The 132,663-nt window shown below is 47.8% G+C and overlaps 3 protein-coding genes across 6 annotated transcripts; 1 reads left to right on the top strand and 2 right to left on the bottom strand.

Annotated features, from left to right (window-relative positions):
- Positions 1-11,184: 11,184 nt before the first annotated feature.
- Positions 11,185-13,073, bottom strand: LOC148509391 (protein phosphatase 1 regulatory subunit 3C-like). Its single transcript, XM_088443271.1, has 2 exons — positions 12,994-13,073; positions 11,185-12,635 (listed from the first exon to the last, which is right to left on the bottom strand). The coding sequence occupies exon 2, from the start codon at positions 12,615-12,617 to the stop codon at positions 11,946-11,948; it is 672 nt and encodes a 223-aa protein (XP_088299397.1). The 5' UTR covers positions 12,618-12,635; positions 12,994-13,073; the 3' UTR covers positions 11,185-11,945.
- Positions 13,074-36,514: 23,441 nt separating this feature from the next.
- GINS4 (GINS complex subunit 4) lies at positions 36,515-63,065 on the bottom strand. 2 transcript variants are annotated; one of them, XM_088443428.1, is made up of 8 exons: positions 62,834-63,065; positions 62,169-62,283; positions 57,433-57,519; positions 57,218-57,331; positions 41,559-41,656; positions 41,372-41,460; positions 41,198-41,288; positions 36,515-37,700 (listed from the first exon to the last, which is right to left on the bottom strand). In XM_088443428.1, the coding sequence occupies exons 2-8, from the start codon at positions 62,259-62,261 to the stop codon at positions 37,604-37,606; spliced, it is 669 nt and encodes a 222-aa protein (XP_088299554.1). In that variant the 5' UTR covers positions 62,262-62,283; positions 62,834-63,065; the 3' UTR covers positions 36,515-37,603. The 2 variants fall into 2 exon arrangements, with proteins under 2 accessions (XP_088299554.1, XP_088299553.1); XM_088443427.1 differs by having other exon boundaries at positions 62,169-62,314; positions 62,834-63,064.
- CHMP7 (charged multivesicular body protein 7) lies at positions 62,979-93,191 on the top strand. 3 transcript variants are annotated; one of them, XM_088443424.1, is made up of 13 exons: positions 62,979-63,263; positions 63,504-63,682; positions 66,258-66,532; positions 67,779-67,947; positions 68,857-69,042; positions 86,915-87,048; positions 87,902-87,950; positions 88,187-88,306; positions 88,650-88,748; positions 89,211-89,271; positions 89,621-89,752; positions 91,118-91,213; positions 92,594-93,191. In XM_088443424.1, exons 3-13 carry the CDS (start codon positions 66,282-66,284, stop codon positions 92,629-92,631), a joined length of 1,335 nt encoding a protein of 444 aa, XP_088299550.1. In that variant the 5' UTR covers positions 62,979-63,263; positions 63,504-63,682; positions 66,258-66,281; the 3' UTR covers positions 92,632-93,191. The 3 variants fall into 3 exon arrangements, with proteins under 3 accessions (XP_088299550.1, XP_088299551.1, XP_088299549.1); XM_088443425.1 differs by having other exon boundaries at positions 62,979-63,589; XM_088443423.1 differs by having other exon boundaries at positions 62,979-63,682.
- Positions 93,192-132,663: the final 39,472 nt, after the last annotated feature.

The raw sequence follows: 132,663 nt of genomic DNA, 5'->3' as shown, positions 1-132,663 counted from the left end.
AACTAAGTGGCTCGGGGAACAAAACAGCAACATTTTGGGTCCATGGCCAGGAAACTCCCCAGACCTTAATCCCATTGAGAACTTGTGGTCAATCCTCAAGAGGTGGGTGGACAAACAAAAACCCACATATTCTGACAAACTCCAAGCATTGATTAGGCAAGAATGGGCGGCCATCAGTCAGTATGTGGCCCAGAAGTTGATTGACAGCATGTCAGGGCAAATTGCAGAGGTCTTGAAATATATTTTTCCTATGTTAAACCTTGTTAATACTGCCTCCTGAGTTTTCTTTTTTCCAATTTCCAGAGTTATATAACCATATTTTCCAACTTTTCCAGTCTGCATCCTGGACTCCTCCCCCACCTCCCTCCAGTTCATACTGCCATTTCAGGGAGATTGTAAAAGCAGCATCTATGAGTATAACATCTGAGAGGTGTGTCATTACATTGACTTACATCCAAATGTAAATGCGCCCAAAAGCAGTTAGTATGATCTATTTGTTGATGAAAACACACGAATACCCTACCCTCCAACATGACCCGTTCCATTAGGCACACAATGCTCTGCTCCTGGACTTCCCACCTAATGTATGATTGCAGTCACCTGTGTTGAACTAGGTAATAGATGAGACAGGTTGGCTGCAAGCATAAATTAAGAGGGAAGTCCAGGAGCAGAGCATTTTGTACATAATGAAACGGGTCATGTTGGAGGGTCTGTAATACTTTTCAGAAAATACATGTAGCCATAGGGATCATTGTGCCTTATAAACAGTACAAGAAAATTATACTACTGATCCCATTTCAATGTATATATCTCTGATTTTTTAATATAACAGCTTCATAATGGGGGGGGGGAAGGTGCAATCAGGGAGATTATTAGACTCTTCAGCGAGATTGCTACTATTACAGGGAGTCTCCCTGACAATGAGAGAGAGTTGGCAAGTATGGCCCAGTTACACCGCTGGCTCTGATGATGCCCCAGTTACACCGCTGGCTCTGATGATGCCCCAGTTATACCGCTGGCTCTGATGATGACCAGAACAGAATCTCCCTGTGTGGGGTCAGCGTTAGATCACTGATTTTGTTGAAAGCCAAAACCATCCTTAGCGCAATGTATCACAATGTAACATTGGGCATCAACATCACCATGAAACTGCAATTTAGATATAAATGTACATAACCTATCCCCCTCCCCGCTCCTCACACAATCCCCTCACATCCCTGCACTAATCCTTCGGGTCTTTAATCCCAGGTAAAATTTCATTATGCCTGAAAATGAGATTAAATCTGTTTGCAGCTCAGCCAAATTATCCAATTTTCCCTAATGAAGGTCAGATTTTCCTTTGAGAAACAAACCCCATCACATGTATCTCTATGGAAATACAAGCAAGTGATCATAACTTTTATATAGAAAGGTGGTGTAATAACTCCATAAACAGGGGGGTATTCTGGTTCAAACATTCTCTGAAATGAATATAAATCTGTACTGCAGCAATGTATATGGGGCTGATACAGCAGTGAATGGTATAGCACAGCCACACATAAGGGGCTTTGCAATTCCGTCCTGCTAAAATTATAACACTGCAGGAGGCATCTGAAGTAAAGAGACGCCTCCTGTCAGCATCTGCGATCCCAGCACTGCCACCAAGGTCACAGTCTGAGATCACCATCGTGACCATCAGCAGAACAAGTCTTAGCTTACGCAGGCTGGCCGGCTTATGAGGCCAGGGATCTCCCCCTGGCCTAGTCCCTCCTGGAAAAGGGGGTGACACGCAGGCTGTCCCCTCACCGCCCTGTAAACGCCTCTGCCTGTCAATCAGGCAGAAGCATAAGGGGGCCTGCTTGTCATCTTGCAGGACCCGTTCTGCACATGCGCAGATTCCTGGAATTTGCGTGAATATTAGAATATGTTGAATCAGCCCCATGGGGCTGTAAAGTAGGAATGGCCATCAGTGAGTTAGCCATCGATGGTACAATTGGTGGCTAACTGCAATGGAAATAAACCATTGATGTGGAAACATCGATGGTTTAACCCATCAATGGTCATCCCTGTTCTATTACTCACTGAGCAGAGGGCCAATCAGAGGTGTGGGTGGGGCTTAGTGAGTCATGTTGGACGGTAGAGCTAAGCTCCTTGTCCCGGCACGTGGAAGAAGAAAATAAAAACATTACAGGGCTCTTTACCACTGGATCTCCATCATCGATTACAAAACAATCAGTCATATGTGGTTGACCATCGAAGGTTGTAAACCATCGATAGTTGATGGTCATTCCTACTGTAAAGTTAGACAAGTTATTAGAATGCTTTGTACATACGAACGATTTCACTCCCTATCCAGCCAACTTTACCATTTTCAGAGTTATGAAAAAATCTTAAGAACATCCAACTTCGAGTGGATGTTCGACTAGTGATTAATTGTTCCAGCCCGAGCGATTATTTGTCCAACAATCGTCACAAAGATGAAATTTTTCAATTAACTAATCAGCAGAAATGTGGGGTGGATGATGGGAAATTCATACACTACAACATATGTACAATATTGGCTCATCGTTTTGTCGTGCAGCAGGCCCAATCCATTCGTCCAATCCGACTGTTTTTGTAACAATAATCGGCCCTGCGTTCTGTGTACATACTCGGGGATTGACCCACAGTCGGACTCGTCTAGCGTTGTAGACGAATGTAGCGATTTTTGGCATCTGCGCATGCACTAACATACTTAATAATTGTTCTGCGCATGCATGCCACTATGGGGCCGCACAGGTACTAAGCATCCCTGGTGACCGGAGTGTGGAATGTATTTGGTGTTTCTGGACAGTGACTGGGAGACCATGCAGACACACAGGAGGCCGGGTTACATGCGTCTTACGAGAGTGTCAGACTCAGGTGCACACTCTCGGACATAGGATGCCATACTCTTCCAAGCCTAGCATGGGGCTGGTGTAAGTCCCAATAGTACGAACAATGGCTGCGACATCAGCTAGGCCTTCATAGGGGCTAATACTCTAATTAGCATAGCACAAAAAGCGCGACTAAGACGTCAGGCAGAAAAGCTGATACAGATCCGTCTAACTCAGGATCTGTCCGATTATTAAGCCCAATTATTGCATAGTAGCATGATTCAGAGGGGCATGTCTTGTCGATGCCGCACGCATGCGCCCCGATGGCTACAGCCAGGAACTGCAGAACGAATTTAGACGCAGCTGAGGATTTCGGTGGCTGTTCCTGGGAGGTCACGGAGGGGTGGCTATAGAGACGCGGATGTGTCACAGTCAGTGACTGCCTGTAAAGACACAGTTGCACTGACACAGGCGGCCATGTTCAGACGGATAATCTGCATCTCCATAGGGCTGGTGCAGTGTTTGATGTGCATCTAAATACGCACAAGGGCACATTACCGCCACAGCTGGTGAGCATCTCTGTATGAATAAATTGGTGGTGGCAATAGCATAAAGACGCAGTGGCAGCTGCAATACTGTGCGCCTCTGAATCAGGCCCAGTGTGTACCTAGTGTAACAGATTTATTTTTCAGTTACAGGTCATCTGATCTGGGTGATGTATCACTTGCATTACAATGTTCTAGACCAAGTACATCTCAATCAGTAAGGTTCCTGTTGACATTTGTATTCTGTGAAGAAAATAGGTGCATACAGAGGTATCTGCGCTGTGCAAATCACCAACAAAATGGCGTGGCAGCCATTTTCCCAGCATTTTGTACATGCGCAGTAGGGGAATCGCTGTGAAAAATGGCTGTTGCGCCATTTCCCCAGTGACCTGCGCATGCGCAGTAGACTCTAGTACAGCACTAGAGCCTACTGCCCGGATCAGTGCACTGCTGGTCACCGAATAGAGAAGGACTGAGACTGCACACGGGCCATCTTGTCTCTTAATATGCCCCTGACTACAAGCTATCATAATGTGAGGATACCAGGATAACATTAGCTCTTTGTTGCCTAGATTAGCTGGACTGCCCGTGTGCAGCCTTATGTGCTGAAATCTGGTACCTCTATGATTGAGGATAAAATTACTTTAAATAACAATTGCCAGAGACTCTAGGCCTTATAGCGTGCACTGCTGAACGCAGACTCCCAATGACCCGGAATCTGCACAGCCGCATGACCCGTTCTGCACATGTGCAGAACGGATCTGCGATCCCGCATGTAGACTGTCAGCGGTTAACAGTCTGCTGCCTTTTGTGGGCGGGGAGAGGGTATGCGATGGCCTCCGTTTCCCGAAATGGAGGCGTTTTGCCGCCATTGGGAGGGAGGGAAGAAACAAGGATCTCCATCGGCTGATGGAGATTTCCTGGCTTCTTCCTCTCATCTGCGGCGGCTGGCTGCATGACCCCTTAAGTCACCTTAGCCAGCCGATGTCCCGCAGAGTATACGATGCTGTGTTAGACAACGCAACTCGTATACGTAAAGCAGCAGGAGGCGAGATGTAGCTTTGCAATTCCGTCTGTAGCTGAATAAGGCCCTCTACACAAAGAGCCTACTACCCACACCTGCCATAAGGGGGCGATGTTCACCTTGTCCCTTGGAGATGGAGTTGATATTTTTCCTATAATTTTTGTTGCTTTTACAGCTCAATATATAGAAAGCAAAGGGGAAATGGAAGCTTGGGGCATTTCCGGAGTATATAAGGACTGTTAGAAAGTTACAAAACAGACATAGGGTTCTATTTATGACAATATTTGCAGGGGCTATCCCGTAAATATTAAGTATTATCCATATGTACCATGGAGGGACTGCAGCAGATGTCTCCATATCTGATGCAGTTTCTCCATTTCCAACATCATCACAGCCCCCATAGATATCTATGGGGGCTGCAAAGCTGTTAGATTTACCAAGCTCCTTAGGATCTGCCCGCTAGCATGTGCGCCAACCGAAAACCCAGCTCAGAGATTTCCCAAAACGACATCCCAGAATCAGATGGACAATAGTACATAACAGCTTACAAGTATCTTTAAAAACACACATGGCAGCCTTAGATCCAGCACTGACATATCCAGTAACTCTACAGACCTGTCTTGTTACAACTTTATTGTCAATAATATTAGGGATAGCCATCGACCATCTCGATACTAAGCAACCATCAATGGTTTTGGCGATCAATGGCGGAGCTGTGTCTCAGCTATTATTGGTTCAATAGTAAAGCAGTGACCCCCCCCACCTCCCTCATTCGCCATTGTGCTTAGCCCTTCCCTCCTCCAATCAGCATGCCATATTCACATCCCCAGACAGTGATGCCCATAGCTGGTTCAAATCATTCATGGTTTTCCTTTGGTGGTTTTGGCCATTGATGTAAAGTACAGATGGCAACATCAAGGATATGATGGATGGGGGGGAGGGGGGGGAGGAGAGAGGGGGATATCAGATGGAACAAGAGAAAGAAGTATAGCGTGGAGGATAAGAAAGGGGAGATGGATAACAGAAAGGAAAGGAGTGGGAGATATGGGGAAGAATAGGAGAGGGTAGATGGATAGCAGAAAGGACAGGAGGGGGTAGATGGATAGCAGAAAGGACAGGAGGGGGTAGATGGATAGCAGAGAGGACAGGAGGGGGTAGATGGATAGCAGAGAGGACAGGAGGGGGTAGATGGATAGCAGAGAGGACAGGAAGGGGTAGATGGATAGCAGAGAGGACAGGAAGGGGTAGATGGATAGCAGAGAGGACAGGAAGGGGTAGATGGATAGCAGAGAGGACAGGAGGGGGTAGATGGATAGCAGAGAGGACAGGAGGGGGTAGATGGATAGCAGAGAGGACAGGAGGGGGTAGATGGATAGCAGAGATAAGAACTAGTAGGTAGCACTGGGAAACCAGTAGGACAAGCCTTTAACAAAACAAATTCTCTGCAGGATGTCTTTCAAGGATCGTGAGAGGTTCAATATTCACCCTCCGTTAAGAATTACCTAGGTTCGGCCCCATCAAAGCTAGGCCATAGTGAGAATGAAACTGGCCTTAATAGACACCCCGCCCCCCCCCAGCTCCTGTTTTATTACAGACAGACTGACTAGGAGTCACTACTCCTGTTAGACTGGTGTAGTATTGTGCCTGTGTGGATATTAAAGCCTTGGTTCAGTGCTTTTCAAAACTTCATGAATCACAGCACCCAATAGTATCAGCATTTTTTTTACATCATCTCTAGGCCAAAATTTTATTAGAAATTCAGAAAAAAAAAAATTATATATATATATATATATATATATATATATATATATAATTGTGCTTAATTGTCATCCTTTAGGTTCATTTATGTGGTGGTAGACAGGGTTGCGCTTCTGTTTGTGATTTACTTTATGATTGACAGCCACAGGCACTGGTGTTGCCTACCATATTGACCATAAATAATTTAATTTGGTCCTGTGCCATCAACCTACGTCACCCATTTTGGGAAACACTGCCTTGGTGGACTTTTCTTTCTTTGTAAACCTGCCAAGCACAGGAGGACACCGAGCATGGTCGCAGTCCCACAGAGTGGTGAATATTGTGTGCAGGGCCGCCGAGACATACTGCGGGCCCGGTAGAGACAGGAAGATCTTCCAGTCCATCCCTCACCTACGGTATACAGCAGTGACTCAGCATGTGAGTCAGTCACTGGCACTGTAGTGCACTGAGTGTGGCACCGTGCAGATGAGCGACGCCACTACTGCTTTGGTGTTTGTAGGTCATGGCCCAGGCTGATCGGAAGATGATTCCAGTACTGCTTGAAGTTGGCTCACTCATTGTGGAAGTCACAGTGCTGCTGGTGGCTTGCGCCAGGCCTGCCAGCCATCAATGGTGCCAAGCCCTGGCTGCACTGTACCCCCTATGTAAGACATTGTGGGCCCCATAACAAAAATTTTGTAGGCGCATTCGAAAGCATCTTTTTATAACATTGCCTATTCGATAAACAAACCCCTTTTTCTTCCGACTTCTATATAAACTAACCCTTGTACATTCAGGGCCTGACTGAGAGATGCACGCAATTCAAATACAGGTAGATGAGTGATTATTTCTACTGCGGATACACAATAAGCTCTGAGTACCCCTATGACACATGCGCCTCAGAGTGCACACGTAAAGATTCTGTTGCAATTGTTAAGGACGGTATCAGAAATGAGGCAGCAGATTGATTTTGGGGGGGGGGGGGTTCCCGGGTAGTGACCTGAAATAAACATAAAAATGTCCATCTCATGGGTGTGTTATGGGAGCTTCGCGAGCATGTCAGTGTTCTCAGACGCACAGCCACAGAGACCATGTTCAGATGGAGAGATTGCACTTGCTGTAGGGTTGGTTCAAGTGTCGATGGTGCTTGCTCATTCAGACGCTGGCTTCTACACCAGGAGAAATCGGAAATGAGCATTTCCATGTGATTGCAGCTGCGACTCCAGCAACAGACACAAGGGCATCCACCTCAGATTCAGGCCCCCAGTCGCCTAGGTTTTCTGTATGCCACTTAAGTGCCATTACACCCCTCTACATGCTGCTAACATACCATCAGACCCCATTAGAAAAAAAGCACCTTTAGATGATTTAACAAAACACAGATGACAGCGGCGACATAGTGCCGGGTCGGGCCACACTCGGGACGGCCCTGTGTCCAAATCCCGGGTGCGAGCCGAGAATGCTGTGTGAATGGGAAGTGTCTCACTGTTCTATTAAGAATCTAGAATAGAATAGTCTGTGATACAAAAGAAGAAGTGCCTGTTTTCAGGAAAAAGGTGCCAGTACTGCATACCATCAGAATAAAAGCACTGGCTTTATCCACAAGAGGACAATATATGGTAAACAGTCAAACCTATTCTAGTTCTGTACAGAAATGTATCATGTGTAGTTTATACAGTTAGTTTTGCTAAAATGCAGAGCAGTGAATTTTAGGGAGTAACATGAGTTGCAGAGCATCTCAATCATTGATAGACCAGCAGGAACACTTAAAGCTGGCCACACATAGCAAAATTTTACCCAATCTGGCCGAATCTGACACACTGGAACGACAGATCGTATAAAATATGGCTAAATCGAGAGTCCCCACTCACAATCACGATGCGCGTCCCCGCTAGTCGCACATCGCATCATCAGACCTGCTGTGCAGTAGGGCAGATCTGACAATCTGGGACACGATGCACTGGGGGAAAAAAAAAGTTAAGATGCAAGTTAGATCTTAAGTCAGATTGGATGCTTTTTACTCCAAATAGTGTGTAGGACTGCCGGGGGAGAGTTCAGGGGAAATCGTACACATTGTGTGCAGATCGTTGTGTGGGAGCACCTTTAGTGGAGGGGAAATTTGCAGCAGCACATACAGTCAGGTCCATAAATATTGGGACATTGACAGAATTTTCATATTTTGGCCTCTATTCACCACAATGGCTTTGCAATGAAACAAACAAGATGTGCTTTAACTGCAGACTTTCAGATTTAATTTGAGGGTAATTACATCCAAATCAGGTGAACGGTATAGGAATTATAACGGTTTCCATATGTGCCTCCCACTTTTTAAGGGGCCAAAAGTAATGGGACTATCAACTCAAAAGCTATTTCATGGACAGGTGTGGGCTATTCCCTCGTTATTTCATTATCAATAAAGCAGGTAAAAGGTCTGGAGTTGATTCTAGGTGTGACATTTGCATTCGGTTGCTGTCGACTCTCAATATGAGATCCAAAGAGCTGTCACTATCAGTGAAGCAAGCCATCATTAGGCTGAAAAATCAAAACAAACCCTTCAGAGTGATAGCAAAAATATTAGGTGTGACCAAATCAACTGTTTGGAACATTCTTAAAAAAACAACGCACCGGAGAGCTCAGCAACACCAAAACCCCCAGAAGACCACGGAAAACAACTGTGGTGGATGACAGAAGAATTATTTCCATGGTGAAAAAAAAAACCCCTTCACAACAGTTGGCCAAATCAAGAACACTCTCCAGGAGGTAGGTGTATGTGTCAAAGTCAACAATCAAGAGAAGACTTCACAAGAGTGAATATAGAGGGTTCACCACAAGATGTAAACCATTGGTGAGCCACAAAAACAGGAAGACCAGATTAGAGTTTGCCAAACAACATCTAAAAAAGCCATTACAGTTCTGGAACAACATCCTAGGGACAGATGAGACAAAGATCAACTTGTACCAGAGTGATGGGAAGAGAAGAGTATGGAGAAGGAAAGGAACTGCTCATGATCCAAAACATACCACCTCATCAGTGAAGCATGGTGGTGGTAGTGTCAGGGCGTAGGCATGTATGGCTACCAATGGAACTGGTTCCCTTGTATTTACTGATGATGTGACTGCTGACAAAAGCAGCTGAATGAATTCTGAAGTGTTTTGGGCAATATTATATGCTCATATTCAGTCAAATGCTTCAGAACTCATTGGACGGCGCTTCACAGTGCAGATGGACAATGACCTGAAGCATACTGCAAAAGCAACCAAAGAGTTTTTTAAGGCTAAAAAAAGTGGAACGTTATGCAATGGCCAAATCAATCCCCTGTCCTGAATCTGATTGAGCATACATTTCACTTGATGAAGACAAAACTGAAGGGAAAATGCCCCAAAAACAAGCAGGAACTGAAGACATTTGCAGTAGAGGCCTGGCAGAGCATCACCAGGGATGGAACCCAGCGTCTGGTGATGTCTATGCATTCCAGACTTCAGGCTGTAATTGCAACAAAGTATTAAAAAGTGAAAGTTAGATTTAGGATTGTTTAGTTTGTCCCATTACTTTTGGCCCCTTAAAAAGTGGGAGGCACATATAGAAACAGTTGTAATTCCTACACCGTTCACCTGATTTGGATGTAATGACCCTCAAATTAAATCTGAAAGTCTGCAGTTAAAGCACATCTTGTTTGTTTCATTTCAAAGCCATTGTGGTGGTGAATAGAGGCCAAAATATGAAAATTCTGTCAATGTCCCAATATTTATGCACCTGACTGTATGTAAAGTGTACAGAGCCACCAGTCTACCACACAACGTTTGGCTAAATAGAGCAGAAATATCTGGTAATTACTTTGTTCATGGCACTCAGGGCATTTAGTTACATTGTAGTATGAATGACTCAACGCAGAGAGGGAGATTTATCAAGCTTTGGAGGAGATAAAGTACCAACCAATCAGCTCCTGTCACTTTACAGGCGGTGTTTGCAAAATGAGTTAGGAGTTGATCGATTAGTATTTTATTCTTGATACATCTCCCCCATAGTCCCTTCTTCCAAGATAATCATTTTACACTTCATGCACTTACATAACTGCTGCAACCATGATGGGGGAAACAAGGGTGCGATCCTATAGTGATGGCAATAATGTAGGGACCCTGGTTGGTATGTGGTGCTCAGCCCAAGTTGTGACATAAGTCCTCCCCAAACTGATATGTTGCTTTATAGAGGCTTCATATATTGTTGGGAACTATGTAAACAAATTTAGAAGCCTAAGAGGAAGATACACTGCAGTAGCGCTTTGGCGATAAAAGCTACTTATTTCAGTAGTCAGCCCAGTATACTGTCACATGTAAGGAGAGTGGAGCTTCTCTGCTCCAATATGGGTACTATTTTATCTTAAAACAATATCTGTGATAAGGAAATATTTGCTTACAAAACGCAAATGTGAGCCCATTAATTAGCTACTGAAGGAGATTGTTAATCCCACACTACTCAGATCAGATTATTTTCTCCCCCAAAGCAGTTCTGGTGGAGGCATCATCACAGCACTGTGCGAGAAACAACTGTAACTGCAACTAACAACCCATTATATGCAACAGTCACGAATCCCATGTACCATTATCACCAAGCTTTAAATCTGCACTTTAGTCTTCAAGAAACGTTTGTTTTTTTTGACGTTTTGAAAAAGTGGATTAAATGCCAAAGCAAGAGATAAATTACTTTTAAATACACGGTTGCTTTTAGTTCACTTTCTTACAAAAGGTGTGTGTGCGCGTGAGGGGGGGAATAATGATTGGTGTCGGCACTTTGGCCGGGGGTAGCCGTTTTAAGAGTCTAAACCCGGCCTCTATAGGCACGATCAGCATCAAATGAATAGCGGACCACGATCTCCCGTCACTTTAGACGGAGAACGGGAACGCTAAGACAATTGAATTCCGCCCTTAAATGTAAATACTGGTGTAGTTTGTCACCTACAGTGGCAATGTTACCCCAAGACTCGCTAAACAAGAACTAGGCACAAACATTGAAAAAAAAAATAATATATATATATCCATACAGAGCTGAAGGTTGACAACATTTTATTAAATCTGCATTAAAACCATAGATAACATACGAGGAGAGTTTCAGCCACCAATGTTGTAATCCATGCCATGAGATTTGCATTACACAGGACCCAAGTGTTACATTTAAGCTTTAAACAGTGTAGATTTTGCCCACATTATAATTAGCACAACAGAGGAGGAAGGTTACAGCATTCGCGAGAAAACAGCCAGCAACACCTCTCACCTCAGTAAGTATTTCACCCCATGTGGTCTGCACAAACATTAAAGTGCAGCAGTTCCCACAGTGTAATTGTACATTGATCGCCAAAAGATTGCACACTATAAAAATATATAGACGTGACATCACTAAGGCAAAAGACAAAGTGCCTCGTACCTCATTGAGGCCATTAACACCTAGTGTCATGTAAATATTGGTTCAGCACACAAAATAATCATCATCTCAGTTACAGATACATCCTCATTTTACTCAGGTAAAAGTACAAAGCATGTGATATAGCCTAGTCTCCCTGTAACACTTAAGGCTCCGTTGCATAGCCTTGTGTGAAACTCACAAGCACGACTACAAGCCTAAAATACTGCATAATGCAGATCAGTACAGTCATTAGATTTTAGCAGCCTCACATCTATTTTACACTTCTCTGAAGAAATGCACCAAATTTCAGATGTCCTCTTGATCTACAAGAGAGGCTGCACAACACCATAATAGGAAAAGTTCCAGTGGACCAGCACTTTCATTATAACGTTCCCAGATGGCTCAGGTCACCAATAGGCACTCTGCGTATAGCTGCTGCGCTCCACCTCCTTCTGCAAAACGTAATTCTTGCCTCCATTGTTGTCCCAGAACTCCTTGCCGTGGCACCAGAAGTAGATACAGAACTCTGCCAACTGGGCATCAGCAGGCAGGGGAAGCCTGAAAGAGAAGGCATCAGTCTCCCCTCCACCATAAGGGTCACGTAGATAAGAACACGGAAGATCGTACCAACTCAGCCAGCGGTCATAGCTCACCCGGAGAGTTACCCGCTTCTCAAAGCCAATGTTGCGTACCCTCACAGTGCCAGCCACCGCTGCTCCCTGAACGGCACATTGTTCAAGACACACCTGTTCCTGTGTCAGCCTGGCACGAAAACTGGCATAGTCCTGAGTTGGAGACTGGAAGTCCAGAGTGTACGTTGAGGTGGAGAGCGGACGTAAAGCTCGCAGTGAAGCCAAGGCGAGCAACAGGGGATCTTCATCAAACAGTGTGCGAGAGAAGTGACGCACTGTGGTCAGCGCCAGCCCAAGGGCATCAGCAAACACAACTCCTTTCTTAGGAGGATCTGGGGGACGGGTAGTAGGAGCCAGGCATGGCCGGAGGGTTCCAGACGAAGGGCGCCGCAGATGGTGAGAAGGTGAGGGGCTGAGACACAAGCACATGGAGAAGTCGCCAGGCATGGTGCAGGTAGGAGCCACCTATGCATTAAAAAACAAATACTGACATTCTTAAAACATTTGAATCATGGATAGGTTAAAAACATTATAATTAGCATGTAAAGATATATATATATATATATATATATATATATATATATATATATATATATATATCCCCCTCTATCTCACATGAACACAAGACTATCCACAATCTCCCTGATTCTCTTAGATAAATGATTACTTTCCACCACTGCATCACCTCCTCACATTACAAACTCAGTTTCTGCACCTTTATAGGAGTTCACCCAAATATATATTACAGACCAGGAACAGAAGTGTAACATAGGGCTACTGTGCAGGGACAGGCTGTACATGGAGCAGGGGGTACAATACTCACTAAGCACGGGGGACGGCGGAATATCCTAGTAAGAGTCTCCAGGGAACGACGGGGAGGTAGGGCAGGCGGCACACCGGTGGAGAGATGAGGCGGACGCGTATCCTGGGTGCAGAGCGCCGGCCGCCTGTGTGGAAGGTAAGGCACCGCACACTGAACGCCACAGCCCCGACTCTCCCACCGGCGCTCTCCGTTGAACTGCGCAGCTAAAGAATGAGCTCCAGGACGCCGGCTAAAGACTCTGCCAGGGTCATGTGACCATAAGAGGAACAGCCACTTACAGCGGAGTCTTTAATTCACCAGCCAATGAGTAACTGCGGAGAGACGTCAGCAGGTGAGGCGGCTCCTCCCCCTCCTGCGTCATCGCAGCTGTGATCTACACGTGTATGGGAGATGCGACCCCGTGCTCCCTCTGCTCATAGTGTGGACGTGGCATGCTGAGACTTGTAGTTCCACATCAGCTTTACTTTAAAGTTTCCCACTACTTTCTATAGTAGACATTTATCTCCTGGGACTTGCATTTGTCTATATCACTGGACAGACAGCTGCTCCTTGGTGTTCCTGGCTCCATTAATATATGAAAACCTCTATACCAATTGTCCAAATTTGGGCAGGACATTCCTGATTTTATGTGGGTAACTGAAGCTCTGTTAATAATGGCTAATGCTGGGCATACACTATACAATTATCTGTCAGATATCTGTCCAATCTGGCTGGTTAGAATGAAAATCTGGTCATGTATAGGACAGGCTTGCTACCCTCCTGATTTGGTCAGGAGCCTCCCAAATATCAGGTGCTGCTCTCGACACCCGGGAAAGGCAGGCAAGCCTCCCAGCTGACGCCTGCCCCCCGACTACTAATAGAAACCCCCGCAGCGAGGGGGGGGGGGGCGGTGACGCGATTTGCACTGAATCGTGTCATCGTGGCCCCGCCCCCTGCTTCACAATGCCTCTTCTTTATCGCACCCGTTACTGGGAGAAAGGAAATTAAAGATTTTGTTTGTGAGGGGAAAGTAGCCCAGTTGATTGTGTTTTTGTTACAGGTAATTGTAGCAACTGACAATAAAAAAGTTGGAGAAACCTATTGGAAGAGGTGCCCGACCAGGAATATAAAGGGCAATGTGATAAAAGGGCAACGTCTTGCAGCTGAGCTTAGGAGGTATTGCATTGGGAAATAGAAGAAGAGTGGATAGAGGATGCCTGGTGACTACCATTTTAGTTACCAGATAATGGGGGAGATGTAAGAAGACCAGAAGCGGTATAAGTGCACGTTAGGTGCGCTGATACCGCTTCTCCCCGATGTATGATCGGGGGTCTGAGCGGTAAATGACAGAGGCGCTATGCGCCCCTGTCATTGTCGGCGCTATCTACAAGATAGCAGCGCCGATAGCCTTGGCCATGTACGAACGGTCAGATTGCCTGACCGTTCGGCCCGCTGTAGCTGTAATTATCGACAGCTACAGCCAGGCACTGCCCTATCTCCACATCAGGGACAGCGCTGTCCCTGCTGCCGGCTCCAGGCTGCACGCGGGGATCTCGCGATACTTGTGAGATCCCGCGCATGCTCAGCAGAGCCGGCCGGGACAGAGACACAGGGCATCAGCACTAGGCTGATGCGCTGTGGTCTCTAACAGGTAGAGCCGGAGGGGGGAGTTAACGCTCCCCCTCTCTGGCCGATGAGATGTTCTTACATCTCATCGGTAGTGCTTCCTGCTTCACCTCGGTAAAGAGGCGAAGCAGGAAGCATTATAGCGGCACTTTAAGTGCCGCTATCATACATCTACCCCAATGAAGCTTAAATCTGGGGACAGGAATTATATTAACTTATGCTCTTATCACCGAAACAGTTTTTTTATGTGCTCCGTTTAAACAATGCTCTTAAAGCAAATGCATCAGAAACATTGCCCCCTTTAAACCTAGACCTGCAATTTGTGCAAATATATTTAACTTTTCCCACTACGGCCCTAAATGTGTGGAGTTTATATATTCTCCCTGTGCTTGCATGGGTTTCCTCCGGGTACTCCACAAATATACTGGTAAGTTAATTGTCTCACAACAAAAACTAACCAGCGTGTGAGCATGTGGTAGGGAATATAGGCCCTCATTCAGAGGCGGTCGGAGGATGCAAGCGGTGCTCAGAAACTGGGCGGCCGCTTGCATCCTGACCGCCCGCCTCTGTTGTGGTCGTTAGGCTGTGGGTTAACACCCACAGCTCTAACGACCGCTCCGGTGATGGTTGCGATGGTCATACGATGGTTGCGATGGGCTTACGACGAGACCCTAGGGTAGGGTCTCCCTTGTTGTAAGCCCCGGAGAGCTTCTGGTTCTGTCAGAGCCGGAAGCTCTCCACTGACATCACTAGTGATGTCAGTGGAGCCTCCCCCAAGCGGCAGGCGTTCCCATGGGAACGCCTCCGTTTGGGCTGCCACCCCCCCGGCCCGCCTTCCAAACGGGGCGAGCTGTCAATCAACATCGACAGCTCGCCCCCTTTGGATCGAGATCCGGTACGACCGGCGCTGTCGGTCGTAGCGGGTCTCACGCATGCGCACGACGGCGCCGTCGTGCGCATGCTCTGTGGGGGGCCATCGACCCAGTCCGAGCGCATCGGCGCTAACGATCGGGTCTGAATGACTCCCATAGAGTGTAAGCTCCGTTGGGGCAGGGACTGATTTGAATGGCCAAAATATTCTCTGTAAAGCGCTGCGGAATATATGTGTGTGCTATATAAATAACTGTAGCCATTATAGACAGCACGACCACATTGTGATTGCATCTGCTTCCACAACAATGCTCAGCACAGCCATCAGGCCCTCGCTGCAATGGTGGAAGAGTGTAAAAATCAGTACTGTAGCCCAACGAGGTCTTTCTCCACGTCCTCAGTGGTGACAGAATACAGGCCCCAGTCCATATTTTCAACATGATTTCTTCTGCAACATCCAGCATTGCTACTGGAAAGTTTATTTCTATATAGATTTAGAACAATGTAAAAAAAAAAAAAAAAAAAATGTACGACACCTGTAGTAAATACCAAAGGGCCAATTCAGGTAGCGTTGTTGGTGCCGTTGAGCTTGTTCAGCTATCGGATGTGAGGAAAAAGTAGACAATTGCTGTTTCGGAATGACAGAGCCACTAAATTGAATTGAACCCCGAATGTTCCATCATACTCGAGAATTTGAATGACAATAAAATACCAAATTAAAAATTTTGAGATGTAAGCCATTAAGGTCAATTTCATAAAAAAATAGATTACCAGAAAATAAATATTACAAAAAAAAAAAAAATTTTGGGAGTTGAGTAAATGATAGACATAACTCATACTACTCTCCTGGGAGTCTCCCGAAAATCGGGTGACACTCCCGCCACCCCACAAGAGTAGGCAAGTCCCACGGAATGGCAGGCAGCCCCCCACGATCACCGCAAAAGTGGGCGGTACGGGGGTGCGATGACACAATTCAGCACAGTAATATCGGCATTATAAAGTGGGGGGCGGGGCTGCGATGACACAATCGTGTTGGCACACCCCCGCTCTGCCTACTCAAACCGCACCCACCTTCCCTGCTGCACCAACCTGGCAGCCCCATCCTGGAGGGGGCTGCCCAAATGTCAATAAGTATGACATAACTTATGTACCAGATCTACTGCCATGTAGATGAGATATTTTTTCTTTTAATTATTTTTTTTAGATATATTTATAGTTCAATACTGATAAACAAAGAGTTTTCAGATACTTGAGTACATGGTGTTATTGTAGTGGTAGCAGGGTCTTGCTTTTTGTACCCCCTAATCTGGAATCGGTATGATTTACCGCCCATGCCCGGCGGTTGGAATCCCGACAGCGGCATCCCGGCAGGGGAGAAAATCCCGATCATCCAAGGTAAGTATTCTCTAACCTAATTCTACCCCCTAACCCTAACCTTCTACCCCAGTGCCTAACCCTAACCCCCCCTTCCCCGCCGCCTAACCCTAAGTCCCCTCCGGTGAGCCTAACGATAACCCCCCCTTCCCCTAGCCTAAACCTAACCTCCCGGGGGGGTGCCTAACCCTAAGTCCCCCCCGGGAACCCTAAACCTAACCCTGCGGCTGTCCGCGCTCGGCGTCCCTTCGATCGGGATGCCGGGCGCCGGTCTCCCGCCATCGGTAAAATTACAGGCGTCTAGATTTAGAAGCCTGTCATTTAACCCTCGCCGGGATTAAGCAGTCGGGAAGCTGGCTGTCGGGATTAGGTCCGCCGGCATCTATATGAAGCTATTATTTTGCAGCAATTATGTGCTAAACTCGATGTGAGTGGCCCTGACTACCACAGAGCAAGACAGCCTCCATCAGATCCCATTTATACATCGTGTACTGTACATGCAGAGACAGAGGATAATGGCTAAGGGCAAAATGTTAAACAATGTGTACATGTGTAATGCATGGGTAGTGGGGGAGAGATAAAGACAGAAGCAAAAGCAAAACGGTTTTTCTTTATACTGTAGACTTTAAAATAATTATCATTTATTTATATGGAGCCACAAAGTGTATGCAGCACCATACCAGAATCACAATAAGATAAATAACAATACAAAATGAATATAAATGTAAAAGGGATGAAACAGACAAACAAAATGAGAAGCAATCCCTGATCCTGGGCCAGAGAAATGGGATAATATTGTAGTAACCCGCTCTGCATTGTGTGCATTAACCAGCACCCTGTTCCTAATATAAATGTATGTCCTGGGCCTAACAGCAGAACTGCAAGTGTGATAAGTTAACGTTCCATAGCTCTAAATATCCTTCATTCAACTGCCACAGTGATGAGTATAATTATTTAAGGGGAGATAAAAAAAAAATAAAAAAATTAAATTTGTATACATGCCCGCACTAACGGGATGCATCAACGCCGTTTTCGGAGGTTTGAATACATCTTTTCTATGCACCAAACCTTGGAAAACTTTCTGGAGCTTGGACCCTATAGGCAACGACATCTATAGATGGCGTTGCCTGATAGAAGCCTATGGGCTTCTTTTTGTGAGACTTCTCCGAGAGGGTTCCAATAGGATCCCTTCCAGGGTTCCTCGCGTCTCGCGCATTCGCTAAGGGACTCCCGGGTCATAAACCCAGAAATCCCCACACCGCAAAGAAGGGCTTTTATCGGAAGAACTGTCCTTTGCTTAACTATTCATCCATACAGTGTTACCAAATCAACGGTTGCATGCGATGATTGATGCATCCCACTCACAGTCTTTATTTGATAAATATACCTTTAAGTTAAGTTTATTCCTTTAAGTTGTGTTAGCTCGTTATCACAGTTTCACTAAAGCTGGGTACACATTAGACGATATTTCGACCGGTCCGACAGATCGGTCCAACAGGTCTTCAAAATCGGCTGTGCATGCTCTATGTCGGGCCAAGCGCACTCCTCTTAGGTCGTCAGTCGCATCTTCAGGTCAGCCTAGATGTAGCTCAGTCTGACAATGTGACTGCCGACCCCATGCAGCGGGATGCAACTGGTGCCGACATAGCGGGTGGTCGGGCACCGGATCGTGTAATGTGTACCGACTAACTTATATGTCGGCCCGTCGCCCATGCGGTTGTCTGTCGCATCGTTGGGTACAAACATCGTAAGTGTGTACCCAGCTTAAGGCTTCAAAAGATAAAGATTACATTTGTGGACAAATCATTAAAGATCCAACTACCATATTGTGTGACTTCTGGATAAACTCTGCTGGTGTCCATATCCTCTAAGGGCTTACCCAGCTTCTGTCCATTCGGTTAACAGCATGGGACAATAGTGGGGAATAGAGATCATTGATTGCACTATGCAGGCGTCTCAGAGTTGTCTGCTCGGAACAAGCCTATCAGCAGCATTCATGTGCAAAGCTCCAAGCAACTGGCTCTGACAATCACAGAACAATTCAGCCGCTAACAGATCTCTACAGCTTATATACAATAGGGACTGAGGCTAATGGTCAAGGGTGAGATGCTTTACAAACAACAAGTGTAAACCTCTAATGCTTGGTAAATAATGGTAGCAGCAGAACGGTAGTACAAGTGGCTGCTGTACTTTTTCACTGTTAGTACAACATGACAGCTCTGCATTATATGTGTGCATTAGCATACCTAGTGCTAAACCCAGGGGCAATCGCCTTCTAGCACAGCTGTGTCAATAAATCAAACCCATTGTCACAGCCTGCAAGAGGAATAATGACAGGACGGGGACAGGGAAGCCTGTTACTGAAGGCAGCCAGCAGGGAGTGTGGTGGTGGTGACAAACTTAATTCACACCAACCAATCTGCCCCTAGGGAACTATGGGAAATACCTTTAACAGAAACATGTTACTTCCAGGAATCTGTGAGTTTGGCCAGGATTAGGGGAGGGGGCTGCAATACCACAGCAAACCTAAATCTATGTTACTATTATCTAGTCTTTATATAGTATTTTTATTATCATTTATTTTTTATATGGCGCCACAAGTGTTCCGCAGCGCCTTACAAAGTACATAGACAAATAATTAACTAGTGACTTACAATACAATACAATGCAGGACACGGACATGTATAATAAACATTGCTATATTAGCGACCTTTACGCCCACATAAGCAGCCGAGTGTTAGTTGCCCTAGTAGGGAGTAAGAGATAAATTAAATTACAGTAGGGAGAAGCACAAGAGGGTAGAGGGCCCTGCTCGAAAGAGCTTACATTCTTTCAATTCAATATACTATGCTGAGCTCTGTAGAAAATGATGTTAATATTAGTTCAGTCAGTAGTGATACATATGGTCTGCAGCCTTCTCTCTGATTAGGGTCCACCTAATTCCAAGCCAGACTCTGGGGCATTTAAAATTGGGAAACATAACTGAAAGCATAGTGTATCATAGAACTAAAAACAAAATATATGTAAATAAAGTACAATAAGTATTTCCATGTATCATGTTTTTGTAGTGAAATAAACTGTCTTCTATCACTGCGGAGATATAGCCTGCGCCAGTTTACGGTGGTAAATGCAAGTATTTGCTACTACCAGCCTTAGGTAAAAGTAAAGAAAAAAAAAAAGAAAAAATTGGGTTTAAACCAGCTAACCCTGGAGTGAAGTCACTATTTAATAGGAATTACAGGCTCCATGCATACACTAGATTGTGGATTCCCAATGGTCATGGACGTTTTTAGAATATAAAGGAGTAATAATGTGTAAAAGTGTTCTGTCGGAGAGTCCATTTCATTATTTTTTTCAGTGTACAGCCATGGCCAAGCTGTGAGAATGACACAAGTATTGGTTTTCAAAGTTTGCTGCTTTAGTTTTTTTAGACCTTTTTGTCAGATGTTACTATGGTATACTAAAGTAATATTACAAGCATTTCATAAGTGTCAAAGGCTTTTATTGACAATTACATTAAGTTTATGCAGAGTCAATATTTGCAGTGTTGACCCTTCTTTTTCAAGACCTCTGCAATTCACCCTGGCATTCTGTCAATCAACTTCTGGGCCACATACTGACCGATGGCCGCCCATTCTTGCCTAATCAATGCTTGGAGCTTGTCAGAATGTGTGGGTTTTTGTTTGTCCACCCGCCTCTTGAGGATTGACCACAAGTTCTCAATGGGATTAAGGTCTGGAGAGTTTCCTGGCCAAGACCCAAAATTTCTATGTGTTGTTCCCTGAGCCACTTAGTTATCACTTTTGCCTTATGGCAAGGTGCTCCATCATGTTGGAAAAGACATTGGCCCCGATTCAGAGCCGGACGCTCTGACCAGAGAGCTCGCTCTGAATCAGGGCCCACCTCCATAATTATAGAGCGTCCTCCTGGACGCTCGTATAGCTGTGGGTCACCACCCACAGCATATACGAGCGTGCAGGATTATGGTCGCGATGGTCTTGACCATCGCCACTGCGAGCCGAAGCCTGCGGTTGAGTTTCTCATCCGCAAGGCCTGGAGTGATTTTGGCTCTATCAGAGCCAAAATCACTCCCACTGACATCACTAGTGATGTCAGTGGGGCCGGCTTCAGACGGTAGGCGTTCCCTTGGGAACGCCCCCGTCTGGGAGGCACGCCCACCAAAGGGGGCGTGCTATCAACATCGACAGCACGCCCCCTTTGATCAGACAACGAGCGAAGGAAAGTCCTTCGCTCGTCGCGTCTCGCACACGACGGAGCTCCCTCCGTCGTGCGCATGCGCAGTGCACACCATCGACCCACTTGCGAGCGGACAGCTGCTCGCGAGTGGGTCTGAATCAGGCCCATTGTTCATCACCAAACTGTTCTTGGATGGTTGGGAGAAGTTGCTCTTGGAGGATGTTTTGGTACCATTCTTTATTCATGACTGTGTTCTTAGGCAAAATTGTGAGTGAACCCACTCCCTTGGCTGAGAAGAAACCCCACACATGAATGGTCTCAGGATGCTTTACTGTTGGCATGACACAGGACTGATGGCAGCGCTCACCTTTCTTTCTCTGGACAAGCGTTTTTCCAGATGCCCCAAACAATCTGAAAGGGGATTCGTCAGAGAAAATAACTTTACCCCAGTCCTCAGCAGTCCAATCCCTGTTCCTTTTGCAGATTAGTCTGTCCCTGATGTTTTCCTGGAGAGAAGTGGCTTCTTTTCTGACCTTCTTGACACCAGGCCATCCCCCAAAAGTCTTCATCTCACTGTGTGTAAAGATGCATACACACCTGCTTGCTGCCATTCCTGAGCAAGCTCTGCACTGGTGGTGCCCCGATCCTGTAGCTCAATCAACTTTAGGAGACGGTCCTGGCGCTTGCTGGGCATTCTTGGGTGCCCTGACGCCTTCTTCACAACTATTGAACCTCTCTCCTTGAAGTTCTTGATGATCGGATAAATGGTTGATTTAGGTGCAATCTTACTAGCAGTATTGTCCTTGCATATGAAGCCCTTTTTGTGCAAAGCAATGATACCTGCACATGTTTCATTGTAGGCAACCATGGTTAACAGAGGAAGAACACTGATTTCAAGCTCCACCCTCCTTTTAAAGCTTCCAGTCTGTTATTCTAACTCAATCAGCATGACAGAGTGATCTCCAGCATTGTCCTCGTAACTCACCTGTGTTAACAAGAGAATTACTGACATGTCAGCTGATCCTTTCGTGGTAGGACTGAAATGCAGCGGAAATTTAGTTTTTGGGATTAAGGGCTCGATTCAGATACGCTCGCTAGATGCGTTCGCACGCAGCAGTCAGCTAATATATGCAAAGGCTGCGATCGCACGGTAAGACATTCGTACGCCCACTATGTTTTAGCGTGCAATGGCAGTGTGATCGCAAGCCAGTCTTATGATGCCCCCTTTCCCTTCGCAGCACACGTCATCTCCAGGAAGTGTATGCAAAATCAGTAATATCGAGTGCCATCAAAGCCACTCGCAACACTTGTGGTTGATCCTACCCAGCCGCAAGCACTGTGATCGCTGCAGTGTGAAACACAGCCAGGTGACGTGTACAATGACGCTCCATGTTAATTATGCACGCCCATGAACGCACAGCCACGCCTACGTTCGCACTTCCGCACCCCCGTTTTCATTGTCCTTCCCGTCACCACCCACAAACGGCTCGTCCCGTCACTCATTCTTACGAGCCGTCTGAGCTTCACGTGCGATCGCTTCACAAATGCAGGGACTGGCTTGCGCATGCGCAGATAGCAAAAAACGGCCAGCTGCAAGGTCTGAATCGGGCCCGAAGTTCATGGGCATGGGAAAGAGGGACTTTGCAATTCATCTGATCACTCATTACATTCTGGAGTATATGCAATTTGCCATCATAAAAACTGAAGCAGCAGACTTTGTGAAAACCGATACTTGTGTCATTCTCGTTTGGGCATGGCTGTTTTTTTTTTTTTCAGTGGTTTTTTGCAGGTTGACTGCAGGTCCAAGAAGGCCCTAGAAGCCAGGGCATGCTGGCACTTGTGGTTCCAGCATGCTCTAGCAGACAGTAAATTTGTGCATGTTGGCATGACCGGTCATGCTGGGATCTATATAGTTTACCAGCAAAACATTTTAATTCTATTAAACATTTATTACCCCCACACCCACCGGAGAAGGCAGCTTTGGAAGAGCAGTCCTGGCTGGTGTCTAGTGTTTTCTAGAGGGGGAGCTTGGGGAAAGAAATGTTTGCAAATGGAAGAGATAGACAAGTATGTATGTTGTAATGTGTAGAGGGAGATGACGCGGGTATATAATGTATAGAGGATTCTGGCTACAGACTATGCACGGTGTCTGTATTATGACAGGGGAAAGTGATGGAATGAGACAGGAGACAGACAGGTGCATCTGGTGTATAACATGGAGAGGGCGTTGGGTACAGATGATGCAAAGCCTATGTATTATGACAGGGGAAAGTGATGGAATGAGACAGGAGACAGACAGGTGCATCTGGTGTATAACATGGAGAGGGCGCTGGGTACAGATGATGCAAGGCCCCTGTGTGTATTACATGCCTGTGCACTAATGACCCCAAGAAACTCAGTCACATTGCTCAGGTTAATGCTTTCAGCATCCCATCCCACAGCCTGTAGTTCACAACTGGCAGTAGATACTTATTCCCGGCTATTACACAGATCCATTGCTGCCTCACACTAAATGCAAGCTGTAGACAGTAATTTATATTCATGCCCTCCCTTTCCTCCCCTCCCTACACAGCATGCTGGTTTCATTAGGACAGCAGATTGCTCCCCCACCACCTGAAAGCACAGTTGTCCAGTTTACAACCCTCCCCCACCACATTAAAACCAGTTTCCCAGCTTACAACCCTCCCCCCCAGGACATCATATAACCATTGAAACTGCATTTTAGGGTCAGACACAGACCCTCATGACATACTGACACATTTATTAGGTATAAAGATAACAAAAGGTTACTGCTATTAACAACAGTCAAAGAACTTGCTGACTACACACTATGTTACCCACAATAAATGTGCACTGTCCCAATGTCAAGGGCAAGAGCCTTTCTGGTTACTGATGCATTACATTCAGTTTGTTAGACGTACAGTGCATTACACCTACTGCTGACTTGTACATGTCCGGCCAGAGCTCTTCAGATAATCTGTGCTCAGTGACACATAACTTACAGGAAAGTCCGTCTCTTTTATGCACTGTAGAAACCGGCACACCATAAGAGTCTCAGCCCTGGTGCCAGATAAATTGGTAATGTAGAACAAAATTAGAGGACAGCATTCAGGATAATTACAATAAATCTAAAATATTACTTGTGCAAGGAACAGGGACGTTTCAGATCACTTGTGATCCTTTTTTAACTCAACTATTCTTTGTACAATAATCATTTCAGGTATACTGCAGCTATATAGAATCTTGAGAGAATATACATTAGAATCTATATTATTGGCTCCAGTTGTGCATTAAAGGCTTGCAAACATGCTCCTATTACATTTGGCTTAAAAAAACAAACAAAAAAAAAACCAATACAACCTCATATAAACAAAATAAACGAGGAGCCACTTCTGCAATCTAACTCCATATCCAGCACTTATATGCAAATGTAATATAGACACCAGCAGGCACATAAATCCATAAAATTAAATAAGTCATATGCAAAACTCAAACATGTATGAAAAAACAAGAGATATGGTAAGAACTTACCTTTGTTATCTCTGTTTCTACGAAGTCCATAGGGTCCACAGGGTTGACCTTGGGGTTATAGCTGGAACAGGATCCATGGGCACCACACAGTTAAGCTTTTAGCTCCCAGGATGCACTTGGGTCCTCCTCTATACCCCGCCCCCGAGCCACAGGCACCTCAGTTGGTAAGCAGCCTAGGCCGGAGGAGAATATGGAACAGAGAGAAGGAAGACTGGAACACACAAGAAACCATACTCACAGCAATAGGAGACGGAAAACCGGTGACCAGCCACACAGCCCATTTGAAGCAAGGTGCGTCAGGGCGGGCGCCCTGTGGACCCTATGGACTTCGTAGAAACAGAGATAACAAAGGTAAGTTCTTACCATATCTCTTGTTTTCTACTTCAGGGTCCATAGGGGGTCCACAGGGTTGACCTTGGGGATGTCCCAAAGCAGTTCAACTAAGGGCGGGGACGCTCCTGTGCTGAAAGGAGCACCCGGCGCCCAAAGGAAGCATCCTGAGAGGCGAAGGTGTCAAACGCATAGAACCTCAAAAACGTTTGAATAGAAGACCAAGTGGCCGCCTTACACAGCTGAACAGCAGAAGCGCCACGTCTAGCAGCCCAAGAGGGACCCACAGAACGAGTGGAATGAGCCTTAACAGAGGCTGGCACAGGTAAACCCTCTTGTGCATAAGCCTCACAAATAACGGAACGAAGCCAATGGGCTAACGCTTGTTTGTTGGCAGGCCAACCCCTCTTGTGAAAACCAAAGAGGATAAACAAGGAATCAGACTTCCTAACCGAAGCCGTCCGGTCTACATAAATTCTAAGCGCCCGGACCACATCTAAGGAAGTCTCACCAGCTGAAAGATCAGGGGACTGAAAAACTGGCACAACAAGTTCCTGATTAATGTGGAACTTCGAGACCACTTTGGGCAAAAACTCAGGACGAGTGCGGAGCACCGCTCTGTCCTGGTGAAAAATCAGGAAAGGAGGGCGACAGGAAAGCGCCCCCAATTCAGACACCCTCCTGGCCGAAGCAATTGCCAGGAGAAAAACCGTCTTAAATGTCAGCCACTTGAGCTCCACCGCCTCAAGAGGCTCAAACGGAGGACCCTGCAGGACCCGTAGCTTCACCGCCAAGTCCCAAGGAGCCACAGGAGGCACAAAGGGAGGCTGGATCCTGATAACACCCTGGAAAAAGGTGTGAACGTCTGGTAGTATTGCAATCCGCCGTTGAAACCACACGGACAAGGCGGACACATGAACCTTCAGAGATGCAAGGCGTAAGCCGAGATCCAATCCTGACTGAAGAAATTCCAAGATCCTAGAAACTCGGAACACCTGAGGATCATAATGTCTGGACTCACACCACTGAAAGTAAGTGTGCCACACTCTGTGATAAATCCGTGCTGAAGCAGGCTTGCGTGCCCTGAGCATGGTACCAATAACCGAACTGGAGAAGCCCCGAGACCTCAAGACGGCTGTCTCAAGAGCCACGCCGTCAAAGACAGCCGACCCAGATCCGGGTAAAGGCAGGGCCCCTGAGACAACAGGTCCCGACGCTGAGGAAGAAGGTACGGAGCGTCGATGGAGAGGCTCCTGAGATCGGAGTACCAAGGACGTCTGGGCCACGCCGGAGCTACCAGCACGAGCATGCCGCCGTCCTGCTTGAATTTCCGCAGAACCCGAGGAAGCAGGGATAGCGGAGGAAACAGATACGCCAGGTGAAACGTCCATTTCACCGACAGCGCGTCCACCAGACTTGCGCCTGCGTCTCTTGTCCTTGACCCGTAAACGGGCAACTTGTGATTGTGACGGGAGGCCATCAAGTCCAGCTCCGGCAGTCCCCACCTGTCCACGAGTAGCTGAAACACCTCTGGGTGAAGCGACCATTCCCCGGGATGCACGTCGTGACGGCTGAGGAAGTCCGCCTCCCAATTGAGGACTCCGGGGATGAAGACCGCCGAGATCGCCGGAATGTGACCCTCCGCCCAAGTCAGGATACGAGACACCTCCGACATCGCTGCCTGACTGCGAGTTCCGCCTTGGTGGTTGATATACGCCACCGTGGTGGCGTTGTCGGACTGCACCTGTACCGCCCTTCCGTGAAGAGCGGGGCCGGACGACTGCAGGGCCCTGTATACTGCCCGCAGTTCCAGGATGTTGATGGGGAGAAGTGCTTCTTCCGCTGACCAACGACCCTGAAGCGACAAAGAGCCGGTCACTGCCCCCCAACCCCGGAGACTGGCATCCGTCGTGAGCAGGACCCAGTCCGGGATCCAAAATGGGCGCCCCTCGACCAGATGAGCTGTCTGAAGCCACCAAGCCAAAGATTGCCGAACGTCCAGAGACAACACCAGCACCTGAGAGCGGATCCGGTGAGGTAACCCGTTCCATTCTGATAGAATCAGCCCCTGCAGGGGCCGGGAATGGAACTGGGCAAATTCCACCATGTCGAATGTCGACACCATGGACCCCAGAACTCTCATAGCCGAATGGACCGACAGGCGGCAACGGCTCAGGCAACTGTGTATCCGCAGCTGTAGGGAGGCGACCTTCTCCGGAGTCAGGAAGATCCTTTGCTGACGCGAATCCAGCAGGGCTCCCAAATGAACCATCCGCTGTGATGGAATCAGGGAGGACTTTTTCCAATTTATCAACCACCCGTGTGCTTGCAGGCAAGCGATCGTCAGGTGGAGATGTTGAAGCAGTACCTCCGGGGAGCTCGCCAGCAACAGGAGGTCGTCCAGATACGGCAGCAGCCGTACATTCTGGTTCCGAAGATGTGCGGCCATGACCGCCATAATCTTCGTGAACACCCTCGGTGCCGTGGAGAGACCAAAGGGTAGCGCCCGGAACTGATAGTGGTGTTGAAGGATAGCGAACCTCAGATACCGCTGGTGTGAAGATGCTATCGGAACAACAAGAGATATGGTAAGAACTTACCTTTGTTATCTCTGTTTCTACGAAGTCCATAGGGTCCACAGGGTTGACCTTGGGGTATAGGTTGGGAACCAAATCCGGGCACCACGCAGTTAAAGCTTTTAGCTCCCAGGATGCACTTGGGTCCACTCTCCCTATAACCCCACCCCCCAGCCAGAGGCACCTCAGTTTGTAAGTAGCCAAAGGCCGAAGGAGGAGAGAAAAAGAGAGAGAAAACTGGAACACTCTAGAACCATACTCACAGAAAAGGAGACGGGAAACCGGTGACCAGTAACACAGCCCATATGAAGCCAGGTGCGTCAGGGCGGGCGCCCTGTGGACCCTATGGACTTCGTAGAAACAGAGATAACAAAGGTAAGTTCTTACCATATCTCTTGTTTTCTACTTCAGGGTCCATAGGGGGTCCACAGGGTTGACCTTGGGGATGTCCCAAAGCAGTTCAACCAAGGGTGGGGACGCTCCTGTGCTGAGAGGAGAATCCGTCGCCAAAAAGGAAGCATCCTGAGAGGCAAAGGAAACCAATGCCTAGAACCTTAAAAAAAGGTTTGGACAGAAGACCACGTGGACACCTAGTAAGGCAAAACAGCCGAGGCGCCACAACGAGCCGCCCACGAGGGTTACATGACCCGAGAAAAAACAAGCCTCAACGACAGAAATGCCTACCTATGGGTAGGCCCCTGAGGAAGACATACGAGGCCATCCAGCCAACATTTCATTATAGGCCGGCCATCGTTTCCTGTGAAAACCAGAAACCGCAGACCACCAATAAGGAGTCCGATTACCATAAGGAACTTGAACGGATCATATAAAGCCAAAGAGGCCGGACCACAGTCAATGAGGCCACACCAGCCGAGAAGACTGGGGACTGAATGGCCGTACCATAAGTTCCAGAATAATATGGAACCTAAAAACCACTCTAAGAAGAAATACAGGGCGAGAGCAACTCACACCCTGACCTGATGCCCTCCAGAAGAGGGAGCCACATGAGAACGCTCCCAATTCAGACACTCTCCTGGTTGATTTAAACACCCTGAGAGAGAGAGAGCTTAAACAATAGACCATGTAATGGCTATCACAACCAGCAGTTCCATTGACTGTCCCCGGACGGAACAAAGAACCACTACTAACTCCCCAGGAGTCCCTAGGGAGGACAAGTGGAGGCATAATCCAGAAAACACTCCAAAGGATGAACTGGATACCAGAGCGGAGCAATTCCATATCTTAACCATACCGACAGTGTAGAGATCCGCACTGTCAGGAAGGCCAGGCCAAGGGTGAAACCCAAGCCAGCCGGAAGGAATGCCAGAATATCTGAAAATCCTGGACACCGGAGGATCGTATCGACAGGTACGATACCATAAGAATTATGTATGCCACAGTCCGTGGCAGATCCCAGCAAAGTCTGGCCTATCTGCTCTAAACATCTCAATGAAGACAGAGCCAGGGAAGCCCTAGGACCACAGTAGGGGCGCAGTCAAAGACAAACGATCCAGGTCCAGGGAAAAACAAGGACCCTGAGACAACAGGTCCAGATAGTGAAGCAGTAGGAACGGAGTATCGATGAGGAGACTCCGAAAATCTCAGTACCAGTGATGTCTGGGACGAACTGGAGCCCCCAGAAGGAAAACCCCTCCGTCTCGAATTAAACTTCCGAAGACCTCGAGGAAGAAGGGAGACCGGAGGACACAGGTACACAAAGTGGAAGGACCACTTCACTGACAAAGAGTCACTGAAGGTAGCTTCAGTACTCCTGGAGCTGGACTGTAACACCGGTAATGTGTGATCAAGTCAGAAGGCCATGAGGATCAATCCCCTCAGGGAGGCCCCCTCTGCTCACCAGGAGTTGAAACCTCTCTTGGAGAAGAGACTAGTCCCCGGGATGCACGTCGCAACAGCTGAGGAAGCCCGCTTCCCAATGGAGAGCTCCGGGAATAAACACTGCAGAGTTGGCCAGGAGAAGACCCTTGGACTATGTCAGAATGGATGACATACCTGACATTGCCACCCAACTACCAGTGTTGCCTAGATGGAAGTCACTGTTGTGACACTGTCGGACTGAACCTATTCAGGTTTACCGTGACATATGGGTTAGGCCAGAGTGAAGGTCCAAAACAGCCTAAAGTATCAACAAGTTAAGTGGCAGGACAGAAACGACAGACGTCCAACTGCCCCGAAACGAATGCGGACCAGACACTGTCTGTAGCAAAGAACACCCTGGACGAGATGGCCATAGCCACCCGGACAGAGACCAACTCGCCTCCGGAGAAAGTATCATCGTTCGAACAGCGATCCGATGGGAAAAACTCGATCCATCTGGAGGGGAGTCAATTATGGCAAGGTCTGGAATGGAACTGAGCACATTCCACCCTACCAAAAGGTAGACACTCTGGTAGACCGCGCATCACAAAGAGTAATGACATATGTCGAATGCGTAGATATCCGCACACTCCAAGTTGAAGAGTGGAGATCTTGTCTTACGCCAGAAAAATTCTCAGAGTCTGAGAATCCAGCAGTGCTCCCAGATGAAGAAAACCCTGTGAGGGATGTAGGGAGGACTTTTTCTCCGTTGACTAATTATCTGTGCCGAGAAGAAGCCACGGTTATCCTGACCTGGCGGTAAAGTACCTTGGTGATCCTGCTAAAAGCAGGAGACCGTCCAGAGAAAGGAGCATTCGGATACCCTGAACAGGTGAACTGTCAGAAAATCCATAAGGCTGGTAAACCCCGGTGGAGTTGAGGACAGTCCCAAAAGGCAGAGCCCGAAACTTACAAGTGTTGCTGTGGCACAGCAAACCTGAACCCATGCTGATGAGATGGCTCTGTACGTACCCGTAGGTACGTATCCTGAATACTCAGATATACCCTAAAATCCCCAGGTTCCAAACGTCGGATGATGGAGCATGGACGATTCCACCTGAGTCCAGGCACCGTTGGAATCTGATTCAGGGATTTGAGACAGAGTATAGGCAAATGAGGACCAGTCGGTCACCGCCCCAGAAAGAAAGTAGAACAACCAGTCCCTTACTGAGATAGTGAGGTTGGCCGAAATAGCTCTGCTTACCACAAAGACTGTATAGCTTTCTGGGATTGTAAGGCCCTGATCAGGTCTGAAGAAGGGCCCGTGTAACAATGCCTGTGAGGAGGCTGCCTGAGCAATGAGAGGCCGTTGAGAATCAGTACCTCACTCTGGAAATTCCCCAGATGTAGACCTGTCCCGTCAGGCTGAGGGTATATCCTCAGGTGTAGAAACAGGGTCGTCCGGAAGTCCAGGACTGCTCGGTACTGGATATGGTGGCCCCCATGGAGGCCGACAGCCTAGGAAAAAACAGGCCTTTAGGCTGACCCTGAGGACAAAAAGACTTAACAGAGTTAGTCCGAATGTAGTGGGAGTAGCTAAAGACGGTATCTCCCCATTAGTGATACTGCCAATGATGCAACGATCTTGTCAAGGTCAGGACCAAACAAGATCTTCCCCATGGAAGGAGTGTGCACCTCTGCTTTCCCATAACGCAGCCATAGGGTACTGCGGCGGATACAGACGCCGCCGAAACCCTGAAAGTTAGAAGACCGGCATCCCATGAGGTAATCCCACATATGACCACTGCATATTTTATGTGAGCGGCAAAAGATATTTGAACCTCAGGACGTGTTGGAGGGGAAAAACGTCACAAAAGCATCACCATGCGATGGCCATGGTAGGACGGGCAACAGGCCCTGAAAACGAGTACATTGAATTCAGGCAAAGTTACCACCTACGGATCCGTAAAATCCGTCCAGGCCGGGATGGGAGGCGTATTAATGCCTGTAACCCGATGATTAACATACAAATCCATCCCAGAAGGGGATTTCCATTACTTGTGAGGACCCTCAGGGAATGGGAAACAGGAGGCCTTTGTGACTCCTCGTATCTGGCGACAGCCAGACTCCCGCTATGAGATCCACCCTCTGGGCAGAAAACGGGAGATGTATGATACAGGTGCAGGATCGACATTCTCTATATCCAGAATGAACCTGGCTACCAGTCCCAAAGCAGGGATAATAATACTTGAAATCGGCTCCCCCCATGTGAGAGGGAAAGAGCCGAATATACCATCCAGTTCACGGCAGAGCCACTGGTCAGTAACCACAGGACGTATATCACGCCAATTAGTATTTCTATAAAACAACATCCACCAGGGTGGCCGTTGTGGTAATCCCTGCAAGGGGAATGACAGACCGATGTGGTATCGGAGGTAATTCATGTACTGTGAAAAACCCCGGCGGGGAGCGACAGTCTGTTGCACAGGGGTAAATTGCAAGAAATTGCGAGATACCCCGAGTTCAAAAGGGCAGTATGGTGAAGTAACTCCAAGCGAGTGACGACAATGGGGCCCGCCTGGCGATCCTCAAAGGAGAGGATCCTGAGAAATAAACCGCCCTTTAAGGGGGTCGTGCAAGGGGCCCGGCGCCAGATGGTGCCGCATACATAAACCTTTCTGAGTTAAAATCCTCCGCACTAATTCCTGCAGGCTATGACTTGCAGGATCGCAATAATGGGTGCAGTATCGTGTGCAATCTCCTGGTCAGATATATCTGACTATCTTGACGGAAATATTAAGCAGCGCCATACCGGTCCTGACTGACGCTAAGATTAGCTGCAGGGACCCATTATCAGCGTATGCAACTCACAGTTCCATCTAACATATGGCAACGTGCAGCACGCAACAGTATGTGACAAACCTCACAGATATTAACAAATATATATATGTGAGGTCTCAGAACCACCCCAGGTACACCTGTATTAGGGCAGATAAAGAAAAGGGATAGATATACACTGACAGGTGAGAGAAAAAGCAGACAGTCAGCACTAGCAAAAGTCACATACAATGCAGAAAAATATATATACATACATAAGCATGACATATAATATACTGCACAATGTCGCTACATTCAACTGCCCAGATTCAGTGTCTGGGAAGGCTATAGCGCTGTGTACACTCACCCAAATGGCCAGGTACGCAGGGGGACTGGGCTCACTGTCATCCTAAGAGTTCTGCAGCACCACAGAGAGAAAATGGCCACTGGAGACCTCAGAAGAAGCGTGGCCCGCGGAGGAAGCAGCTCAGCGACGCCAGACTGTATTATTGAAAGGCGCGCTGAGCTGAGGGGAGGAGCCGCTAGACAGGGAAGGCTTCCTCCCCTGGCTAGCAATTAACCCCCCGGGATGCCGGCTCCCGCTGCCGCTATAATCCCTGGTGGGCTGTGGACACGCGGGGTATGCCTCCATGGAGGGGGAGCCCGCCGCCACCGCTAGCGCCTCCGGTCTGTCCCCAGAGACCGGAGGCATAAGGCTGCATATTCACACGTGGATCACCGCAAGCGGTGACCACGCGACTTACCTGTCCCCGTCGATCCGGCAGCAGCCCAGGGATTCCTCCAGAGCCCGGCTAGTACAGACTCTGGGGTCCCGCTGCGATCCCCAGATCTGTACTGGCGTCGCAGCGCCGGCGGGGTGTAGGAGCGGCAGCTCAGACGTCCATTGGATAGTCTGATGCTGCCGCTCTGAAGAGTAGTAAAAAATAATAAAATAAACTCTTTTAAGCTTAGGGGCTGCTAAGCAGCCCCCCTGCAGTAACGGTGACCCAACTCCGGCCGGGCACCAACTTAAACTGAGGTGCCTCTGGCTGGGGGGTGGGGTTATAGGGAGAGTGGACCCAAGTGCATCCTGGGAGCTAAAAGCTTTAACTGCGTGGTGCCCGGATTTGGTTCCCAACCTATACCCCAAGGTCAACCCTGTGGACCCCCTATGGACCCTGAAGTAGAAATGGAGGTAGGCGTCCTGGATGTCCAGGGACACCATGTAATCCCCCGGTTCCATCGCCAGAATGATGGAACGTAACGTTTCCATCCTGAACTTGGGAACTCTGAGGAATTTGTTCAGAGACTTCAAGTTGAGGATAGGGCGATGAGAACCATTGGGTTTCTGCACCAGAAACAGAGACGAATAATACCCCGTCCCTCGTTGTGATAGAGGAACGGGAACAATGACCCCTGCTTTCAGCAAGGACTCTATAGCCTCCTGAACCTGTAACGCCCTGGTCTTGTCCTGAGAAGGACTTGTGCAGAAAAACTGGTGGGGTGGTCTGTGCCGAAAAGACAGGGCGTACCCCTGGGAGACCACTTCTCGAACCCAGGCATCCGTGGTGGTATTGTGCCAGCACTGGGCAAATAGAAGAAGTCGGCCTCCCACTCTGAGGTCCCCCAGAGGGAGGCCCGTCCCATCAGGCCGCAGGTTTATCTTCCTGCTTGGAAGAAGGGCGCCGAGCACTCCAGGCTTGCTTCTTGGGTTTAGAGGCAGTCTTACTTGCAGACTGTCTCGGGAAGGACTGACCTTTCGCCTTACCCTGAACCCGAAAGGAACGAAAAGCCGAACTCCGAACCTTAGCAGGCAGTGCCGCCGAAGGGAGGAAGGCCGACTTGGATTTAGCCAGGGTGTCCACTATTTTGTCCAAGTCCGGACCAAATAGTAATTCCCCATTGAAAGGTAAGGCCTCCAGACCCTTCTTTGAATCAGAGTCCGCTCTCCAGGACCGCAACCACAAGGATCGGCGGCCAGACACCGCTGCAGCCGATACCCGCGAGGTCAGCAGACTAGCATCTAAAGAAGCTTCACCAATGTAAGAAGCAGCGTCCCTCATTTGTCCCAACAACGCCCGCTGGACATCCGGAGCGTCGTCTGGGCAGGTATCTTCCAATGCATTGGCCCACCCCTCAATGGCCTTGGCCACCCAGGAGATGGCCATGGACGGTCGGGCCACCGCCCCAGAGAGGGAGTAAATAGACTTTAAGCAAGTCTCAACTTTCCTGTCCGTGGGATCCTTCAGCGAAGATATCGACGGTAATGGTAAGGTGGCGCCCCGAGTTAAACGGGTGACATGGGAATCCACCGCCGGTGGAGTTTCCCATTTTTTACAATGTGCCTCAGGGAAGGGGTAATTAGAAGCCAACCGCTTCTGAGGAAGGAATCTCTTACTGGGCGCCTGCCAAGCTACCGCCATATGATCAGTCAACTGATCCGACAGGGGAAACACCGCAGAAGCCACCTTAGTTTTTTTGAAACTAGGAAACTTCGACTTAGGAACCGGTGCCTCATCCTCTATAAGAAGAATAGCTCGCACCGCCCTAACTAGTGCTCGCACATTAATGGACGACTTGGTATCCATTTCCTGGACCGAGGCGTCCGAGTCAGTGTCATCAGGGACCTCCCCATCATCTGAGGAACCCTCTGAGTCCGATACCTGAGCAGCCCGTGTCATGAGTGGGCGTTTTGAAATCCTAGAAGGCATGTCAGTCTGCAACATTGACTGAAAAGCCGAGGAAGCGGCCACCAAATTTTGCACGGAGTTGGAGAGCACATCCACCCATGGTGGAGGAGTCGCCATAGGGGCCTGAAAAGGTACCACAGGCTGCTGCGGCACAGGGGAAGCCTGTATATACATAGGCAACCCCGCATAGGGACCTACTGATTGAGACCCAGGAGGACTCCGCAATAACTGCGGGACACCCGGGGAATGGGGGATGGTCGGCTGGGGCACCGCCCTAGTAGGGAGAGCAGTCGGGACCGACAGACGGTCCGCAATAGACACCAGCACTTGAGAAAACATCGCCCACGGTGGTTCCTGCGCCAGAGAAGGTCTGGATGGGCCAGGAGCCACCTGGCATCGACTACACAGGCCATCCTGTGACAAATCCTCCCTATCTACTCCTGCAGAACAGCGTCCGCAGGAGGCCAACACCGGAGCCACTGAGCGCTCAACCTCCTCGTCTGACATGACAGAATATATTATATATCTGGCACCAGGGTAGAAGTAAAACGCACTCACCGGTGTGCTGAACAACAGCCCACAATATGGCACTGAGTAGCACACAACTGTATGTGACGGACCTCACAAATACGTGATCTATATAAGTGAGGTCAGTAGAAACGCCCCTCCCCCACACACCTGTAGGGCTTGTAGGAGAAGTAAAGGGATAGGTATAAGCTGACAGTAAGTAGAAAATAAGCACAGACAGGCAGCACTAGCAAAAGTCACATACCATGCAGGAAGATATACTCACTGCACCTTTACACTACAATCAACCTGCCCAGATTCAGTGTCTGGGAGGGCTATAGTGCTGTGTACGCTGTCCTTAATCAGGGGAGAGGTACACAGGGGGACCGGTCCGCGTGCTCCCTGAGATCTGCGCTGCCACTGGGAAAATGGCCGCTGGAGACCTCAGAGGAGGAGTGGCCGTGTAACTGCAGCTCAGCGACGCCAGACTGCGTGCTGAAAGGCGCGCTGAGCTGAGGGGAGGAGCCGCTGACAGGGAAGGCTTCCTCCCCTGGCTGGCCATAACCCCAGGGATGCTGGCTTCCCGCTTGCCCCTTTATCCCTGGTGGTCTAGTGGTCCCACGGGTTATGGGGGGGGCCCGCCGCCACTGCCAGCAGCCTCCGGTCTGTCCCCAGGACCGGAGGCTAAAGGACTGCATTTAAGGCATTCCGCGCGCCGCCGCTAGCCAGCGACGCGCGGCTTACCTGAATCCCCGGCGACTCCGGCAGCAGTCCTGGGAGGTAGACAGAGTCCGGCTAGTACGGACTCTGCCCTCCCGCCGCGATCCCCAGATCAGTACTGGCGTCGCGGCGCCAGTCGGGGATCAGAGCGGCAGCGTGGGCGTCTGTACAGACAGCCCTTCGCTGCCGTCTGTAGTAAAAAGAGATTAAAATAAATAAAATCTAACTTAAAATAAAAAGCTTCTGGGGGCTGCTCCTGCAGCCCCCCTGCGCGGTGACCGACTCCGGCCAGGCACCAGCTTACACTGAGGTGCCTGTGGCTCGGGGGCGGGGTATAGAGGAGGACCCAAGTGCATCCTGGGAGCTAAAAGCTTAACTGTGTGGTGCCCATGGATCCTGTTCCAGCTATAACCCCAAGGTCAACCCTGTGGACCCCCTATGGACCCTGAAGTAGAAATGCTTCACTTTTTATTGCATTTACCATATATAAAATTACATCCAAGTGTGACAAACATTTTAAGGTGCACCCATCACACAGTGGGGAGCCAATTTGTGGGCTGAACAATTATATTCCTCCTATCAATTCACTGACAACTCCTGCCTGGTATCACTGGTTCATCAGTAAGAAAATGGCTGCCCTGCGGCCAAAGAGTAAAAAAGATGCAAGAGCTATAATGCCATGAGTCTACTAGTATTTATATTGTGTGATCATGTTACATCAGCGACCTAACTCAGTGGGTCCATAGCTGGAGAGTGAGGTCTGCATGGCACATATGTAATAAAGCAGTCTGTCACCAGGAGACTTAACCAGCCCTAAATAATGTAAATGGTCCATCCCCACAATAAATCACATTTCATTTCAAGGAGCAATGAGCTGTGAGGAAATCCATGTGCCAAGTGTAATATGAGGCTTCTGGTTATCTTATACTTATTCGTATCCCTAAATATTTTAAGTCACTCTCTAGGTTACTCTGGCCATAACGCTCACTTTGTGCCATGTAACAAATGTGACCACTTTATCCTAAACCTCTAAAAAGGCAGCTTATTTGATGGACCATTTAAAGGGGGACGCATGTGAAAATATTACCCCCATTCATTCTATATATAAGAGTCTCCTCAAAAACAAAAAAAAAATAAAAAAAAAGCAGAAATATTGAAAGTGTGACCACTGGCCAGCAAATCATCCTGAGATGTGTAGTTCAACAAAAGCCGCTTGATATCTTCTATTGGCAACTTTATACACAAAATAAATATTAATGTTGGTCTTTATAATCTTTATCACACTAGTACCAAAAATGCATGCATTCTCCAAAACGTTCTTCTCATACAGACTGATGTCCCAAATCCCAGCGTCCAGACCAGGATTACTGGTGGCAGATATATGGCTCAGGTAAAGTGTCTGCAGATGAGCAGTGCACAATCCTCACATTCTATTTGCTGTACAATGAGAGTCAGGGAATAGAACAGGAATGTTCATGTTTCTTCGACCCGAGCATCAGTCATTTATGTAACATCTGCCTCACACTGGCTAAACCTGGTACTGCAATGAGAAGGGCATGGTGGATTTTGGTGGCATCAGAGGAGTTTCACTGCACCCGAGGCCACGAGAGGAGCTATTGTCCGATACCGAATAAGATGCTGTGACCCAACTTCCATGTCTATGGCGTATTCGCTGTTGGAAGACAAAGTTTTACATGTATTATGAGTGCTTCATTGTAAATTAGTGTAACCTTCATGTGGTATATGATGAAATCATGGTGCACATAAGTGTGATGAAGGTAAAACCCCAATCAGTGCTTTATTGACAAATAGTCTGTACAGAGAACGCAATGTATGATGCCGCACAAGGTATAACTAAAGCTCAGGCTTCAAATAATTTAGAAGAATAAACAGCCGTCACATTAAACATTTGAAAGTAGAAGACAATGGGGGGCAGGAATGGAGAAGATGTGGTCCAGTGGAGAAGTTGCCATAGCAACCAATCAGCTTCTGCCCATCATCATTTTATAGAATGTACTTTATTGGTTGCTATGTGCAACTACTTCACTGCTTGATACAGCTGCCCCAATGTATTTTGTTGGTGGTGCTCCCATGAGTTAATCTTACAATATACTACAAACAGGGGTTTTGGTTTGTAAAAAAAACAAAACACACCCTTCTTGGAGGCACACATATATGTTAAAGTAGGTGTAAGTATGGGTATAGTAAAAGTAATCTTTATTGGTACATAGTAAAAGGAAGGAGACAATTTGCTCCAAGTGGTGGAACAGTGAAATTCTTCACAACAACAAAAGTAGTGACACAAAGGACCTGATTCAGAGACGCTCACTAGCAAGCGGCCGCTCGTTGCTGGCAATGTTTGCAAATGTGCACATGCGTATAGTTCGCCGTGCGCGTGCGGAAACTAGTACGAACGATCAGGATGCGCTCACTCGCCCTGCAAAGACAGCCCAGTGGAATGAGTGACAGGAGAGGCCGTTTGTAGGTGGTAACGAGCAGGGCAGTAGTAACGGGGGAGTGGAGTTGCGGACGCAGGCGTGCCCGAGTGTTTCAACACGGTTTCAGAGGCGTGCATAATTAACAGGCAGCGTCATAGTACATGTCACCTGGTTGAATAATACACTGAAGTGCTCGCAGTGCTTGCGGTAGGGTACACTCAACTGCAAGCGCTGCGGTCCGATGGAACCCGATGTACCGATGGTTGTATATACTTCCTGGAAATGATGTATGCTAGTGGACGGTTAAAGACAGGCTGGTGGGCGGCTACATACACAAAGTGATCGCTCGCCAAAACATAGTGGGCGTGCTTATGCCTTGGGAGCGAGCGGCCGCATCTAGTGAGTGGGTCTGAATCAGGCCCAAAGTGTATATGTATAAAAGACAGGATAATTGTATAGAACAGTGCGGTATGGAAATAATCCTGCTCTCAAACAATCTTATGAGTAACAATACAATGATGAATAAATAGGTTTAGCGTATAATAACATGCGAGAAGACATATAGCTCTCAATATGTAGTAAATCTTTATGAAGAGAGATAATAACCTGTCACCATGGGGAGAAGTAAAACATAGTAAGTGCAGCAGTGACAGGACCATCCCCGTACTGCATTATTCAGCCAATTGTGTTTGATGTAAATATTTCTCTGTTAACACTGTATATCTGCCATATCAATGTATTTTATTTGTATTGTATTTTATTATGCCTTTTTAAGTTTATTATGATTACATTTACATGAATCAATACTTTTAAGCTTTCTGCTTTCCCTATGTCACTAACACGTGTACTTTTTCCAGTTTGGTGCGATAATCCTTTTTGGGGTCTAGCAGATTCCCCCTCACAATGGAAGTGACTTACCAATATTCAGCATCATTAGGAACTTGTCATTTTTCTACTTTTTATATTTCACGGTAAGAACTTGCTGAGCCCATTTATTCCTGTCACTAAATACACTACGATATACATGCAAACTCTTTTATATTTCCTAAGCCAAGTGTTTACTTAACATGTTCCCATGTTACAGCCTATAAGAGATCTATCACATGGGATGGGTAAAGGGATCCCGGCAGTCAGAATACTGACAGGGTTAGAATACAGACACCTGTCAGCCAGTATTCTAACCATCCCCCTTTCCCTAACCTCCCCCCTAGTGCATAAACCAAACCTCCCCCTCAGCCTGGTATAACGTCTAGGAAAACTGGCAGGCATACCCAAAAAGAATTTATAACTTATAGCAATATTACAATCAGTCAAAACCAGTCCGGTCATTTGTTACAGCTGGAGGATGCAATTACTCCTACAATAGATTTCCAGAAATACCTCCCGACCCAACCCCACAACACTAGGAAGAGTCTGGTAAAGTGTGGGGAACCTGGCACAGTCAGTGTACTGTAGAGGGACTCAGTGGAAGATATGCGATTTGTCACAGGTCCATCACTAAAACACTGTAGTTATTACTGATATACATCGCTTATCTTCTCTTTACACATACAGGAAAAGCCTTTCTGAGTGAACATAAACGTGAAGAGTTCTGGGGATAGGAATGTGATCTATAGTTACGGACATAGCCGGCCCTATCCAAATTACTGCTGTAGGCCAGATTTTGGGTGGTCACCTCCCCCCCATGGTCTCACTGTGATGTGGCCCCTTCCCCCCATTGTGCTGTGCTCCCAGCAACCCTTTCCCAGCACAGATCACAGCACTGCACCCATGACCCAGCACAGATCACAGCACCTATCTTCCTGCACAGCACCCCTTGCCCAGCACAGATCACAGCACCTATCTTCCTGCACAGCATTCCTCGCCCAGCACAAATCACAGCACCATTCTTCCTGCACAGCACCCCTCGCCAAGCACAGATCACAGCACTCGTCACTCCTCTCCTAGCACAGATCACAGCACCCATCACCACAGCACCTCCCTCACCCAGCACAGCATGGTGTCAGCACCCCTATCCCAGCACAGATCACAGCACTGCACCCCTCTCCCAGCATAGATCACAGCACCTATCTTCCTGCACAGCACCACTCACCCAGCACAGATCACAGCACCTCCCTCATCCAGCACAGCGTCTGCACCCCTCACCCCTATCCCAGCACAGATCACAGCACCCATCACCCCGGCCCTCACCCAGCACAACACCCCACTCTCCCAGAACAGTACAATGGCACCCCTCACCTGACCCAGCACAGCACCCCGCTCCTCACCCAGCACAGCACCCCCTTCTCCCAGCACAGCACAATGTCACCACCCACCCTCACACAGCACCTCTATCCCAACAGAGCACCACCCAGCAGTGAGCACCCCGGCCCTCTCCAAGTTCTAGACTTACTTTACTTGAGTACAGCCTGCAGAGTCGCCTGACTCGAGGTACAGCAAGCCATGGGCGGCGGACCTGCTTTTCCTAGCTCAGGCTGGTAGGCCATGTCTCGGGGCATGCCATCCCGGCAATAAGTACTAGCCGCCATCTAGGTGCCCTGCCCCTGCCCACTCACTGTTTGCTGTTGCCGAGCTCCGATAGTGGATGCTGTGCAGCTACCGGAGTCTCCCCCAAGCCGGCAGCAGGTGCCGCAGCCATGACTGCCCCAAACCACCACCGGCCCTCGGCATTTGCTTAGTTTGCCTCTGCCTTGGGCTGGCTCTGGCTACGAGGATCAGCTTCTTCCCTCACCTCTGCTCATCCGTCTCTGGTTCCACCAGGATGTTCTCCTGTGCCTGTTTCACTTTCAGGAACACAAATGAGTCCAGGTTTGGTTTGGGGACTAGAAGAAAACAACAGAAAGGTGCGTTATCTCCATCACAGACATTAGGCCACTCTTCTATCAGGTCTAAGTAATTATCTTACCACATTTCAGCATGTCCACCGTCTGTAGGTTTGGGGGCATGTGACGGAAGGCCACACTCTTCAGTAAGGTCTCAGTGTTTGCCATATACCTGTGCTTACAAGAGAGGTACGGGTCATTGCCTCGCCCTGTAATGGAAGGTACCTAATCTCTTCTGACTGCACTATTGTAGGGAAGTCTGTCACTCACTCCTTGGCAAAGGCAAACTCCTCTGGGGACAGATGTGGCGGCTCTCCTTCCCCGCGCGCCTTCTCCTTCTCCAGGACATGTGGGAAAAACTTCTCAATCTGACAGGAAGGGACACAGACAGGAGAAGTGTTGAAAATACTACATAGGAATAACAGTAATGCACAGAAAACTAGATTCATTACGTAGTGAGACACGACCATCATAGCTGTATAGTATAACATTTAGAAATAGATAGATATATAGATATATATATATATATACACACATATACACACACACACATACACACATACACCAAACATATCTCCTACGATAAGGAACAGGCGGCACTCATCCGGACTTGTAGATAATATATTCTGTTTTAATAAGCCGACGTATCATGGCCGGTATGGCTTGTCATCAGGATGTGAAATACAAATGGTGAATGTGCTTACCTTATATAGGATACCCGTATCGGTAACCGTGAAGATGTGCAGTCTAGTGCCTCCGTCTGCCGGGCGCCGTGGGACCCTGACGTCATCAACCAGAGACTGGCCGCAAAGCACTCTGGGACAGTAACTAAGGACGCTGTCACTAGGTAGTTTGGAGATGATGAATAGTGCTCCCCGGCGGCGTGGCTGGAGGGAAGAGAGTATGCACAATTAAGCAGTGTGTCAATACAAATGTTACAGTGAGAAATTACATACAAAAAACAAATTAATAAACAGAACAACAAATGTATCTGTGTCTAGTTAGTTACTTCTGTGTCTGAGAGAAAGGAGGGTTGTAAAGGCATCATTCTATATAAAAAATAAGTGTGCAACACTTTTCTGACACTTTATACAACTCTCTCATATAGATAAACAAAATAACAGAGAAACATGGAAGTACAATAATAAGAACATACATTGACACATATTCAACAATGTATGTATATTGTGTCTAGATGTTCTTATGGACTAAACTAGAATATACGTTGTATATTTATTGACATGTCCGTGTGGATTGAGTTACGTTGGTCAAACGACCAGAATGTTCAAGGAATGTATGGCCACACATCGGTCCTCTATTAAATTGGCCTTACAAGGAAGGGAATTGGATCAACCGGTGGCTCGGCATTTTAAACAAGAAAACCATCAACTCTCAAGTCTCCGTTATAAAATAATTGACCATGTACCGCCTCTAGTCCTGGGAGGGGACCAAGCGAACAAGCTACTCCGCTTGGAGTCCAAATGGATTTCCACTCTTGACACCATACACCAGTGATTCCCAACCTCAGTCCTCAAGGCACACTGACAGTCCTCGTTTTAGTGATATCCATGATTGTGCACAGATGGTTAAATCAAAATAACTGAGGTACTAATTAAGGGCCTGATTCAGAGCCGGACGCAATTAGCGCTCGCTCGTCCCGAAAATAGGGGTGGCTATTCAAATTAACCGTTCGCTGTTTGCGGTCTGTTCACGCCTCTAGGTCTGAACGAGCGAACAAAACTAGCGGTCGTTTTTTGTGAAACTACGCCCCCTGGCCGCTCGCATCCTACATGTCCGCTATTTATTAGATTAATCGAGTACATCGAACAGGGTATGAGCTGCTCGCTATTCTTGTGGTTGGTTTTTGCTACCACAATTTTGCAAGCAGTTCTGGCTAAAAAAAAAAAACAGTGACGTGGTCAATGACGCTGCTGTATTAATTATGCACACCCATAAAACGCCCGTTTTGACCTTTAAGCACGCCTGCGACCGGATCTCCACTCCCCGTTTTCAAACACCTTCCCCTGTTACCACCCACATACGCCTCATTCTGTCACTCAAAATAGCAGGCATTCGCTATTTTGCGAGCACACGATTTTCGGCCGCACTGACTGGTTCGCGCATGCGTATTACGATCCGTACGCATGCGCAGTTGGGCAAACATCGCTCGGAGCGAACGAGCAGCCACTTGCGTCCGGCTCTGAATCAGGCTCTAAGTCACTTGTGCTCAAGTATGGTTATCCTTAAAACCTGGACTGTTAGTGTGCCTTGAGGACCGTGGTTGGGAACCCCTGCCATACACCCTAAAGGACTTAATGACAAAGTTATGTGGTCGGCCTTCTTATCCTAGATATATATTCTAGTTTAGTCCATAAGAACATCTAGACACAATATACATACATTGTTGAACGTGTCAATGTATGTTCTTTATTATTGTGCTTCCATGTGTCAGAAAAGTGTTGCACACTTATTTTTTATATAGAATGATGCCTTGAAAACCCTCCTTTCTCTCACAGACACAGAAGTAACTAGACACAGATACATTTGTTGTTGTTGTGTTTATTAATTTGTTTTTTGTTTGTAATTTCTCACTGTAACATTTGTATTGACACACTGCTTAATTGTGCATACTCTCTTCCCTCCAGCCACGGCACCGGGGAGCACTATTCATCATCTCCAAACTACCTAGTGACAGCGTCCTTAGTTACTGTCCCAGAGTGCTTTGCGGCCAGTCTCTGGTTGATGACGTCAGGGTCCCACGGCGCCCGGCAGACGGAGGCACGAGACTGCACATCTTCAGGTTACCGATACGGGTATCCTATATAAAGGTAAGCAAATTCACCATTTGTATTTCACACCCTGATGACAAGGCCATACCGACCTTGAAACGGCAGCTTATTAAAACGGAATATATTATCTACAAGTCCGGATGAGTGCCGCCTGTTCCTTATCGTAGGAGATATGCTTGGTATACATTTTCCCTAGGAAGACACCACGGCATTGAGTGTTATATTACCCGGAGTGCCCATCTACATGCGAAATATGGAATATTCCGAAATACGGAATATTTTTGGTTTGACTGAAATAATTAAACTTTTGATTTTTGGTGGTTCAATGTACACAACTTTGACTAAGGCACAAATCATTCAAAATATTGTTTACAATTACCTACAGGCTGTGTGTATAGGGTGTATATGAAACATAACTGAATTTTATGTATGTACACAAACTTTGTTTGAGCCACAAAATTATTGAAAATATTGCATAAAATTACCTGCAGGCTGTGTGTATATAACACATAAACGCAGTATGTATAATATGAGATATGGTAAGAACTTACCCTTGTTATCTCTATTTCTACGAAGTCCATAGGGTTCCACAGGATACCTTGGGGTATAGGTGATGACGTCAGTCTTCAGGCACCACAGAGTTAAAGTTTTCAGCCTCCCAGGATGCATCTGGGTCCCTCTCCTATACCCCGTCCCCGGGCCAAGGCATCTCAGTTACGTCACAAGCCATAGGCCGGAGGAGAAGAAAGAGAGAGAAGAAAAAATCTGGACACTCACAAGAATCTCATTCTCACCATAGGGAGACGGAAAAACCGGTGACCAGAATAAAGCCCATCTGCAGTACAGGTGCGACAGGGCGGGAGTCCTGTGGAACCCTATGGACTTCGTAGAAATAGAGATAACAAGGGTAAGTTCTTACCATATCTCATATTTTCTACTTCAGGGTCCATAGGGTATCCACAGGATACCTTGGGGATGTCCCAAAGCAGTATCCTTTAAGGGTGGGGACGCTCCTGTGCTGAGAGGAGAATCCGCCGCCCAAAGGAAGCATCCTGAGAGGCAAAGGGTCAAAAGCGTAATTCCTGACAAAGGTATAGACAGAAGACTACGTAGCAGCCTTGCAGATCTGAAGTGCAGAGGCACCAGGTCTAGCTGCAAACGAAGGACCCACAGACCTAGTGGAATGAGCCCTCACCAAGGAGGGAACTGGAAGACCTTCATGAAGATAAGCTTCTGAAATTACCATACGAATCCAGCCTGCCAAAGTCTACTTTGAAGCAACCAACCCTTTTTACGGAAGCCATAGAGGACAAACAAGGCGTCCGACTTCCTAAAAGAAGAAGTGCGGTCAACATAAATTCTCAATGCCCGCACAACATCCCAAGTGGCGTCACCCACTGAAAGTCCAGGTGAATTGAAAGCCGGCACAACAATTTCTTCATTGATGTGAAAACTGGATACCACTTCGGGAAGGAATCCCGGACGAGTGCGAAGCACCGCCCTATTCCTATGAAAAATCAGAAAAGGGGGTCTACAAGAGAGAACCCCTAAATCCGAAACCCTTCTGGCCGAGGCAATGGCCAGAAGGAATATGGTTTTAGCTGTAAGCCATTTAAAGTCCACTGAGTCCAGTGGTTCAAACGGCGGTCCATGGAGAACTCTCAGGACCACAGCCCAATTCCAAGGCGCCACCGGTGGAACAAAAGGTGGCTGAATGCGAAGAACACCTCGCATAAAGGTGTGCACATCAGAGAGCGCAGCAATCCTACGATGAAACCAGACTGACAGGGCAGACACCTGCACTTTCAGAGAAGCCAGGCGAAGCCCATGATCCAGTCCAGCCTGTAGGAAAGCCAACACCCCAGACAGGCGAACTCCCTAAGGGAATACCCTCTAGGTCTGTCTACCATCGTGTGTGGCATACTTTCTTCCGATGGTGTAGATTCTTGCCGAGGAAGGGTTACGAGCTCTTAGTATGGTTTGCACCACGGAGCCAGAAAAACCCTCTGGACCTTAGCATGACCGTTTCAACAGCCACACCGAGTCAGGTCCGGGTGAAGACAAGGACCCTGTGACAGCAGATTCTGTCGTAATGGTAACCTCAGAGGAACGTCTACTGACAGACTCTGGAGGTCGGAGAACCAGTGCCGTCTGGGCCACTCGGGAGCTATCAACAGTAGCGTACCTCCTTCTTGATTTGAATTTCCGTAATATCCGCGGAAGAAGGGAAAACGGAGGGAAAAGGTAGGCAAACTGGAACGTCTACTAGACGGACAGGGCAAACACCAGAGACGCCTTTTGTCTCATGTTCGAGACCCGTACACCGGCAACTTGTTGTGCCGGGACGCCATGAGGTCTATCTCTGGAAGACACCACTTGTCCACCAGACTCCGAAAGACGTCCTGGTGTAAAGACCACTCTCCCGGTTCCTCCTTGCTGGTTTAAATAGGCCACCGTGGTGGCGTTGTCCGACGGGACCTGCACAGGGTGACCCTGGAGAACCGGCTGTGCCCGCTGGAGAGCTCTTGACACCGCATGCAGCTCCAAAATGTTTATTGGAAGCTCCGCTACCGCCCGAGTACACCTGCCCTGAAACAAGTGTGGACCCGTGACAGCTCCCCAGCACCGGAGACTGGCGTCCGTTGTTAACAGGACCCAGTTCGCCACCCAGAACGGGCGACCCTTGTTGAGGTGGGTCGTCTGCAAACACCAGGTTAGAGACAGGCGAACATCCGGAGTGAGCCCCATCGTCTGGGACTTGAGACACTGAGGCAATCCATTCCATCTGGACCGGATCAATAGCAGCAGAGGTTTGGAGTGAAATTGGGCGTACTCCACCATGTCGAATACCGACACCATCGAGCCCAATAACCTCTTTGCCAAGTGTATCGACACTCGACGACACTGCAGACAACTGCGCACCCTCAACTACAAAGCAAGGATCTTTTCCTCCGTCACAAAGATCCACTGCTGCCTGGAGTCTAATAAGGCCCCGAGGTGCAGGATCCTCTGAGACGGGGTGAGAGTGGACCTCTGCCAGTTCGTCAACCAGCCGTGACGTTGCAGTACCGCAATCGTCAGATCCAGATGGTGTAAAAGAAGCTCTGGAGACCCCGCTATCAACAGGAGGTCGTCCAGATAAGGCAACAGTCGGACTCCCTGCGTCCGCAGGAGAGCCGCCATGACCGCCACGACCTTGGTGAATACCCGTGGAGCAGTCAGAAGGCCAAAAGGCAGTGCCCGGAACTGGAAATGTTCGTTGCAGATTGCCAATTTGAGGAACTGCTGATGGCGCAAAAGAATAGGGACATGCAGGTAAGCGTCCTGGATGTCCAATGACACCATGTAGTCCCCAGGTTCCAGTGCCAGAATAATGGACCGCAGGGTCTCCATCCGAAACAGAGGCACCCTCAAGGACTTGTTGAGGGTCTTTAGCTTTAGTATTGAACGGTAAGACCCATTGGGTTTCTGCACCAAAATTAGAACGGAATAGAAACCCAGGCCCCTCTGGGAAATTGGAACATGCACTGAAACTCCGGCCTGGAACATAATGTGCAAAACCTTTCGCAGTTCCGAGGCTTTGCTCTGGTCTAGCAGAAGGCCTGTCCCGAAAGGAGAGGGCATACCCGTGAGAGACCACCTCCTGAACCCAAGTGTCTGTCGTAGTCCTCGACCAGCACTGGGCGAACTGAAGCAGGCGCCCCCCACTTTGGGGTCCCCCAAAAAGGAGGCCTGGACAGTCAGGCCGCAGGTTTGTTATCTGACCTAGGGGCCGGACGTCTGGTACTCCAGACCTGTTTCTTGAGCTTGGACAATTTCTTGGTCCCAGCCTGCCGTGGAAAGGACTGTACTTTAGGCCTACCTTGGGCCCTGTGAGGCCGAAAGGACGACCCCACCAGCACTAGAAGGAATCGTAGCAGACGGAAGACATGCAGATTTTGCTGCTGCCAACGCAACTACAATTTTGTCCAGATCTGGACCAAATAGTACCTGTCCAGACCTTCTAATCCATTTTTGGAATCCGCTTTCCAAGAACGCAACCATAAGGTGCGACGAGCAGCCACGGCTGCAGAGGAGATCCTAGAGATGAGCATACAAATATCTAAGGCCGCTTCATTAATGTAAGTGGCCGAGTCTCGGAGATTGCCCACCAACTCGGTCTGTTCAGCCGAAGAGTCAGAGTCCAAAGACGCCTCCAAATTATCCGCCCAGCGCTCCATAGCTCTGGCTACGCAACAAACGGCCAGAGCCGGTCTGGATGCTTCCCTGCAAGAGATATGGTAAGAACTTACCTTTGTTATCTCTGTTTCTACGAAGTCCATAGGGTCCACAGGGTTGACCTTGGGGTATAGGTTGGGAACCAAATCCGGGCACCACGCAGTTAAAGCTTTTAGCTCCCAGGATGCACTTGGGTCCACTCTCCCTATAACCCCACCCCCAGCCAGAGGCACCTCAGTTTGTAAGTAGCCAAAGGCCGGAGGAGGAGAAAAAAAAAAAGAGAGAAAACTGGAACACTCGATAACCATACTCACAGAAATGGGAGACGGAAAACCGGTGACCAGTCACACAGCCCATTTGAAGCCAGGTGCGTCAGGGCGGGCGCCCTGTGGACCCTATGGACTTCGTAGAAACAGAGATAACAAAGGTAAGTTCTTACCATATCTCTTGTTTTCTACTTCAGGGTCCATAGGGGGTCCACAGGGTTGACCTTGGGGATGTCCCAAAGCAGTTCAACCAAGGGAGGGGACGCTCCTGTGCTGAGAGGAGAATCCGCCGCCAAAAAGGAAGCATCCTGAGAGGCAAAGGAAAACAATGCCTAGAACCTTAAAAAGGCGTGGACAGAAGACCACGTGGCCACCTAGCAAGGCAAAACAGCCAAGGCGCCACAGCGAGCCACCCACGAGGGTTACATGGCCCGAGAAAAAACAAGCAGCAACAACAGAAAGGCCTACCCATGGGTAGGCCCCTGAAGAAGACATACGAGGCCGTCCAGCCAACATATGGCCATAGGCCGGCCATCCTTTCCTGTTAAAACCAGAAATCTCAGACCACCAATAAGGAGTCCGATTTCCGTCAGGAACTTGAATGGATCACATAAATCCACAGAGGCCGGACCACAGTCAATGAGGCCACACCAGCCGAGAGGACTGGGGACTGAATGGCCGCACCATAAGTTCCAGAATAATATGGAACCTGAAAATCACTAAGAAGAAACACAGGGTGAGAGCAACTCACACCCTGACAAGGTGCCCTCCAGAAGAGGGAGCCACATGAGAACGCTCCCAATTCCGACACTCACCTGGTTGATATAAACTCCCTGATAGAAAGAGAGAAAGCCAAAGCAATAGACCATGTAATGGCCATCACAACCAGCGGTTCCATTAACTTTCCCCGGAGTCAACGAAGAACCACTCCTAACTCCCAAGGAGACCCTAGGGAGGACAAATGGAGGCATAATCCAGAAAACACTCCAAAGGATGAACTGGATATCAGAGCGGAGCAATTCCATAACCTAATCATACTGACAGTGTAGAGATCTGCACTGTCAGGAAGGCCAGGCCGAGGGTGAAACCCAAGCCAGCCGGAAGGAATGCCAGAATATCTGGAAATCCTGGACACCAGAGGATCGTATCGATAGGTATAATACCATAAGAATTATGGCTGCCACAGTTTGTGGTAGGTCCCAGCAAAAGCTGATCCATGTGCTCCAATCATTCCAACGATGACAAAGCCATGGAAGCCGTAAGACCACTGTAGGGACGTAGTCAAAGACAAACGACCCAGGTCCAAGGCAAACCCCAGGACCCTGAGACAACAGGTCTGGGTAGTGAAGCATCAGGATTGGAGTATCGATGGAGAGACTCCGAAAAACCAAGTACCCCTGACATCTGGGGCAATCAGGAGCCACCAGCAGGAAAGCATCTCTGTCTCGATTGAAACACTTCCCTCGAGGAAGAATGGAGACTGGAGAACACAGGTACGCAAATTGGAAGAACCCCTTCACCGACAAAGAGTCACTGAAGGTTGCTTCAGAATCCCCAGAGTTGGACTGTAACACCATAGTGTGATAGAGTCAGAAGGCCATGAGTGTCACCTCAGGAGGGCCCCCCCCCCCCCTGCTCACCAGGAGATGAAACCTCTCTTGGGGAAGAGACTAGTCCCCGGGATGCACGTCGTAACGGCTGAGGACTCCCGCTTCCCAATGGAGAGCACATGAAATGAACACAGTCGAGATGGTCGGGAGGAGACCCTCAGACAATGTCCGAATGTATGACATACCTGACATTGCCACCCAACGAACAGTATTGCTAAAAAGGAAGCTACTGTTCTGACCCTGTCGGACTGAACTTTTTCAGGTTCACCAGGAAACAAGGGCTATGCCAGAGTGAAGGCCCAAGACAGGCTAAAGTTCCAACAAGTTAATTGACAGGGTGGAATCGACAGACATCCAATTGCACTGAAATGGATGCGAACCAGACACTGTCCTTAGCAAAGAATACCCTGGACGAGATGGTCATAGTCACCCGAAAAGGGACAGACTTGCCTCCGGGGAGAGCAGCATCATTTGAACAGTGATCAGACAGAAAAAAAACTTGTTCCATCTGGAGATAAGCCAATTATGGAAAGGCCTGGAATGGAACTAAGCCCATTCCACCCTTCCAAAGGCAGACACTGAATAGTGGACCATGCATCCCAGAATGCAAAGACATATGTCGACTGCGCAGACATCCATGTACACCTAATGGAAGAGTGGAGATGCCGTCTTACGCCAGAAGAATTCTCAGATTCTGAGAATCCAGCAGGGCTCCTAGGTGAAGAATACCCAGAGAGGGATGCAGGGAGGACTTTTTCCCCATTGATTAAACTTCTGCACCCTGAAGAAGCCACAGTCAACCTGACCCGGCTGTAAAGTACCCCGGTGATCCTGCTAAGAGCAGGAGGCCATCCAGGTACAGGAGCATTGGGATATACTGAACAGAAGAACTGTCAGAAAATCCAAAACGCTGGTAAACCCCTGTGGGGCTGAGAACAGTCCCAACAGGCAGAGCCCGAAAACCGTAAGTGCTGTGATACAGCAAACCTCAGTCCATGCTGAGGCAAGGTCTCTGTAAGTGCCCGTAGGCACGCGTCCTGTATATCCAGTGATACCATAAAGTCCCCAGGTTCCAAACATAGTATGATGGAGCATAGGGATTGCCTCCTGAGCCCAGGTAGCTTTAGGAACTGGTTCAGGGAATTGAGACAGAGAATAGGCCAAAGAGGACCATTCAGCCACCGCACCAGAAAGAAAGCAGAACAACCAGTCCCTCGCTGAGAAAGTGGGGATGGCCCAATTAGCTCCGCTTACCCCAACAACTGTATAGCTTTCTGGATTCGTAAGGCCCTGTTCGGGTCCGAATAAGGGCCTGCGTACCATCACATGGAAATAGGCCGCCTGAGCAAAGAGAGGGCGTACCCTCCTACCCACGTAGCCGCGGCAACTAGACACTAGTACCGGGCGAACTGAGAAAATCGCCATCTCCCAGTGGTAGGCCTGTCTCGTCATGCTGACGATATATCCGTAGGTTCAGAAGCAGGATCGGCTGGCAGTCCAGGCCTGCTCGGTTGAAGAAACAGACCTTTAGGCTGACCCAGAGGACAAAAAGACTTAATAGACTTAGTCTGAGGCCCTGTAGTGGGCATAGCTGAAGGCGGGAAATTTGTACTGCCACTGTCAAGGTCAGGACCCAACAAGATCTACCCTATAGATGGTATCTGCACCTCTGCATTCCCAGAGCGCAGCCATAGGGTATTACGGAGGATACCGTCGCAGCCGGAACTCTGAAAGTTAGGAGACTGGTATCCAATATAGGCATGTCCACCTATGACAACTGCATATATTACATGAGCGACCAAATACATTTGAACCCCAGACGTGTTGGTGGGGAAAAAACATTACAAATGCATCAGCTCAGTATGCAATAGTATTAACCAACCATGCTATAGCCATGGTAGGATGGGTAACAACCCCTGAAAGCGAGTATACTGATTTCAGGCAGAGTTACCACCTACGGATCAGAAGAATCCGACCACGCAGGAATGGGATGCATAGTAACGTCTGTAATCTGACGAGTAACACACCCATCCACCCCATGAGGGGCTCGTGATGACGCTCAGGGAATTTGGGACAGGAGGCCAAACACTGTTGTAATACCTCATAACTGACAACAGCCAGAGTCCCGCCATGCGATCCCCCCGCTAGTCAGCAACAGGGAACCAGAAGGCACGCAATACTGAGGGTGTATGATACAGGTGCAGGTCAACATTCACTAACCAGAATGGACCTGCCACCAGCCCAAAGCAGGGATAATAATACTTGAAATAGGCTTCCCCCCGTGTAAGAGGGAAAGAGCCCAAAACAGTATCCAGTTCACGCAGAGCCAACTGGGAAGTAACCACAGGGCGTCAACCACGCCAATTTGCGTTTCGTAGAAAACGACCCACCCAGGGTGGCCGTGGGAATCCCTGCAAGGGGAATGACAGACTATGGTGGCACCAGGGGGATTTCATATACTGCGAAAACCCCCTGCAGGGAGCAGTAGTCTGTGTCACAGGGGAAGAGTGCAAGAAACTGCGAGATACCCTGAGATGAAAAGGGCATTATGGTGAAGTAACCCCCAGGTGAGGTACAACAATGGGGCCCACCCGGCGATCTGCAATTGAGAGGATCCCGAGAAAACAAACCTCCCAAGGGGGTCGTGAAAGGGGCCGGCACCAGATGACGCCACACATAGAACCCTTTATGAAACAAATCCTCCGCACTAACACCTGCAGCACATGACTTGCAGGATAGCAAAAATGGGTGCAGTATAACGCTCTATCTCCTGGTCAATCATATCTGACCAATCTTGGCGGAAATATCAAGCAGTGCTATACTGGTCCTGACTGATGCTAAAATTAGCCGCAGGGACCCATTTTCAGCGTATGCAACACACAGTTCCAACGAAAATGTGGCAACGTGCAGCACGCAACAGTATGTGACAAACCTCACAAATATCAACGAGTATATAAATGTGAGGTCTCAGAACCACCCTAAGTACAGCTGTATTAGGGCAGATAAGGAAAAGGGATAGATATACACTGACAGGTGAGAGAATTAAATACAGACAGTCAGCACTAGCATAAGTCACATACCATGCAGATATATACATATATACATAAACATGTCATATAATATACTGCACTATTACACTGCATTCAACTTACCCAGATTCAGTGTCTGGGAAGGCTACAGCGCTGTGTACACTGACCTGATGGTGAGGTACGCAGGGGGACTGGACTCACTGCCATCTCCGGAGCTCTGCTGCTGCACTACAAGAAAATGGCCGCTGGAGACCTCAGAAGAAGCGTGGCCCGCGGAGGAAGCAGCTCAGCGACGCCAGACTATACATACTGAAAGGCGCGCTGAGCTGAGGGGAGGAGCCGCTGTAACAGGGAAAGCTTCCTCCCCTGGCCGGCTATTAACCTCCCGGGACGCCGGCTCCCAGTGCCGATCAGTAAGTCCCTGGTGGTCTAGTGGACACACGGGGTATGGGGGGCCCGCCGCCACTGCCAGCGCCTCCGGTCTGTCCCCGGAGACCGGAGGCACAGGACTGCATATTAAATGCGCGGATCACCGCAAGCGGTGATCCGCAACCTTACCTGCTCCCCGTAGATCCGGCAGCAGTCCTGGGCGCCCGCAGAGTCCGGCTAGTACAGACTCTGGGGTCCCGCTGACTGGCGTCTCAGCGCCGGCGGGGTGACGGAGCGGCAGCTTAGACGTCCTATGGACAGTCCGACGCTGCCGCTCTGAAAGTCCAAAGTAAAAATAAAAAAAAAACTCTGTACTTAGAACAAATAAAGCTTAGGGGCTGCTAATTAGCTCCCCACTGCACTAAACGGTGACCCGACTCCGGCCGGGCACAACTTAAACTGAGGTGCCTCTGGCTGGGGGTGGTGTTATAGGGAGAGTGGACCCAAGTGCATCCTGGGAGCTAAAAGCTTTAACTGCGTGGTGCCCGGATTTGGTTCCCAACCTATACCCCAAGGTCAACCCTGTGGACCCCCTATGGACCCTGAAGTAGAAAAACGGATTTGAGGCAGATCTCCACCTTGCGGTCAGTGACATCCTTCAAGGATGACATCGAAGGCATAGGCAACGTGGCACTTTTGACTAGGCGTGTGACATGTGAATCCACTTGCATAGGGGATTCCCGCTTAGAAAAATAATTGACCGCAAACGGATAAGCCACGGCTAAGCGCCTCTGGGGCTGAAACCGTTTACCTGGATTTTTCCACGCCTCCTCTAAATGATCCACTAATTGATCAGAAAGAGGGAACACCGTAGCCTCACCCTTAATATCCTTAAAAAGGCATATATGAATGTGGCCACCAAAGGATCAATATCCTCAATAACTAAAGCCGAGCGGACCGCTCGAATAAGACCATGGATATACACCTTGGACTTAGCGTCCGGCTCTTTGGTACGGAGAGGTTCTTGGTCAGATAGATCCAGAATCTCCCCATCATCTGACGTCTCATCGTCATCCCCATAAGGAGCAGATAAAGACGCCACCGGCCGTTATGAGGCCGCAACACAGACTCCCCCTGTAAAACATCGGACAAATGCTGAACCGATGTAGTTATAACCCACGCAGGCTCCGGAGAAACCTGGGAAGGGACAGGGAGACTGTGGGGTACCATCAATTGTCTCGGGAACTCCCGCATGGGTGACGACACCACTGACTGCTGGGACAAACCCGTCTGGGTAAACGCAGGTGGCGGAGCTAGCTGGCCCACAAGGGTTGTAAGCGCCTTAGCGAAACAAGCCCAGGGAGGTTCCTGTACCGGGACAGTGACCATAATCGGCCGTGACAGTGCCAGGCACTGGGGACATAACCCCTCCGCGTTACCCTCCCCCTCCGCTATTGGTACCTTACATTTAGTACACATGAGCTGGAGAGGAAAGTCAGTCTCAGACATGATGGTAAGTATGTGACACTCACACCTATACGTATTGGTATAGTGTGAATAACACCCTGCACACCGCGCACCGCAAGGGCTTTGAGCAGAGCAAGATCAGGGACAGTAATAAGGCTGACAGTAGAAAGTGAAAGTACAGACAGCAGGCTAGCAGATTAGTCACATACAATGCAGAAGAAACAAATCCCTGCACTATTAGCGCTGGTTCTCAACTACTCAGACCCTCAGGCTGGTAGGACTCAGCGCTGCATACACTGACCTGTAACAAACAGAGGAGAGGTATGCTGGGGAAACCAGACCACAATGCCACCGCTCACAGGCTTCCAGCAGCGTTCACCATGCTTTAAAGATGGCCACCGAAGAGCAGAGGATGGAGGAGGCCGGCCTGGGGAGGACAGCTGACACACTGTGGCCAATCAGGCAGAGCAGAGAGGCTGTGTGCAGCAGGGGAGGCGCCGGCTGTGAGACAGGGAAAGCGCGCTCCCCTGGCATTCATTTAACCCCTGGGACGCCGCAGCGCATGCCGCTCAGCAGCGGCCCGCTGTCCCAGGGGGTAGTGGAAGCGCAGGTTGGTCGCCTGGCTCCACGCTGCAGCCAGTCCCCAGGGAGCCCCCTGCCTGGGGACTCAGGACCATGTGACCAGCGGGGACCCACCGCGGGACCCCGCTGCTTACCTGCTATCCCCTTGGATCCGGCCATGGTCCAAAACATCTGGGGACATCGCTAGTCGTGACCCCAGATGTCTACCAGCATCCCCGGATCAGTACCGGCGTTCTGGCACCGGCACCCCGTAGGGGAGACGGCATGGACGTCAGTACTGACTGTCCATGCTGTACTCCCAGATGTGCAGCCAGCGCTGCCTTTAAAAGAAACTTCAGGGGCTCTTCACAGCCCCCCTCTGCACAGTGCCTCCGACTCCGGCCAGGCACCGACGAAAACTGAGATGCCTTGGCCCGGGGGCGGGGTATAGGAGAGGGACCCAGATGCATCCTGGGAGGCTGAAAACTTTAACTCTGTGGTGCCTGAAGACTGACATCATCACCTATACCCCAAGGTATCCTGTGGATACCCTATGGACCCTGAAGTAGAAATAATAAATATATATATATATATATATATATATATATATATATACACACACACACACAATCGGTATGAATGACCGCCAGACATATGCCCGACTGTTCAAATACAGACAGTGGATGCCCGATGGAGGAAATCCTGACAAGGTAAGAATTTACCCTATCCCTAAACCTCTAACCCTCCCTTAGTGGTCCCTAATCCTAACCTCCCCCCTAGTGCCTAACCCCCCCCTGTAAATGCCTAAACCTAACTCACCCCGGGGGGGAAGGGGGTGCCTAACCCTAACCTCCCCCAAGGGAGGCCTATCCCTAACCCCCCCTTCCCCTAGCCCAGGGGTTCCCAACCACGGTCCTCAAGGCACACCAACAGTCCAGGTTTTAAGGATAGCCATACTTGAGAACAGGTGACTTAATTAGTACCTTAGTTACTTTGATTTAACCATCTGTGCTTTAGCATGGATATCACTAAAGCCAGGACTGTTAGTGTGCTTTGAGGACCGAATTTGGGAATCACTGCCCTAAGCCTAACCCTATCCTCCCGGGGGGAAGGGGAGGGTGCCTAACCCTAAGTCCCCCCGGGAGCCCTAAAACCTAACCTTCCACCCCCCGCGCAGCTATCCACGCCCGGCTTACCTTTGCTCGGTATGCCGGGCGTCGGGCTCCCAGCATAGGGATAATGACAGGTGTCGGTTTTTTGACGCCTGTCATTAATCCCGTCGGGATTAGACAGTCGGGAAGCCGGTACTCGGCTTCCTGACTGCATCCCACATACACATATATAAAATTGCCATTATGTGTAGATAACATTTAGCAGAATATCAATTGCTGCGGTTTGCAGCAATTTTAGAATACTTTGCTCTGACCCACAGTGTCTGCTGTCTGTCACTTTTGATTACAGTATGCTGGTAAGAGTAGATGCTCTGTTATATTAATGTACAGTGTTGCATATAGCCCATGCAGCCTGTGCCCAGCTACAAGGGGAATGTATACAATACGATCACATTTACAAGTTAAATCACATGCCTAAAAATAATGCTGTGTGCGTACAACTGAATACCTTGACCAGGCGGCTGCGCAGGTAACTGCTGAGCATGAATCGGATCCTCTCTATCTCCATGTGATGGAAACTGATCTTGAGATCCCCCTGTCGTGCTCGCTGCAAGTTTTGCTCCTGGAGGAATTAGAGGGCGATTAGGAGTTACCAGGAGATACATCATATATTAATAGGTAGAGAGCTTCCAGGGTAAATCAGTAACTCAGGAGATACGTTACCATATGATTCAGCTGCTCCATCACACACTCCACAATCTCTGACTTACTCTCCAGGAGCTCAGGTGCAAACTTTTCATTGAGCCAGGCCTGCGAGGGAGGAGAACAGATCGTGTGGTTAGTTTTACTGGTCCACACTTTACATACAGTGCATCAGATATAAGGAAACTTAAGCTGCACATTAACTAGGCGATTATACCTAGCGATAACGACCGTCGTTATCGCTCCATCGCTTGGTAACCGCCCGCAAATCGGGCAGTAATAGGTTCAAAACAACCAGCGACGCACGTGCCCGCTGGTCGTTTTTAACATCAATCATCGCCCGAACATGACGGTCAACCTGACGACCGCCGTCAGGTTGCCATGTTCGGGGATGATTGATCTGCATACACTGAACGTTCAGTGTATGCAGTTCACCCCGCGGGAGACGACGGAGTCATAATCGTGCCGTCGTCCCCCGCGTCGTGTAATGGATGGGCAGCATTAAGCTCTCCAACTGTTTTGTAACTAATGTCAGGTACACACTAGACTATATGTTCCCCGATCCAGACTGATATTGCCAACATCCTCTAGTGTGTATCCTCAATGTCACCAACGATGCGGGCTCCCGCACATCGTCAGCGACATAGCCCATTGGACTGGGGACATCGCTGCTGCTCCAGACATCGGCATGTGTGTATGCACTTAGCGATGCCGGGACCCCTGTCGGGTTCCGTCGCACGGTAAGTCGGCTGGGTACACAGCATGCCCTGCAGGTGAAGAGTACAGGTTGCCTGAGGTGCACATAAACACAGACTGTAACAAACTAACTACAAAGTGCTACATAGAGTGTACCCTCTGACCCAAATATACAGAGCATTTACTGTCCCCGTGCTGCCTATGCAACAGATAGATCTGCAGGACAGCGCTCTGCTAGGATGGCGCACTTGGCTTACTTCTATAAAAAATATGAATAAAGCTTCCCACAACAGTGAGGGAACTAAAAAAAATATATATAAATATATATAATGTGCTGGCGGCACTCACGGTTTTGAAGATAATAAATAGGAGGTCTCTTTAGAACTCAACTTGAGGGGAGAGAGACCTCCTATGTATTATCTTCAAAACCGTGAGTACCACCAGCACATTGCCTCTATCAGTAAATTTACTAAAGTGACAGTTTTTAGAAGTGAGTTTTGAAAGTGATGTTGCCCATAGCAACCAATCAGATTCTACAAAACATTTAACTAGCACCTTCTAGAAGATAATAGCTAGAATCTGATTGGTTGCTATGGGCAACATCACTTTTAGAACTCACTTAAACAAAAAAAAAAAACACTCATTTTAGTAAATTTACCCCAGAGACTGGTATGTGGCTTGTGACTGCATTGTCCAGTCCTTGAAAGTTTTATGAGGTTTCACCGTTTCCCTAGTTGGTTTCACTGTAATTATCATACAAAAAGGGAGAGAAAAAAAAAAGCAGCGAGTTCTAATCAGTAACAATGGCCTCATATCCTCAGCTATGTAACCTTACTTACATATCATTTATAAGTGCTTCCGGAAACAAGAAAAAAAAAAAAAAAGAATTGAAAGAAACAGTCTGAAATGTACATTTTTTTTTGTGTTAAAGACCTTTTGGCAATTGTATACATTTCATGCATATATGATTTTTGGCTGAAATTAAATTTCTCTCAAAATACGAGATACAATAACCACAGCATTGATTTATTATTTACAAACCAACTTTTTGCACCATCACCACCTTTTTTTTTATACAATATAAAACATCCTACAGCTATTACAAACATGTACAAATGTAAAACTGTCCTAATGTCATCTCTGTACTGCACGTCATTGCTGTTCATGTAGCATGACAGATATAATTTCATCTGTACGATACCCTATCCCCCTTCCCCCCCACATTTTGTCACAGAAAAAACGAGAGGTTCCTCACTTGGACATATTTTTGCATCCTTTAACCCCTTTCTTGCAGAGGACGAGTCCTACTCATCATCCGCATGTACATTCAGACTGCAGACAACATCGTGACTCGTCCATTTTGAGGGGGAAGTGAAAAAAATATGTAAAATAATTTACCTTCCCCACCGGTCTGGATGGCAGGTGAGGACATGCCAGCAGCCGGAGGAGTTGCAGGAAGTGCCGCCATTGCGCACCAGCGCCGACGTAACTATTGTGAATGAAGAAAGCAGAGGGAGGGACATTAAAGTCCCTTCATCTCCCTCACTGTGTAAAAGAATGTGGGGAGTCCCCTCTTTCAAACTGTGTGTCCTCATGGAAATTTATAAAGAAACTACCTGTACTATAGTAAAATCATGGGATCTGGAGATAGAGGAAGATACCTCCCCCCACCACACCCCACCAACCTGGCACTCATATTTGGTGGAGGGAGATCTCCTCTTTCAAATGATTTGGCCATCTAGTAGTTATACGTTTTCCATAAATGGGTGGGAGTGCACTAGGTGCGTTATCCCCCCCATTATAATGCCTTTATACAGTATATGGTGCAAACATGTTTGAATGAGAGAAATCCCTTTTTCAGATAATGCAGCCCTATAGTAGCCATTGTCTGGTGATCACCAAACTATGGCCCTGATTCAGAGCCGGACGCTCTGACCAGAGCGCTCGCTCTGAAACAGGGCCCACCTCCATTAAAATGGAGCGTCCTCCTGGACGCTCGTATAGCTGTGGGTCACCACCCACAGCATATACGAGCGTCCAACAAGATGGTCGCGATGGTCTTGACCATCGCGACCATCGGACTTGCGAGTGAAACCCTGTGGTCGGGTTTCTCAACCGCAAGGCCAGGAGTGATTTTGGCTCTATCAGAGCCAAAATCACTCCCACTGACATCACTAGTGATGTCAGTGGGGCCGGCTTCAGACGGTAGGCGTTCCCATTGGAACGCCTCCGTCTGGCAGGCACGCCCCCCAAAGGGGGCGTGCTGTCAATCAACATCGACAGCACGCCCCCTTTGGTGCGAGACCCGGAGCGATGGAAAGTCCTTTGCTCGCCGGGTCTCGCGCATGCGCACGACGGAGCTCCCTCCGTCATGCGCATGCGCAGTGGGGACCATCGACCCACTTGCGAGCGTATTGCCGCTCGCGAGTGGGTCTGAATGACCCCCTAAATTACCTGCACTACGGAAAACATAAATTTTCTGTATATGGGTTGCCCTATTACACCCATGATGACACAGCATATTGGCACCCTTGTTGGAAAGAGGCGAGTCCCCTCTTACAAATGGTGTGACTTAGTAGAGGATATTGTCCGGTGATCACCTGGGAACGGTCAGGAGTCTCCATGGTCCCAAGGACCGGCACGGCACAGATAAAAGCTTTTCTTTGTGTTTTTTGGTAATGCAGACTTTTCCGCAGCAAAGGGGTTAAAACCAAATATCAAAAACATTTTTTTTTTTTTATAAATTGTAATTGTTTTGTGACAAACAATTAAAATCCTAATAAAGAGAAACAATCTTGCTGGTTGCAATTTTAGATCAATTAAGGGGTTGTGTACGGGATGCACGCAGTCGGGATTCCAGAGGTCAGAATCCTAACGCCAGCATTCCCCCCTCCCTACCTTAACCCTCCCCTCCTGGTGCCTAAATTTAACCTCCCCCTCCCCGCACCCTAACCCTCCCCCCGCTACTTATCTTCAGGTTCCTTGCAGGCGGGAGGTTGGCGCAAGTATTCTAAGCACCGGTATCCCACGTGCCAGGATATTGACTGTATCCCCAATTAAGTAATGCCAAAGCAAGAACCACAAAGTATATCTTTGTGGTTGTCTAAAATAAATTAACATTTGCTTTTGGTTCACGTTCCTGAAATTTTAGCTACATTTTATCTGACTTGTTAAGGCCCCAACACGCCAGGAGGATTCAGTATGATTGTTCAAATCCCGACAGCGGTATCCCGGCAGCAGTGAAAATCCCGATCGTCCCAAGGTAAGTATTTCCTACCCTATTCTATCCCCTAACCCTCCCCCCCTCCCACCCCAAGTGCCTAGCCCTAATCCCCCCTCTAAGTGCCTAAACCTAACCCCCACCCTCCCCCGCTGCCTAAACATAAGTCCCCCGGGGGGGTGCCTAACCCTAACCTCCCTCCCCCGGGGGTGCCTAACCGTAACCCTCCCTTCCCCTAGCCCTACACTCCCGGGGGGGTGCCTAACCCTAAATCCCCCCCAGGAAGCCTAAATCTAACCCACCCCCCCTGGCAGCTGTCCGCGCCGGCTTATCTTCGATCGGTAAGCCGGGTGTCTGGCTCCCGATGTAGGTAAAATGACAGGCATCGGGATTTCGACGCCTGTCATTTAACTCCTTGCTGGGATTAGACCGTCGGGAAGCCGACGGTTGGGATTCCGTCCGCAACTGCTTCCCCACCAGCCGACCTGGAAATGATGTGATGTCGTCATTGATTTCCCAAGAACTCACTGGAGCTCCCGGACAAACGATATCCTGCATACACACTTTGCAATCTGACCAACGACCTAACGATATAGATCGTTATAGATATAGGGTTGTTAACGAGCTTTCCAGATCTTCCTGCATGCAGGGAAGATCTGAGGATGCGACCAACGACCAGCGGGAACGTGCATTGGCATCATTCATACACACTGCACGAATTGTCGTTCTGATGCGTCAAAATATTGTCTAGTATGTACGCACCTTTAGAATGATCAAAAGCAGTGCCACCCTCCACCGCATCCATGCAGCAGTGCCACCCACCAGCGCACCCATGTCTCACCTCTTCTAGTTTGCTGATGAGCTCCGCAGGAGTCAGGACTTCTTCACTACCTGCATCAGAGTCCTGATCGGAGGCACCCGGCTCCTCTTCCATGGCGCGGAGCACTGCCGCTCACCTACGAAGGAGAGGGCGTCTGTAATTATTACCTAGGTAATAAAATATATTGGCATAAAATCTTCCATTAAAAAGAATCAAATAGTTTCCATCATTACAAAGATATGTGGACAGGTCAAAGGAAAAGCAGGGGCTGCGTCGTATGAGACACAGGATGGGGCACAGGGAGGCTACACAGGCGGGGGCACAGGGAGGCCAGGGCTACACGGTATGGAGCACAAGGAAGTCGGGGACTGCGCTGTATGGGGCACAGGGAAGGCAGGGGCTACACACAGAATGGGGCACAGGGAAGGCAGGGGCTACACACAGAATGGGGCACAGGGAAGGCAGGGGCTACACACAGAATGGGGCACAGGGAAGGCAAGAACTACACATAGGAAGGACTTGAATGGCCAGATCATCCCTTTAATACGGGACACTTATGACTTACACAGGTTGATAATAACCAGTGAAATGGAGACATGAGGTCAGCCAGTCACGCAATCTGTGTAAGTCATATGTGTCCCTTATTAAAGGGATGATGTGGGGGCAGCCCTACCAGGGACAGTCACCTGTCAGCCTCCTCGGGAGCAGCTTCCAGTCTCCGCTCCACCGCCGTGTTTTTCTTTATCTCACAATTTGCCGCCAAACTATCCCGTGACGTCACTGGGAGGGAGGGCGGAGTTAAACACAACGCTTCATTCATATTCAAATTGGGGGAGGTCCATGTCGCAGTGTCTGTGTAGCGGTGACTAGAGCAGCAGCCACCGGCCGGGGAGCAGGACGGCAGCGCCGGCGCCGCTATATTACACATCGCGTTTCCACAGCTCCAGGAGCGCGCAGTGTTCTGCAACCGACGCAGTCCCGCTTAACAGCCAGCAGAGGGCGAGAGAGCGCCTTACGCTGTGCAATGGCGACGCTCTGTCTCTCCATCTTTATGGTTCTACTCTGTGACGGAGTCCGGGAAGTGTCAAACCGAAAGTTTTAATGATACTCTCTGGGGTTAGGGTCCTCTCTGTGAAGGGGATTTAGATATTACCCTGGGGTTAAGGGGGGTATGCGCCGCTGTACATGTTGCTCTTTCCCTCCTGTTGTGGCTATAAACACTCTGTGCTGCTGTCACCCTCCTGTTATAGTATATACACACTGTACCCGGTTCCTGTCTGTGCTGGGGAGCCTGTATAATATATGCTATAGGCTGCTGTGACTCTCCCCCTCCTATCTCTCATCTCTCTGACACAGGATTCTCCTGCTGGGAACAGATAAAGTAAATGGAATAATATTTGTCTCCTGGACTCACTAGAGGACAACAAGCTGGGATAACACAGGTACAGTCATCAGGACATTGCTGGCAGAACCGGTGCCCCTTGGCAATACATTCAGCTGATGAGTAGATAAAGGCGCCTGCTGTTGTTGCCCAGGTAAGGCCTCCTGCCCGCTGCATGCCATTACTAGTGCACCACGTACACCGATGTTACTACAATTTAGCATACTGAGTCATACCAATCCCACTCCCAACTCCATTTGCTCCTGAATGGCCGTATTTGGGTGGTAACTGGGTGTTCGCACAAAAGTTAGTGAAGGTGTGTGGTCAGAATTGTGGGCAATACCTTTGCACGCACCCAGAGGCACACATGAGTTCAGCTGGAACTCTTGCGCCAGGTAGAGGGCTGGTGCGAGTGCGCCAATAATGACAAAAGTTATTTGAGAACCCCACACGTAGGGCTGGTGCAATTCCATAGATGTATACAACTCACCAAATAGCGAGTATAATTGTGTGCAACTCTGGGTCGCCCTCCTTTAGGTCAATATGGTGGCCTCCATTGAGCTTTCCAGGTGCTTTCCTTGCTTTGCCAGCTCTCGTCACCTAATGCAGATTATTACTAATGAAAGTGCTTAACTGCACAAACTCCCTCATTACTAGGGATAGTCTAAAATTGTAAAGATTGGTTCCTGAAAATGGCCCTAGGTTTTCAGTATTGACCAAATGCCTTTTATACTTTCCTTTAGCTGCAATTCTTAGCATCTGTCATTGTACTATGGACTTTATAATCTAAAATTTATTGAGTAGAATGTTTAAGATGCATCCGCATTGCATGCTCGTAAATAAATGCAGATCTTCTGTATTCAGAGTTGGCAACTGTTTGATTGTGAAAGTAGCAGTCATCACTATCAACAGACATTTGTACCAGCCCTATACTAGGTGCAAGAGGGGTTGGGTATAGGTTGCCGGCAGTTGGGATCCCGGCGGTCACAATCCCGACGCCGGGATCCTGACAGGGTTAACATACTGACACTTGTTGGACTGTATGCTAACCCTCCCTTTTTGTTGACTAACCCTAACCTCCCCTCCTAGTGCCTAAAACTAACCTCCTGCACCCTTACCTAACTCTCCCCCTAGTGCCTAACCCTCCCCTAACCCCCTATACTTGCCTTCGGGATTCTGGAGCCGGGATCCTGACGCCGGTATATAAACCGTCGGCATCCCGCACGCCAGGATGCAGACTACATCCCTTGCAAGAGATTGGTCTAAATCAGATGGATCTCTGTATTTGCTCAACTGTGAATAGCCTGCAATTCTGCCTTCACGCCCATAGAGCACTTTTCCTATGTGCGAATGCCCTTAGGCCCTTATCCATTGGATATATGTACAATACTGAATAGCCCTTAGTTGCTTAAAGTTGCATGTGCTCAGTGTGCAAAAAATGTAAGATCCATTTCCAAACTTGGCTTGTGTATAACTCCAAATCAGCCCCACAGTGCTGCTGTATGGTTTTGTAGACCACAGGCTTCTCAATATCTTCACCTCGCACCACTGACTGTCGCCTCTGCTGCTGTCTTGTGGAATTGTTTTTTGTTAGTCTAAGTAAAATAAAAAGGATATAATAAATGAGTTAAAATCTGACGCAATTTTTTTCTCTTATGTCATCTCAATCCTACTCCTCAAATTCTGCCCAAATCAGGTGAAATAACAGTAAACATACAGATATAAGGATGTATCTATGGCGATACAAGCAAATGTAATAAGTGATTAAATAAATTCTAACCACAAAACCGTAGAGACAGAGAGAGACGTCTGTAAATTCTAACCACAAAACCGTAGAGACAGAGAGAGACGTCTGTAAAGTTTCCAAAATATTTTTTTCTTTTTATCCACAAAGGCTCCAAGATAAAAGTCCAAGTCTATGCGGTTGTCTTTAAAATACCCACAAGTCTAAGCACCAACACCGTTTCAATCCAATAGGATCTTTATCAAGGTGTAACTAGAGTGGGCTGAAGTCTTTATTTATACCTCTGAACTGGAAATGATGTCAGCTATTTCTGCCAGTATTGCAGCTTACACGCTGCATTCATACCTGCTCCTAGTACATGTGTGTGGATTCCGCTCTACATCAGTGCCGCTGGGACAGTGCATGAACAGTGGATAACGGGTACGACATTTCCTGTGGGTGTCCAGCAGCTATCAAGTGGTGGCCTGGCTTAAATTAATTATTCTTGGACCTGATCCCTGTCGCCTGAAGCTAGCGGGGTGCCATACCGGAGCCAGTGTGGCCTGGTAAGAGGACTGAAGGAGAGGAAAGGACAGCTGTACAGGCCCAGAATGCTTTGCAAGGATGTTGCGCTGACATCACTTCCGGTTCAGAGGTATAAATAAAGACTTCAGCCCACTCTAGTTACAGCTTGATAAAGATCCTATTGAATTGAAACTGCATTGGTGCTTAGACTTGTGGGCATTTTAAAGACAACCGCAGAGACTTGGACTTTTATCTTGGAGCCTTTGTGGATAAAAAGAAAATAATATTTTGGATTCTTTACGGACGTCTCTCTCTGTCTCTACAGTTTTGTGGTTTGAATTTATTTCAATCACTTATTACATTTGCTTGTATCGCCTTAGATCTTCTCCTTATATTTGTATGTTTACTAAGTAAAATAAAACCCTAAAAAAGTGCTCTGTACATTTATAATAAAAAATCACACATTGTTTTCACTCTTTAGGTCCCCCCTTGATCTAGGGTTACAATGGCACCACCTTATCCCTTGGACTGGGAAGATGATGAACGGATGTCCTTTTTGTTCTCTGCCTTCAAGCAGACAAGGGACGTGGACAGTGCTGATTGGGACAGTAAGATGGCTTTTTGGATCCCCCTGATTGTGGAACATGCCAAGGATCACGGACTCCTCACTGTCACAATGCGCCAGCTGCAGTCGGATTTCACCCGCAAGAGCTGCTCCGCCCTGGGTTTGGGAACGGTAATGGAGGAAATGCTCAGGTGAATACCAGCAGAAAGGACTAGTGCTAGAGAGTCATCTGCAATCCACAAAAGAATTACATTGAGGGCTGTTCTGTGCAGCCTGTGCCCTTTCTAACTTCCAGGCTACTGTGTCCGGAACCTATATAAGGGGTAGAGCATATTAGTAGTATTATCTTTTATTTATAAGGTGCCACAAGTGTTCTGTTGTGCCATATATAGGGCCCTGCTCGCAAGAGCTCACTTTCTCTACTGGGAATATGGCTGGACACAAAGAGGGTGAGGAGGCATGTCTGTAGGATGCAGTGGTCGGTTTGAGTAAAGGAGGTGAGTTTTAAGGGCACATTTACTAACTAGGATGTTGGAAGCCAGTCTGCGCATGAGAGGGCATTTCAGAGGTTGGAAGCAGTGTGTGAAAAATTCTGAAGGCAGGAAGAGGTGATCAGTGGGGAGCAGAGGCAGAAGTCCTTAGAAGAGCGATGTGGGGGGGAGTAAGTGTGGGTGGGAATGAGGATGGAGATGTAGAGAGGAGTGGCCGAGGGCTTTGTAGGAGAGTGAGAGAAATTTTTAATTTACCACTGTAGGGGACAGGAAGCCAATGATGAGACAACAGACGTAGAGCAAAGAGGGAGGTAACAGATGTGGACAGTAGCGTTAAGGTGGCAAGATTGGCGTTCGGTAGGGCAGAGAGGATTAGATTACAGTAGTTATGTTGAGACATAGGGCGTATATGATAGTTTTAGTGGCTTCCAGGATGAGGAAGGAATATGGAGGTGGAAGTGGCAGGTTTGGAATAGGGATTGGGTGGGAGGAAGGGGGAGGGCAGAATCCGGGATGAAGCCTATACAGCAAACCTGTAGGACAGAGGAGAGGGAGCCGTCAATGGAGAAGGGACATTGGTGGGGGCGAAACATTGACTTTGGCTTTAGATATGTTGCATTTAATAAAGCTTTGGATCACACAAGAGGAGATGGGCGACAGACAGCAGGCAATATGGAATGGGGGAAATAGAGGTACATTTGGGTATCCTCAGCTTACAGCTGGTATTGGTGGCAAAAGTAGCTGATGAACTCAACGATGTAAAAGTGTAGAGGGAGAAGGGAATGAGCCAAGTGCAGAGCCTTGGGCGAGTTAGAGGTAGGTATGGAGACAAAAACAAGTATTTGGACAGGTAGGAGGGGAAACAAAGTGCTGTGCCTCTCCGAGGCCGATGGAGTGTAGTTAAATATGCCTTCTAATATATATGTACACTTTTCTGCTGTGACAGACGGGGTGCCCTGCAAATTGAGTCGGATTTTGTGTCTGGAATTGCCAGTGGCTGGATCTCGTGGGGCATGAGACAGCTGGTCATCAAACCTCTACGCTGGACCGTGGGGGCAGTTCTAGGTGCGCAGATTAACCCAGATGAGGCCTTTGTGGTTCCTGAAGTGATTAAGGTATATAATGGTGCAGCATGTAGGTGAAAGTGACCCCTAATAAGTCTCGCAGTACCCTTAGGTGATGAGTGATAATGTTCATCCAATATTACATTACCGCTTAAGACAAACACTTTGTAAAGTGCAGCACCTGATATATTTTATTATCTTTACTATTTTTAAGACCCCAAAAAGTGTCAACAGTGCAGGTCAGAGAATATACATAATACAGCGTGTTTGGACATCACATAAGTACAGTAAATGTAAATTGACAATTCTTTGGAATAGCACAGCGTAATAAAACAACCGGTATAGTTAGGACGAGGACAAGGGGTCAGTGTAGGGAAAGTTACTGTATCTTGTACAGCAAGTGGTGGAGAATCGCAGGGAGCCCCTGCCTGTAAAACATTATATATGTCTAACGATTTTTGAAGTGTTGTATTGTCGGTCACAAGTAGTAATGTATCAGATGCAGCTTGTATAAGAAACAATGTAGCTTTTCCTTTTTATGTTTACATTATGCCAATGGGTTGGGTATGAGATCCCGGCGGTCAGGATGCCGCTGGTCAGAATACAGACAGCGGCATCCCAACAGTGAAGGTCCCGACAGCGGTAGGTAAGTATAGTACAACTAACCCTCCCTCCCCGCTGCCCAAAACTAACACCCGCTAGATCCTAAACCTATACCTTCCCCTAGTGCCTAACCCTAAACCTCCCCTGACCCTTGATACTTACCTTTGGGATGCTGGTGGTCAGGATACTTTTGCCGGTTGGGATTCTGGTGCCGGTATTTAGATCGTTGGCATCTCGCCCGCCGGGATACTGAATACATCTCATACCAATATATGTAAAATATTAAATGCAGTATGCTGATAGTTGATCTATCCATATATCCTAATACAATGCCGCCCCTTTTCTACCACTCTCCAGGAACAGGCAGCGCTTGTGCTGCAGAAGTATCAGTCCTCCCCTCTGAGCTCGGTCTCCTTGCTGTCTGAGGATGATGTATACGGGCTCTGCAAAGAGCTGATTGCGAGTCGGTCTTCACTGAAGTTGGTTTTGCTGCAGTTGCAGAGAGAAAAAAAGATTTGCGTGTTGCAGAGAGATGGAGAAAGGGTAAGGGGCACAGGAAATACACCCGTTCAGAGGAACACTGCTCAGTCTGATCTGGCCTTCAAGACATGGGGGCTGATGCAAAGTTGAGTGAACGCCCACTTGCGTAATTTTCACTCTGTTCATGCTCTAGAATCAAGTGTATACAATTGTGTGATGCAGATACCCATTTCAGCCTCATTTGTTCTTGCGACTAAATGAACATAACTAGGTTGTAAGGCAGCGTTCACACATAGACTAAGTTCATTGTGGCTGTGACAATGGAGTTGCATGCTGTGCAGAGTTGGCTGTAAGCATAAATCCGCGTGTTTGCTGATGTATCTTTTGCACCTAGGATAGGGTTGGTGTAAGTGCGCATTGATAACGACTGGTATTACTCAAAGCGTACGGATAGGAGCGACCTGCCCACAGAGATGCATACATCTCTGCTCACATGTGAACCTAGTAATATCTACAGCCATGGCCAAGGTTTGAGAATTAATAATAATAATAATATCGTTTATATGGCGCCACAAGTGTTCCGCAGCTCCTTACAAAGTACATAAATTGATTTACAGTACAATACATTACAGGACATGCATAATATATATTGCTGCATTCGCGATCATAACACCCAGATAAGCAACAATGCAAAGCAACCAAGTGTTAGGTGCCCTGGTAGAGAGTAAGAAGTAGATGAAGGTAGAGTAAGGAGAAGCACAAGAGGGTAGAGGGCCCTGCTCATAGCTTACATTCTAAGGGGGAGGGACAGACAGACAGGGGTGAAGCAGATGCGGTAGGCAGGGAGAGAGGAGTATGTAGCAGCAAGTTAAGATGAGAGCTGAAAGGCTTTGATGAAATAGTGGGTCTTGAGAGCCCGTTTGAAGGATTGAAGAGAGGTGGAGAGTCTGATGGGAAGCGGGAGAGAGTTCCAAAGGTGGGGAGCAGCGCGGGCAAAATCTTGGAGGCGGGAGGAAGTAATCAGCTGGCATGAGAGGCGGCATGCATTTGTTGAACGAAGAGGGCAGACAGGAGAGTGAAGGTAGATGATGTCAGAGTTGTAAATGGGAGAGGAATGGCTGAGGGCTTTGTAAGTGAGTGTGAGAACCTTAAATTGGGTTCTAAAAGGGAAGGGGAGCCAGTGGAGAGCTTGTAGGAGAGGGGAGGCAGATGCAGAGCGTTTTGAGAGGAAGATGAGCCGAGCAGCAGCATTGAGGACAGACTGGAGAGGGGAGAGAAGGGATTTGGGGAGACCAGATAGGAGGAGGTTACAGTAGTCCAATCTGGAGATGACCAATGAGTGAATGAGGGTTTTAGTGGCATTCTGGGTGAGAGAGGGTCTAATCTTGGAAATATTTTTAAGATGAAAACGACAGGACTGTGAGAGATTCTGGATATGTGGTTTGAGGGAGAGGGAGGAGTCCAGGATAACTCCAAGACAGCGCACTTTGGGGCTAGAGGAGATAGTTGTGCCATCAATTGATAAGGAAATTGTGGGAAATGTGGTTATGTAAGGGGGAGGGAAGATGATTAGCTCAGTCTTAGACATATTAAGTTTAAGAAATCGCTGGGACATCCAGGAAGAGATGGCAGAGAGACAGTTGGAGACACGAGTGAGGAGAGAGGTCAGGGGAGGAAAGGTAGATCTGAGTATCATCAGAATAGAGATGATATTGGAGGTCAAAAGAGCTGATGAGTTCACCTAGTGAGGATGTATAGAGTGAGAATAGGAGAGGTCCAAGAACAGAACCTTGGGGAACACCTACTGCAAGAGGCTGTGGGGGAGAAGAGGAGCCATGAGAGGAGACTGAGAAGGATCGGTCAGAGAGGTAGGAGGATAGCCAGGAGAGGGCAGTGTCACGTAGACCAAGGGAGTGAAGGATTTGCAGAAGGAGAGGGTGGTCCACAGTGTCGAAAGCAGCAGAGAGGTCAAGGAGAATGAGCAGGGAGGTAGTGGCCCTTGGATTTGGCAACAAGGAGGTCATTGCTGAGTTTAGTGAGGGCAGTTTCAGTGGAGTGGAGAGAACGGAAGCCGGACTGAAAAGGGTCAAGGAGGGAGTGAGAGAAAAGAAAGGTGGTGAGGCGTTTGTAGACAATCCGCTCAAGAAGCTTGGAGGCAAAAGGGAGGAGAGAGATGGGACGGTAGTTGGAGAGAGTGTTAGGATCAAGGGTAGGTTTTTTAGTATGGGGGAGACAAGGGCATGTTTGAATGCGGACGGGACAGTGCCTGATGATAGGGAGAGATTAAGGAGGTGGGCAAGATGGGAGCAGGCAGAAGGAGAGAGGTAGCGGAGGAGATGTGAAGGGATAGGGTCAAGGGGGGAGGTGGAAGGGGGGGGAGGACTGGATGAGGGACATGACTTCCTCTCCAGATACAGGGGAGAAGAAAGTTAGAGTCGGTAAAATGGAAGGAGAGGGGTGATCTGGGAAGAAAGGAGGTGGATAGCAGGGGGACTGGTGCGATATGATGTCCTGACGTATGGAGTCAATTTTAGATGTAAAGTAGGTAGCAAAGTCAAGGGCAGAGAGCGAGGAGGGGGTGGGCGGAGGAGGGAGTTTAAGGTGGTGAAGAGACGTTGGGGATTTGAGGACTGAGAGAAGATGAGGTTCTTGAAATATGACTGTTTAGAGAGGGAAAGGGCAGCACTGTATGATGAGAGCATTTGAAATGGAGAAAATCAGCCTTAGAGCATGATCTTCTCCACTGTCGCTCGGCAGTTCGCGAACACTTTTGCAGGTATCTGGTGCATTTGGAATGCCAAGGTTGAGGTGTAAATCTGCGAGGGTGAATAGTGATCAGAGTCCAGAGCAGAAGTAAGGGAGGTATTGTATAGAGAAATGGCTTGTTCAGGGCAGGAGAGAGACAGGATAGGGGAGACAAGTGAGTCCAGCTGGGACGAAAAAGAAATGGTGTCAATAGCGTCAATGTTACACTTAGTGAGCTTAGTGATGGTGGCCTTAGGAGGTAGAGGAAGGGAAGGAGAGAGGGATAGGTTAAAAGAGAGAAGGTGATGGTCAGAGAGGGAGAATGGGGAATTGGAGCAATCAGAAATATTACAACGGTGAGAGAAGACCAGGTTAAGTGAATGCCCACTCATGGGAGGGTGAGGAGGTCCATTGGGAGAGACCAAATGAAGAGGTGAGGGTAAGGAGTTTGGAGGCAGAGGCTTCTGTGGGGCTATCAATAGGAATATTGAAGTCACCTAGGATAAGAGAGGAAAGGTCAGAGTAGAGAAAATGAGGAAGCCAGGAAGCGAAGCTGTTAATGAATTTGGAAGGAGGGCCAGGGGGACGGTAAATAACAGCTACTCTAAGGTGAGCTGGTTGGAAGAGGCGTATGGCATGATCCTCAAATGTAGAGCAAGTAAGAGATGGTTCAGAGGGCAGTAGTTGGTAGGAGGTGCCGGGGGATAGAAGGACCCCTACCCCACCACCATGGCGACCCCCAGGCCAAGGGGTATGAGAGAAGATGAGGCCCCCAGAGGAGAGAGCAGCAGGGGAGGTGGTGTCAGAGGGTGAAATCAAGGTTTCAGTAATGGCTAGGAGATGCAAGTTTTTTGAGATGAAAAGGTCATGGGTGGGTACGAGTTTGTTACATACTGATCTGGCATTCCAGAGGGCACAGGATAGAGGGACAATGTTTGTGGGAGAGATATGAATTAGCTTATTTGTGTTGCTGTAGCAAGAAGGTGAGTTTAATATGGGGGGCCGAGATGAATGTAGTGGAGAGATTATGCGGGGACCAGTGCTGTGAAGGGAACCTGTAGGTGGTTGGCAGGGAGGGAGTTTAATATGATGGGGGTGGGGTGGGGTGACATGGAGAGGAGGTTTGGAGGAAGGATTATCAGTAGGGTAGTAGGACATAGAAGGGGTAGAAGAGAATGAAAGTGTAGTAGTGTGAGAGGAGAGGGAGGACGGCAGACAGAGGAGGGGAGATAAAGGAAGAAGGAGGTGGAGGAGACAAGGGGAAATTATATAGGTGGAAAAAGGGGGTAGAGCAGAGGATTAGGTAGACAATGAGTGGAGGGGGAGGTACACATGATAATGGTGTGGAAGAGTTGAGTAGGGGGAGGAAAACCTAGATGTAGGAATAAAGTATCATTGCAGAGGAGCAAGTAATAGTACAATGGAGGAAAATGTGCTTACAAAATTTCCAAACTATTATTGAGAGGAAAAGAGGAGAAATGGAATTGTAAAGTAAACTGAATTAGAAGATAGATGACAGGCTAGGAAAAGAAAAGAGGTGGGAAGACATTTCTAAGAAATAAACTGAAATAGGCACTGAATACAGTAAGCTATGAGTTGTTTGTGATACGAGCGAGTCAGTACAAATATTAGCAAGTGTAAGCTCTTATAGTGAGCAAACAGAGGCCAGTGAGGATTGTCCAGGTGATGCAGACAGCAGTTGCTTGTAGTGTAGATATTGTGAACTCACATTTCTTGATTATACTTTGTCCATATGTTCTTGTTAATGAATAGTTTCAGGTTAGAGTGGTCTCCTTCTGTTTAACTTCGGTTTAATGCCGGTATAATGCCGAATTTGGTAAGAAATGCACTTTTACAAATTATGCACTTCTAATAATTATGCCCTACTCAGCCCAGGGGCCTTCAGCCTCTCATATGAAACTTATGACACAAGTATTGATTTTCACAAAGTTTGCTGCTTCAGTGTCTTTAGACCTTTTTGTCAGATGTTACTATGGTATACTGAAGTAATATTACAAGCATTTCATAAGTGTCAACGGCTTTTATTGACAATTACATTAAGTTTATGCAAAGAGTCAATATTTGCAGTGCTGACCCTTCTTTTTCAAGACCTCTGCATTCGCCCTGGCATGCTGTCAATCAACTTCTGGGCCACATACTGACTGATGGTCGCCCATTCTTGCCTTGAGAAAGCCTGACCGGTGAAACGGCCGTGGGCGGTCTGTAACTGATTGTCAATGTCATGTAACTAATATTCAATGTTAAATATGTTGCTAAATGGATATAAATCCCAGCCATTGATGTCAAAGTAAAATGATATATGCACTATACAAGGTGCTGAGGCTAATTGCCATTGCCTACAATTAGTGAAAGCTATGCTAAATATATGAGGCCTATGCTCCAGCTACTGATGTATAAAATTGATACATGTACTATACACAGTGCTGGGAATGATTACAATTGGCTAAAGGTTCAGCTGCACTATTGTATACATGAATACCCAGAGCTGCAAAGGTTAACATTTTTACCTATAAAAACTTTTTTCACACACATGATATAATGGGAACTATTACTATTATTTATCACATGTAGTGGAGACCCATTAATACTAGGTGTGTTGACCAATTATATACTAACATATACCTGCTGTGTGGGATTTAACCTTACTGCTAAGAGACTCAGAACTACAACATATATTGGTGTATATTGCCTAGCTAACAAATATTTACTATAAGCATTGCATGGCAATACATAAGGATAAGGCATCTAAGTATAGGAAGAGAAGACATTGTATCAGTTTGGAAAACTATACACAATATTAGTCACTGCATTTTTTTATACAGTTTGCTACTTCCTTCTAGGAGCTGATGAAGGCATTTAACCTTAAGAAATAATTATTTGCAACACATATAACAGAATAAACTATAATAAGTAATGAACCACTGTGCTACTAAACACTGATCATATTGAAACTGACAAATTGACAACTGTTTTGTTTTTGCATATTTTATTGTACACATTAATTTTCCTCTCTTTTGCAAAATTCTATCTTTTTATATTTCACCGTCTTAGCAAATTTAATATAGTGAGATTTTAATGCATACCTATTAAAAATATTACATTTTAAATTACCAACGTGGGTCCCAGTGCACCCATTAAAGCTACTTACTTTTTTTCTTTGTATATGTGATTTCTATAATGTTTTAAGTAGTGGTTAGCACCTCAGCAAGCTTTATATTTATTGTGTCGATACAGATGAATTGATTAACAGCTAATTGGAGAGAGGACAAACAAAACTGTTAACTATTAATTACAAAATAGATGGCTGGTGCAGGATTTGTGCTCTATTTGTAATAAGCAAACATTGGCTAGATGGCTTCATATGACTTATCTCTGAGGCTTACACACAGGCAGGCCTTCCTGTTCTGGCTTCTGTTACTGCTCCTTCTACTCTGTCTGTGGGCACCTCGCCGTGGCGCCTCGGCTGTTCAGCTTTGTAAGGTGGCCACGTGGTCTTCTGTCCAGACCTTTCTGAGGTTCTATGCTTTTGATACCTTCGCCTCTCGGCATGCTTCCTTTTGGGCACCGGATTCTCCTCTCCGCGCAGGAGCGTCCCCACCCTTAAAAGGACTGCTTTGGGACATCCCCAAAGGTCTCCCTGTGGAGCCTATGGACCTTGAAGAAGAAAATTATAGTTATGGTTAGAACTTACCTTTTGTTTACTCTCTCTTTCTTCAAAGTCCATAGGGTCCACAGGGCACCCTCCCTGACGCTCCTGGCTTCATATGGGCTATGTTTCTGGTCACCGGTTTCCCGTCTCCTTCTCTGTGAGAGTGTTATTCTTGTGTGTACCAGTCTTCCTTCTCTCTTATTCTCCTCCAACCTTTGGCTTATTTCGAACTGCGGTGGTTCGGGCGGGGTATAGGGAGAGTGGACCAGTGCATCCTGGGAACTGAAAGCTTAAACTGCCTGGTGCCCGGATTCCAGATCCACCACCTACACCCTAAGGTCTCCCTGTGGACCCTATGAACTTCGAAGAAAGAGAGGTAATGTAAGTTCTTGCCATAACTCTAATTTTCTACTTCAGGGTCCATAGGGTATCCACAGGATACCTTGGGGTATAGGTGTGACGTCAGTCGCAGGGCACCAAAGAGTTAAGCTTTCAGCCTCCCAGGATGCACTAGGTCCCCCTCCTATACCCCGCCCCCGGGCCAAGGCACCTCAGTTTAGTTTGGTGCCCAGCCGGAGTCGGGTGCACCTGTTGGAGTGGGGGCTAGAAGAGCCCCTGAAGCTTTTTCTTCATGCAGCTGTGGCTGCACATCTGGATGAACAGCATGGACAGTCAGTCCTGACGTCCATGCTGTCTTCCCTACACCCCGCCGGTACCAGAACGCCGGTACTGATCCGGGGATGCTGGTGGGCGTCTGGGGTCACAGCTAGCGGTGACCCCAGATGCTCCGGACCATGGCCGGATTCAAGGGGGACAGAGGTAAGCAGCGGGGTCCCGCGGTGGGTCCCCGCTGATCACATGGTCCTAAGTCCCCAGGCAGGGGGCTCCCTGGGGACTGGCTGCAGCGTGGAGCCAGGCGACCAACCTGCGCTTCCACTACCCCCTGGGACAGCGGACCGCAGCAGAGCGGTAGCGCTGCGGCGTCCCAGGGGTTAAATGCATGCCAGGGGAGCGCGCCTTCCCTGTCTCACAGCCGGCGCCTCCCCCGCTGCACACAGCCCTCTCTGCACTGTGCTGACTGGTCCTGTGTCAGCGCTCCTCCCCCAGGCCAGCTTCTCTCTGCTCCTCGGCGGCCATCTTCTCTGCAACGCATGGTGAACGCTGCTGGAAGTCTGGAAGGAAGCATCGTGGTCTGGGTCCCCCCGCATACCTCTCCTCCGCTGTGGCTCAGGTCTGTGTATGCAGCGCTGTGTCCTACCAGGCCCTGTGTCTGTGTAGTTGAGTGATCAGCGCTGTTAGTGCAGGAATTGTTATTTCTCTGCATTGTATGTGACTGTGCTAGCGCTGCCTGTAACTTTTCTTCTCTAAACTGTCAGCTTTATTACTGTCCCTGTTCTTTCTGCTAAAGCCCTTGCGGTGCGGTGCTGCAGGGTGGTCTCTCGCCTATTTAATACTTAATTGGTGAGAGAGGTCACATACGTGGTGCCATAATGTCTGAAAGTGATTTTCCCCTCCGGCTACAGTGTACCACGTGCAAAGTACCGTTAGCGGAGGGGGAGGGTAGCGCGGAGGGCCTTTGCCGGCAGTGTTTGTCCATGGCGCGGCCTATTACGGTTACAGCACCGGTACAGGAGCCGCCCTGGGCTTGTTTCGCTCAGGCGTTAACAGCTTTAGTGGGCCAGTTAGCTCCGCAGCCCGCGTTTACTCCGATGGGTTTGTCCCAGCAGTCTGTGGTGTCGTCACCCATGCAGGGGTTCCCACGACAATTGGTGGTACCCCACACTCTCCCTATTTCCCCGCTCCCGGGTTCTCAGGAGCCAGCGTGGGTTAACTCCCTGACGAGTTCTGTACAGCACTTGTCGGATGTGTTGCAAGGGGAGTCTGTGATGCGGCCTCATAAAAGGCCGGTGGCGTCTCTGTCCGCTCCTTATGAGGATGACGAAGGGACGTCTGATGATGGGGAGATTCTGGATCCTTACGATCAGGAACCTTTCCATACTAAGGACGCTGATGCTAAGTCCAAAGTATATATTCCTGGACTTATTCGGGCGGTCCGCACAGCCTTGGTGATTGAGGACGAAGTTCCCCCAGCGGCTAAATCTAAGTATGCCTTTTTCAAAGATGTGAAGGGCGATGCCACAGTCTTTCCTCTTTCGGGTCAGTTGGTGGACCATTTAGAGGAAGGCGTGGAAACAACCTGGCAAAAGATACCAGCCGCAGAGACGCCTGGCGGTGGCTTATCCGTTCGCGGATAATTATTTTGCTAAGTGTGAATCCCCTCCACAGGTGGATTCTCACGTGACCCGTCTTGTCCGTAGTGCCACATTGCCGATGCCATCCATGTCCTCCCTTAAGGATGCTACGGACCGCAAGGTAGAAATCTGCCTGAAGTCCGCTTATTCCCTTGCAGGGGGGGCAGCACGGCCGGCTATGGCCATTTGCTGGGTTGCCAGAGCGATGGAGCGCTGGGCGGATTCATTAGAGGCTTCTTTTGAATCCGACTGTCCGGCCAAACAGGCGGAGTTGATTGGCAATCTCCGTGAGTCGGCCACCTACATCAACGAGGCGGCTCTAGACATTAGTACTCTGGTGTCTAGAATTTCTTCAGCAGCGGTAGCTGCTCGTCGCACCTTGTGGCTGCGATCCTGGAAGGCGGACGCAGATCCAAGAAAGGTCTGGAAGCGTTGCCGTTTACCGGAGAAGTTCTCTTCGGTCCGGATCTGGATAAGATTGTGGCCACGCTGGCGGCAGCCAAATCTGCTTGTCTCCCGTCGGCCGCTGCTCCTTCTGGTTCTGGACCATCGTCCTTTCGGTCATCTAGGGCCCAGGGCAGGCCCAAACCACAGTCGTTTCCTCGACAGGCTGGCCCTAAGAAATCGGTCAAGCCCCGGAAACAGGCATGGAGTACCAGACGTCCGGCCCCCAAGCCAGATGACAAGCCTGCGGCCTGACGGTCCGGGTCTCCCCTTGGGGGATCCCAGGGTGGGAGGCCGCCTGCTGCAGTTCTCCCGGTGTTGGTCGTTCACTACGACAGACACTTGGGTTCTGGAGGTGGTCTCTCACGGGTACGCCCTCTCCTTCCGGCACAGACCCCCGGCTCGATTCTTCACCACGGGTCTACCATCAGACCGGAACAAGGCTACGGAGCTGCGGAAGGTATTGCACACTATGCTCCAGGCTGGAGTTATAGTGCCTGTTCCATTCTCCCAGAGGGGCCAGGGTTTCTATTCAAATCTATTTTTGGTACAGAAACCCAATGGGTCATATCGTCCGATTCTCAACCTCAAAGCACTCAACAAGTCTTTGCGGGTCCCGAAGTTTCGGATGGAGACCCTACGGTCCATCATTCTGGCGCTGGAACCTGGGGACTACATGGTGTCATTGGACATACAGGACGCTATGGCGGTCATGGCGGCTTCTCTGCGGCTGCAAGGAGTCCGCATGTTGCCGTACTTGGACGACCTGTTATTGGTGGCAGGATCTCCAGAGCTCCTGTTACACCACTTGGACCTGACCATTGCACTGCTGCAACGGCACGGCTGGCTAATCAACTGGCAGAAGTCCACTCTAATCCCGTCTCGGAGGATTCTGCATCTTGGAGCCTTATTGGACTCGGGACAGCAAAGGATCTTCGTGACGGAGGACAAGATCTCTGCTTTACAGTCAAGGGTGCGCAGTTGTCTGCACAGCCGCCGGGTGTCCTTACACTCGGCGATGAGGTTACTGGGCTCCATGGTGTCGGTGTTCGACATGGTGGAATACGCCCAGTTTCACTCCAGACCTCTGCAGCACCTGATCCTGTCCAAGTGGAACGGGCTGCCTCAGTCTCTGAAGTTCCAGACGATTGTGCTCACCCCGGAGGTTCGCCTGTCCCTTGCGTGGTGGTTAAAGACGACCCACCTCAACAAGGGACGTCCGTTCTGGGTTCCAAATTGGGTCCTGTTGACAACGGACGCCAGTCTTCGGGGCTGGGGAGCAGTTTCGGGTCCACACTTGTTCCAGGGCAGGTGGACACCGACAGAAGCGGAGCTTCCAATAAATATCTTGGAACTCCGTGCGGTCTTCAATGCTCTCCTGCAGGCACAGCGGTTTCTCCAGGGTCACCCGGTGCAGGTCCAGTCGGACAATGCTACCACCGTGGCCTACATAAACAGGCAAGGAGGAACTCGCAGTCGGGCGGCTCTCGTAGAGGTCTCTCGGATCCTGGTTTGGGCGGAGCGCAATCTTCCGGCCATATCAGCGGTCTTCATCCCGGGAGTGCTAAATTGGGAGGCGGACTTTCTAAGTCGCCAGGACGTTCATCCAGGGGAATGGTCCCTGCACCCGGACGTTTTTCAACTACTGGTGGACAGGTGGGGTCTTCCAGAAATCGACCTCATGGCGTCCCGGCACAACAACAAGTTGCCGGTGTACGGGTCTCGCACAAGAGACGAAGGGGCGTCTCTGGTGGATGCTCTGTCCGTCCGGTGGACGTTCAGGTTCGCATACCTGTTCCCTCCGGTCTCCCTTCTTCCACGGGTAATCCGGAAATTCAAACAGGAAGGAGGGACGCTCCTGTTGATAGCTCCCGCGTGGCCCAGACGGCACTGGTTCTCAGACCTTCAGGGTCTGTCCGTGGACAGTCCTCTGCGGTTGCCGCTACGACCGGACCTTCTGTCTCAGGGTCCTTGTCTTCACCCGGACCTGACTCGGCTGTCTTTGGCGGCGTGGCTGTTGAGACGGCCATGCTGAGGTCCTGGGGGTTTTCCAGCTCTGTGGTGCGTACCATGTTACGAGCTCGGAAACCGTCTTCCGCGAGGATATACCATCGCGTGTGGCATACGTTCTTCCAGTGGTGTCGACCGAGAGGTTATGCACCGCGGGAGTTTCGTCTGTCTCGGATTCTCGCCTTCCTGCAAGCGGGACTAGATCATGGGCTTCGCCTTGCTTCTTTGAAGGTACAGGTTTCGGCCCTATCTGTCTGGTTTCACCGTAGGATTGCTACAATCCCGGATGTGCGCACCTTTATGCAAGGTGTTCTCCGTATTCAGCCGCCCTTTGTTCCACCTGTGGCGCCTTGGGATTTGGCTGTGGTCCTGAGGGCTCTCCAAGGACCGCCGTTTGAACCACTGGGCTCAGTGGATATTAAATGGCTAACAGCTAAGACTGTTTTCCTTCTGGCCGTTGCTTCAGCCAGACGTGTTTCTGAGTTAGGGGCTCTTTCTTGTAGACCCCCTTTCTTGGTTTTTCATGGGAACAGGGCAGTGCTCCGCACTCGGCCCGAGTTTCTTCCCAAAGTTGTTTCCCAGTTTCATGTTAACGAGGAAATAGTTGTTCCGGCCTTTAACTCACCGGGTCTTTCCGTGGGTGAGGCCTCTTTGGATGTTGTGCGGGCCTTAAGGACTTATGTGGACCGCACTTCTTTGTTTAGGAAGTCGGACGCTTTGTTGTCCTCTATGGCTTCTGTAAAAAGGGTTGGCCTGCTTCAAAGCAAACTTTGGCAGCCTGGATCCGTATGGCTATTTCTGAAGCTTATCTTCATGAAGGCCTACCGGTCCCTCCTTCTCTGAAGGCTCATTCCACTAGGTCTGTGGGTCCTTCGTGGGCAGCTCGACGTGGTGCCTCGGCAGTTCAGATCTGCAAGGCTGCTACGTGGTCTTCTGTCCATACCTTCGTGAGGTATTACAGGTTTGACACCTTCGCCTCTCAGGATGCTTCCTTCGGGCGGCGGATTCTCCTTTCTGCACAGGAGCGTCCCCACCCTTAAAGGATACTGCTTTGGGACATCCCCAAGGTATCCTGTGGATACCCTATGGACCCTGAAGTAGAAAATATGAGATATGGTAAGAACTTACCCTTGTTATCTCTATTTCTACGAAGTCCATAGGGTTCCACAGGACTCCCGCCCTGTCGCACCTGTGCTGCAGATGGGCTTTGCTCTGGTCACCGGTTTTCCGTCTCCCTCTGGTGAGAATGTGATTCTTGTATGTGTCCAGATCTTTGTTCTCTCTCTTCCTTCTCCTCCTCCGGCCTATGGCTTGGTAACTAACTGAGGTGCCTTGGCCCGGGGGCGGGGTATAGGAGGGGGACCTAGTGCATCCTGGGAGGCTGAAAGCTTAACTCTTTGGTGCCATGCGACTGACGTCACACCTATACCCCAAGGTATCCTGTGGAACCCTATGGACTTCGTAGAAATAGAGATAACAAGGGTAAGTTCTTACCATATCTCATATTTTTTCTGTAGTCCCTTTTTTTTTTTTTTAGACCAAATATTAGGGTTTCTATTAGCGCCAAGGATGGCTGGGTTTACAGTAAATAGGGTATACCCAGTGGTTAGTTCATCTCCAATCAATCACTAATTAGATACATCAATAAAAATAGAAAAAATACTGCAGCAGGCCAAACGGAGGTTTCTGTATTACACTCAAGGAAAAATTGGAAAATAGTGAATTGCGCTGACCTTATTCTGTATATTGACAAATATGTTGAGCCACGATTGTGCATAAAAAGATATTCACAATTTATTCAGAGTTATACATATAGACAAAAAACCCTTATAAAATCATGTAAAAGAGCCCATGAGTCCTCAGAACACAATGGGCCAAATGTAATAGGGTGAGAGTTTAGAAAATGTGAGAGTTTAGCAGTAAACTCTCACATTGGTTGAGTTTTATCTTCAAAATGGGAAATCATCTGAATGAGATTTTAAATCGTGAGAGTTTAAGTCTAAAAAAACATGCAAGTTTGCTCTGTTACTTTGTTTTTGGTCTCTATTACATTGGCAAAGTTTAAAAAGTGTCAGAAACTCTCACTTTTCTAAACTCTCACCCGATTACATTTGGCCCAATGTATCTGATTGAATTCTCTTCATAAAGTGCAAAGTAATTTTATTTCTCTTTGTGCAGTGTATCTGCAATCTTGACACTTGAGTAATAAAAACGGTGTAAATACAGCCTCAGATTTTAGCAGATTACTCTGATCATTCAACAGTAGTAAACTTCAGACAAAACATTAATGTCCCGTAGAGTCCACAGTTTATAACCGAAGACAGTGCTTCAAATGAGAAAAACATCCACAGTGGACTTCAATTATAAGTAAAAATAAAAACAAACAATCCAAGGACCATAATAAAGACTTAACTCCAGGTTTTAAATTTGATCTTTTAGAAATTGTGCGGACAACATAAAATATTTCCTATGGGTTAAAAAAAGTCTTAATGAACCACCTCCAGATTACTCACCACACTACGGGACATTAATGTTTTGTCTGAAGTTTACTACTGTTGAATGATCAGAGTAATTCTCGCAGCTGCGTTCTTCATCGACGCACGAGCAGAGTGATCCACTGCTGAAAGTTGTGGCTTCTTCTCTTTTTTTTTTTTTTTTTTTCCCCCGCTCAGAAAATCCTAGTACGTCCTGTGTACACCCTTATATGGCTTTCTTCTAAAGCTACTGACATGGCAGGTTGCCTTCCCTATGGCCATAGTCTCTCCCATAAGTGTATGATAACCTGCACCATGGGGAATGGGGACATTGGCATGTTTATTGTTGGAGGGTGATTGAGGAAAAAAAAAAAAGTTTTCGTATATTCCAGCACCCTGCACCTGTCACAACCTGTGCAGTTCCTCTTTCGTGCCTGGGGTGTCACTCTCTGCTCTGGTGCTTCTATTACACTCTGGTCTGTATCTCAGCAGTTTGTTGCATCAACTCGGTGTGTTTTGAAGCACCAGGTAGGAAAGAGGAAGTTCAGCAAGTGAAGTTCAGGTGATTGACTTGGCTATTGCAGAATATTCCTCTTTGCCTTTAAAAAAAGCTCCTGGTTTGCTTTTACAGTATGTTGTGGTTCATTGCCCATCTTTACTGTGAGGCACCTTCCTATCAACTGTGCTGAATTTGTCTGAATCTGAGCAGGCAGTATATCCCTATACACTTCATAATTCACCCAGCTGCTTCTGCCTACACTAGTGACCCAGTGCCATTGGAAGCCATGCATGGCCATGCCATCACACTGCCTCCACCATGTTTGATGATGTGGTATGCTTCGGGTTATGAGCCATTCCTAATGTTTTCTTCCCATCATTTGTTACAGGTTGCTCTTAGTTTCATCTGTCCAAAGAATGCTGTTCCAGAACTGGGCTGTCCTTTTTTAGATGTTTTTTGGCAAAGTCTAATCTGGCCTTTCTATTCCTGAGGCTAAAGCTAGGTACACACTGGACGATGTGTACCAGCCAAATCGTAACGACATCACTGCTGTGTGTACCTAGCTTTATGAAAGGTTTGCACATTGGGCTGAGCCCTCTGTATTTTCTTTCGTGAATTCTTCTCATTATAGTAGACTTGGATAAGGATATGCCTGTCTCCTGGAGAGTGCTCTTCAATTGGCTGGATGTTGTGAAGGGGTTTCTGTTAACCATGGAAAGGATCCTGCAATCATTCACTACTGTTGTTTTCCATGGACATCCAACCTTTTTGATGTTGCCGAGCTCACCAGTATGGTCTCTTTCTCAGAATGTACCAAACTATTGATTTGGCCATTGCTAAGATTCCCGCTATCTCTCTGAAGGATTTAGTTGTGTTTGCAGCCTGAGGACGACCTGTGTCACTTGCATTGAGGGCTCCTTTGACCACATGTTGTGGGTTCACAGCATCAGTTTCCAAATGCAGATGCCACACTTGGAATCAACTCCAGACCATTTGCCTGCTTAATTGATAAACAAATAGCCCACACCTGTCCATGACACAGCTTTGATTTAATTGTCTAATTACTTTTGGTCTCTTGAAAAAGAGGACACTACATATTAAACATTCCCAACATTCAGTGCCTGATATTGTGGCATTATCACAGATTATGACACTGCATCTTGTCAAGCTAGTTATGTTACTGTGTGTGTGGTGTGTATAGTAGCACTTCAATAACAATATTGAATTAACAATAGTAATAAATATTACATGATAAAATAGGACTTTGGTACTTACCGATAAACCCCTTTCTCTGATTCCACAGGGGACACTTGACCATAGACAATGGGTTATAGACTGTGGTAGAGTAGAGCCTGTCTATGCTCCAGTGTCCCCTAGTGGATGAAGGAGAAAATAGGATTTTGGTACTTAGAGAAAGGGATTTATCGGTGATTCCACAAGGGACACTGGAGCATAGATAGGCTCTACTCTATCGCCGTCTATGCTCCAGTGTCCCCTAGTGCAGTGTTCTCCCTAGGCTGTTCTTTGGGGGTGCACCACCCGGCAAGAAACCGCCTACGACCCGGCACTTTGGAAGCCTGCAAGTGGGGACAGTGTCTGGAAGCTGTATAAAAAGGACCAGATCCTGCAGAGTTTGCAGTATTTTCATAATCAGATGACTGGGCCTCTAATAAGAAGGAGAATTAATATATAAAATGTTATTTCAAATCATTATAAGGTCAAGGTTTAAAACATTTTATTATTGCAATGGCCCCCGCCCGGCTACTTCTTGATGCCACCCAGCTGGGGAGAAAACTGTAGTGGATGAAGGAGAAATACAGTTTAGAAGCTTTCTTATTACATAAGTGCTTGTGTACCAAAGTGTCAAATAAAATAGGTTTATCTGTTTCTAGAATGATCGCGATATTAGGTGTTTGTCAATGTAAACAATGGATCAGATTAGATTCTCCAATGAGTGACTACTGTATATAATTGAAAAGCGGAAAGTACTATAGTGTGATAATGTATACACAAGGTAAGCACAGGTCAGGCTTAAATGAATCTGAGAGCCAAATAATAATAGGCCAATCTACTTATCTGTTGGTCTTTCTCTGACCGTCCCTGTGGGTGATATCACATATACACAAAGATAAAGAGTAAAACCACTTATCTAGGGTGCCGTCCGGGAGAAGGGGCACTTCTGCTTGTGCCTTCAGCATGCGCACTTCCGAGAAGGTGGCGTGGCCACTTTGGGAGGGGGAGGCATGCCCAGGACTTAGAATATGCTGGGCTGCCTTCAAGTTCTCCCCTCACTATGAATAGAGGCCATGCGCAACTTTTTCCCCCCGAAGGACACTGCGGCCCACGAGTGGGGACGGCTGCGAGCAGGCTGCTTCAGTGTTGGGCCTGGACACATTTTGTCATTTTAAAATTGAGCAGGGTGCGGTGCACTGCTGCAACAGCCTAGCGGGAACACTACTTATCTGCATGTGGCGTACCCCTCAGAGTAATGCAAGCCTGCACCCAGAAGTATAATCTTCCAAATCCGTGATAGGCTTCTAAGTCCAGGTATTACTGATTATGTTAAGGGATTCAAATTGTCCCAAAGCAATTTCATCTCGCCACAGCTTCCTGCATGTCATAACAAACTACACCATCTCACTACTGCCCCCTGCCTCTCACAACAGCCTCCTGCCTCTCACTACTGCCCCCTGCATTTCACCACAGCATCCTATATTTCACCACAACCCCATGCATCTCACCACATGCCACTCCTTTTCACTCTTCTTACTACAGCCCCCTGCATCTCACCACATCCCCCTGCTTCTGACTCCTGCATCTCACCAGTGTCACTACAACCCTCCCTTGCTGTTCATTGGAGGCACTCTCTGTTTGCCTCAGACTTGACCCTGCTTAGTCCCTGACACCCTCCCCTCATTAGGCTGCTGCTAAGCAACATATACCACATTGTAATCTCTGATTGGCTCGCACTGTCTCTCGCTGTTTCAGCATCCTGGTGCAAATTTTTTTCTGTGACTTTGCTTCACTAAAACTGTCCAAGATGTTTGGAACAACCTCTCTGCCGAGTTCCTTCAAAAACTATGCAGAAGGCAAAGGGTGGTCACACCAAATATTGGTTTGATTTAGATTTCTCTTCTGTTCATTCACTTTGCATTTTGTTAATTGATAAAAAAAACTATTAACACTTCTATATTTTGAAAGCATCCTTTATTTGCAGCATTTTTTTCACACCTGCCTAAAACTTTTGCAGTTAGGGAGATAGAAATAATCTCTCTCTCCCTCTATATCACTGTGTTACTGTCCACAATGTATTTACTTTGTTTAATTATATGTTATTCAACATTAATCTGGTTGTACCATGTACCTTCATTAATATAACTTAGAAATGTCATGTTTTTTCCCACTACATCTAGTGTGTGAGGTTATAGTGCCCCTGTCAATTACACACAGTGGATGCAGCCATTTTATATTGTGACCCACTATTCTTGATAAATACTCCAGTGTCCTCATTGAGGGGTGAATGTCCTCTCTGACACCACGTGTGGTGAATGGTGGGACTGCATTACCACGTTCTCAGGAGTATTAGCAGCACTCACAAATGGCTTCCTCTAATGTGTAGGAAACACATATACACTTTATCTAAAGCAAAGGGGCCCTACCTTCAGATTACTGTGGGGGGGTTTTTTGTTTTTTGTTTTGTTTTTTTAATCCTGACTGCACAATATCTGGTTATTTGATGTGGTAATAAATCTGCAATTAATCTAGCTGCCTGAATCTCCTCCTCCTCCTCCTCCCCGCTATACCGCTATCCCGGTTCTGATGATGTTCTCCTACCTCACAGCTCGTGAAGTTTATACAGGGAGGAAATGCCCGTGTGGCTCCCATCGGAGAGACTGATCTGGGCGTCTATGAGTTACGGAAGAGTGAGAAGCTGCTGTCGGAGAAAGTACAGAATGTGTGTGAGGCATCGGAGAGGTGAGAGGCACTGGTCACAGCTCCTCCACTTTGTAACCGCAGCTCTTCCAGTAAGACTCTGTTCACTCGGCCAGACCGGATGACAGAACTGCTCTGTAGAATGAGATAGAATTTACACAGCACAGTGCACACTGCTTAATAGCTAATTCATTTAGGGCTCCATGCAGAATTGAAGGCAAGTTGTCTAATATTGCACTTGCATTGCATTCAGACCTAAATGTAGCTATTCCCATATATGCCACGTTGTACACATGTCTGCAGCCTGACCATCCCCTCCTGTGTGCTTGGTATCAGGGAATGTAGGCTCTCCGTATGGCAGGGACTGATATAAATGACATATATTCTCTGTTCAGCACTATGTAATTGTTGTCATTATATAAATGATGATAATAATAAGACACTTAAGGAGAATAACTAGACTTTCTGACCATTAAAGTTTCCCAGACAGCTATTCATTATGTCTTGTCTGTCAGATGTCTTATATTTAGTATGTGTTGCGGCCATATTGTTTCTCCTATGCTGGTATGTATCCTTGAAGGGAGCCATCTTGTGGACCATCCCATGGAGCATGCTCACTGCACTCCTGAGAGAATTCCTGTGTTGTCAAATAGTAGGAAGTTCCCTTTCAGCACATTGGCTGTCAATGATCACATGGGATTAGTATCGTCACATGACGTTCTGCACAAAACTATGGCTAATTTAAGTAATGGCTTCCATCAGGAATAGCGGCACGGGGGTTTCCTCAATAATGTGTGTGTGGTACTAACGGCACGTTACAATTCATATTTTACTCGCTGTACTAGATATTTCAGAACGGTCTGACAAATCTGCTTTCATTATTCTCTTTCCATAGACTGATGGAAGAGGCTAAAACCTTTAACAGAGCTGGAAATAAGCAGCAGGTGAGATGTAGCTATGTCTAAACTGTGCTATTTCCCTATACGTTCCTGCTTCATATTTATTCTCCATCTTTATTCCGATTTAGCACATACACTGCACACGTAATACAGATAAAAGAAGAAACAAAAATAATTCATTGAAATATCCACTACACTAAAGGACCCAGGCTAAAACAGACACATGGTTTTTTTATTCTCTCTCCCTCCCTTCTCTGTGTCTAATCTCACCTACTCGGTAGGCACTGCGATGTCTACGGCGCAGGAAACTGACGGAGCGACGGATGACGGAGCTGCAGAACAAGCTGGACACCGTGCAGAACACCCTGGAGAGAATATCAATGGCAGAGACTGACCGCAAGGTGATGGCTTGTGATATCGGGCACTAGAGAGTAATAGATCATTATACACTTGGTACAGTCTAAGGAAACTCGTCAGTCTCTTACTATTTCTGTAAGAGAATTAAACTGGAGCCCAGGAACCTGATCGCTGGTTCTAAATGGACCGATTGCTGCAGCCACAAAATGATATCATACAATCTCCATTGTTTTTGTACGCTGGTGCAGTCCATGCAGCTATCTGACTGTAGTCCTGCAGTCCTAGCGTCTCTTCCATGTCATTCTCTATTTTGAAGGTAGTGTCACAGTTTAAAGTTAACTAGACAATTATTCCTTTTCCATGAATAAATGTATCTGTCCATTACAGGTAGTGTCTGCGTACCAGATGGGGGTTTCTGCTCTGCGCTCCGCCCTCAAGGACGTCAGTCTGGAGAAGACAGAGAGCTTAGTGGAACAGATTCAGGAGGTAGTACGATGGAGGTTACATGTTCTAGTGTTTGCAGGTCTGTGATACTCAGACGTCTTTCTCCTGCTGTTCTTTAATGTAAATACATTTCCCAGTCTCTAGGAATCAATGGAGTACAGCTTCCGGGAGGCACGAGGCAGCACTCTGTATATAACCAACTATTCATTAAGCAAATTAGGTAGTGCCCCTATCCAGTTACCCTGATGGAGGTTATACCAGTGTGCTAAATATCATCCTGCCTACTTGTACTTGTGTCAGATATTTGGTCACTTCCGGATTTGTACTTCCATGGCCAGCGAGTATTGTGTAGCACAAACTGTGTTTTTCTATTTCATCACAATTTCTGGATGTCATATTCTGCCAGTGTCCTATCTCCTGATCACCACTGGGAGCGCACTGCTTGTCATGTCTATGGGCAGAATGGAATGTGTGACTAACACTGTCCTTTGGTTTTTGCTGCAGTTCTGTGACCTCCAAGATGACGTCAGCCAGACTCTGGCCGGAGCAGGATCCGGTGATTTAGGTAGGTATCCTGTGTCTCCCATAGGGTTCCTCTAGTGCCGTATGATGGGCCCAGGGCTAGCTAGATTACATGTTCTTGTTATCATACCCATTTATAATTTCACCTAAATGTTTTTGAATAATATGCATTTTCCGCCACTGTTTGGTTGCATGATTGCCCTCAGTCAGCATTTGGTGAGATCATCGCATAACAAAAAGCCAGAGGAACAAGCATATGTCTCATGTACGATCCCTGTAGAGCATCCCTCACTCGTGATGAAAGGGTCTGTGCCTGGTCACAGCGATGAGGACAGAAACCGGCAACGCTTCTTGTGTATATGGACAAACCAGTAATTATTTCCTTCTTCCAGATGTAGACACAGATGAGCTGGAGCAAGAGCTGCATGAGATTCTCCAGAAGGAAGAGGCAGACCTTCCAGAGCCTCCCACTGGCCCATTAATTACTTCCCCATATCGCTCTCCTATTAGGCAGCGTGATGAGGGTGAGTGAATGTAGAGCAACCAAGTTTTCATTGTCCCTGGGTAGAGCTTTAAAGGGAGATTATTCAATATGTATGTAGACTAAGTCACCCAAAGCCATATGCCAAGTGCTTTCATATAGGTTATAGAACTCCAAGGTGACTTCTAATAACCATATACCCTATCAGTCCTAAAGAAGAGACCCCTGCAAGGAGTCACATTGACCCAGCAAAACCTCTTCAAATGTAACCTCTGCCCATGAGCGCTCAATTAACCAACCGATGGTGATGGTGCAATGCTGGCTTTCCTTCACAGGGCTCGATCCAATTAGCCGCAATGAGCTCGCCGGTGCGAGTTATCGTGGCAACGGGCGAACTTTACAGCAGCCCGGAATTGCTGAAAATTGTTCGCAGCCCCATAGGGCTCTGACCAAAATTCAGCGAAGTCTGGCTCAGAACGGGCCGCAGAGAGTGCGAAGTGCCGGTCTGTTGTCGGCGTTTTAACCATCGCATTAAATAGGATTGACCCCATTGAATTGGCTTTTAAAGTATTTATTTATTTTTTATTTTTTTAATTGTGTTTTTTTTTTTAATATTAATTTTAATTTTTATTTTTTTTTAATGACTAAATACATTTTGCTATTTAAAAGCAGCTATTGAATATTGCATGCACCATGGGTAGTGGTGTCAGGAGAGGTATTTACCCAGGAATGGTTTGTTCCCTTATTTCTTTTCTCTTTGTGTGTTCATGCTCCTCACCTCACCTGCTCTGATGAGGATTCATTTTGATTGTAAGGTGTATTTCCAGGAGGTTCCTGTACCAGGGCTCGGTGTATTGCTGGGTGGTGATGTCCTCCTCTTACCAGTGACCAAGCAGTCAGGGATTAGGGTTCAGCTTCTCTGCCTTCCATAATATGGGGCATGTTGTTTTCAGATGTACGCGGGATTCCTTGTACCAACGTGCCTACAACAGCTCTGTGCACTACCCCTCAGTATATTATAGAACAGGCTACCAATGTGAAAAGGACAAATCCAGGGGGCAGTATCCTGAAGGGTACATAGGGAATCTCATGGCACAGAAATGTTCTCAGGAAACCAAGAGATACAGGCGGGAAATGCGTCACAGGCTGTATTGGTGGGAGCTTAAAGGGTTAATAGAAAATGTCTTCAGGAGTGAAAGGCAGGGAAGACTATGAATGACATTCCTATATAGGAGGAGCTCTGTATGGTGTCATAGGTAACATTATATTGCTGTACAGTTTCCTATATATGAAATCTGAGATGTTTGTCAGGTTGGAGATGATTTTTCAAACCGGAATAGATTCATATAAACCGTGCTACCCGGTGTCTCCTCTGATCTCATGGTACAAACCTTCCTGCTGATTTCAGATCTTAACATAAGTGGGATGCTGTCCGACCTTCCACATGTTCCCGGTGGTCCCATCTATGGCTCGCCCGTGCGTCCTGTGGAGGAACGTACCCGAGGTGAGGCTGCAGCTCTGTGTTCATCTTATTATGTCTTTCTTCTAGGATTCGCTGATATTATGGTTTAGGACAAATTTTACTGAGGGTAATGTGTAATATAGATGTGTTTTGGGAGAGTAACAGGATGTGAAGGGAAGTGTAGACTTGGGACTATGCAGGGAATAAGTTGGATTGCTATTTGTCTTTATTTAGTTCTTCGATACATGAATGGAGGACACCCGACAGCTAAAAGGAGAGAAATTTTTTTTTTCAAACTTTCTTTATTCATCAGAGCATAGAGAAACAATATATCACAATTTAAACCGAAAGTATACATAATATACATTCAAGCATATAGTAACACAGTTTGTATACATAATTTTTTTTTTTCTTTCCACTTCACTTCACTGGGCGTGACCCGTCGGGCTCCCCACTCCCATCCAAATAGAATCAAATGTCTGATATCAACCCGGAGTGTTGAAAACAATCTGAGGGTCGTTAAGCAATATACGAGTCTCATACCATGAGGTATATCTAAAACAATTAAAAATTTGCTGTTTGATAGATGTAGATAGCGAGTCTATAAATCCTTCCCATAATTGAAAAAAAAAAAAAAAAAAGGAGAGAAATTTAAAGTGACACTCACAATAATAATGGTGAGCGTTTTTAGAAGTGGAAATGTTGCCCATAGCAACCAATCAGGTTCTAGCTATTATCTTCTATAAGGTTCTAGTTAAGTAGAATCTCATTGGTTGCTATGGACAACCTCTCCACTTCTAAAAACGCTCACTTTAGTAAATATACCTCCTAGTTTAGTTACATATGCTTTACCTGACCTGTGTGCCCACAGTTTCCGGTAGATATCATACAAGACGGAGGGCTGCAGTATTGCGGTCTCCTGATATGGGATAGAGAGAGCCTAGCAATCCTCCACTATAAGTAGTGACATAACGGAGTAAAGAGCTCATATTCTAGTAGCTCAGTTATAGTAACCAGCAGTATCCAAAAGAATGAAAACACCTGATCACTGAGAGAGCCCTTACTTTTCCTTATTGGGCTAGAACTGCTGCTTTACTAGCGCGGATATAGCCGGAGATTCAGTGCTGTAAATCCATCTTGTCTACAGCAGTTTCAGTCTTGCACAATCCCATCCATGCTTCAGCTGTGCAGGGCTTGGATTCAGGCATCTGTAACCAGTAAAGTTGGGCTGGAGGGTAATGAAGATCCTACTATAGATAATGCAGTGAGAATATTACATAATAGAAGGTATACACAGGCTGCACATGCTTTCAGTGTAACCATGATAGCAGCCAGCTGTATGGTGGGCAGCAGAGACTGGTAAGGAGCTCCCACTGTGGGATTGAGGCAGGAAACATCTCATATCATGTCCTTGTTTTGCAGATGCTGTTCCACAGCCCTATAGCTTCATTCCCCAGTGACCCTGAGGGGGACATTCAAGATCTGTTAAAATTATGACTTTTTCTTCAATTAAATGTGTGAGATTCATGTGTGTCCAATATTTCACAGAAGATCCCAACCAGCTCTACTCGGTAATGTAATTCTGCCCTTCTCTGCATAGCTCCCAAACCCCTATAGGGTCATAGTATCAGACAGCTTGCAGATGTCAGTCACCCTGGAGCTGGATTTCCCTGAGAAAGCTGAGATGAAACAGAAGCACAGAACTGAACTCGGGGGCTGGCTGCTGAAGCAGCGCTTATCCCCCCCCCCCACCCGGGTACCCTGGTGTCTCCAGTACACCTCCTGGTGTCTTCTCTAATGTATAGTCCTTATAATTCATGTAATGAATAATCCGTTTCTGATGAGAAGGTTTCTGCAGACTAATGTAGCCAGTGGTTACATGCTCCGTACTACAGAGGTTTGTTTGTAATAACTGGCTTACCAGTGGTGGTATCATGGGAGTATAACTATTGTCATCACCTTTGCATGGGGAAGAAAAGCATCATCCTTTGTTGTGTAATAAACAGACAGATGGCTTATATCACAATGAATAATAGTGTTTTATGTTCTATTATTACTAATAAGTATTTCTATAGTGCCAGCATATGTTGCAGCACTTTACAATTGGGAGCAAACACAAATAAAACAAGAGTGGGGCAAACAGGCTAAAGCAAAATAAGCATTAATACATGTACTGTAAGTGCCCTTATTATATATTAGTTCAGCAAGACTGCAATGAGAAAAGTGGGGGCTGTTTGATCCAGTCCCAGTAATGCTGGAGTGAGGTCAGTAGGTTAGAGAATAAGTACAGGTTTTGCTGAACTGTGTTGCGGGCTGGCAATCTGGTAGAACGGCCTAGGGCAGTGTTTCCTAAATTCATTCCTCAGGGAGCATGGTTTCCATTTTCATAGTTGGGCACTGGTGTATACATTACTGGCTAACACATCTTAAAATATCTACAGGTGGAGCTAAGCATTTCACTTGTAATTCTGTGAGGAGACCTGGAAAACATGCACTGTTAGTGCTCCCTGTGGAATTAGTTTGGGAAATACTGGACTAGGAGGTTAAGAAGCTGGTTGGGGAATTTGATAGGCATGCATGAAGAAGGTAATGTTGTCTTTGGTTTGGGTTCTTCTTGAACGAGGGAAGAAATTCCACAGTGTGGGTGCAGCCAGGAAGAAAGCCCCATATTCTATTTATGGGAACAGGTAATGATAAGGATGAGATCAGATCCTGGACTAATATGTTCCCACAAGTGAAGAGCTGTAGTTCAGTGCAGGGTCTTTTATGTTAATAGAATAATTATGTATTAAATTCTGTAAAGTACAGACAGTAGGCTCTGCAGAGCAGAAGTAGGGGAGGAAAATGATTGTGCATACACACGGGACGATTGTCAACGATAACGTTGAATGATCTCCTGGGTGTGCTGGATGATCGATATCGATCATCCAGCACACCACCTACCCACCAGCGATCAACTATCCCTGGGTCCCTATAGTAACCTGGTCGATATCGACCAGGTTGGACTGCATGCATCGTCCATGCGTGCCCGCGCATCGCAGGTCGTTTGTGGGTTGGAGGTACTGAAAAATGCACAATATTAACGATATGATCATTATCGTTCATAACGCGCATTTTAGTCATACCGGGAGGTTAGGGTTAGGCTGCAGGGAAGGGGGGGCTAAGGCTAAGCCCTTGGGGGGGGGGATGTAAAAATAGGTTAGTTAGTACTTACTTTTGTAGCTTCGGGATCTTCACCCCTGCCGGGTAACCGCTGTCGGGATTAGAACCGGCGGCCATACGATCTGTCGTATGATCACTCTTCTCTATACAACTGATCGTGATACGCTTGATCGTTCCTATAAGACGGATCGTATCCTACTTAAACAATACACGATTCATCTTACGACGCGTTGAAAATCGTGCTAGTGTATGGTCAGCATTAGAGACCTATTACATGATGGGAACAACGGACATGTCAGAATCGAGGCAGCGAGCTTGTGTTGTGTACACAAATAGACATTCCCTGTAATAGCTTCTGTTGGCTGCTGGAAAGATTACCATCTCCATTTGTAAAAGATTGAATTTTAGATGGCGAGAGGATATTCAAGATGAAACTGGGAACATACATTAGTAATTCGGCCCATCAACGACAGTGAGAGAGCTGAAGTGAAAAGAGAGATTTGGATATCCTCTACATCGGGGGTGGCCAAACTGACAGTGCATGTTTTCCAGACCACCTGTGGATCTGTAGAATGTGTCGGTTAGTAATGGTTACACCTGTACACCAGCTGCATGTTCAGGAAAATGTGAACTGCGAGAGTGCTTGAGGACAGGTTTGGCCTCTCCTGCTCTAAATGGAGGTTATACTAAAACCAAAAGAAGCCTATTAGTTTTCCAAGAGAAGTGGTATAAATAGAGAAGAAAAAGTCTAAGAAAAGCTGCACCTTGTGGTACTCCAACTGATAACAGAACAGCGAGAAATTGGGTCATCCCTGAAACAGTGGTTTATAGGTATCATGAGAACCAGGATAGGCTTGTATCCTGAAAACTTCAGCATTGCAGTGTTTGAATTGGTCCATTGTGTATAATGCAACAGGGATCAAGGAGAATTGGAAGTAAGTTGTGGCCTTTGAATTTAACAATGAACAAATCCTTAACCATCTTACTAAGTGCAGTCTATGTTCATTATTTTGAAGGAAAGCTGGACTCAGAGGGTTTCTCTTGGAGGGGAATGGAATTTAAGAGTTGAAACCTGTAAATCTAAAACAGAATTTGGTTTGTTTGTTTCTGAATAAGAGTAATAACAGACAGTACAGACAAAAAAGAAAAAGGTTGAGGCTTCAACCTATGGGCCAGATTAAGGGCCGCTCTCAAGCACTGTGCGCTCGCAAACGGCCTGATGGTTGCCCACTGCGCACGCAAGCCCTGCTGAGCGACTGAAGTTCAGTCGCTACGGGGCTCGCAACATGACGGGGCAGCTGTCGATGTTGATTGACAGCTCGCCCCGTTTTGTGGGGGGGTGGCCGTACAAACGCAGGCGTTCCCTTAGGAACGCCTGGCGTTTGTAGGAGGGCTGACTGACATCACTAGTGATGTCAGTAGTGGACTTCCTGCTCTATTAGAGCAGGAAGTCCACTCGGGCTTGCGGCAGCTAGACCCTACCCCATGGTCTCGTCGCAAGCCCGATGGTCGCAATAATCGTGACGGTCTCCAGCCCGCTCGCACAAGCTGCGGGTGGTCACCCACAGCTTTGAGAGCGGCCGGAGACCAAAAAAAAAAAACGTTCACATTCAGAGCGAGCGGCCGCCAGCAGCGACCGGCTCTGAATGAGCTCCTATATTTACTAAGCGGCAGGTTTTCAATGCTGCCAATTTGCAGCAGTTCTGCCCACGGAATATGAAATGGCAATAATATGATTGTTTTAAATCCTGTAGGAAAAAACGCAGAAAATCTGTGACTATGAAAACACAAAGCATGGATTTGGACTGTGGTTGGTGTAGGAGGCTTGAGGAGATTGAAATGCATTTGAGGCTAGAAATTGGAGATGAGAGAGTGGCTGTATATTTGTTGGGCTGTGTTTGTAAGAGTGGTATATTTGAGGTTGTGAGGTATGAGGCTTTCATGAAAGAAGTAATGTTTTGCGGGAGGTAGTGCTTTTTCTTTGTGTGGGATAAAGATCTAGAACTATTCGATCAAGGGCTTGTTTTAGAGCAGCGTTTCCCAAAATCATTCATTAGGAGGCACTAACAATGCATGGTTTCCAGGTCTCCTCGAAGAATCATAAGTGAAATAATTAGCTCAACCTTCGTATATTTTAAAATGTGTCAGCCATTAATGAATACACCTTTCTACTTCAGGGTCCATAGGGGTCCACAGGGTGACCTTGGGGTATAGCTGGATCCTCGGGCACCACGGAGTTAAAGCTTTTAGCTGCTCCCAGGATGCACTTGGGTCCAACCTCCCCTATACCCCGCCCCGGAGCCACAGGCACCTCAGTTTAAGATGGTGCCCGGCCGGAGTCGGGTCACCCTGCGGGGGGGGGGGGGGCTGCAGGAGCAGCCCCCTAAAGCTTTTTATTTTAACTTAGTTTCATTTTTACTATAAGTTTTTCTCTAGAGCAGCAGCGATGGGCTGTCTGTACAGACGCCCACGCTGCCGCTCCTTCTCCCTGCTGGCGCCGCGACGCCAACACTGAACTGGGGATCGCGGCGGGGGAAGCCAGAGTCTGTACTAGCCGGACTCTGGTTTCCCCCGGGACTGCTGCCGGAAGATGCCGGGGAGATCAAGGTAAGCCGCGCACCGCTGATTCCTTTAAAATGCAGTCCCATGCCCCCGGTCTAGGGGACAGACCGGGGGCGCTAGCGGTGGCGGCGGGCCCCCCTTCCAGCGGAGGCATACCCCGCCAGACCACTAGACCACCAGGGTAAATTAAGCGGCAAGTGGCATGCTGGGAACCCGGGGGTTAAATATGCTAGCCAGGGGAGGAAGCCTTCCCTGTCTAGCGGCTCCTCCCCTCAGCTCAGCGCGCCTTTCAGCTAGTAGTCTGGCGTCGCTGAGCTGCAGATACTCGGCCACTCCTCCTCTGAGGTCTCCAGCGGCCATTTTCTTCAAGTGGCAGCGCAGATCTTCAGGGAGCACGCGGACCGGTCCCCCTGTGTACCTCTCCCCCGGCAAGGACAGTGTACACAGCACTATAGCCCTCCCAGACACTGAATCTGGGCAGGTTGATTGTAGTGGAAAGGTGCAGTGAGTATATCTTCCTGCATGGTATGTGACTTGCTAGTGCTGCCTGTCTGTGTCTTTTTTCTACTTACTGTCAGCCTATACTTATCCCTTTCCTTCTCCTACAAGCCCTACAGGTGTGCGGGGGAAGGGTGTTTCTACAGACCTCGCCTATATAAATCACGTATTTGTGAGGTCCATCACATACAGTTGTGTGCTACACAGTACCATATTGTGGGCTGTTATTCAGCACACTGGTGAGTGCGCACGTTTTCTTCCTAAGTCATGTCTGAGGAGGAGATTGAGCACTCCGGGGCTCCGGTATTGTTCTCCTGCAGGCACTGTTCTGCAGGAGTGGATAGGGAGGATTTGTCACAGGACGGCCTGTGCGGACGGTGCCAGGCGCTCCCTGGTATGTCTAAACCTCCCATGTCGCAGGAGCCACCATGGGCGATGTTTTCCCAGGTGCTGGTGTCCATCGCGGACCGTCTGTCGGTCCCGACTGCCGCCCCTACTAGGGCGTTGCCCCAGCCTGCCATCCCCCATTCCCCGGGTGTCCCACAATTATTGCAGACTCCCCCGGGGTCTCAGCCTGTTGGTCCCTATGCGGGGTTGCCAATGTATATTCAGTCCACCCCTGTGGCACAGCAGGCTGTGGTGCCGTTTCAGGCTCCTGTGGCAGCTCCTCCACCCTGGGTGGATGCGCTTTCCGACACTGTCCAAGATTTGGCGGCAGCATCTTCGGCTTTTCAGTCGATGTTGCGCAGTGACGTGCCCTCCAGGGCGTCTAAACGCTCAGTCATGGCGCAGGCTGCGCATCTTTCGGATTCTGAGGGGTCCTCGGATGATGGTGAGGTGCAGGATGACTCAGCCTCAGATGCCTCAGTCCAGGAGGTAGACACTAAGTCTTCCATCAATGTGCGGGCTCTGGTTAAGGCGGTGCGGGCCATTCTTCTGAGGATGAGGCACCCGCTCCCAAGTCGAGGTATCCTAGTTTTAAAAAAGCTAAGGTTACTTCTGCAGCGTTCTTATCTGATCAGTTGACTGATCACATGGCGGTGGCCTGGCAGACACCCAAGTAAGCGTTTCCTGCCACAGAAACGCTTGGCGTCCAATTATCCATTCCCGGAAGCGCATTGTAAGAAATGGGAAACTCCGCCTGCAGTCGATTCCCATGTAACCCGCCTCATCAGGACTGCTTCTTTGCCATTGCCGTCTATATCCTCGCTGAAGGATCCTACGGACAGGAAGGTGGAGACTTGTCTAAAGTCTATTTATTCTCTCTCAGGGGCTGTAGCCCGGCCGTCCATGGCCATCTCCTGGGTGGCCAAGGCCATTGAGGGGGTGGGCCAACGCCTTGGAGGACACGTTTACGGATGAAGCTCCGGACGTCCAGAGGGCGTTGTTAGGGCAGATGAGAGATGCCGCCTCCTACATTGGAGAAGCATCGTTGGATGCTAGCCTGTTGACCTCTAGGGTTTCGGCGGCAGCAGTGTCTGCTCGTAGATCCTTGTGGTTGCGGTCTTGGAGAGCAGACGCGGATTCAAAGAAAGGCTTGGAGGCCTTACCTTTTAATGGAGAATTACTATTTGGTCCGGACCTGGACAAAATAGTGGATACCCTGGCAAAATCCAAGTCGGCCTTCCTCCCTTCAGCTACTACACCTGCTAAGGTCCGGAGCTCGGCCTTTCGTTCCTTTCGGGTTCAGGGCAAGGCAAAGGGTCAGTCCTTCCCGAGGCAGTCCGCACCCAAGACCGCCTCAAAGCCAAAGAAGCAAGCCTCGTGTGCTAGGCGCCCTTCTTCCAAGCAAGAAGATAAGCCTTCTGCGTGATGGGACGGGTCTCCCTCTGGGGGACCCCAGAGTGGGAGGCCTACTTCTTCAATTCGCCCAGTGCTGGCACAATACCACCACGGATGCCTGGGTGCGAGAAGTGGTCTCCCAGGGGGGGTATGCCCTGTCTTTTCGGCACAGGCCGCCTTGCCTGTTTTTTTGCACAAGTCCTTCTCAGGACAAAACCAAGGCCTTGCAGGTTCAGGAAGCCATAGAGGCCTTGCTGACGGCGGGGGTCATTATACCCGTACCACAGTCTCAACGTGGGATGGGTTATTACTCTACGCTGTTTCTGGTGCAGAAACACAATGGCTGTCATCACCCCATCCTTAATTTGAAGTCCCTGAACAGGTTTCTCAGGGTTCCCAAATTCAGGATGGAAACTTTGCGTTCCATCATTCTGGCGATGGAACCGGGGGATTATATGGTCTCCCTGGATATCCAGGACGCCTACCTCCATGTGCCTATAGCAACATCGCACCAACGGTTTCTGCGGTTTGCTATTCTCCACAACCACTACCAATTCAGGGCTCTACCCTTTGGTCTCTCCACGGCACCAAGGGTATTTACCAAGGTGATGGCGGTCATGGCGGCTCACCTTCGGAGCCAGGGAATACGGTTGCTACCGTATCTAGACTACCTCCTCTTGCTGGCAAGCTCCCCGGAGATACTGATCCAACATCTCCACCTGACGGTCGCTTGTCTACAGGCGCACGGCTGGTTGATCAACTGGAAGAAGTCCTCCCTCATCCCATCACAGCGGATGGTTCATTTGGGGGCCCTGCTAGACTCTCGTCAGCAACGGATTTTTCTGACTCCAGAGAAGGTCTCCTCCTTACAGCTGCGGATTCACGGCTGTCTGAGCAGTGGCAGAGTGTCGGTGCACTCAGTGATGAGAGTTTTGGGGTCCATGGTGTCGGCATTCGACATGGTGGAGTTTGCCCAGTTCCATTCCAGGCCCCTGCAGGGGCTGATTCTTTCGGAATGGAACGGATTGCCACACAGGATCCACTCTCAGATGCTGGTGTTGTCCTCGGAGGTGCGTCTGTCCCTAGCCTGGTGGCTGCAGACGGCTCATCTCCTAGAGGGGCGCCCCTTTTGGATCCCGGAATGGGTTCAGCTCACGACAGATGCCAGTCTCTGGGGTTGGGGGGCGGTGACAGGCTCCTTGTCACTTCAGGGTCGTTGGTCGGCGGAGGAAGCGATTCTTCCCATCAACATCCTGGAACTGCGGGCAGTATACAGAGCCCTGCAGTCGTCCGGCACCGCTCTTCACGGAAGGGCCGTTCAGGTGCAGTCAGACAACGCCACCACGGTGGCGTACATCAATCACCAGGGAGGGACTCGCAGTCGAGCTGCGATGTCGGAGGTGTCCCGCGTGCTGGCTTGGGCGGAGCGCTATCTTCCAGCTCTCTCGGCAGTTTTCATCCCTGGAGTCCTCAATTGGGAGGCAGACTTCCTCAGCCGTTACGACGTGCATCCCGGGGAATGGTCGCTTCATCCAGAGGTATTCCAACTACTCGTGGACAAGTGGGGGCTGCCAGAGCCGGACCTGATGGCGTCCCGTCACAATCACAAGCTGCCTGTGTACGGGTCAAGGACAAGGGACGCAGGCGCAAGTCTGATAGACGTGCTGTCGGTGAAATGGCTGTTTCAACTGGCTTACTTGTTCCCTCCGATATCTCTGCTGCCTCGGGTCCTGCGCAAGTTCAAACAGGACAGAGGCACACTGATCCTGGTGGCCTCAGCGTGGCCCAGAAGGCCGTGGTACTCCGATCTGCGGAGCCTGTCCATCGACGCTCCGTACCTCCTACCTCAACGGCGGGACCTGTTGTCTCAGGGGCCCTGTCTTCACCCGGATCTGGGTCGACTATCTTTGACGGCGTGGCTCTTGAGACAGCCGTCCTGAGGTCTCGGGGCTTTTCTAGCTCCGTTATTACCACCATGCTGAGGGCGCGCAAGCCTGCTTCCGCGAGGATCTATCACAGAGTGTGGCACACTTACTTTCAGTGGTGCGAGGCCAGAAACTATGATCCCCAGGTGTTCCGGGTTTCGCGTATTCTGGCTTTCCTTCAGTCGGGTTTGGACTTAGGATTACGTCTTTCTTCGCTGAAGGTGCACGTGTCTGCTCTGTCGGTGTGGTTCCAGCGCAGGATCGCTGCTATGCTGGACGTACACACCTTTTTCCAGGGAGTTTTGAGAATCCAGCCTCCCTTTGTGCCACCTGTGGCCCCGTGGGATTTGGCGGTGGTTCTGCGGGCCTTACAGGGTCCGCCTTTTGAGCCCTTGGAGTCAGTGAAGCTCAAGTGGCTAACTTTTAAAACTGTTTTCCTCTTGGCAATTGCTTCTGCCAGGAGGGTTTCAGATTTGGGGGCGCTTTCTTGTCGTCCCCCTTTTCTGATTTTTCATCAGGACAGAGCGGTGCTTCGCACTCGTCCTGATTTCCTGCCTAAGGTGGTTTCCAGGTTCCACATTAATCATGAAATTGTTGTACCAGCCTTTCAGTCGCCTGATCTTTCGGCTGGGGAGACTTCATTAGACGTTGTCCGTGCACTCCAGGTTTATGTGGACCGGACTAGTTCTGTGAGGAAGTCGGATTCTTTGTTTATCCTCTTTGGTTTTCACAAGAGGGGTTGGCCTGCCAACAAACAGACTCTAGCCCGTTGGCTTCGTTCTGTTATTATTGAGGCTTATATGCAGGAGGGTTTACCTGTTCCAGCCTCTGTTAAGGCTCATTCCACTCGGTCTGTGGGCCCTTCTTGGGCTGTTAGCCGTGGCGCCTCTGCTGTTCAGCTCTGTAAGGCGGCCACCTGGTCTTCCATTCAGACCTTTTTTGAGGTTCTATGCGTTTGACACCTTTGCCTCTCAGGATGCATCCTTTGGGCGCCGGGTTCTCCTATCAGCACAGGAGCGTCCCCGCCCTTAGTTGGACTGCTTTGGGACATCCCCAAGGTCACCCTGTGGACCCCTATGGACCCTGAAGTAGAAAACAAGAGATATGGTAAGAACTTACCTTTGTTATCTCTGTTTCTACGAAGTCCATAGGGTCCACAGGGCACCCGCCCTGACGCACCTGGCTTCATATGGGCTGTGTTGCTGGTCACCGGTTTTCCATCTCCCATTTCTGTGAGTATGGTTCTTGTGTGTTCCAGTCTTCCTTCTCTCTGTTTCGTCTCCTCCTCCGGCCTGGGCTGCTTACCAACTGAGGTGCCTGTGGCTCGGGGGCGGGGTATAGGGGAGGTTGGACCCAAGTGCATCCTGGGAGCAGCTAAAAGCTTTAACTCCGTGGTGCCCGAGGATCCAGGATCCAGCTATACCCCAAGGTCACCCTGTGGACCCTATGGACTTCGTAGAAACAGAGATAACAAAGGTAAGTTCTTACCATATCTCTTGTTTTTAGTTACCCACAGCTATGCAAGCGTCCAAGAGGCCGCTCCAATGTTAGGTTGGAGGGCCCTGATTCAGAGCGTCCGGCTCTGAATCAGGCCCACTGTCATTTTTTTGTGTCTGGCTTTTCATGTAATTTACAAAATTGTGCATCTCAGTCCTCAGAGCTTTGTTTTTATTTAAGTGTCTGCTAGTGTCCAATATTCTCAATGCTTTCTGTACAGTATAGTGTGCTTCTGAACATTCTTTTGTAGACCACTAGATGGCCTCGTTCTCTACTGATTTGAGAAAAGAATTCTGGGTTACAAGAGGTTGTTCTCACGGACCATTGCAGAGACACCTCTGCTGTATGTTGTTCCGTGTAGACTTCACAGGACATCCATATGCCCTGAAGATTGCTTGGACTATAAACCCCCGAAACCTCATACTTGCTTTAGGTGCCACATATAACAAAATCAGTATATCAGAACATATTCACACTTCTTATTCATTTGGATGCATTCATCACAAGCATATAATCTTCTTTAATTTGAAACCTATATAAAATAGGCTGCTGTAAAGGAAGACATCACTGTCACATTCACTTATCATTTGCAGGTCCATCATCGGGCAATCATGAAAACCGGGCATCATTAAGGACATCTGCAACTACATGAATAATAAATAACGTCATATATTTTGCTGCCAAACATAAGATTGGTTGAGATTGGGCATTGCACACCGTAATGTGTTCAAACCACAAAACATAAATTAGATACCAGCTTACAATATGCACTGTCCTGGGGAGCACTAGGCCATAGAAGCCTTGTCTGGGGCAGCAGATACAATTTGTCATGATTCTTTCCTTATTGATTCACAGCTCCGTGACAGTGCCGGCATTCATGTATGCGAGAGTTCACTGCACTCATTAGGGGAGATGTATCAAACCTAGGAGAGAGATAAAGTGGAGAAGTTTCCCATAGCAACCAATAAGCTTCTACCTATTATATACCTAGGACAGTCTATAAATTACAGAAGCTGATTGGTTTCTATGGGCAACTCCTCCACTGTATCCCTTGCAAAGGTCTGATACGTCTCCCCTATTATGGTAAATGGATTATATGTTTCTGAAATTCTCCCCCCCCCTCCATACTGCCAATGGTTAAAGAAAAACAGCTTGTGGCTGCAGACCAGCAGGTGGCAGCACTTTACAAACTAGTAATATGTACTGTGTGTGTTTAACATTTATATGTCAGCAGGCCAGGATGTCAATTCTTTTGCACCCATAAACTGATTTACCATTCCCAGTCTCCTGTAGGTTCCGTCTGTTATCAATGATCAGTATTCTGCCAGACACTGAAAATGATTGATTGACTTTTTAAGACCCTCTCCCCGCATCGCATCCACTCCCACCGAGCCAATAAAAAAGTGAGGAAAAAACAAAATCATTATAAAAGACCAATTATGAACAAGCAATAAAATCAGTTTAATGTCTGCATTTGATTAATATATTGTTCCTATAAATGTGTTTTTTTTCTAATATTTCATACAGTAATACTTTAAATGGCTTTCCTGCCAGGCGCTCTTCTTTTGGGACCCAATAAATGCTATAGCTATCTTGGCTTGTGTGATAAGGAATTTGGAGCTGCCCAGCTGATGCCTCCACCCTTCTCACATGCATGTCACCAGCCAGCCACCGTCTCATCATCCCATGACCTCATCATGCTCCACTCTAGCCTTTATCTCCATTGTGCAGACAGCATGACAGGTTAGACAGCATAGTGCAAGCTCTTACACATCTGTCTATGGTAGGAGGGGCTAACCTCTAATTTCCAACCATGTATTTGGACACACACACTGTGGCTGAGGCTGTACTCTGCAATGCTGGTCACTAGTGCTGATGTATTGCATTGCTTATGGTCTGAAAATGACCAAGATGCCTGAAGGTCCCACTGAAATCCTTAGGCTTACTATTGAGCAGATGATGCCAGAGGTAATCTGGCATACATATGACCACCAAATAGTGGTGGTGTTGCCACTATCACAAGGTAACTATTTGATGGTTTACCCGTCAGTGGTTAGTTAATGTACATGCACAGAGGGGACCCTGGAAACTTGTGCATGTGAAAGGGAAATGCAGGCATGCCACTGTGTTCGCACTGGCACGCCTGTGTAAATTGGCCACTGCGATGCCCTACAACAGGACTGGCCAACCTGTGGCTCTCCAGCTGTTGTGAAACTACAATTCCCAGAATGCCCTGCCACAGTTTTGCTATTAGGGAATGCTAAAACAGTGGCAGGGCTTTACAACAGCTGGAGAGCCACAGGTTGGCCAGGCCTGCCCTACACAGACTGAGGGCTGTTAGGGTGCGTGGTGGTTAGCAGTTTCTGAGTAAGGTCAGAGCTTGTGTAAGTGTGTGTGAGGCTGCGATGGTACTGTGTACTTGATTGTACCGATGGTTTCACAGTCTTGCTAAACAGTACCTATGTGTGCTAAATAAAGTGGGCGTCCTTGTGTAGTGCTGCGACGGGATAACGATCGCAATGAATTAGCATACTATTGCAGTTGAGCTGCGCGCGTAGTCGCTATTGCATACACAGTTGCATATGGTAGTGAATCAGGCCCATTGACCACAACCTCAGCAATGACTAATTTTGGAAATAGCTGTCTTCAAAAACTCTTTATTACATTTAAATATATTCTTATCCCTCCTCTTGCAGCCACTACAAAGTACAAACAGGTCACCGTGCTTCCTAGTTTAAGGACAAGATCTGACTTGAAACAGGATCATTTTAACTGAGCAACAACCTGCTCCCTTCATTTCCTGCTCACCCTAGAACTTTACACTCTTTCAGTGTTTTGAAATGAAAATAATGTGTTTGTACTTAAACCATAAGCACGACTGGACCATAGGAAAGAGCCAAAGCTCTTCTAATATGCTAGTTTGCCAAACCACTTATACAGATCAGTTCTCACATTTAAAGCCAGTATACATTAGGTGATATAGTGGCCAATAGTGCATTTGTGAGGCAAATTGGAACCTTCACATCGCATAGTGGGCCTGATTCAGAGCCGGACGCTCTGACAGAGCGCTCGCTCTGAATCAGGGCCGGCCTTCTGTTTTCTTTAGAGCGGCCTCCTGGACGCTCGCATAGCTGTGGGTGACCAGCTATAGCGAGCGGCCAGGAAGATGGTCGCCATCGCGACCATCGGGCTTGCGACGAGACCCTTGTGGTAAGGTCTCGTTTCCGCAAGCCCTAAAGTGCTTTTGGCTCTAACACGCCCCCGGCCCGCCCACCAAAGGGGGCATGCTGTCACTCGACATCGACTGCACACCCCTTTGGTACGAGACCCGGAGCGACGGTTTGCCCGTCGCTATCCGGGTCTCGCGCACGACGGAGCCGGCTCCGTCGTGCGCATGCACTCTGGGCCACATTCGACCCGCTTGCGAGCGGGTCTGAATCAGGCCCAGTGTGTACACTCATTCATATATTCATGTAGGCCGTTCATCACGATTATTTGGATATAATGCTCCGACATTATATATTGTGCTGTCATTTGTAAAATTGCATAGTGTGTATGCTCTATATTGTGTGTTCTTGGATGAAGGGAAATTGGGATGACTATCGCTTCTTTTGTACGTTGTTCTGATGTGTACCCTGTATAAGATGACGGAAGCCGCTGTTTATTTCTCTATCCTGCATCACACAAGCATGCCCTGCTTAGCTATAGAAGTCCTGCTTCCTCAATGCCTGCAGCTCATGTGCTAAGGTCACATTCCACTCCGTGTCTTTGCTTAGGTTCAGTAAGAGTAGTTCCTGAGCCGCTGCCTATCCAGGATTATAATGAAGCTGGGCGGTGATTCTATACCTAGAGAAATTAATGAAATTCTGGGAAACATTTACATACTGCTGCCAGAGGAAGTTCTATCATGTGACGGATGACGTGGAAGTACAACTTGACAGATTTAAAGCACAAATTAATATTCAAATATACAAAAGCCAGGCACGTGGCTGGTAATATAAACTGCATATTATTATAAGTCTAGGAGCCAAGCAGAGATTTTGGGCTACACGTGGGGTAATATATTCATACAGATGTAGAGGGACAGGGCATAATTATTATCATGTTTTAATTATAAAGCGCCAACATATTGTGAAATGCTGTGCATTCAGGCATTCATAATACGAATTACATTTAATAACCTGAAACAGCAGTAGGTAAAAGATGGTCTTTTATTATTTTAAGAGGTCTGGAGTATACTTGATATCTAAGGTAGTGGAATTACAATTATGGTTGTTGGTGAGATACATGTTCATGGTTATAGGTACTGTACTACCTTCTCTGGGCAGTTGGTGATTACAGGCCCTGGGCTAGTTCCTGGCTCTGGGCAGTTGGTGATTACAGGCCCTGGGCTAGTTCCTGGCTCTGGGCAGTTGGTGATTACAGGCCCTGTGCTAGTTCCTGGCTCTGGGCAGTTGGTGATTACAGGCCCTGTGCTAGTTTCTGGCTCTGGGCAGTTGGTGATTACAGGCCCTGTGCTAGTTCCTTGCTCTGGGTAGTTGGTGATTATAGGCCCTGTGTTGGTCCATTGGCGAATATAGGTACTGTAATAGTTTTCACTATTTCATATTGTATCCATTAATTATAATGTATTTTTTTTTAAAGAAAATAATAATGAACTTTAACTTGCCAAGTAATATGATGATGGGCATCATTTATCACCAAGATACCTCATTTTGTGCTTTCATACTGTACATACTAGGGGTGAGCGGGTTCGGATTTCTGAAATCCGAACCCTGCCGATCCGAGTCAGGCTCGACTTTTCCCGTCTGACTCGGATCTGAAATCGAGGCAAAACGTCGTCATCCCGCCTTCCGGGTCTCGCGGGTTTTGGATCCTATATAAGGTACCTGCGTCGGTGCCATTTTCTCACTCGGCTGTGGACAGTGAAGAGGGAGGGTGGGAGTTAGGGCTGGCTGGGCTGTGTAATGTAGTGTAGTGTTGTGCTGTGCTGCTGTTGTCCATAGGGGCTGTGTCCACTCCTCCAAAGTCCATAGGGGCTGGCTGGACTGTGTTGTGCAGTCAGTTGTCCATAGGGGCTGTGTCCACTCCAAAGTCCTGTGCAGTGTCCCAGTCCTAAAGGGGTGCTGTAGTGTTGTCCAGGGGGTGCTCTGTCCATCAGGGGTGCTCCCCCCAAGTGCAAAAAAAAATATATTTTTTTTCTGTATTTGTGAATTGTAGCCGCACGTGCATCAACAAAGTAGTGCCCAGCGTGCGCCTGTGTGCCTGTGTCATAAGTAAAGGGCTGGCTGGCTTGACCATTAAAGGGTGCTGTAACCCCCAAAGGGCACTCCAAACAAAATAAAAAAATATTTTCTGTGTTTGTGAATTGTGTGCACTGTGGCTGCACGTGCATCATCAACAAAGGAGCAGCGCCAAGCGTGCGCCTGTGTCCCATAAGTAAAGGGCCGGCTGGCTCATTTCTTAAAGGGTGGTGTAACCCACAAAGTGCACTAGTCTCCAACAAAAATAAAAAATTCTTTTCTGTGTTTGTGTGCGCCTTAGCCGCACGTATGTATCAATATAACATAAATGGAGGACCAAACTTTCTCCGATAAAAATAAAATAGGGAAAGATCAAGAACTACTTCCTCCTAGTGCTGTTGCTGCTGCTGGGAGTTGTTCATCATCCCAGAGAGGAAGTAGGAACACCACTACTTTTACTAAACAATTGACCCTCCAACAGTCCTTAGCGAGGAGGATGAAGTACGACAGCAGTCATCCTGAAGCAAAACGTATAACTGAGGCCTTGACTGCTATGTTGGTGTTAGACGTGCGTCCGGTATCCGCCATTAGTGCAGTGGAATTTAGACAATTGATGGAGGTAGTGTATCCCCGGTTCCAAATCCCGTCTAGATTCCACTTCACTAGGCAGGCGATACCGAGACTGTACAGAAAAGTCAGAAAAAGTGACCTCAGTGTCCTGAAAAATGCGGTTGTGCCCAATGTCCACTTAACCACGGACATGTGGACAAGTGGAACAAGGCAGACTAAGGACTATATGACTGTGACAGCACACTGGGTAAATGTATCACCTTACGCAACAACAACAGCAGCGTCACCAGTAGCAGCATCTCAGAAACGCCAGCTTGTTCCAAGGCAGGCTACGCTGTGTATCACCGGTTTTAGTAAGAGGCACACCGCCGACAACCTCTTAGAGAAACTGAGGGAAATCATCGCCCAGTGGCTTACCCCACTTAGACTCTCCTGGGGATTTGTAATATCTGACAACGCCACCAATATTGTGCGGGCATTACATCTGGGCAAATTCCAGCACGTCCCATGTTTTGCTCACATAATAAACTTGGTGGTGCAGAATTTTCTGAAAAGCGACAGGGGCGTGCAGGAGACTCTTTGGGTGGCCCAAAAAATTTCTGGCCACTTTTGCCATTCAGCGACTGCGTACGCCTGTGTCATAAGTAAAGGGCCCGCTGGCTTGTCCGTTTTTCTGTCTTTGTGAAATGTGTGGGCTGTAGCCGCACCTGCATCCTCAAAGCAGCAGCGACAAGTGTGCGTCTGTCTGTTAAAGGGTGGTGTAACCCCCAAAGTGCACTCCACAAAAAATAAACAATTCTTTTTTTTCTGTTTGTGTGCGAAATGTATGCGCAGTAGCCGCACGTGCATCAATACAGCAGCAGCGCCAAGCGTGCGCCTGTGTCATAAGTCAAGGGCCAGTTTGGACATCTGGTCAGGACTGAAGGACGTGCCAACAATTTCTGACATGTCTACTGTCACTGCATATGATACTGTCACCACTGACAGAATGGTGGAGGAATTATTTTCTGTGTTTGTGAATTGTGTGCACTGTGGCTGCACGTGCATCAACAAAGGAGCAGCGCCAAGCATGCGCCTGTGTCATAAGTAAAGGGCCGGCTGGCTTGTCCGCTAAAGGATGGTGTAACCCTCAAAGTGCGCTCCACAAAAAATAAAAAATAAATTTTTTTTTTCTGTCTTTGTGAATTGTGTGGACTGTAGCCGCACCTGCATCCTCAAAGCAGCAGCGACAAGCGTGCGTCTGTCTGTTAAAGGATTACATCGGTGACAGCATCCAAGTAGGCATGTCGGATAGTCCGTACCTGTACTGGCAGGAAAAAAAGGCAATTTTTAGGCCCCTGTACAAACTGGCTCTATTTTACCTGAGTTGCCCCCCCTCCCGAGTGTTTAGTGCAGCCGGGAACCTTGTCAGCGAAAGGCGTAGGAGGTTGCTTCCACAAAATGTGGAGAAGATGATGTTCATAAAAATGAATTATCAACTCTTCAAGGGAGACCAGCCTCCAGAACGTACAGAGGGACCTGTGGTGGTGGATTCCAGCGGGGACGAATTAATACTCTGTGAGGATGAGGATGTACACAACACTGAAGAGGGTGAGGAATCGGTGGATGAGGATGATGAGGACGACATCTTGCCTCTGTAGAGCCAGTTTGTGCAGTGACAGATTAATTGCCAGCTTGTTTTGTGGGGGCCCAAACGAACCAATCATTTCAGCCACAGTCGTGTGGCAGACCCTGGCGCTGAAATTATTGGTTTGTTAAAGTGTGCATGTCCTGTTTATACAACATAAGGGTGGGTGGGCGGGCCCAAGGACAATTCCATCTTGCACCTCTTTTTTTTCTTTGCATTATGTACTGTTTGGGGCCTAGTTTTTCAAACTGCCATCCTGTCTGCCACTGCAGTGTCACTCCTAGATGGGCCACGTGTTTGTGCCGCCCACTCGTGTCGCTTAGCATAGTCATCCAGCTACCTCGGTGCAACCTTTTGGACATAAAAACATTATTGTGAGGTGTTCAGAATAGACTGGAAATGAGTGGAAATTAAGGTTATTGAGGTTAATAATAGCATAGGAGCAGAAAAACCAACACATTCTGTGATTTTAGCTGTTTTTATGCTTTTTTTCAAAAAAATACAGATCCAAAACACAAAACCCAGAACCCAAAACACGGAAGGGTGGTTTTGGCAAAACCAATCCAGATCCAAAACACAAAGAAAGATCCAGATCCAAAACCAAAACACACAATACGAAAAGTGGCCGGTGCACACCCCTAGTACATACATTAGTACATGCCGAATAAGAGCACATTTCTGCTATGGGATTCCAACCAGTGACGTGCGATCAGGTGAGGAAGAGCCTTTCCTGTCATACCTAGGTATACTCAACAGTTTTTACTATAAGAATTAGAAGAACAGTTTTGAGTAAAATATTAAATATCTTCTTTGTATTATTCTAAACATTTTTATAGTCAAAACTCTGGAGTAAGAAGTGTATGGGAGGTGAGGCACTGCCTCCCCTATCTACCTTTTCCACACATCCCTGATTAAAACACACCAAATTTCCAGCACTATATGCAGCTGCACCTTAGTATAATGCCCACATGAGCCCTCGGGTTCATATATGTATCTGTAAATCTAGATCTGATACTAGCAAGTACCTCCCCAGCCATTCACTTTGCCGCACGTCACTGATTCTAACCCTTTAATAAGCCCCAGCTATGCACTTATCATAGGCTCTGACACTATAGCGAAGTCGCATCTGAGCGCTGTTATTGTCTAAGCGAAGTTCACATGGCAAAAGCAAGATTTCCAAAGCGCTGTCACTTACTTCTCAAGTCGCCATCTCTTTGTTGGTGATCACATTGTGAAATGTTTTTATTGTTTGCACTTAATTGTGTACATAGCTTTATCTAAATCCCAGTGAGACACACCTCAGGCGGGGGCCATACACGGGGGCGATTTGAAAATGTACAAGTCAGCCCGATGCATCGCATGCTGCTGTGAATGGTAAACGATGCATCTTACAAGATGCTTTGTTTACCTATTTAACAGCATGACGGATCGCAGATCTTATGGTTTTTCCATAAGATCGATAATGCCGATGTACGATGGCGGGGACGCACATCGCCGTCGTACAGCATACCAAACCACACACGATATGCACAATTGATCGAAATCGTGCATATCGTGTAAAAAATCTTAGCGTGTATGGGCCGCCTCAGGACAGACCTAAATCACCAGCCTTTTGCTCTGTACAAAGGTCATTACCAAGGGTGTGTGACGTAAGGTGGGTACACACCTGAAAGATCTATCTGCAGATCGAGTGATCTGCAGATATATCTTTAGATGATGGTCGTTCATACACACTGAACAGCCATCATCTAACCAGTACTGGGTCACAAAACGCCCGGGGCTGGTTGAGCTGCTTGCATGGACACATGATTCGAGCTTTGTTCATGGACACAGCATCGGATTATCTGCGTGATCCTCAGTCGGATGAGTGACCATAGGGCCACTCAAGTCGGCGATCGCAGATGCACAAAAGAGGCCAGGAAATCTCCGCCAGTCGATGGAGAACCTGGCCTCTTCCCTCCCCCCCCCCCCCCTGTCCTCTCTAGCCCCTTTTTCCCCCAGTTCTCTTTAGCCCTTTCCCCCCTGTTCGATCCAGCCCCATCCCCTCTGTGTCTCTTCAGCATCATGCCCCGTGTTTCTCCAGCGCCGTCCCAGCTATGTCTCTTTAGCCTCACCCCCCCTGGTTTGCTGCAAGCCCTTCTTACCTTCATCTTTGTCTTCTGTCTGCCAGCTCCTCTTCATACCTCAGCAGCTCCTCTTTCCTTCACTTGTGCAACATCACATACACTGCATTGCAAAGAGGAACCCTGAGGAACCTTGAGATGGAAGTTGATATAAGCCATACAAGCCAGTGCCAGAGAAAGGGGAGGTGGCAGCAGGCCCACAGACAGTAAGGTCGTACACTTCTTCTTCTGTTGTGCTGGGCAGCCCATAGCAGCAACTCTGCAGATCACTTTAAAACCTGCCTGTTGTGTCAGGGTCTGCCAGACCACGGCGTGTCCTGTGTACAGTGCACTGGGCAGCTGCCAGGTCAGAACTGGCACGGATGGATAGTGCATGGAAAGTAGGGATGGCCATCGTCCATCGATAGCAAAACCATCAACCATTCGTGGTTGACAATCAATGGCGGAGATACAATGGTTCACCGCCATCAATTTCACAGCGCCAAGCAATGTTTTTGTTTTGTTTTTCTCCATGTGACGGGACACAGAGCTTTGCATTGCACCTCAACGTGGTATGCGATGCCCCGCCCCGACTCCCTGATTGGCCTGCTGCCCTGCCAGTATTAAAATAGGGAAGACCATTGGTGGATGAAACCATCAATGGTTCACACTATCAATGTTAGCCACCAATGGTACCATCGATAGCTAACCTACCGATGGCCATCCCTAACGGAGTGAACAAAAGGAGGAGAGAGCTTAGGCCCTGATTCAGAGCCGGACGCTCTGACCAGAGCGCTCGCTCTGAATCAGGGCCCACCTCCATTAATATGGAGCGTCCTCCTGGATGCTCGTATAGCTGTGGGTCACCACCCACAGCATATACGAGCGTGCAGGATGATGGTCGCGATGGTCTTGACCATCGCGACCATCGAAACTGCGAGCAAAAGCCTGCGGTTGAGTTTTTCAACCGCAAGGCCAGGAGTGATTTTGGCTCCATCAGAGCCAAAATCACTCCCCCTGACATCACTAGTGATGTCAGTGGGGCCGGCTTCAGACGGTAGGCGTTCCCTTGGGAACGCCTCTGTCTGGCAGGCACGCTCCCGACACGCCCACCAAAGGGGGCGTGCTGTCAGTCACCATCGACAGCACGCCCCCTTTGGTGAGACACTCCGAGCAAAGGAAAGTCCTTCGCTCGCCGGGTCTCGCGCATGCGCACGACGAAGCTCCCTCCGTCGTGCGCATGCGCAGTGGGGAACATCGACCCACTTGCGAGCGTACTGCTGCTCGCGAGTGGGTCTGAATGACCCCCTAAGTCACCTGTGCTCAAGTATGGCTATCCCTAAAACCTGGACTGTTAGTGTGCCTTGAGGACCATGGTTGGGAACCCCTGCTCTAGACTAATACCGGTGCAGAGCGTTCATTGGTTGAGAGAGGTGAGCCTCCGCCTCTCTCAGCCAATGAACGGTTCCCACTATTGACTTAAATGGTGGTACGGTACTAAGATCATGGTTCGGGCCTTTGTCGGGCCTCGACAGCACGCCCCCTTTGATGAGACACTCCGAGCAAAGGAAAGTCCTTCGCTCGTCGGGTCTCGCGCATGCGCACAACGAGACTCCCTCCGTCGTGAGCATGCGCAGTGCGGACCATCGACCCACTTGCGAGCGGACAGCCGCTCGCGAGTGGGTCTGAATGAGGGCCTTAGACCAGTGAGAGTTTCACAGTCTAAAAACATACTGGTAAGTTAATTAGCTTATGGTGAAATTGACCCTAGTGTGTACGTGAGTAAATGTGATATGGAATATAGATTTTAGGATTCACTGGGGCAGGGACTAATGTGGATTATTTAATATTCTCTGTAATGCACTGCACAATGTGTCGGCTCTGTCACAGGAATCGATATGTAATGCCGGCTGCCGGGATGCCTCCTGTCTAAATACCGACAGCGGCATCCCAATGGTTGGTATTCCAACAGGGGTAAGGTAAGTACACTTACCTTTCTCCCCCTAGCCCTCCCTTCTTGTAGCCTAACCCTCCCCTTTGTACCTAGCCCTCCCCCTTAGTGCCTAACCCGAACTCCCTCCCAGTGGTGCCTAACCCTAACCTTCCCCCCCAAAACCTAACGCTAACCCCGCTATGGTACCTAAACCTAACACACACACACCCTGCGGCTAACAGCTAAGATGCCCCGGACTTACCTTGTCTGGGCTGGCGTCTGTCTGTGTTTCGGCATCAGGATTAAGATAGGCATTTCAACGCCTATCTTAATTCCCCGTATCGGACTTCCATTGTCAGGATTCGGACCAGCGGCATGCTGTATGCCGGTCTGCTAACTACATCCAGTCACAGAATGAGTACAAAGTAAAGGGGAATACAATACAGTATTTATAAAATGGGGTGTGCATATGGTTTATCCTAGAGCGATAATTGTACAATCGGTGGCATTTAGCTTCAGTAAATATAACTCCAGCCTGTTGCAAGGTATGTCTTCAGTTTCTTGACCATTGGTTTTTCTACAAAACAAGCAGACTTAGTCATTTCTGTTAACCCCTTTACTGCTGACATTGCATGTGATGCGACCACAGTCAGCAGTGCTTCAGCTGGCAACATCGCATCAAATGCGACCATGCTACCCGGCTGCTTCCCCTGGCTTTTACAGAGGAGATCCATTCTGCACACCTCTGAGTGACTCCTCAGACCTCCCGGAAGTGATGCAGCGATCTGTGACCGCCGACATCACTTCCGGAATCACGCCCCAGAATGCTGTGCGAACGGCACTCTGGGGAGCATGTGTAGGGGATCACAGTGCAAGGAGGGGAATTTAGTTCCCCTCCAAGAACTATTTTGCTGATCTCGGCAAGTGCAGAGATCAGCTTCAGCAGGGAAGACTGAACATCATTCCCCCACTGACACACACTCCGCTGCACTCTGCATATTGGGGGGGGGGGGGACTAGGGGGGTGGGTCTAACATCAGTGGGAGTGGGGGAAGGATAATATAGAGAAATATGACGCTGGAGGGACAGGGGTAAAATAGTAGAAAAAAACATACTGGGCACGGGAGGAGGAGGGGGCAAAGAAAAAGGTTATGTTTACAGGGGGAGGGTTGGTTTAGAAAACAGGGATTTTTTTTTTTTTACTACTAATGGGATGTGGGGGGTGATTTATTATTAGGAATTATGATCTCTGTGGGGTTTATTGCCTATAGGGGGTCTGAAGTTATTTTATAATGGGGGTCTATGGAGAGATGGAGGTTTCCAAAACACCCCCTAGATATAAATATTTAAATATATATACACTACTGTTCAAAAGTTTGGGGTCACTTAGAAATTTCCTTATTTCCCTGTTTTTTTCAATGAAGATAACATTAAATGAATCAGAAATACACTCTATACATTGTTAATGTGGTAAATGACTATACTAGCTGCAAACGTCTGGTTTTTAAAGGAATATCTACATAGGTGTATAGAATCCCATTTCCAGCAACCACCACTCCAGTGTTCTAATGGTACATTGTGTTTGCTAAGCGCATTAGAAGACTAATAGATGATTAGAAAACCCTTGTGCAATTATGTTAGCACAGCTGAAAATGGGTTTGCTCATTAGAGAAGTTATAAAACTGGCCTTCCTTTGAGCTAGTTGAGTATCTGGAGCATCACATTTGTGGGTTCGATTATACTCTCCAAATGGCCAGAAAAAGAGAACTTTCATGTGAAACTCGACAGTCTATTCTTGTTCTTAGAAATGAAGGCTATTCCATGTGAGAAATTGCCAAGAAACTGAACATTTCCTACAACAGTGTATACTACTCCCTTTAGAGAACAGCACAAACAGGCTCTAACCAGAGTAGAAAGAGAAGTGGGAGGCCCTGGTGCATAACTGTGCAAGAAGACAAGTACATTAGAGTCTCTAGTTTGAGAAATAGACGCCTCACAAGTCCTCAACTGGCAGCTTCATTAAATTGTACCCGCAAAAGGCCAGTGTCAACGTCTACAGTGAAGAGGCAACACCAGGATGCTGGCCTTCTAGGCAGAGTGACAAAGAAAAAGCCATATCTGAGACTGGCCAATAAAAGGAAAAGATTAATATGGGCAAAAGAACACAGACATTGGACAGAGGAAGATTGGAAAAAAGTGTAATGGACAGACAAATCGAAGTTTGAGGTGTTTGGTTCACACAGAAGAACATTTGTGAGATGCAGAACAAGTGAAAAGATGCTGGAAGAGTGCCTGACGCCATCTGTCAAGCATGGTGGAGGTAATGTGATGGTCTGCGGCTGCTTTTGGTGCTGGTAAAGTGGGAGATTTGTACAAGGTAAAATGGATTTTGAATAAGGAAGGCCATCACTCCATTTTGCAACGCCATGCCATACCCTGTGGACAGCGCTTGATTGGAGCCAATTTCCTCCTCCAACAGGACAATGACCCAAAGCACACCTTCAAATTATGCAATAACTATTTAGGGAAGAAGCAGGCAGCTGGTATTCTGTCTATAATGGAATGGCCAGCGTAGTCACCAGATATCAACTCCACTGTGCTGTTGTGGGAGCAGCTTGACCGTATGGTACACAAGAAGTGCCCATCAAGCCAATCCAACTTGTGGGAGGTGCTTCAGGAAGCGTGGGGTGAAATTTCTTCAGATTACCTCAACAAATTAACAGCTAGAATGCCAAAGGTCTGCAATACTGTAATTGCTGCAAAAGGAGCATTCTTTGATGAAAGCATAGTTTGAAAGACAAAATTATTATATCAAATAAAAATCTTTATTTCTAACCTTGCCAATGTCTTGACTATATGTTTTATTTATCAAATGAGTTACAAAATGAATAGAAGTCAGTATTCCTGTAAAACACGAAATTGTCTGGGTGACCCTAATATAATATATTATTACAAATAATTTTGAAACTATTAAATAATAAAAACAATCAATCATTTCTGAGCGGCTTTCTGGGGAAAATAGTCAGTTAAGTGGTTAAAGGAACCCTGGAGACGAACCCGGCAGCTTAGCTGAAGTTGGTTGCGATGATTGTGCAGCACATACTGTGCCTGATTTAGTGTTGAGTGAGAAGTTGCACACCAGTGTTTCCACATTTGTAACTTGCATTTTCCTGCATCTTAAGCTGTATCTAGTATCAACTATTATAATCATCAACATCACAAATAAAATGCGGGTATCATAACTAACTTATGTCCTGATCCATGTACATCTTATGGGTTACTTGAATCTGCACATCCTTCCTGTGCTACATTACAAGTGCAAAATAATTAAATGCTGACACAAGTTGTTGCCATGAGCACGTCCAAGACATTATGTCACGTAATGCTCTTTTAATACCCCTTTCAGACTAAAGGCACACATCCACTAGAAGACAAGTAAACGTCTGCACGATTACGACATTGTAATCGTGCAGTCGTTTGCTCGTTCAGTATAGGCACAGCACAGACTGACAGTCGTTCAGTGTCGGCACATCAATCATCTGCAAACATGCTGAACCTGTCAGGTTGTACAACATATTTGTCCGATGATAGATGTCTAAACGACCAGCGGGAGTGCGCATCGCTGGTCGTTTTATAATTTTCTTTTTAACGATCTGCAAACTATTTCAAACTATTATTGAACAATAACGATATCGTTCAATCGCTCAATCTAATAGTCTAGTGGATGTGTGCCTTAAGGTGCCCATCCACTAGGCGATTTATTTGAGCGACTGAACAATAACGATCTTTCAGAAATCCTTTGCAAAAATGTCTAAAACGACCAGCAATGTGCGCTCCTGCTGGTCGTTTAGACATCTCATCGGGCAAACATGTTTGTAGATGATTGATGTACCTACACTGAATGACTGCTCGTTCAGTGTAGGCACATCACAGACTGACAACCGACTGCACGATTACAATGTCGACCAACGATGTGCGTTCCCGCATGAACGATAAAGATCTTTTTCATCGTCCATGCATGCAGGCCAACTTGGACGATGTAGTCAACTTTGCCTGTTCAGAAATGTGGCAGGATGACTCACTGAAAGATATCTTTCAAGTCATTGGTGGTACAGATCATACCATGTGTATGCCCCTGATGCTACCCATCCACTAGCAGACCTCAAAACCACTGCACGATTATGACATGTAATGGTGCAGTCGTTTGTCAGTCTGTGATGTTCCTACACTGAATGAGCGGTCGTTCAGTGCAGGCTCATCAATCATCTGCAAACATGCTGAACCTGACGTTATCATCAGGTTGTCCAGCATGTTTGCCCGATGATAGATGTCTAAATGACCAGCGGGAGTGCGCATCGCTGGTCATTTTAGACATTTTTTGCAAACGATATCGTTCATTCGCTCAACTTTAATCGTCTAGTGGATGGGGCACCTTGAGAGCTGGGAAATTGCTAGGTCTATCAACCCAGCCAATTCCAGGGTCTCAGCCTGACCCTTGTAAAGAGCAGTATCGTGGACCCGGTTGTATGCACTCACACTTATTTTTGCTCTATGTGTTAAAGGGGTATCAGTAACTCTAATTCGGCCCAAAGCATCTAATTGTATAAGCAGCAGATTTCTAAACGTCAGGTATGCACCCGATGCACTCTGCTAGAGGGGGCATCTCACTAACTAGCCTATAGCAGATAGGCAGGGGCTTCAGTAAGAAAAATAAAGACAACACAAGATGAACATAGACAACTAGTTGCCTGTCTTTGTAAATCATAGAACTAGACTAAACTAGGGAAAGATTATAGTTCTTATGGAAAAGGCTGAGAAAGTTTTAACAACCTCAGGTTATACTGTAACTCTTATCTAGCCCAGGCCAGGCCCTGCTGCATAATATAGTTCTGGAAAAATACACTATAGTCATCTGGTCTATTTTTAGATCTATTACAAGGTATCATTACAGTTCAGAGATTAAATAGACCGCCGGAATGTGATTGTACTGCTGATAATTATCTGCAATACAGGTTGAGTCTCCCATATCCAAATATTCCGAAATACGGAATATTTTTAGCATGACTAAGAAAGTGAAACCTTTGCCTTCTGATGGTTCAATGTACACAAACTTTGTTTAAAGCACAAAATTATTAAAATACAGTATAAAATAACCTTCAGGCTGTGTATAAGGTGTATATGAAACATAAATTAATTTCATGTATGTACACAAACTTTTTTTGATGCACAAAAATGTAAAAAATATTGTATAAAATGACCTGCAGGCTGGTTGTATAAGGTGTATATAGAACATAAATGCATTCTGTGTTTAGATTTGGGTCCCATTCCCAAGACATTTCAATACGGTATGCAAATATTCCAAAATACGGAATATTCCGATATCCAAAATACCCCTGATCCCAAGCATTTTGGATATGGGAGACTCAACTTGTACTAGCAGAGGATGGCTAGGCCCAAATACCAAACCACTCTACACTTCATAATTGACCTCCATGTGCACTTATTTGTATTATTGCTGCACTGAGAGACCCTTATCCGATGACCATTGTAATACACAGTCATACCTGGTGTTAAATCAAAAAATAATAACTTATCTGCTGCTCAGTAATGCAGTTCACATAATGCAGTGTCTTAAATGCAGAGCCATATATAGTGCCAAGTCTCATGTGCAGAGCGGTATCTGTTGTCAGTCATAACACGCAGAGCGATTTCTGGTGCCAACCAATATGCAGAGACCTAACTTGTTCAATACTAACATACTGTACAGATACTTATTGGTTGCCAGTCAAATATGCAGGACTATATCTATCTGGTGCCAAGTTTAATATGCAGAAACTTATCTGGTGACACGCTTAATGTGCAGAGCCTTAATTTATGCCTCATCTGATTACTTACCAATCTCCATCTCTCTCTGTGCAGAGCCTTATTTTATGCCCCATCTGATTACTTACCAATCTCCATCTCTCTCTGTGCAGAGCCTTATTTTATGCCCCATCTGATTACTTACCAATCTCCATCTCTCTCTGTGCAGAGCCTTATTTTATGCCCCATCTGATTACTTACCAATCTCCATCTCTCTCTTGCCACTCTATTCTGCTGATATCTTCCACAGAGCAGCCAGCTTGTGGCACAAGCTACCTCCTATAAGAAGCAGTCACCAGTATAACAAAAAAAAATGACAAAGGATAAATAATTAAGTATAATAATGTAATAAAAAGGTTTATGTGATTGTGTATATGTCAATGATTCTGCCTAAGCATGTTTCAGTGACCCTGTATTTGTGTATATGTGAGTAAGTGTCAGTGTGTTTAGTGTTAGGACTTGCTAACTCTATCTGATTGTCAAGGATACTCCCTGAAATAGTAACAATCTCCCTGTCTCCCGGAATAGTCTAGCAATCTTCTTTATTGCACCCGGTGGCGTAACATGAGGGGGTGTCGAGTGGGGCACGTGGCCTGGGCGCCGTCGGACCTGGCGGTCCGCGGCACTGCACACTAAAACAAACACCACCGCCATCGGCGGTGTGTTTGTTTTAGCACTGCAGCCAATAAGAGTCATGACGTCTCTCCCATAGTGCTGAGCGGGACCAGAGGAGCGGACAGCAGCGCGCACGGGAGTGGGGATTCGGTAAGTAAATTGTGTCTTTGTGTGTGTTTTATGTGTAGGGGGCACTACTGTGAGCACTGTATAATGGTCACTACTGGGGGCACTGTATAATGGACACTAATGGGGGGCTCTGCATAAGGGGCACTACGGAGGGCACTGTATAAGGGGCACTGCTACTGGCGGCATTACATAAGGAGCACTGCTACAGGGTGCATTGCATAAGGGGGCACTGCTATTGGGGGCATTGCATAAGGGGCACTATTACTGGGGGCATTAATGTGCATATGGAAAGGAATGTTCCCAGAGTGACGAGAAATGGTGGTGTGTCATGTTGACACGCTCCCATTTTCCAGCAACCACATCCCTTGTACCATTTGACCGCACCCACTTTTTGGAGCGTGCAAACAGTTAGGGGTAGCTCCCTTTTTATCTTGCCCTGGGCTCCAAAGACCTTAGTTACGCCATTGATTGCACCTTACCCCCATTATGAAGCTGTAAAAAATAACCGATATATTCATTAAAATGGGATCATTAGTATAAATTCCCTGCATCATACCTGCCAACTTTCTGGCTGCTCCTTCCGGGAGGGAGCAGCCAGATCAGCAGGACGGAAGGGCGTGGCCGGGAAAAGGGGGAGTGGCCGGGCTGGTGACAGGCACTTGTGGGTGCGGCGGGGCCACATGATGGTGTCAGTTTGGCCCCACCCCCGCTACACAATGCTGATAATATAGGCATTGTGAAGCAGGGGGCAGGGCCAAAATGACGCGAATCACGTCACCGCCTCCCCTACCCCGTTGCAGGGGTTATTACGGGGGGGATAGGAGAGGTGGGCGGCAGCCGGGAGGATTGTCTGCCTTCCCGGGAGGTCGGGAGCGGCATCCGATTTTCGGGAGGCTCCCGACCAAATTGGGAGGGTAGGCAAGTATGCCCTGCCTTGATTATACGGCACAATGATCCCTATAGCTAGATGCATTTTCTCATTTACATTTGAATGTGAGTCAGTTTTATGACACGCCTCTCAGATGTAACAGTACACGCCCACTTTACCGCTACACTCATAGGTGTTGCTTTCACAATCTCCCTGAAATGCTTTTTCAAAAGTAGGCAAGTATGGTGTTAGGTCACTGCTGTCTTTTGTTTGTTTTTTACTTACAACTTTATAAAATGAAACAGCTAATGCCCTGTTAATTCATCTCAGTCCACACCTTCACTGGCATTTAAATAATCTCATCAAGCAATTTGCTATCTATAATTTGCACATGGATTTTTAACTAGGTGCTGCACACTGCAAAGGACACGGAATGTAGTTAGCGGACGCCATGCCGCCGGTCTAAATCCCAACGCTGGAAGTCCGACACGGGACTTAGGATAGGCGTCAAAATACTGTTGCCTATCTTAATACCGACGCCGGAACAGACAGAAAGATGCCAGCCCAAACCAAGTAAGTCCGGGGCGTCTTAGCTGATAGCCGCGGGTGGGGGGGGGGGGGGGGAGGAGTAATAGGTTTAGGTAGCATAGCGGGTTAGGTTTTGGGGGGGAGGTTAGGGTAGGTTTTTGGAGGGAGGTTAGGGTTAGGAACCCCTAGGGGGGGTTAGGCACGAAGGGGGAGACTTAGGTTTAGGCACTAGCGGGGAGGGTTAGGCTAGAAGGGGGAGTGGAAGTGTACTTACCAACCATCGGGATGCTGCTGTCTGTATTTTGACAGGAGCCATCCCGACAGCCGCCATTACATACCGATTCCAAGGAGACACTTATTTATCCAGCTTCTCCCCCCCAGCAGATGCCATATTGGCTGTTATATATATGCCTTTCCCTGTAAAAATCTGTTTGTTAATGAAAAAGGTAATAATTATATATGCCAAGGTGCAGCAAATTTAAAATAACTTCCAGGGACACTTTGACACTGATCTGGTGCGTTGTAATAACAACAATCGTCAGCATCACTGTATACATGTCACACTTGTGATCGGTGTGGAGAAGTGGACCAGTGGAGAAGTTGCCCATAGCAACCAATCAACTCCTATCTTTTATTTTATAGACTGGACTTGATAAATGCTACTTCAAAGCTGATTGGTTGCTATGGGCAACTTCTCCACTGGTTCACTTCTCCACACTTTCACTGCATGAGAAATAGGCCCCAAAATCTTTCAAATGAAATGTATGTACAGTATTGGTGGAGGTTTGTGTATTTCATATTTATAATGTCCTTTATTAACAGAAATCGCTCACAAAACGAGCAGCTTTGTAACAACTCTCTCATTAAAAACAGAAAGAAAACAGTTAAACCGGCGCAGGAAGGGCATTTTAAAGTTTATGCGGGCCATACATATACGGGACGATTCCCCTTCAGACTCCGAAGACTCAGATGATCAACGATTTGTCAGGGGATCGGCTAAATACTATATATGAACAGTCCCCGACTCGCAAGTTTTCAATCATTTTTGTGTCGGCGAATCGAGATTGTCCAATATATTGGATTTTTCCTGATCCCCCGACCTAGGTATGGCAGAACGGCAAATTGCCCTGATAGCTGCCTGATGTATGGGCCCCATAAGCCTAGGAAATTGTGTATGTGACACATAGGTGAATAGTGGAAGACATTACTTACTCACCATTTTGATGAGCTATATAAATGAGGGTTGTTTGATACTGATCAAAATATAGTCTAGGGATGAATTTGTGGTGGAACCAACTCCTTTACTCACCAGGAAGGTGAGCTCCTGTGTATGTAAACAACAATTGATGTTAAAAAATAAATGACTTATTTATAATAAAGTGCACTCTCATAGATACATAACCATGATGTCATGGAGAGACAGAGTACAAGGTCTAAAACTGATCTCACTATTATTGACCCGGACATGCATATAAAACCAATTACATTACATAAAATGAATTGAAAGATAAAATTAATAAAAATATTTTTTTGTATCGCAGGATGAAAAAAATGGCATGATATAGACAAAATATAAACCATAAAATAAATAAAAAGTCCAAAATTTATATCTGCAACGCGTTTCAGGGCAACTGGTTGGTTCCTCAGGCAAATGGAAAGTTCCACCATGTCATCCATGCATTTATTACTCTGCTCAACTATACTCACATTTGGTATATATGCATTTATAATAGCCTACGACAGTAACAGCCCTAAAGAGGTTTTAGAATGGGACATTTAGAACACCAAAGGCCTGATTGTTTTTCTGTACGGCTGCAGCAGGCGACTTATAGATGTGTTTTCATACACTGAGTGTGTTTGCGCCATATGGCACGAGATGCCCTGCGACTAGTAGCGTGCCATATTGGTATTAAGATTTTGTGTGTTAGTTACGTCGCAGACGTAGCGGAAAACCTGCTCACAGTGTACCAGAGATAACACACGTATAAAGTCGCAGATGAAGCACAACACGACTTGGCTACATCTGCGAAGCCGCGGCTGCTAGTAGGGGATCTGATGCCGCAGGCCCCAGTGGTCAATGTACGCTAGTAATGTAGTTGTGCGGTAAATTTGGGGGCTCATGTCACCAGACCTGGCGTGCACACAGTGTATAAGGGCACATCTGTACCTCCTTATGCTAATTGTCTGCATGTGGGAGCCCATCCCGCCCACTGTTCTTAACTCTTCTGCCTCAAAAGTCAGTATCTGGACTTTCACCAACCCCATGCTGGATACAACAGATCCATCTGAAGTGGGCATCCAATTTCCATCCACGCGCTACGATCGAGCACAGAAGCCGTCATACAGTACTCCCGATACACTAACAGTTCCATGCATTCGCATGGTCGCCACCCAGTAACCGCCCAGAAACGCCTATTTCACTGAAAGAGTGATCAATCTGTACTATATAGCGCCACCTAATGTTTTTTACAATCAATCTGTACTATATAGCGCCACCTATTGTTCTTTACAATCAATCCGTACTATATAGCGCCACCTATTGTTCTTTACAATCAATCCGTACTCACTTGCAAACTCTGGGCCTGATTTAGAGTAGTACGCAAACCATCCAATTGTGAGAGACCTGTGATGCACAGGATGTGTACTGCGCATGTGCAGCTCTCCCTCCGGTAGATGGCTCCCAGTTCCCCCAAGCCGCAGCTGGGGCAGGTACTGGGTGGGGCCGGCCTCCTGTCCAAGAAATGGGGGCGTGTCGCCCCCCTTATCTGGGAGTGCTGAGGCCAGGGTCTGCGTCTTACAACACAGACCTACTGGCATTGGCACCAGAGCTTTGAGGGGCAATCTGAGTAACCTCAGGATCACTCAGATTGCCAATGGTATTGCAGAAAATCTGAGGCTGCGTCTTAGGATTCAGCACGTGGATCTGTGATGCAGCCAGTAAGCGTCTATTTACACCAAATACCTCCTGCTGCATTTGCATATGCGGTTGTACAATACCCTACAACTGTGCATATCACTGGGCCCAAGCATGCACAGTCACCAATTTCTTTTTACGCCGCATGCGCAGTATGCAGATATCCGCAGGACAGGCTTGCCGACTTTCTGGCTGCCCCTTCCAGATCGGCATGACAGGGGGCATGGCCATTGCAAGGAGGCAGGGGCGGCCAGACGATGTGTATTTGTGGGGCGGGCGGGGCCACGCGGTTGCTTCATTTTGTCCCCGTCCCCGCTACACAATGCCAATATTACAGGCATTGTGAAGCAGGGGGCGGTGGCAAAATTCTGCGAACCGCGTCCCCGGCCCCCCCTGCTGCAGGGGTTTCTAAGGTAAATGCGGGGGGGGGGGGGGGTAGGAGGGGTGGGCGGCAGCTGGGAGGATTGCCTGCCTTCCCAGGAGGTCGGGAGCGGCACCCTATTTTTGTGAGGTTCCCGACCAAATCGGGAGGGTAGGCAAGTATGCCGCAGGATCCATACACATTTCTACTTGCGTTTAAATCAGAATCAGACCCAAAGTTTTCAAAAGAGAGACATTAGGGTCCTGGTTATACTTAATTCCGAAGCTGCTTCATGGAACTTTTATTCCTGTTCACACGAATTTTGCTGAGAGCTCCAATCAGATTTGGCTCCTAAATCCTGAGAAGTCCTATGTAACCATACCCCTCCTCTCACTTCCCAAACTAGTCATTCATTTTGCTATTGAATATTGTTGCATTGACAATTTTACTGTCACACTGGCTATTGGTACATTGCAGCCTCATATTCCATCAGGAAATTCCATCCAGGAAGGTGGAATTTTATTCTCAGCATTACCAATAATATTGTTTACCTTCAGCTCCACCTACGATTTCCAACACTGCAAGTTCAACATTCCCTTATGGAAAACAATTAAAATGGTCATCAAAGTCTACCTGATATTCCTAGATGAAAAAAATATATATGTTCTTCATCCATATGATAATCTACAGTGCTGTAATAAACGCTGCTGTTTATTTAATTCAAGTGTACAGTGCATACAGAACCACACGTCAATGGGTGCTCCACAGTTTTGGGATTTGGGCCTCTTCATCTATTTTGAAACAACCAGGAAAGAAGACAAGCCACCATCTTGAAATTCACTTTGGGGGTATACTGACATAGGGACCAGTCACTGCAACCCAAGAGGCGGCTGGGTCAGGAGTCTGCATCCGCAAGGCTAGGGTCTGTCCAGTCTTGCTCTGGCACTCTGTCCTCGGCAGCACTGTTATTATTTCCCTCCATTACACGCCACAGAGAGGCAAAAAAACGACCATTTCCCAGACACAGACAAAATGACCGACCAGAATGTATACAAAAGGATTTTTTTATTTTTTTCTAGAGACCCCAAATAAAGAACAGAATGGGTCACTTCAATTAAAGGAACAGATGGCAAGCATTTATTAAATCACATCAAATACAGGGTTCACTCATGCCTACTTAATGCTTCTCAATCACTTCTACTTAGTAGTTCACAATCAGGGCACTCTACTACTGGATCACTGGAGCCAGGAGCGGCTGTAGGCACGGGCAAGCCGGGCCGTCGCCCGGAACGCCACTGTATCTGGCGGGCGCAGGAAACTCCCACCGTCCCAGCGCTATAGTGAATATGTAAGCTCAGGGGGTGGGAGCAGAGGAGGGAAGGGGTGGCAACACAGGATGGCGCTGGACACAGCAAAGCCTAGCGCCATCCCTGACTGGAGCTGCTGTGTTTACGTGGGGTTCTCTGCACAGCTCTCTGCTGCCGGATCACTGGAGCTGCTGTTTCTGTGGGGTTCTCTGCAACTGGGTATCTGTAGCTGGCTGCTGCCCAGTCCCTCTCTCTCCCTCTTTCCTCAGCAAACTGCCCACTGTCCCCCACTCCTCCAGCATTTCATATCTTGACCCCTCCTTTTGTTTTCCTTTCTCTGGGGTCTCCAGCTCCTGCTTTTTTCCTTTGCTTAAATTTCATGGACTGCCCATGGCTACACTCCTTTTCCGTGTCCCCTGTGGCTCCGTCCTTTTTTGCGGGTCACCTGGGGCTCTGCCCCCTTTTGCGGGTTACTTGTGGCCCCCTGCCTGGTGTCATGCCCACTGGCCGCATTGCCTGGCACGAAGAGACAGTGATCCCTCACAAGTGCGGGGTATCACATGTGTGTGTGTATATGTATATATATATACACACACACATTTAGAGAAGCACTTAAATGACTAAAGGCCCCCATACATCAGCAATTTATTGCAGCAATTGTGCAATTTGCAATCGATTGTGTATAAAAAAAATTCCCTTTTTCAATCGATTGCAGATTGCAGAATTGCCACAATCGATTGAAAAAGGGAAAGATGTTTATACACAATCGATTGCACGATCGCTACAATCAATTGCTGATGTATGGGGACCTTTAGGGTATGTTTTTTTTATTATTCACACGAGGCAATCACACCTATATCAAGATCAGCTTGAATAAATAAGCGCTATTAAATGCCAGTTGCACATGCTATTAACTGGGATCTCACATTGGTTTTTCCAGTGGGCCTGGCCTGGTCATATGACAGCAGAGACCTCCCTGAAATGACCAAACTGGTGTGGGGGATGTAAACATACCATCTATCCCTTTTGTACATATGGAATGTAGCAATAGTTGTAATAAAACAACCTTACCAGTTGCTTAGCGATATGACCAAGGTAACATTATTGTTTACCAGATGAGTCAAATCCGCAGCCGGATGTGACTCCTGCTACTCCAACAATGTGCTTCAGGCAACAGCATCTCATGTCAAAGGTGAGGAAATGATTTATGTACCCAAAATTTCCCACTGACACACACACACATGGCAAATGATCCTGAACTTGTTTTATGTGATTTGCAGTTTTCTATAGCAATTTTTTTGTAGAATAAATCAGGGTTATATAATGTTTATTAATTCAAAGTCACCATTATTCTGGTAATGTGCGCTGGGCGACACTGATTTATTGCAGTGTATTACATGAGAGATTGTACCTAAACAAAGCAAGCTATATGGTTTATCCATATATTAATACTTTGGGGCATATTCAATTGGGCGCGAGGTTTAGCGAGGAAAAAACCTTGTGCCCAATTTTGGATTACCGCAGGTATGCACGCTCCCGATATCCACGGTATCCAAGTTTTTAAAAGTGGTTGCGGGGTTTTCAGCTCTGAAAACCCTGTGCCGCGTAAATAAAAAATAAAAATCTGCACTTACCTGACCGTTGTTCTCCGCGGCTCCCGGTGGCATCCCCTCTATCTTCTCACTGGAGAAGGGGCTGCTGGGAGGCTCCAGGGGCTGGTGGGAGGGGCAAGGGCTGCTGGGAGATATAGTTCTCCCAGTGCCAATTCCGGGAGGCACATAGACCCCGGGGGTCACACACACACCAACACTCATACACACTGACATACTCACCCTGCTGCAGAAGACCCGGCTTCCGACGCTGGATGCAGAAGACAGCGCTGCAGAAGGTAAGTAATTATGGACTAATTAAGGTGAATGGAAACTTCCAATTGCTAAATTAGGGTGTTATTCAGACCCGCTCGCGAGCGCAGGACGCTCGCAAGCGGGTCGACATTCCCCCACTGCGCATGCGCACGACGGAGGGAGCTCCGTCGTGCGCATGCGTGAGACCCGGCGAGCGACGGGCTCTCCATTGCTCCGGGTCTCGCACCAAAGGGGGCGTGCTGTCGATGTTGATTGACAGCACGCCCCCTTTGGTGGGCGTGCCGGGGGCGTGCCTGCCAGACGGAGGCGTTCCCATGGGAGCGCCTACCGTCTGAAGCTGGCCCCACTGACATCACTAGTGATGTCAGTGGGAGTGATTTTGGCTCTGATAGAGCCAAAATCACTCCAGGGCTTGCGGCAGCGAGACCCTACCACAGGGTCTCCGTCACAAGCCCGATGGTCTCGATGGCTAAGACCATCGCGACCATCATCATGGATGCTCGCATAAGCTGTGGGTGGTCACCCACAGCTATGCGAGCGGCCAGGAGGCCGCTCCATTTTCATGTAGGAGGGCCCTGATTCAGAGCGAGCGCTCTGGTCAGAGTGTTCGGCTCTGAATCAGGCCCTTAGTCCTCGGCGGGGGTTGCCGCCGGGGTGCCAAGGAAGCCCTGTGGATTTTGCCTAAAATTAACGATTTTAGGAAAAATCACACTTGCTCTGGAGGTGCAAGAATAAATTTGATTTATGGAGATGTACATATGGCTACAGTTATCCATTGCCGCCATATAACAGTTATCTCATACACTTGAAAATAAAAAAAACCCTGAACAAAGTAAGCCCTGCCCTCTGTCAACGTGCATCATTTGCCCAACAGCCCAATATTTTAAAACACACCAGATACTGAGTGAGTCAAATCCAGGCTGGCATTAAGAAATCTTGACTGTCCATCTGGGACTGGTCTACAAATTAAGGACCTGATTCCAATTCGCACACAGGTGCAAATGGGGCCGTAGTGGGAATGCAGATGGTTTGCTAATGAGTACACACCACCCCACATTCTCCATACACGAGAGCAGCCATCATCATTATCATCTGCAATTACACCAACCCCATGCTAGGTGCAAAAGATATGTGAAATAGGAATCTCCTCAGCATGCGTATAACCCAGAATATGGTGTCACTCTGACAGCACGCTACACAACACGCCCACAACGTGGTTTCTCTTCCATGTGTGCGCCCACTTATAGCTCAGTTGAAACCTAGTTGCCCATTTCATGGAGGGAGAGAAACATCCGAGGTCCGTGTGACTCAGAGATATTCCAAGATGTTTATGTGCGATACGCAGGGGTGTATCTACCCTTTGGCCAGGATGGCACTCTCCATTGGCTCCAGACAATGGGGGGTGCCATCTGGCTGTGCCACCGGTGGCCAGAGGGTAGAATCAGGACGGGACTGACAGGTCCGAAGTCCCGGACCCGCCCCTGTCTCCTACTCAGTGTAGATGTATAGGGTCCAGGGCCAGGCAGCCGCTGGAGCTTGCTGGTGGCTGCTTGGTACAATGAATAAAGTGATGGCTGGAGAGACAGATCGTGGCTGGCTGGTAAGACAGAAGGGGGTGCTAGCTGGTAAGATAGAAGGGGGTGCTGGCTGTGGAGACAGGAGAGGCTGGCTGGGGAGACAGAGGGGGCTGGTTGGGGAGACAGAAGGGGGTGCTGGCTGAGTAGACAGAAGGGGGCTGGCTGGAGAGACAGAAAGGAGGCTGGTTTGAGAGACACTGGTGGCCTGGAGAGACAGGGGGCTGTATTGTGAGAAATAAGGCAGCTGGAGAGATAGAAGGGGGTTGGTTGGAGCTCGAGAGACACTGTGGGCCTGGAGCTAGAAAAACATGAGGGATGAGGTTGAAGATTATTCTCACATGGCAGGATTACTGGCACATTACTAACTCCTTTGCACCCCCAACTGTGCAGCAGCAACTTGAAAGTCAGTTAATGTACCTGGGCATGATGTTGAGTGAGAGCGGAAGTACAGTTCCATGCCCTTAAAGCGCTCTTATTTTGTCCCACATCTAGTACCAACAGTAGAAACTTGTACCCTCGCAGGCTCATTTCACTCACCACGCTTTCGGCATGGTGGCTCACTGCACTCCGCTTCGCTCGCAACAGGTTACTATTCTCAATAGATGTCCACGTGGATAGTAAATAATGACGTCAGGGTACATAAATCGAAGGGGATCTAGCTGTAACCATAGAGAGCTTCAGGTCGCAGGCCCTGTGTAATGACTTGGAACAATGCCATTGGCTCAGCCAGACACATCATCAGCAGTGAGCGGGACCAACCTTTGGCACCACCAGAAAGAACGAGAGCTGGGAAATATGAATAACTGTGGCGTTTGGGTTTGAGGTGAGTGTCTGTCAATTAAATCTGGGTATGATTTTGTTGACAAAAGAACAGCAAGGAAGTACTTTAATTAGTGTACATACTGTATAGTTAAAATAGAATAACCTTTATTAGTACCTCCCAAATTATATAATTATACAGGATCCCTTTCGTAACATAAAATATGAGATATGGTAAGAACTTACCCTTGTTATCTCTATTTCTACGAAGTCCATAGGGTTCCACAGGATACCTTGGGGTATAGGTGTGACGTCAGTCGCTGGGCACCATAGAGTTAAGCTTTTCAGCCTCCCAGGATGCACCTGGGTCCCCCTCCTATACCCCGCCCCCGAGCCAAGGCACCTCAGTTAGTTATCAAGCCATAGGCCGGAGGAGGAGAAGGAAGAGAGAGAAAAAAGATCTGGACACATACAAGAATCACATTCTCACCAGAGGGAGACGGAAAACCGGTGACCAGAGCAAAGCCCATCTGCAGCACAGGTGCGACAGGGCGGGAGTCCTGTGGAACCCTATGGACTTCGTAGAAATAGAGATAACAAGGGTAAGTTCTTACCATATCTCATATTTTCTACTTCAGGGTCCATAGGGTATCCACAGGATACCTTGGGGATGTCCCAAAGCAGTATCCTTTAAGGGTGGGGACGCTCCTGTGCAGAAAGGAGAATCCGCCGCCCGAAGGAAGCATCCTGAGAGGCGAAGGTGTCAAACCTGTAATACCTCACGAAGGTATGGACAGAGGACCACGTAGCAGCCTTGCAGATCTGAACTGCTGAGGCACCACGTCGAGCTGCCCACGAAGGACCCACAGACCTAGTGGAATGAGCCTTCAGAGAAGGAGGGACCGGTAGGCCTTCATGAAGATAAGCTTCAGAAATAGCCATACGGATCCAGGCTGCCAAAGTTTGCTTTGAAGCAGGCCAACCCTTTTTACGGAAGCCATAGAGGACAAACAAAGCGTCCGACTTCCTAAACGAAGAAGTGCGGTCAACATAAGTCCTTAAGGCCCGCACAACATCCAAAGAGGCCTCACCCACGGAAAGACCCGGTGAGTTAAAGGCCGGAACAACTATTTCCTCGTTAACATGAAACTGGGAAACAACTTTGGGAAGAAACTCGGGCCGAGTGCGGAGCACTGCCCTGTTCCCATGAAAAACCAAGAAAGGGGGTCTACAAGAAAGAGCCCCTAACTCAGAAACACGTCTGGCCGAAGCAATGGCCAGAAGGAAAACAGTCTTAGCTGTTAGCCATTTAATATCCACTGAGCCCAGTGGTTCAAACGGCGGTCCTTGGAGAGCCCTCAGGACCACAGCCAAATCCCAAGGCGCCACAGGTGGAACAAAGGGCGGCTGAATGCGGAGAACACCCTGCATAAAGGTGCGCACATCCGGGATTGTAGCAATCCTACGGTGAAACCAGACAGATAGGGCCGAAACCTGTACCTTCAAAGAAGCAAGGCGAAGCCCATGATCTAGTCCCGCTTGCAGGAAGGCGAGAATCCGAGACAGACGAAACTCCCGCGGTGCATAACCTCTCGGTCGACACCACTGGAAGAACGTATGCCACACGCGATGGTATATCCTCGCGGAAGACGGTTTCCGAGCTCGTAACATGGTACGCACCACAGAGCTGGAAAACCCCCGGGACCTCAGCATGGCCGTCTCAACAGCCACGCCGTCAAAGACAGCCGAGTCAGGTCCGGGTGAAGGCAAGGACCCTGAGACAGAAGGTCCGGTCGTAGCGGCAACC

This window comes from Taudactylus pleione, unplaced genomic scaffold (assembly GCF_031769625.1).
Source record: "Taudactylus pleione unplaced genomic scaffold, aTauple2 ptg000329l, whole genome shotgun sequence".
Taxonomy (NCBI): Eukaryota; Metazoa; Chordata; class Amphibia; order Anura; family Myobatrachidae; genus Taudactylus; species Taudactylus pleione.
The sequence above is the reverse complement of the archived record's forward strand: the minus strand, read 5'-3'. Positions and strand labels throughout refer to the sequence as shown.

Excerpts from the sequence above, each read along its gene's own strand:
- LOC148509391 (XM_088443271.1), bottom strand. The coding sequence starts at position 12,617 with ATGCCTGGCGACTTCTCCATGTGCTTGTGTCTCAGCCCCTCACCTTCT.
- GINS4 (XM_088443428.1), bottom strand. The coding sequence starts at position 62,261 with ATGGAAGAGGAGCCGGGTGCCTCCGATCAGGACTCTGATGCAGGTAGT. Across the intron at positions 57,520-62,168 it reads TCATCAGCAAACTAGAAGAG|GCCTGGCTCAATGAAAAGTT; the intron begins GTGAGACATGGG and ends CCTCCCTCGCAG. Across the intron at positions 41,461-41,558 it reads GAGTTTGCCTTTGCCAAGGA|GTATATGGCAAACACTGAGA; the intron begins GTGAGTGACAGA and ends TTGTAAGCACAG.
- CHMP7 (XM_088443424.1), top strand. The coding sequence starts at position 66,282 with ATGGCACCACCTTATCCCTTGGACTGGGAAGATGATGAACGGATGTCC. Across the intron at positions 67,948-68,856 it reads TGGTTCCTGAAGTGATTAAG|GAACAGGCAGCGCTTGTGCT; the intron begins GTATATAATGGT and ends ACCACTCTCCAG. Across the intron at positions 87,049-87,901 it reads GTGTGTGAGGCATCGGAGAG|ACTGATGGAAGAGGCTAAAA; the intron begins GTGAGAGGCACT and ends CTCTTTCCATAG.